This window comes from Mercenaria mercenaria, chromosome 7, assembly GCF_021730395.1.
Source record: "Mercenaria mercenaria strain notata chromosome 7, MADL_Memer_1, whole genome shotgun sequence".
NCBI lineage: Eukaryota > Metazoa > Mollusca > Bivalvia > Venerida > Veneridae > Mercenaria > Mercenaria mercenaria.
The window spans coordinates 81,309,546-81,453,724 of record NC_069367.1 but is presented as its reverse complement, the minus strand read 5'-3'; the positions used below and the strand labels follow the sequence as shown (position 1 = coordinate 81,453,724).

General features: G+C 36.5%; 2 protein-coding genes across 2 annotated transcripts; one reads left to right on the top strand and one right to left on the bottom strand.

Annotated features, from left to right (window-relative positions):
• Window positions 1-57,008: 57,008 nt before the first annotated feature.
• Window positions 57,009-60,077, bottom strand: LOC123555269 (uncharacterized). Its single transcript, XM_045345932.2, has 3 exons — window positions 59,743-60,077; window positions 59,440-59,512; window positions 57,009-57,534 (listed from the first exon to the last, which is right to left on the bottom strand). Exons 1-3 carry the CDS (start codon window positions 59,941-59,943, stop codon window positions 57,416-57,418), a joined length of 393 nt encoding a protein of 130 aa, XP_045201867.1. The 5' UTR covers window positions 59,944-60,077; the 3' UTR covers window positions 57,009-57,415.
• A 17,457-nt stretch (window positions 60,078-77,534) lies between these two features.
• Window positions 77,535-134,413, top strand: LOC123553804 (dehydrogenase/reductase SDR family member 12-like). Its single transcript, XM_053548780.1, has 10 exons — window positions 77,535-77,577; window positions 114,104-114,173; window positions 114,752-114,885; window positions 117,023-117,105; window positions 118,824-118,919; window positions 119,259-119,340; window positions 119,895-119,956; window positions 120,958-121,156; window positions 127,187-127,324; window positions 128,511-134,413. Exons 2-10 carry the CDS (start codon window positions 114,118-114,120, stop codon window positions 128,642-128,644), a joined length of 984 nt encoding a protein of 327 aa, XP_053404755.1. The 5' UTR covers window positions 77,535-77,577; window positions 114,104-114,117; the 3' UTR covers window positions 128,645-134,413.
• The last annotated feature ends 9,766 nt before the right edge of the window (window positions 134,414-144,179 follow it).

Sequence of the window (144,179 nt, the reverse complement as noted above, 5' to 3'; positions counted from 1 at the left end):
CATGTAACCAGTTCTAAGACTGCTGTAGAATTTGGTCACCCAGTGACTACAGGACTTGTCAATTCTCGCTTTATTCATATCCACATATGCATACTTCCCTACACCTAAATCCTTGTCAGACTTTTGGATGTTTCTGTCAGTAACATCAAGCTTCTCTAGCTTGCTCACTTGATCAGGAATGTGTTCTGGTTTGATGAACAGGCCCAATAGCTGGCGAGTCACATCCAGCATTCTAGTGTGAAGGGTATGAATCATAGACTTTTCAGACTGAAAAGTCTTGACATACCCCTGAAAGACATCAGGCAAACCTCTAAATGTGTTCAGCATAATTACAGTTTCCCTTCTGTTTTGAAACAGGCAATCTAAAATTCTGTCCTTCCTTTCACAGCTTGTTGTGGACTTCTGTTGTTTGTCCTGAGACATTTGTATCAGGACAATAGCTGCCTGAGCTTCATAAGATACCCTGTTGTCACCCAGGATCTGGCTAATGACGGATCTGAAAAATATAATCAGATGTAAAAAATATCTGAATAAAAAATTACTAGAAACAGTAACTTAATTTTTACTTATTCCCTATCTCAACCGGTGTCATACTGTTTCAACACTTTTATGAGCCCACATTCAAAGTAAAACATGGGTAACATAATTATTATAATTTTACATAAGAAAAAATGCACATAAAGTTTTGGCCACTTTCACAACTGTGTAGCAAATGACTGAAGTGGCAAACGGTAAAATTATCAGACTTTGTAAAAGGAAATAATACAAAAATAACTGGCCAGAATAAACAAACTATACTAAAAAGATAATGAACAGACTTGTTTACTAGTACCATATCAACAAATATATATGCCTTTAAAGCCAAAAGCTGTTAATATTTTTTATGCCCCCGAAGGGAGGCATATAGTTTTTGAACCGTCTGTCGGTCTGTCAGTCTGTCGGTCTGTCAGTCTGTCGGTCTGTCCGCAATTTTCGTGTCCGGTCCATATCTTTGTCATCGATGGATGGATTTTCAAATAACTTGGCATGAATGTGTACCACAGTAAGACGACGTGCAGTGCGCAAGACCCAGGTACGTAGCTCAAAGGTCAAGGTCACACTTAGACGTTAAAGGATAGTGCATTGATGGGCGTGTCCGGTCCATATCTTTGTCATCAATGGATGGATTTTCAAATAACTTGGCATGAATGTGTACCACAGTAAGACGATGTGCAGTGCGCAAGACCCAGGTCCGTAGCTCAAAGGTCAAGGTCACACTTAGACGTTAAAGGATAGTGCATTGATGGGCGTGTCCGGTCCATATCTTTGTCATCAATGGATGGATTTTCAAATAACTTGGCATGAATGTGTACCACAGTAAGACGATGTGCAGTGCGCAAGACCCAGGTCCGTAGCTCAAAGGTCAAGGTCACACTTAGACGTTAAAGGATAGTGCATTGATGGGCGTGTCCGGTCCATATCTTTGTCATCGATGGATGGATTTTCAAATAACTTGGCATGAATGTGTACCACAGTAAGACGACGTGCAGTGCGCAAGACCCAGGTCCGTAGCTCAAAGGTCAAGGTCACACTTAGACGTTAAAGGATAGTGCATTGATGGGCGTGTCCGGTCCATATCTTTGTCATCAATGGATGGATTTTCAAATAACTTGGCATGAATGTGTACCACAGTAAGACGACGTGTCACACGCAAGACCCAGGTCCGTAGCTCAAAGGTCAAGGTCACACTTAGACGTTAAAGATCATTTTTCATGATAGTGCATTGATGGGCATGTCCGGTCCATATCTTTGTCATTCATGCATGGATTTTAAAATAACTATGCATGAATGTGTGACACAGTAAGACGATGTGTCGCGCGCAAGACCCAGCTCCGTAGGTCAAAGGTCCTAAACTCTTAAGATCGGCCATAACTATTCATTCAAAGTGCCATCGGGGGCATGTGTCATCCTACGGAGACAGCTCTTGTTTGTTTACCAAATTAGCTGTTTTTACAAAATGTTTTGACAATCCAAATTTACTTTTGTGATCGTGCAGCGTCCGTGCGACCATAAACTTTTGCTTGTGACCACTCTAGAGGTCACATTTTTATGGGATCTTTATGATAGTTGGTCAGAATGTTCATCTTGATGATATCTAGGTCAAGTTTGAAACTGGGTTACATATGGTCCAAAACTAGGTCAGTAGGTCAAATAATAAAAAACCTTGTGACCTCTCTAGAGGCCATATTTTTCATGGGATCTTCATGAAAGTTAGTCAGAATGTTCACCTTGATGATATCTAGATGAAGTTCGAAACTGGGTTACGTGCCTTTAAAAACTAGGTCATTAGGTCAAATAATAGAAAAACCTTGTGACCTCTCTAGAGGCCATATTTTTCAATGGATCTTCATGAAAATTGGTCAGAATTTTCTTCTTGATGATATCTAGGTCAGTTTCAAAACTGGGTCACATGATCTCAAAAACTAGGTTACTATGTCAAATAATAGAATAAAACGACATCATACTCAGTTCAAAACTGGGTCATGTGGGGACGGTGAGCGATTCACGACCAGCATGGTCCTCTTGTTATTTTGGGGCATTGAGTACAGTATATTAATCTAAGACTAGTCTACCTGTATTTTGTTTTCTCTTCCTCTGACAGAAAACTATGATAATAAACTGTAAGAGGATCCAGCAATTGTACCACTCTGTCCGAGACATCTAACATCTGAAGGAACCTGCTTGAAATTGGCTGAATCAGATGCTTGGGCGTAGAAATGTTCATCAGAGTTTGCAGTTCATGAAAAATCTGTTTTACTTTTGGTGACTCTTCTATGTCATAGAACAAATCTGAACAAAATGGCTGCACACTTTCATCCACATTACAGAGCATGTCTTTGCAGTGTTATTTATCATGTGCACATTGTCACCACTAACATTAACATAATTATCTGGATTTTTTTCCCGTGTAAGCGCTTTAACCCCACCGCGAACACCTCGCATTGTACTGCTGTTATCCATCAACATGCTTGTAATCTGCCACCATTCAATGTCATATTCCTCAAGCACACTTTTGATTGATTCCATTATATCTCTTGCAGTAGCACGATTCTGCTTATGGGAACAAAGGTGCCGTAAAACAATGTTTGGTTTCGTCGTCATAAAACTGAATCAGTATATTCACAATTTTATCATTGCTGTTGTTGGTAGCCTCATCCAGATTAAGTGACACCATTTGATCTTTTACCTTCTCCTTTATTGCATCCTTAAGATAAGATAAGATAAGATAATCTTTATTTAACGTCGGTTTTAACAAACATTTTAACACTAGCTAATACAAACTATTTTCGGACAAAACAAGACTATCATTTAACATACAAACAAACAATCTATATAAGGAGAGAAAGCAAAATTATAAGCGTAAGGTTCTAGTTAAAAAGCATTAGCACATTCACAAAAATCATAGATTGGAAATAACTGTCTATTTACAGAACATATTGAGAGATGAGAGGACAATGCTATTCATGACCAATGGTCTATAAACAGATTAAAAGGAAACAAAGAAATAAGAGCTGACAGTGAAAAAAGACACAAGTGTGTATTGGTTAAAAAATGTCTTAATACAGGTATCACCTCAAATCAGATTTGCTGTGAACTGATTAGCACTCTTCCCTCATAGAGACATAACAGAGCAAATAAGCTGAACTAAAGAAAAAACTTACAACTACCAATTATCTGTATTAAAAGATCAATCAGGAAAATATAAGTAAGATAAATGAAAATATTTTTGCAAGTATGTATCAGTAGCAGCAATCCTGATGCATACTTAGTCACATAGCATAAAACTACAAATTAAAAGGTGGAAAAAACAACACAACAACAAAAGTTTGCACAATACAAAATAAGGGCAGCAAGCAATAGCTTAGAACTAGAATAAGCATAAATGATAGGCAAATGATTAGCAACAAGCAGCATAAAATAATATAGAAAGCAACTGAATAAGAAATAGCACAACATATACAAAGCAACTATAAGCACATTGAGCATTTGCATTTGAAACCACTCCAGGTCTGTACGAGTCTCCTGAACTTGCCAAAATCTGTTGTCGTTCTAAGCTCATTTGGTAGACTATTCCAGACCTGGGTGGCCTCAACCTAAAGCTTTTCTTACCATATGTTTCTGTTTTAATTCTTGGTACATCAAGTGTATGAATGTTCCTGAAAGAATAATTTGATGAATTAACAGTTATAAGTTCCTGTACATATTTTGGTGATATACTATGTAGGCATTTTAATACTTCAATAGCTATTTGTCTTAATCTACTTATATGCAATGTAGGCATATTTGTCTTACTTAACAGAGTTTCATATGAAGAGATATAATCTTGATTGACAATTTTCAGAGCTCTATGTTGCAGATTTTCTAGTTTTTCAGTATTTTGTTTACTACAAAAATGCCAGACCAATGGGCAATAATTGAAATTAGAGCGGACAGAACATTTATAAATAAAAAATCTAGTGTTTTGGCTTAAAAATTTACTCAGTCTTGCCAGGATATTTATTTGCTTGGCAGCTTTTTTGCAGATGTTTGACACATGTAAGTCAAAATTTAACAAAGAGTCAATTTCGACACCAAGAAGCTTTACATTTTCATCACATGTAATTTCTGTAGTGTTTATCTTAAAAGAAGTCAATAAATTTGCTGTTTTTTTTACCTACACATATTGCCTGAAATTTATCGGGATTTGCCTGCATGAGATTATTTTCGAACCAGTTAATCATATTTTCGCTTTCATTTTCCAGTACAGATTGGAGAGCAGTTATATTTGTATCACAGTGAAATAGAGTATTATCATCTGCATAATTATAGACAGTTGCTTTATTAATAAAATAGAAGATGTCATTTATGAAAATATTAAAGATTAGGGGCCCTAAGATTGACCCAAGGGGGACCCCTTTATTAATAGTCATCCAGTCACTGAATGCTTTTCCAAGTTTGACCCTTTGTTTTCTGTCTGTTAAATAGTTGTGCATAAGATCTGCCGCTGTTTCTGATAGTCCATAGGCTTTGAGTTTCAGTACTATTAAGTCATGGGGGAGACAGTCAAAGGCCTTGGACAGATCCATAAGTATTGCATCCTTGAAACATTTTACAACACCATGGGTGTTTATGTATGTTGCACTTGTCTTGGAAATAGTAGTTCTGTCAAGTGCAGGCTTGTCTTCACTGAGTCACTTTGCGAACTTCACTAAGTCTTCAACAATACTGAATGGCAGACAGTGCTCACCAATGAACGCAGCTGTTATAGCTCTCTGCTTTGCCACCCTGTCTTGAATCGACTCTGTCTCTGCTTTTGCTTAAGAGGATCCAGGAAGGACCTGACAGTAAATAAAAATAATTCAGGTGTTAGTACTAAAGCATAAACTGGAACAAAAATTATAATGTGCTGAACTAAATTTCAAGCTGGAAACTAATTAGGCTTGTTCTGTAATGGAATATCTTGATAAACAACTTTTCCAACAGTTAAGCAACATGCAATCAACAATTTTAATTTTCCCTTTAATGTTGAAGTTTTTGGTACAATAAACCAACGTGTTCGTTAGGTTATGAAACTCTTAATTTTTGATGCTTCAGCCTTAATTTTCTAGGGTCAAAATCAGATTTTCAAAAGTCAAGATCAGCTTTTCGGGGGTCAAGCTATACTGTTATAAATGCAACTTCCGTACAGTACATCGAAAACAAGATTAGTGCTGGCATTCAGATTTCAAGTTATCCATTTTTGCACACTGGCTAAATGTGGGTGGGGTTTGGTGCCTTTGCATGTTTGTCACCATTAACTATCGGTCCTTGGAATTGATTCTAACAACTACAGAATATTTGAAAGAAATAATCATCTGCTTTGTCTTCACAACCCTTGCATTTTTTCTATGCGTACCATCTTCGGCGTGAAGCTGCAGTGCCTTTTTCCTATTTGACTTGTAATTTATTGTTTTGGAACATACTTCACAAAGTGCGATGCCCTTTGCATCGGATTTTTTTCAACCATTTTCCCTATTTTTCTCCCATGAGAGTCTCTTTCATTCAACCAATCCCATCGCCACTTATTTTTTCCGTCTTTTTTTTAGCTCACCTGAGCACAAAGTGCTCAAAGGTGAGCTTTTGTGATCGCCCTTTGTCCGTCGTCCGTCCGTTGTCATCGTCAACAATTTGACTGTTAACACTCTAGAGGTCACAATTTTGGTCCAATCTTAATACAACTTGGTCAGAATGTTACTCTCAATTAAATCTTGGATGAGTTCGATATTGGGTCATCTGGGATCAATAACTAGGTCACCAGGTCAAATCAAAGGAAAAGCTTGTTAACACTCTAAAGGTCACAATTTTGCCCCATCTTAATGAATCTTGGTCAGAATGTTATCCTCAATAAAATCTTGGACAAGTTTGATATTGGGTTATCTAGGATAAAAAACTAGGTCACCAGGTTAAATCAAAGAAAAAGCTAGTTAACACTGTAGAGGCCACATTTATGACCATATCTTAATGAAATTTGGTCAGAATGTTAATCTTGATGATTTATAGGCCATGTTTAAATCTGGGTCAGATGAGGTCAAAAACTAGGGCACTAGGTCAAATCAAAGGAAAAGCTTGTTAACACTGTAGAGGCCACATTTACGACTGTATCTTCACGAAACTTAGTCAAAATGTTAATCTTGATGTTCCTTGGGTCAAGTTCAAATCTGGGTCATATGGGGTCCAAAACTAGGTCACCGAGTCAAATCAAGGAAAAGCTAGTGAACACCTTAGATGCCACATTTTTGACCATATCTTAATGAAACTTGGTCAGAATGTTAATCTTGATGATCTATAGTTCATATTCAACTCTAGGTCAGGTGGGGTAAAAAACTAGGTCACTAGGTCACTGTAGAGGCCACATCTATGACTGTATCTTCATGATACTTGGTCAGAATGTTAATCATAATGATCTTAAGGTAAAGTTCGAATCTTGGTCATGCGGGGTCAAAATCTAGGTCACTGGGTCAAATCAAAGGAAAAGCTTTTTATCACTTTCAAGGCCACATTTATGACCATATCTTAATGAAACTTGGTCAGAATGTTAATCATTATGATCTTTAGGTCAATAGGTCAGGTGAGCGATACAGGGCCTTCATGGCCATCTTGTTATGTCTCCTGTTTTGAATCTGGGAGGTAGAAGCTTCATTTTACATTTTTAGGGTATTTTTCTCATCAGACACATAGTAAACATTGGTAATTATGTCTCCCCCAGGAGACGTATTGTTTTTGCCCTGTCCATCCGTCCGTACGTCACACTTCATTTCCGAGCAATAACTGGAGAACCATTTGACCTAGAACCTTCAAACTTCATAGGGTTGTAGGGCTGCTAGAGTAGACGACCCCTATCGTTTTTGGGGTCACTCCGTCAAAGGTCAAGGTCACAGGGGCCTGAACATTGAAAACCATTTCCTATCAATAACTAGAGAACCACTTGACCCAGAATGTTGAAACTTCATAGGATGATTGGTCATGAAGAGTAGATGACTCCTATTGATTTTGGGGTCACTCTGTCAAAGGTCAAGGTCACAGGGGCCTGAACATTGAAAACCATTTCCGATCAATAACTAGAGAACCACTTGACCCAGAATGTTGAAACTTCATAGGATGATTGATCATGAAGATTAGATGACCTCTACTGATTTTGGGGTCACTCCGTCAAAGGTCAAGGTCACAGGGGCCTGAACATTGAAAACCAATTCCGATCAATAACTAGAGAACCACTTGACCCCGAATGTTGAAACTTCATAGGATGATTGGTCATGAAGAGTAGATGACTCCTATCGATTTTGGGGTCACTCCGTCAAAGGTCAAGGTCACAGGGGCCTGAACATTGAAAACCAATTTCGATCAATAACTAGAGAACCACTTGACCCAGAATGTTGAAACTTCATAGGATGATTGTACATGCAAAGTAGATGACCGCTATCGATTTTGGGGTCACTCCATTAAAGGTCAAGGTCACAGGGGCCTGAACATTGAATACCATTTCCGGTCAATAACTTGAGAACCACTTGACCCAGAATGTTGAAACTTTATAGGATGATTGGTCATGCAGAGTAGATGACCCCTAACGATTTTGGGGTCACTCTGTGAAAGGTCAAGGTCACAGGGGCCCCAACATTGAAAACCATTTCCGGTCAGTAACTTGAGAACCACTTGACCCAGAATGATGAAACTTCATAGGATGATTGGTCATGCAGAGTAGATGACCCCTAACGATTTTAGGGTCACTCTGTTAAAGGTCAAGGCCACAGGGGCCTGAACATGGAAAACCATTTCCAATCAATAACTTGAGAACCTCTCGACCCAGAATGTTGAAACTTCATAGGATGATTGTTCATGCAGAGTAAATGACCCCTATTGTTTTTGGGGTCAATCCGTTAAAGGTCAAGGTCACATAGGCCTGAACATTGATAACCAGTTCCGATCAATAACTTGAGAACCACTTGACCCAGAATGTTGAAACTTCATAGGATGATTGAACATGCAGAGTAGATGACCCCTATTGATTTTGGGGTCAGTATATTAAAGGTCAAGGTCACAGTGGCCTGTTCATGTAAAATCATTTTTTGGAAATAACTTGAGAACCATTTGACCTACAATGTTGAAATGGACATGCAGAGTAGATGACCCCTATTTATTTTGAGGTCACTTGATCAAAGGTCAAGGTCACAGGAGCCTGAACAGTGACTTGAGAACCACTAGGCCAAGAGTGTTGAAATTTAGCGGGATGACTGGACATGCCAAGTAGATGATCCCTATTGCAGCCAACCATCAGTGTCTCTTTGACTTTTGCTCCTGACCCCTATTGACTTCTTGCCTATAGGACTTTGCATTGGGGGAGACATGCGCTTTTTTACAAAAGCATTTTCTAGTTGCAGCTGGTTTTATTAAGTGATAAGCTGTTCCGTAACCCCGATTTCTATTGGACAACCAATTTATGTACACCAATCAAAAAAGTTTATCTATCGGGAAATTCTGCGGATATTCATTTCCAGAACAAAGAACAACGGAATCGCGCAACCATGTACTGACACGATTCATATTCTACTTTAAGAAAAGCTGTCGTAAACTCCAACAGGCAACACAGTGTTACCTTCCATTATCGATCTATCAGTTGTCTTTGTTCAGAATGAACTAAGAGATAACCCCCTACCACCCTCATTTCTCCTCGGATTTATGCAATTTGGAAAAACGACCTGGGTGGAGGTCGGAAATACGGAATTCCATCACAATACGTAAAACTTCCACCCATGCATTCATGACTATATCTTCAAGGTCAAAAGTTTGAACTCTGTATCTCCTAAACCCCTTGAAGGATTTTCATGATACTTTGGTCAAATGATCACCTCATCAAGAGGATGTGCAGAACTCATAAGTCGGCCATGTTGGCTCAAGGTCAAGGTAGCGGCTAGAGGTCAAAGGTTTGAGCCTTCTGTTTGTGTCCACTCTGTATCTCCTAAACCCCTTGAAGTATTTTCAAATTCATTGATGTTGACATACATGAGTAAAAAATATAATTAAAAACATCAATGCTTCCACTCAATACCATCAGCCCTTTCACAATCCATAACAGCGATGGGGGATATAGCTGTCTTTCAGACTGCCTTGTCTTACATACTGTCGAGTACTTGCAGATGAACAATGGCACCCATAGGCAGTGCTCTTGTATGAAATTTTGGAATTAGCTCTATTAAATATAAAAGTATTGAAAAATGGTCTATCTGTTTAGATTTCAACATATAATTAATGGTTTTATATATGCATTTGATAAATATTGGGATATTTGAATTATATAAATCAAGCAGCAGGTTTTAGGTTTAAACAGCGTGTTGTAGCTTCGGAATTTATCTGTTTTCAATCTGTCTTGGTACCAAGATAGACAAAGGGAGATTATAATAATTTTTTAACCTTGTATTTCTAATTAATTGACAACTTTAACACAAAAGTGTTCTATTTATGTTATTCCAAAAGCAAAATATGTTTATTTTATTATACTTATGCTAAAATGACACTTTCTTGGTTGGACAACCAGAAAAGGAAATCAAATTTTAAAAATACTTCTGGAAAAATCTGATGTTCATTAAGATCTTGGTGTAAATGATCAAGTTGATTAAGTTTTGAACAAATTCATGAGTTGATAAACTTCTGATTAAACCACTTCAATTAAAACAAGTTTTTAGCTCACCTGTGCACAAAGTGCTCAAAGGTGAGCTTTAGTGATCGCCCTGTGTCCGTCAGTCGTCCATCATCAACAATTTGACTGATTACACTCTAGAGGTCACAATTTTGGCCCAAACTTAATACAACTTGGTCAGAATGTTACCCTCAATAAAGTCTTGGACGAGTTTGATATTGGGTCATGTGGGGTCCAAAACTAAGTCACCAGGTCAAATCAAAGGAAAAGCTTTTGAACACTCCAGAGACCACATATCTGACCCAATCTTTATGAAACTTGGTAAGAATGTTTGCCTTGATGATCTGTAGGTCAGGTTTGAATCTGGGTCATGTTGGGTCAGAATCTAGGTCAGAAGGTCAGATCAAAGGAAAAGCTTGTGAACACTCTAGAGACAACATTTTGACCTAATCTTTATGAAACATGGTCAGGATGTTATTCTTGATGATCTCTAGGTCAAGTTTTAAACTGGGTTATGTGGGGTCAAAAACTAGGTCAGATCAAAGGAAAAGCTTGTGAACACTTTAGAGACCACATTTGTGACCTAATCTTTATTAAACTTAGTCAGAACTTTTGTCTTGATGATCTCTAGGTCAAGTTCAAAACTGGGTCATGTGGGGTCAAAAACTAGGTCAATAAATCAGATTAAAGGAATAGCTTGTGAACACTCTAGAGACCACATTTGTGACCCAGTCTTTATGAAACTTGACCAGAATGTTAGTATTGTTGATCTCTAGGTCAAGTTCGAAACTGGGTTATGTTGGATTAAAAACTAGGTCACCTGGTCAAATCAAAGTACTCTAAAGGCCACAATTGTGACCTAATATTTATGAAATGTAGTCAGAAAGTTTGGCTTGATGATTTCTAGGTCAAATTTGAATCTGGATCATGTGGGGTCAAAAACTAGGTCACCTGGTCAAATCAAAGAAAAAGCTTGTGAACACTTTTGAGACCACATTTGTGACTCAATCTTTATGAAACTGGGTCAGAATGTTTTTTATTAATCATTTCTAGGTCAGGTTTGAATCTGGGTCATGTGGGGTCAAAAACTAGGTCACTAGGCCAGATCAAAGGAAAATCTTTTCAACACTCTAGAGACCACAATTTAAGTTTGAAACTCATGAGAATTAGTCAGAATGTTTGTTTTGATAATCTGTAGGTCAAGTTCGAATCTGGCTCATGTGGGGTCAAAAACTAGGTCACCGGTCAAATCAAAGGAAAATCTTGTGAACACTCCAGAGTCCACAATTGTAACCAAATCTTTATGAAATTTAGGCAGAATGTTTGTCTTGATGATCTTTAGGTTAAGTTCAACTCTTGGTCGTGTGGGGTCAAAAACTAGGTCAGTAGGCCAGATCAACACTGGTGAGCATGTATAGGGCCATCATGGTCCTCTTGTTATCAGAGAATCATAAATTACATAGGGCATTATGACACATGTTCTTTTCTTATGGCTACAGATACAGGTACTTCTGAATGGGATGATTGGATGCAGTCAGATATGTATGATAGAACATGACCCTTTTTTAAACAGAACATGTTGGCCTGATGCAAAGTTTGAAAGTCTGTTTTTTTATGCAATTTCCATGTTTCTTGCTTTGTTAAATGATTTAACTTGTAACACACTGGCAAGGTTTTTAAGCAGACTCATTGACATGCATTTGATTTGCAACACACTGACAGGGTCTTAAAGTGGATTAATTTATGACATACAGTGTAAATCTCTCTTTGAATGTCTTTATAGTTATATGTTTGCTCAGAAAAATGTTATAAAGCTGCAAAAAGAAAAGTTAATACTTTTAAAAATGTTTTGATATTTTTTCTGTATTCAAATTACCAATAATGCTTATATTTTTTTCCAGTTTTATATGTATCGGTGACATTCCAAAAATGATCCTGCATGATTACTAATTCTATAATACTTAAACCTAAATGCTGCTTTTCTTTGGGTGATCCTGTACTAAGAATGTTTGAAATGATTCTAACTGTTCATTTGATAAACATGGACATGAATGGACATTAACATAATAAGCACCTTGTCTAATATGAAGTTATTTTACATTTTTTCCATGATTTCCGAAGCCATGTTGATTGGTCAAAAATTGAGGCCTCAGATGGGTAGGGTCAGATTTCATAAAAAATATGTAGGTGACATTACATGTTACAATGTTTCATATCTGTGAAATAGTAACTGCTATTCAGCAAATAGTTATCCTCGATGACCTTTCATATTGACAGACTCACCAATACTTCACTTTTCAGAAGAGTCAAATTAAAAAATTTAAATAGTTTGGCAGGTTTCATTGAGTTTATTTCCTTACATATTTTTTTCTCAAGCATTTAATTATGTAAATTAAAAAAAATTATTTAATGATAAATTTAGGCTTTTCTGGTTGTATTTGCCAAAAATTTAGGTTTGACATTTTGAATGGTGATCATGGTTATGTTTTAGATGTTAACTACTCTTTGTTCAAACTGATACCAGGTCCTGTGCATTTTTTTTCCAGTATTTATAATACAGTTGATAATCCACAGAAGATATGTTCCATTATGATTTATAAAGCAAAGGTGTCATTTTGTAGCTCACAAAGGGAGGCATAAACATGCACATCCCAGTAGAAAGCAATTAAAATGTTGAAAAAAGGATAATTTTCATTGTGGTCATTGTCATGACTCCCAGTATTGTAATGCCTGTCAGGCTGATGGGTTTGACTGTGCTTTCAATGTTGAGTTGTTCAAAAGCCTGTCTTGCTGAAGGGTTTGACTGTGCTTTTGATGTTGAGTTATTCAAAAGCCTGTCTTGCTGAAGGGTTTGACCATGCTTTTGATGCTCATATATGACCATTGACATTTGTCTTGCAAACACACACAGATGCATTGGTTGAGAGAGTAGGTCGCTTCCTTTTGAGCGAAGGCTCTGGGTTCGATTCCTTGCTACTCCCATTGTGGTGTAATCTCAGGCAAAGTAATTTATCATGATTGCAGTACACTTAGCTGTATATAGGTACGGGCAAGGTAAATATTTACCTATTTTGCTTTGTAAATCAATAATGTACATATTCTACTGTAGGAACAAATTCTAATGATGTCAGATAAATCACTTGCAATATCATCAAAGAGTAGTTAGCATCAACATAGAAGACAAAACAAGTTTACTGACTTTATAGTTATTGGAGTTTTTTCTAGAGGTGACTATTCCACATTAAAGGTACTGCACTAATGATGCCAGTCATATATGTCAGTAACCAAACTGAAACAGACAGATGGACAGACTGACTGATGAATGGACAGGTGGACAGACAATCAGGCCAAGTAATTGCTATTTTGACCAAATAACTTGGCTTCTAAGAAACATGAAAATCAGTTGGAGGATAGGGAATAACCTTCCAAGGGGTCAGTATTTCCCAGGGGCTGGGGATGAGATTTTTAGGGGCTAATATTGATTGTTATTCTGGTAATGGTATAACGGGGAAAATGAATTATAATTGTAAATTAAGTATTTTGGAAAAAATATTGAAATGTTTTAATGGCATCCTTCAGGAAGAGATTTCTGGGCATAAGTACATCTAGTAACTTGTGTAGGTTTAGATTTTGGGATTACATCTATACATCTGAAGGTTATTGTGGAGACGCCACTTGATAAATTTAGTTTGTTTTGCTTCAAAGCAACTTTCTAGTACTCCTCACCTATTTATTTTTTGTGTTGTTTTTTTCCACAAAGATATTTTTGTACCTTATAGCAAAACAGTGCATTATAGAGAGAGAGAGAGTATTAAACCATACGAGTAAATTCACTTTTTGAAACCAAGCCAGTGCTGAACTTAACACAATTTTGCTTTACCATAGAGACAGAAGTTACCAAAATATTGATAATAATGACACAACAGTGGGGGCACATAGATTTGATATTGTCTGTGCGTCAGTCCGAAGTTTGTGACGTGCCTAGCTCAAAAAGTATTTGATATAAATTGATGAAATCTTGCATGAGTCTTTATCATGATATGAACTTGCCCACAGTCTATTTTTCGTCTGGCTCCGCCCTCTATTTCCAGAGTTATGGCCCCTGAAATAGTCAAAAATGCACATTTTCACCTTGTGACACGCCTAGCTCAAAAAAAGTATGTGATATAAATTGATGAAACCTTGTATGAGTCTTAATCATGATATGAACTTGCACACCTCCTATTTTCATCTGGCTCTGCCCCCTATTTTCAGAGTTATGGCCCCTGAATTGCACATTTTCACCTGGTGACCGGCCTAGCTCAAAAAGAATTTAATAAGAATTGATTTAACCTTGCATGAGTCTTCATCATGATATGAACTTTCGCGCCTCCTATTTTTCATGTGGGTACGCCCCCTACTTTTAGAGTTATGTCCCCTGAAATAGTTAAAAATGCACGTTTTCACCTTGTGACTTGTCTAACTCGAAAAGTAGTTCATATAAATGGATGAAACCTTGCACGAGTCTTTTTCATGATATGAACTTGCGCACCTCCAATTTTTTGTCTGCCTCTGCCCCCTATTTCAGAAGTTATTGCCCCTGAAATAGTTCAAAATGCATATTCTCACCTTGTGATGCATCTAGCTCAAATAGTATATGTTATAAATGAATGAAAACTTGCATGAGTCTTTAACATGATATAAACTGGTGCACCTCTTATTATGTCTCCCCAGGAGATATATTGTTTTTGCCCTGTCCATCCGTCCGTCCATCCTTCCGTCCGTACGTCACACTTCATTTCCAGGCAATAACTGGAGAACCATTTGACCTAGAACCTTCAAACTTCATAGGGTTGTAGGGCTGCTGGAGTAGACGACCCCTATTGTTTTTGGGGTCACTCCATCAAAGGTCACAGGGGCCTGAACATTGAAAACCATTTCCGATCAATAACTAGAGAACCACTTGACCCAGAATGTTGAAACATCATAGGATGATTGGTCATGAAGAGTAGACGACCCCTATTGATTTTGGGGTCACTCCGTCAAAGGTCAAGGTCACAGGGGCCTGAACATTGAAAACCATTTCCAATCAATAACTAGAGAACCACCTGACCCAGAATGTTGAAACTTGATAGGATGATTGGTCATAAAGAGTAGACGACCCCTATTGTTTTTGGGGTCACTCTGTCAAAGGTCAAGGTCACAGGGGCCTGAACATTGAAAACCATTTCTGATCAATAACTAGAGAACCACTTGACCCAGAATGTTGAAACTTTATAGGATGATTGTACATGCAAAGTAGATGACCCCTATCGATTTTGGGGTCACTCCATTAAAGGTCAAGGTCACAGGGGCCTGAATATTGAAAACCATTTCCGGTCAGTAACTTGAGAACCACTTGACCCAGAATGTTGAAACTTAATAGGATGATTGGTCATAAAGAGTAGATGACCCCTAACGATTTTGGGGTCACTCTGTGAAAGGTAAAGGTCACAGGGGCCCGAATATTGAAAACCATTTCCGGTCAGTAACTTGAGAACCACTTGATCCAGAATGATGAAACTTCGTAGGATGATTGGTCATGCAGAGTAGATGAATCCTAACTATTTTAGGGTCACTCTGTTAAAGGTCAAGGCCACAGGGGCCTGAATATGGAAAACCATTTCCAATCAATAACTTGAGAACCTCTCGACCCAGAATGTTGAAACTTCATAGGATGATTGTTCATGCAAAGTAAATGACCCTTATTGTTTTTGGGGTCACTCCGTTAAAGGTCAAGGTCACAGGGGCCTGAACATTGATAACCAGTTCCGATCAATAACTTGAGAACCACTTGACCCAGAATGTTGAAACTTCATAGGATGATTGAACATGCAGAGTAGATGACCCCTATTGATTTTGGGGTCAGTCTAATAAAGGTCAAGGTCACAGTGGCCTGTTCATGTAAAATCACTTTTTGGAAATAACTTGAGAACCACTTGACCTACAATGTTGAAACTTAATAGGATGATTGGACATGCAGAGTAGATGACCCCTATTTATTTTGAGGTCACTTGATCAAAGGTCACGGTCACAGGAGCCTGAACAGTGACTTGAGAACCACTAGGCCACTAGTGTTGAAATTTAGCGGGATGACTGGACATGCCAAGTAGATGATCCCTATTGCAGCCAACCATCAGTGTCTCTTTGACTTTCGCTCCTGACCCCTATTGACTTCGTGCCTATAGGACTTTGCATTGGCGGAGACATGCGCTTTTTTACAAAAGCATTTTCTAGTTTTTAGGTAGACTCCATCCCTTATTTTTGAAGTTATGGCTGCTGAAATAGTCAAAAATGCACATTTTCACCTAATAATGTGCCTAGCTCAAAAAAAATATTTGATGTAAATTCATCAAACCTTGCTTGAGTCTTTATCATGATGTAACCTTGCACATTTGCCATTTTAGTGCTTATTACAGAGTTATGGCTCTTGAAATAGTTAAAATAGTGGATTTTTTGTTTGTGATGCTCATAGCTCAAAAAGTATACGGCCTAGAATACTGAATCCTTTTCATAAACTGTTAGTTTAGGCTCTGTTACCCCATTAAGACTGTAACTTTTTGAATTATTGCCCCTTATTTGTGACAAATGTACCAGTGGGTGGGGGGTGGGCACACATTCTAGTTATGCTGTTTTTCTGTCTGCTCAAACAGTTTAAAAATATCCAGTCAGATACCTGGATAATATGAGATACTAAATTTTGTTCAATGAAAATTTTAATTACATTGAAAACAACTTTGGGAATGGGTAAAAGGTAAACTTTTAGATATTTTGGTATCCAATACAATCATTAACAGAGATGTTTTGGGATTAGTGGATCAAAAATCAAGGTTACAGTGACCACCAGACTGAAAACAGTAATGGATCAGTAATGGTAGAGTACTTGTTCCTGGTAAATAGGATATATATAATAATATAATACTTACAACCATTAGATGACCCCTGTTGTTTTGGTCACTAGGTCAAAGGTCAAAGTCACAGTGAAAACAATTCTTTATCAAAATAATGTGGAGAAAAATACTTCAGACTGCATCAGTGTCTGTCAAACTTTGTAAGATGATTAGCTGTTGTGGAACAAGAAACTGAGGTCAAATCATGAAAAATGTGCATTACTGTGAAATCATTAATATTCGTTGGGGGCTGACTTTCAAGGATTTCGTGGTTGAATCAATCCACCAAATTTGATCCCAATGAACAAGCAAAATTCCCATTCATTTTATGTTCAAAAGTTGAAATCCACACATTCATATCCCCACGAAATTGCTGTTGACCAGACCATGAAATTTCATGCCCACGGAATTAAATGATTTTACAGTAACTGCCTTATTACCTCTCCCACCACACAGTAGTATGGGAGACTTATTGATTTACTCCTGCCTGTGTGTCTGTCTGTCTATCTGTGTGTATGTCACAAATCTTGTCCACACTCTTAAGTTGAATATTTCTCATCCGATCTTCAACAAACTTGAACAAAATGTGTTTGATCATAAGTCCTCAGCCAAGTTCGATAACTAGCAAGATTGGCCCAGGCACTGGAATTATGGCCCTTGAACATAATTACCAACACTACTAATACAGCATTGTAAACCGGTTTCTCCAACATGTGAATACAAATGGGCCAAAAATAGTATACATAGACAGATGATTATGCAGTTGTGGGAGACATGCGCTTTTCTTAAAAGCACCTCTTGTTTTAAAAGAGATTTTAATGAGCACTGGGTCAGTAGACTGATAATGATGTGGTCAGGATTTCTTTCGTTACTGGGTCATGTGGGACCATAAACAAGGCCAACCGGACAATTATGTCAAACTTAAGCTATTAATTACTTGACTTTAGATGGAACACCTAGTTACCTTTTGATTGATTCAAGCCCATTTATAAAAAAGTAATGAAACTAATCAGATTTTGGTCAACAAATGGATTTGTTTAAATCTTTAATAACATATTATTTACTCTTAAAGAATACAGGCACTGTTGTATTAAATTTGTCAGAGATTTGCATTGAAAATTACATGTATATATTTTGTCATAATTAAGTAGAAATGCAAGTGTATAAAATCATTATTACCTCCCTTTGCCTACCTCGGTTGTGCAACCTGAAGGTAAGATTGAAAATAGATGAATTCCAAAGCCACATGCTTTTTTAAAACTTGCCCTTTGTTTCAGGTACTTGAAATATCCCAGCATTTATCAAGTGCAAATGTAAAACTAGAAATAAGAAATAACCCACTTCTTAAATACTTCCATATTAAAGGGAAGTAATTACAAAATATCATGAAAAATATCATGAAAAATAATGAAATATATATTTCAAGCAGAAATCTAACTCTATGTATTAATGGGTCATTTTGTTTCTTAAATAAATCTCTAACAGAATATATGAAAACTGAAAAATGCCCTAAAATGTTGCTCTAATGTTACTGATCACCTGTAAAGATAATCTTTTCACAAAAATAATAGTCAGAAATTGTACAGGTATCCATGTAGGTAAAAATCTATGTGTAACTGAGACTAGTACCTGGTTACACAATGCTATTATAGCATTCATTTCTCAGTACTTTTTTTACTGACAAGCTTTCTGTCATAGTGTCATGGGCGTTGGTAGAAAGATGGAGTGTATACCGTATTTTCCGGACAATAGGCCACGGCCTATACATTTAAAAAAGTGAAATTTTCAGGGGTGCGGCCTATGCGTCGAAGCAGCCTATACGTCATTTTTTTTATTTTTTAGCTCACATGTCACAAAGTGACCAGGTGAGCTTTTGTGATCGCGCAGCGTTCATCGTCTGTCCGTGCGTCCGTCCGTCCGTCCGTAAACTTTTGCTTGTGACCACTCTAAGAGGTCACATTTTTGATGGGATCTTTATGAAAGTTGGTCTGAAGTTCGAAACTGAGTCACTTGCGGTCCAAAACTAGGTCAGTAGGTCTAAAAATAGAAAAACTTTGTGACCTCTCTAAAGGCCATACTTTTCAATGGATCTTCATGACAGTTAGAATGTTCACCTTGATGATATCTAGATCAAGTTTGAAACTGGGTCACGTGTCATCAAAAACTAAGTCAGTAGGTCAAATAATAAAAAAAATCTTGTGACCTCTCCTAGAGGCCATATTTTTCATGGGATCTGCATGAAAGTTGGTCAAAATGTTCATCTTGATGATATCTAGGTCAAGTTCGGAACTGGGTCAACTACGGTCAAAAACTAGGTCAGTAGGTCAAAAAATAGAAAAACCTTGTGACCTCTCTAGGGGCCATACTTTTGAATGGATCGTCATGAAAATTGGTCAGAATGTTTATCTAGATGAAGTTTGAAACTGGGTCACGTGCCTTCAAAAACTAGGTCAGTAAGTCAGATAATAAGAAAACCTTGTGACCTCTCTAGAGACCATATTTTTCATGGGATCTGTATGAAAGTTGGTCTGAATGTTCATCTTGATGATATCTAGGTCAAGTTCGAAACTGGGTCAACTGCGGTCAAAAACTAGGTCAGTAGGTCTAAACATAGAAAAACATTTTGACCTCTCTAGAGGCCATATTTTTCAATGGATCTTCATGAAAATTGGTCTGAATGTTCACCTTGATGATATCTAGGTAAAGTTCGAAACTGGGTCACGTATGATCAAAAACTAGGTCAGTAGATATAAAAATAGAAAAACCTTGTGACCTATCTAGAGGCTATATTTTTCATGAGATCTTCATGAAAATTGGTGAGAATGTTCACCTTGATGATATCTAGGTTAAGTTCAAAACTGGGCTACATGCTTTAAAAAACTAGGTCAATAGGTCAAATAATAGAAAAACCTTGTGACCTCTCTAGAGGCCATATTTTTCAATGGATCTTCATGAAAATTGGTCAGAATGTTTATCTAGATGATATCTAGGTCAAGTTCAAAACTGGGTCACATGAGCTCAAAAACTAGGTTGCTATGTCAAATAATAGAAAAAATGACGTCATACTCAGTTCAAAACTGGGTCATGTGGGGACAGGTGAGCGATTCACGACCATCATGGTCCTCTTGTTTCTAAATGGGCCTTTCATGCGGCCTATGCAAAAGTTTTAATTTTTCACTTGCATTTTGAAAGTTGTTGAAATTCAACTGGATATTCCAGTGTCGATTTCAGATAATTTTCTCTTTCTCATTGGTGTAGCCATATTTTGCTTAATATCCGATCGAATCAAGTAAAATGTAAAGAGTACAGAATGGACACTTTTGCCGAAAGGGCCTTTGAAAACAGCTCACGAAAACTTACATTCGGACTCAACAGTTCACTGCATTCGACGGATTAACAAGTGTGATTACCTGTAAATACAGTCCATTTCCATTACTATTTATCGAGATCATGGTAATGTTCGCTGCATTGTGGTGTATAGGCCGAGGCCAATATGCTGGAGCGGCCTATACGTTAAATTTTATTTCTGAAATAGTTAAAATAAACGACTGCGGCCAATACTGTGCAGCGGCCTATTGTCCGGAAAATACGGTAAGGCACCGAAAGAGGCTGTTGAAATAGGTCATCCCCCTCTTTTAGGGGTTAAGGGTATTCCCTGTCTTGAAAAGTCAGTTTCTGAGAGTTTCTAGTATCTTTCTTTCTAACATATACAGTTTGTTCTTATTCACTTCAGCAAAACAGATCAATTATGCTAGACTTGGCAATCTTCTGCTGTGAGAATGCTGCCCCAAAATCAAACTCCTCGACAGGGGGACCATGGATAGAAATCAGCATCAAGTTGTCCAATGTGGACATTGCCAAAGAGTTTCTTAGGCAAGTCTTTATCAGATTTTGCCTACTGAACACCCGCTCGCACTCTGCAGTGGAGATGTGGGCCACGAGTAACCTCCCAGCTGCTTCAGCTGCAGCTGAGTATACATCTTTGTGCCTAAGAGCAAGATTGGCTCACTGTCTTCCATTTAACTTGCACGCATGTGTCACAACAGTATGCAATATACACACCTGGCAAAATATGCGTCATTGCATCAGCTGATTACTTGCTATCAGTTTTTTCTATCGGGAGAATACCCGAGATACACGAACGGGAACCACGTTTCCAGAGCAAATACTCAATAACACACCTTGGGAAAAAATGAAAATATATAGGGAGCCATAATGTTTCGCCACTTGTGATTTTTTTTTACCTGCACCATTTATTGTCTCCATTTTCACCAAAAACAGGTCAGTACCACATTAGCATTCAAACTACATTAACCAGGTACCAGGGGCTACACTGTATCTGGGGTTTATGCTGTATAATAAACTGAAGACTGAACTGCTTTAATGTCCTATTTTCCCCAAGAACAGATCAGTACTATAAAATTCAAACCATAATGGTACCACAATACCTGGACATCTATTGTAGCAGCTACATTTAACTGGATTACTGGCTCCATTTTAACCAACAAGAGGCCAGTACCATGAATTTAAAAACACACATACCTTGTACCAGGCTCTCCCCTGTACCTGGGGCTCCACTCTTATCAGCTGCATTCAGCTTATTTTTCACCAAGAGGCCAGTACCATAAATTTCAAACAATATTATACCTGGTTTCTGGCTTTCCACTGTATGTGGGCTTCCCTAAACTGCTTTTACACCAACAGGTCAAAGGATTATAATAAAAACAAAATCATGAAGGATTATAATAAAAACAAAATCATGAAGTAGAATAAGGTAAATTCATTTTAATAAAAAAAAAGCCAAAATGAGAAAAACAACAACAAAAAACATTATTTACAGTAAGGAATTAGATTTATCGCTTATCTAAAGCATTTGCAGCATATAAAATAATGAAATGTGAGTGCGGTGCCAGACAGCTGTAAACAATCCAAGGCACATGAAGAAAAGTAAATGATTCAGGTACCAGACTAGAGAAACCATTTGGTCCTGAATTAGTTATGTTGGTAACAGGATAACCACCTATACAAAATGGCTCACGCTGATCCTTCTGTTCAGGCAAGCTAAAATATTTACAATATATTAGGGATGGGAACGAATATTCGAATATTCGAAAATCGGTCGAATATTCGAATATGAAAATCAAATTCGAATATTCATAAATGATTGTATATATTTTTTTTCAAAATAAGTATCATTGATTTTGGGCAATATAAGCATGCTAATTCTACAGAATAAAACCGTTTGTTCTGTCGTGTTTGTTTATAGCATATCAAAAGATGTCCATTTAACAAGAAAATAGCAATGCATAATTGGCGGGGGCCACCGTCACGGATTAATAGTTTGTAACAGGCGTAAATGTGTCAGATGCAGGTCAAAAGATGTCCAATTAACAAGAAAATTGCAATGCATAGCTGGGGTCATCGTTACGGATTAACAGTTTGCACAAGGCGTAAATGTGATACCTGTTTTATCTTTTGTTCATTTTTATTGGCGCCTGTTTTATGTAACAAGTTTTAGAATTTATTTGTTTTCGAAAACAATACCAAACTTGTAGATATTGTTGATCTTTTTACAATATTTTGTACGACATTTCAGACCGTCCGCAGAATCGGGTTTCGTCCGCAATCGGCCGTATTCGAAATTAATTTTAAAATAGTTTGTAATAAAATCAAGAAGTAACATATGATTCATGCATAAGATCATGTTTGAAGGAGGTTTAAGTCTGCCTTACTTGCTTTTTACACACCGACTGAAAATGTTCAAAATGGCGGCGGTAATACAACAGCGGGGCTTAAATGAGACAACCTGCTATTTTTAGATAAAGTTACGACGGTCTAAATTATAATCAATTTGATTTTTATGCCCCCGAAGGGAGGCATATAGTTTTTGAACCGTCTGTCAGTCTGTCCGCAATTTTCGTGTCCGGTCCATATCTTTGTCATCGATGGATGGATTTTCAAATAACTTGGCATGAATGTGTACCACAGTAAGACGACGTGTCATGCGTAAGACCCAGGTCTGTAGCTCAAAGGACAAGGTCACACTTAGACGTTAAAGGATAGTGCATTGATGGGCGTGTCCGGTCCATATCTTTGTCATCGATGGATGGATTATCAAATAACTTGGCGTGAATGTGTACCACAGTAAGACGACGTGTCACGTGCAAGACCCAGGTCCATAGCTCAAAGGTCAAGGTCACACTTAGATGTTAAAGGATAGTGCATTGATGGGCGTGTCCGGTCCATATCTTTGTCATCCATGGATGGATTTTCAAATAACTTGGCATGAATGTGTACCACAGTAAGACGACATGTCGTGCACAAGACCCAGGTCCGTAGCTCAAAGGTCAAGGTCACACTTAGATGTTAAAGGATAGTGCATTGATGGGCGTGTCCGGTCCATATCTTTGTCATCCATGGATGGATTTTCAAATAACTTGGCATGAATGTGAACCACAGTAAGACGACGTGTCGCACGCAAGACCCAGGTCCGTAGCTCAAAGGTCAAGGTCACACTTAGACGTTAAAGGTCATTTTTCATGATAGTGCATTGATGGGCATGTCCGGTCCATATCTTTGTCATTCATGCATGGATTTTATAATAACTACGCACGAATGTGTGGCACAGTAAGACGACGTGTCGCGCGCGAGACCCAGCTCCATAGGTCAAAGGTCCTAAACTCTAACATCAGCCATAACTATTCATTCAAAGTGCCATCGGGGGCATGTGTCATCCTATGGAGACAGCTCTTGTTTTCGTATCATTTTGAAGCTAAAACACTGAATTATTTAAATATGTTCATGATTATTCTGACAGAATCGTGAAATAAAACGCTAGGGTCGGCGGGTTTAGCTAGGTAGGGTCGGGTTACCGGAAACAAATAATTTTAGGCCTTATTACGTACGATGATTCACGCTTTTAACAAATGAATACATTGTGTATATGCCAATCACTTAATAAGAATTTAAAGCTTCCATTAAAACAAACCGAATATATTCGAATATGGTAAACCGAATATTCGAGTATTGATTTCAGTATTCGTTCCCATCCCTACAATATATACAAAGAAAAACTGTTCTGTCTTTGTCTCCCTTTCTCTCTTCTTTCTCTCCCTCTCTCTCTCCTTTCTCTCCCTCTCTTTCTCCCCCTCTCTTATTTCTCTCCCCCTCTATCTATTGCACAGTACTCTCTCTCAATATATACAATATTTACAAGTTATGTACAGCTGAAGAATTTGATTAATTAACTAAATTCTTAGCTAATAATTTGATATTCTTTAGCAGAACCAAAGAGAAAATGAAAATGCAAAAATCAAAACAAGATCGAAAATAAATTACCTTTTTAACATTAGAAGCCAAAGTGGAAGACAATATGTACAAACAATAAGGGAAATGAAACAAAACTAACAACACAACAACAACAACAACAACATATTTACAATTATGTACACTGAGTTGACCAGGCCACTCATTGGGAATGGAACCCACAGCCTCCAGATTTCCTGGGTTTCTGACCAGTAATTTCTTGTGAAGACTGCGGTGAAATCCCGCACTTGTGAATACTGAAAGCTGCGACCTACCCATAATTGTTCCCCTGTGCTTATACAATGACCTAGTTAATACAAAATGTGAATGTGATAACTAGTTGTAATTATAGGAACTAAAAAGAAAGTGCTGTCAACATTATTACAGAAAATGAAAAGAAGCAAACAGAAGAAGTCATGCTGTCAACATTATTATTTATTATTATAGAGGAAATAATATATGTTCCTCCTGATGATGTCACAATATAACAGAAAGTAGGAGTTCAAACAAATACAGGATATATGATGAAATTAATAGCATAATAACAAAGCCAAGACTTAACTACAATAAAACCCCAATAAAGCGGAAAAACAATTTGATCACCAAAACATTAGGCATACATCCTTTTTGTGTTTTGTGTAAAATTTTTCCTTTTTCTATGCCTCTAAGTAAATGTTTACCAAAAGTCAAGGAAAGAATATGATGTTTTGGGTATTTTTTGGTTCCAAATGAAGTTAATTTCTGCCACTTTAATGAAATTCTATCGCACTTGAAGACTAGCTGTTTATTTAATGATATCAACCCAGTGATCTTCTTCTTGTCATTTGCCTCAATCCAGTGATAAACCATACTAACTATAAATGAAGACTGATGAAATTGAAAACAATATCTGCTGGATTAATAGAGTAACATGAAATTACAACAGATTTTTTGCCAGTGAGAATATAATACTACAAAATGCATCTAACATAAAAAAAAGGCTTTTTGATTTTAGGCAACTGAAAAAAAATTGTTATAACTTTAGTTGCCTAAGATATTATACTGTTTGATTGAGCTATAAAAAGACTTTATTTTGTTGTCATGGTTTTTATACATGTTGGAATACTGCAATCCATTAATCTTACCAGTGTATGACTTCAGGCATATTGTCTAGTATATGACTTCAGGCATATTGTCTTAATTCTGTCAACAATTAGGAAAATGAAGTTATTTCAACAAAAACCAGAAATAAAGAGAAAATTATCACAACTTCACAGGATGATCCTTTTCTTCCTGGCGTTTCTGACCAGTACTCCATTGTGGAGACTGACCCCAACTACTGAGCATCCAACCTCCAGATACACCAGTACTCCATTGTGGAGACTGACCCCAACTACTGAGCATGCCACCTCCACATACACAAGCACTCCATTGTGGAGACTGACCCCCCAGGTGACATCAAAGATTGGATAAGTAATGGGGTACTTATTTTGATATTGGTATAAAGCTGTCTGTACTCTCATCCAAGAAGCAGAATGTGTCAACCACTACTTTACCAGAAGCAGAATAGTTCTGTCACTTCTTACCATACCTAAGGAAGGAATAGGGCTGCCCACACAACGACTGTCAAATGTTGGAATCTCTTGTCCCCACTCAACATAGTTTTCTTCTCCAGTATGTATTCAGTCTGGTGACATCTGATGTGAACTCTGGGAGCTCCTCACAGAATGTTTCATATGCTAATTATGCAGATAGGCTTTGCTAGGAATCATGTAGCAATCTTGTAGACACTACGATCAAGGACCCGTACAAGGATGGCAACACACTTCTCATCTCCTCTGTCATTTGGTTCATCCGTCATCACTTTTTATCCCCCAATAAAGTCAGAGGGATATAGTTTTGGCGTTGTCCATCCGTCCTTACGTCCGTCTTCCCATCCATCCTTCTGTCTGTCCGTCCGGAGCCATATCTAGGAAGTGGTTGGGAATATTTATATAAAACTTCATATACATGTTTACCACTATGAGTACTCGTTCAGGACTCTTCATGCCAAGATCCAAATCATTTCCACCTAAATGAATGACAACCAAATCTGGGATACCACTCTGGAAAATATTTCAAAAACTATTGACTTGGGCTGTCTGTAACCTGCCTTTGCAAACCCATAATGTTGTGTGTTCAGCCAAATCAGAACGACCAGTCAGCGATACGCGTGAATCGTGCAAGCGCCTCACAAAAGAGTCTCCAAAAATCACAATACCAGGCATTATTACAACAAACTGTCATACCAGATATAAGTACAGACTTATATATAACAACGAAGGACCACCTATTATTTCTTCTTTTGTTTACTGTCCGTTAAGAGCAAGCAATCCGATTGGTTCGGAGATATTAGTTACTGTGAACTGGTTGGTACATTTACTATCCGGTATTATGGTACTTTGAATACTTAAAAACCCTCATATAAAGGATACTAACTATCGAATAGTTTTTCCAGATATGAACAAAATGAAGAAAAGTTGGTATCATTCTGGCTAAATTGACCTTAATTAAGAATCACCATATAGCAAATGATCCTGGGAGAAAAACATATAGGGATTGACAAAATCAGTTATTACAATAAATTACCCAAAACAGAAAACATAACGAGTTAGCAAAAGACACCCATAATTCAGATTAATTGTTTACATTGAACGAAAACAAGAACTTTGGGTATTGGATCTCTTATTTCAGAAGTTTTATGGACATCATATGCCCAGTTTCCATATCGAAATATAAATATTTTTGTGGGTAACAAATTATTTAAAGGTACATGAGATAAAAAAAGATAGACTTAAGTTAAAAGTTGGTCTATCGATTAGGAGCAGACTAATATTTTCTGTTCTATTTCACACACCTGCATTTTAAACGACCAATGAAAATCAAGTGTTGAGTAAAATGTGCAAAGTAGGTCAATCCGATTCCAAACATCCTTCGCTAATATGAAAACAAATTGTTTTATCTGGTTGTTAATATAAAACAGAGACAATAATAAATTAGGAATGGTCAGTACGCATCAAACTGAAGGACAGGTCTAATAAAAACTGCCAACAGTCTACCGCCCACCGTCCATCCAAACTCCCAAATTAAAGAGATTCCTACCTACCTCCCTATGAGCTGAATGTTTGATGCATACCATGGATAATATGAGGCATGGTCTCCAAAGTCCGGGCAGCTTACCCCTCAAATAATAGCAGTATATTACCCAACCTAGCCAAATATTATCCAACCATACCTAGTTACAAATTTTCTGCACATACACACCAATCGGTATGTACAAACACTAAAAATGGAAAAAACAAAGTACAACAAAATGAAATCATGGGGGTACAGGGGCGTCGGAAGGTGTTTGATATTGGGGCCGCGAGGGGGGGGGGGGTAGGTACCCTCCCGTAAGGTGGGTAAGGGGGATCTCCCCCTGAAAATTTTTTAAAACAGGATCATAAATGGCGAGTTCTGGTGCATTTTAAGGGTACTGAATCGCATCTCAAGTCTCTAGTATTTTCTTACTATTTACATGACTATAAGCGAAATAAAGTTTAATAAACTCTTACCAGAATTAATAATGTATAACGCAATACAAAGAATGCATGTATGTTTTTTGTTTTGTTTTTTGTATTTAATGTATTGAACAATAATCATTCATGTTACATTCATTTCTTATTTTTGTTTGAAATATCATTTTTTGAGTAAAAACAGTTTATGTAATTAATTCCTTACATCTTAGCGGTGTGATAAATCTTAACACTTACCTCTTTCATAAATTAAAAAAATTGATAATTATTTTTCTGAATTTTATATATATATATTTTTTTTTTATTTGAGTCTCATCCATTTTATACATATATACAAACAATAAAAATCATATATATCATCAGTAAATGGCCATTCTATATAGAATTACAAGAGACTATCTAAAAAACAAAAGCTGTCCATAAGACAGCGCGCTCGACTTTTCTCAGTGCTTGACTCTGAATGAGAGCTTTGCCAGTAAAAAAAAAACAAAACAAAAAAACATTCCAAGTTAAAAAGGGACAGAACTCTAATCAGAGTTATGGGAATTGTGTCTCCTGGTGTAGACCTTGATTGTAAATAACTAGAGTTTCAAGTCAAAGCTCTAATAGTAACAAAGATATTGACCTTTCAGGGTTTTTTTTTATTCTATAGCAGAGGCCGAATATCGGCCTCGTCCCCCAGCCGAGGATTTCCCCCACAGCCAAGGATTTCCCCTACCGCAGTCGAAATTCCCCTACGTCCGAAATTCCCCCCTCCAAAATCGTAAACAAAGCAATGGAGATTACTCCCAGCGATTTTCCCGACCGAATATCGGACCCGTTCACAATTGCAGACGGTCTTTCACAATTTTCAATGGGTGTGGAAACCTTTAGAAATAGTAGAAAAATGTTTGAAGAGCGTTCAGTGGACCCGAGGTTCCGGTTTTGACCAGCGAAAATCGATAAAAACTCGTATCTGACCTGCACATAATATGCCGTGGGCGTCTGCTTGTCTCGCGGTAATACTCTTTGATGCGTAACGAGTTCGAAAGCTCTGCCCCTTGTCAATCAAAATCCCAGTGAACTTCATACTGTTTGTCGACACCGGCGTAAGTATGACAGTAGGCGGAGCGTCGTATGTTAATTAGCTACTGACAGATGTCAATCACGCCACGCGCCGACTGACACGTGGTTATCATCAGTATGTAATATAGATGATTGATAAACAATGCAGCGTCAGATTATTGTGTTTGTACCTCTTGTTAATTAGCGGTAACAGCTTATGCTGTATTGTGTAATATGTGTTGTTAATTTAAAGTAATTATTTTATGTGCTTGATTCGATTAAATAAGCCTGTCGGCCGTTACGCAAATTTATTATCTTTGCCGAGGTATTTTGCTAGAGCAAAATAAAATATAAATGTTTTAAGTAATCAGATATTATAAGTATGGAATAGTTCTGGTGAAAAGATGAAATTTAAAACGGGTATTTTATCAAGAATTTTTAATGTTTGCTTTCGTTTTTTCATATTTGTCACACGTTTTCGCGATCGTGATTTTCGGACTTTTTTATCCTTTCTTACAAGATTTTCTAGTACAATTGAAATAAAAAGCCAACAAAAGTATGCATTTAATAATAATATGATGACTCTTGCAAAAGCAACTCTTATTTTAAAGCATTTTTTGTGAATAAAAGCATGTGACCTTTAAATATTCAATGATTTGAGCATTTCAACTCTCCCCACCCACCTTGTTACAATGATAAGTGAACATTAGTGCAAGTCCATCTATTGCTAAGTGACAGTGTGTATAGTTGCTAAAAGTTGCAAGAATATGTAATAAAAACATAGTTTAAAGTGTTTATTATGCATAATTGTAAATTCCCCCCTGAGTGAAAAAATTCCCCAAAACTGCTCGTCGCGCGCTATTTTCTTCCCCCAGTGACAGGCTGGGGCCTCTTCCCCCAGTCGTAAAAAAAACCCCTGCCTTTAACAAAACATTCTAAGTTAAAAAGGGGCATAAGAGTTATGGGTATTGTTTCTTCTGGTGTAGACTTTAATGGTAAGTAAGTGTTTTAAATTTCAAGCCAAAAGCTTTGATAGTAACAGAGATATTTGACTTTATCAAAATCTTTAACCAAAATACTAAGTTAAAAAGGGGCATAATTATGTCAAAATTCAAATCAGAGTTATGGGGATTGTTTCTCCAGGGATGGTAAATAAGTATTTTAAGTTTCAAGTCAGTAGCCTTGATAGTAACAGAAATATTTGACTTGACTTTATCAAAAACTTTAACCAAAATTTCTAAGTTAAAAAAGAGGCATAATTCCATCAAAATTTAAAGCTGTTTCTCATGGTGTAGACTTTGATAGTAAATAACTATTTTTAGTTTCAAGTCAATAGCATTTATAGTAAGAAAGATATTTGACTTTATCAAAAAACTTTAAGTTTGAAAGTTTAACCAACGGCGACGCCGACGCCGGGGCGAGTGCAATAGCTCTACTTTTAAGTTTATACCTTAGATCTTTGCGGCTGGGAATAGCTTAAACGTTCCATTGACTAAAGACATGCCAATTAAAAACATGCTGATTTGTTCATGCGTAATTAAGTCTAATCACGGACACGTGTGTATGACTCCAATTAACACCCCCGATTGTGTCACCGTCACAACGGTAACACACTAATCTGGACAGCGTGTATTGCTTAACACGAAGCAAAATTTAATATACTATACAAAATATTGGGTCCGCGGACCTGCGACTCCAACTTACGAATTTACAAAAAATCGTTTTTGGGCAAATTATTGGGGCCGCGGCCGCGGTCGCGGCCCCTGCGGCCCCACTTCCGACGCCCCTGGGGTATCAATCTAGAAAAATTAGCTGTAATAATCACTACTTAGCAAGTAATCCTGGCAGATAGATATACAATCATCATATTGATAAAATGTCAATGGAATTAATAAAATGTAGCAAACAACAATTGAACGAAAACAAGAATTTTGGGTATCGGATCACTTTTACCAGAGGTGTTATCAATATCATATGCACATTTTCTATATAGAAACTGCTACAGTATTGTGGGTGAGAAGGGGTGGAAGTGTATTTAAGACGAAAAAAAACATATAAAAGTTGAAAGTTGGGCTTAAAGTTACGATTTGACTCAAATTTTCAGTTTGCGTGCACCTGGCTTTTCAGCGACCAATGAAAATCGAGCATTAGGTAAAATGTCCAAAGCAGGTCAGTCTGGTCTCCGAACATCTATTGCTGAAAAAAAATATTTGTTTTGACTTTGGCTTGGGATCGACTATTTATTTAATAATGAAAGTGTAAATTTAAATTTAGAAAGTATAAATCCGAAATGGCCAATACCTCATAATAATAATACAAGAATCGTAACAGAGACATTATATACGGAGGGGACCCTTATTTCAGAATGTTTTGGATGGCCCTTAAAAGGGCCGTTTTTGTAGCTAATCCATCAAGTTACATGATGGTAGCAACAGAAACTCTTGTCTTTCACCACTGGTCCGGACAATAGCAAAACGAAAAAAGCACGGACATGTGTGTCCATGATCCCCATTGGTCAACAGCACACCATTTAACGACCTCATAATCCTCATGCCATAAGAGATCATGGCCTGAGTATCCAAGTAGATTAAAATGGTTGAGCTGGTCTGTTATTTATCCCCGGCTCATGTACTGTTTTACTGTGGCGTGACTCAAATTCTGCCTGAAATTTTAAAGTAGATAGTAACATATCTGAGTCACTGGAGACCTGTTTGTAGTGTCTAACTAAAAATTGAGCCTTTTCAAGGGGACTTTTAGCAATTTTATCATTTGATTTTAATAGTGGTACTGGATTGGAAGCTATGCCTTTAATTCTATTAATTTTTTGCCAAAAAACTTTTGCACTACATTTTTCAGTTGATACTGATTCACAAAATTCTGTCCAGTTTTGTTGCTTAGCTTCCAAGATGACCTTTTTGCAGTTATTTTCTGCTGATTTTAGAGTTATGAGATTTTCAGGACTTGGATTTCTTTTTAGCCGATTTACAGCTTTTTTCCTAGCCTGTACCACTAATTTACAGTCATCATTCCACCACGAGACACTTTTGTGTTTAACTGGTCCACCGAATGAGACGGGTATTGTCTGTTCAGCCACTGATATAATTTTTTCTGATAGTTTAGAGCAGAAATCATCATCATCACTGTAGACATCCTCTAAGGTGATGTTTTTGCATAATTCATGAAAAGTAGACCAATCTGCCTTTTCAAAAACAAATTTTTGCATATTGTTATTTTTAGCTCACCTGTCACAAAGTGACAAGGTGAGCTTTTGTGATCGCGCAGCGTCCGTCGTCCGTCCGTGCATGCATCCGTCCATAAACTTTTGCTTGTGACCACTCTATAGAGGTCACATTTTTCATTGGGTCTTTATGAAAATTGGTCAGAATGTTCGCCTTGATGATATCTAGGTCAAGTTCGAAACTGGGTCACGTGCCTTCAAAAACTAGGTCAGTAGGTCTAAAAATAGAAAAACCTTGTGACCTCTCTAGAGGCCATATTTTTGATGGGATCTTCATGAAAATTGGTCAGAATGTTCAATTGATGATATCTAGGTCAGGTTCGAAACTGGGTTACCTGCCTTCAAAAACTAGGTCAGTAGGTCAAACAAATAATAGAAAAACCTTGTGACCTCTCTAGAAGCCATATTTTTCATGGGATCTGTATGAAAGTTGGTCTGAATGTTCATCTTGATGATATCTAGGTCAAGTTTGAAACTGGGTCAACTGCCATCAAAAACTAGGTCAGTAGGTCTAAAAATAGAAAAACCTTGTGACCTCTCTAGAGGCCATACTTTTGAATGGATCTTCATGAAAATTGGTCAGGATGTTCACCTTGATGATATCTAGGTCAAATTCGAAACTGGGTCACGTGCCATCAATAACTAGGCCAGTAGGTCAAATAATAAAAAACCTTGTGACCTCTCTAGAGGCCATGTTTTTCAAATAACTCAAAGACCACTTCCCCATTATGATTAAAGGGGTTATCTACAGTGATGACTTCATAATTTATGCTGTTCTTAATATAAATAGCCAAACCATCTGCAGCTAGATGACCACTTGCAGGATTTCCTGTAAAATATTTATATTCACCATAGTAACCAGAAATATTCTTAATAATGTTGTTTTTATAGTTTTTAAACCGTCTGTCGGTCTGTCCACAATTTTCGTGTCGGGTCCATATCTTTGTCATCCATGGATGGATTTTCAAATAACTTGGCATGAATGTGTACCACAGTAAGATGACGTGTCGCACGCAAGACCCAGGTCCGTAGCTCAAAGGTCAAGGTCACACTTAGACGTTAAAGGTCATTTTTCATGATAGTACATTGATGGGTGTGTCAGGTCCATATCTTTGTCATCCATGGATGGATTTTCAAATAACTTGGCATGAATATGTACCTCAGTAAGACGACGTGTCGCGCGCAAGACCCGGATCCGTAGCTCAAAGGTCAAGGTCACACTTAGACATTAAAGGTCATTTTTCATGATAGTACATTGATGGGCATGTCCGGTCCATATCTTTGTCATCCATGGATGGATTTTCAAATAACTTGGCATGAATGTGTACCACAGTAAGATGACATGTCGCACGCAAGACCCAGGTCCGTAGCTCAAAGGTCAAGGTCACACTTAGACGTTAAAGGTCATTTTTCATGATAGTGCATTGATGGGCGTGTCCGGTCCATATCTTTGTCATTCATGCATGGATTTTAAAATTATTGGGCATGAATGTGTACCACAGTAAGACGACTTGTCGCGCGCAAGACCCAGGTCCATAGGTCAAAGGTCCTAAACTCTAACATCAGCCATAACTATTCATTCAAAGTGCCATTGGGGGCATGTGTCATCCTATGGAGACAGCTCTTGTTTAATTTAGTTTCCTGTATGCACAGGTTGTCTATCTGGGGGTTATTATCTATTAATTGTTTTATTTCTGTATGATGTGCCCCAGTAAGACCCTGTGCATTATGACAAAAAAATATTAAGATTTCTAGTCATGATGAACATTTACACCCCTCATCTTAGACTGAACCTGAACAGTTGGTGCTTTAATTAATTTAGAAACAGTCTGTCTTCCCTGTTTTAACTTCCTAGGTGTAGAAGGGGGTTTATAACCCCCTCCTATCATCCCTGTACTGCTAGGGGTCACAACTCTTTGTACAATCTTTTTAATTTTACTGTCTAACATCTCCCCATTACCAGTATTTACTTTGAAAAACACGTCCAGTTGTGTATTTATATAATTTTCTAGCATATTACTGGACGGTTTTGATTTACTTAATAACATAGTCTTTATTGCTTTGGTCAAATCATCATATGTTGTTTTAAAAGTTTTGTTTTTTTTGACCTACTTTATTTATATTATCTATGATCTTGACTTTAAACATATTGTCTATTATAGACGTTTGAGCTGATCTATCTGCTCTGTCTGTTCTGTTTGAACTAATAACACTATTATTATCTTGGGGGAGGTGTTTTGCTTGACTCTTTGTTGGTGTAATCTCCATAGCCACTAGTCCTGATATGGACAAATTTGTATTTGTCTGTTAAAATGATACCCAGATTTAGATTCAATTCTAATTCCATTGTTTACATTATCATACCGAACACTGCAGATGAAAGGAGCTCTCTGATTGGCTGGGAGCTCCTGTCTCTTATGTCGTTATTGGTAAATTTACTATCCGATTTTCGGTTTAAGCTCAACGTACTAATGTAAATGGCAGATTTGGATTTTCTTTGCTTAATTATGTAAATACTAACAATTTGAAGAAAAGATAATAAATAAGGTACGGTCAAGTATGCATCCAACTGAAAGACAGGTCCCACACCTTGCCAACAGCCTAATATACCGGTACCCTTCACCCATCCAAATATAGATCTCAATATGAGCTGGATGTTGGATGCATACCAAGGATGATACAAAGCAAGGTCCCAGATTGACTCGAGGCATCTCACACTCAAATAATGGCAACAACACCCCACCTAGCCTAGTATCATCCGACCAAAAACCTATTTTTATGCCCCCAGCCTCTACTGATGCGGGAGGCATATAGTGATCGTTCTGTCCATCCGTTCGTCCATCCGTACGAGGTTAACCAAATGGGACTATTTCATCTAGCATCGATACCCCTTGCTAGAATAACTTGATACTAATGCAGATGTAACCTGTGAACATTCCTCATCTTCAGACATCACCTGACCTCAGTTTGACCTTGACCTTGACCTCATTTTGGACTTAGGTTGCTTTATATGGGCCATCTCTTGGTTAACCAAATGCGACCGTTTCGTCTTTCATCAACACCCCTAGCTAGAATGACTTGATACTAATGCAGATGTAACCTGTGAACATTCCTCATCTTCAAACATCACCTGACCTCAGTTTGACCTTGACCTTGACCTCATTTTGGACTTAGGTTGCTTTATATGGGCCATCTCTTGGTTAACCAAATGGGACCGTTTTATCTAGCATCAATACCGCTTACAAGAATGAATTGATACTAATACAGATGTAACCTGTGGCCATTCCTCATCTTCAAACATCACCTGACCTCAGTGTGACCTTGACCTCGTTTTGGACTTATGTTGCTTCGTATCACCCCCTTACCTGGGTCACACCCCTCCCTCCCCCCTCCCAAAAAAAAAGAAGAAAAAAAAATCTTTTTTTTTTTTAGATTTTTTTCAAACAAACTTCATATACAATGTCCACCACTATAAGATTATTGGGCCTGTCAAGTTTCAGTCAGATTGCCCAAATAACACCAGAGTTATGGTCCATAGAAGTTTCTGGTGTTATAGGGTACTATAAATATGGCAATTTCTGCATCATATCTTTTGATATATTTGACCTAGAACTATGAAACATAAACAGAATTTAGATAACCATAATGTGATTCTGCACACACAATTTCGTACGGATTTCTTTTGTAACTTCAGAGTTAATGCCCCTTAATTGTATAAAAATCCACATATTTGTACATAACAAACTTACCATTTGGTAGAATTTCATTGAATTTCTTTCATTCTTTTCCATGAACATCTATTATAAACATTTTAAGTTGTGCACCCGCACCTGGTCTTCCCCTCTCAACCCCCCTTCCCCCCACCCCCACAAAAAAAAGGTTTTCATTCCTTATTTTAGATTTTTTCTCAAACCTTCCATGAATATTTATCAACATGCAAGTACATTCTCCCAACTCGCTCCTTCACCCAGTGATGCCCACCACTGATCATGCATCCTCTGTACACACACACCCCCCCCCCCCCCCCCCCCCCCCCCCAATCATCCACTTCACCAAAATTTCTTTCTTTTTTTTTTTTTTTTTTTTTTTTTTTCATTTTTAAGTTTTCATCAATATTTATAATCAACATGTGAAGTTTTGTTTTCCTCACCAGTTCAACAAAGCCCCCCCACCCCACTCCTCCTCCCCACCCACCATGTAAAAAAAAATTATTAAACATAAATATATATTTCCATTCCTTACTTTTAAAAAAATGTTCAAACCTTCAACATGATAAGATGATAAGTTGTAACTGCACCAACTTTACCCCCACCCATGTTCAAGATAATTTACTTGATTGTGTTTAAACTACATTCTTTTGTCCAATCACACATTACACAATCATAAAAATTCTCTATTCCACCTATTTCAGAAGAATCTGTACTTAAACAATTAAAATCACTAGATGCAAGTAAATCAACAGGTCTGGATGGTCTTGGGCCAAAATTTCTAAAAATTAGTGCTAATGTAATTACTAAACAACTAACAAAAATATTCAATATCAGCCTTGAAAGTTCAGTATTTCCAGCCCTATTTAAGACAGCTAAAGTGACACCAATTTTCAAGAAAGGCTCAAAAACAGATAGAAACAACTACAGACCAATATCTATTCTTCCTGCACTGTAAAAAATATTAGAGAGCCATGTTTCACTTTCTGTTAGATCATACATTGAAGAAAATAATTTAATTCATACAAATCAGTCGGGATTTCGCAATAATCACTCGTGTGAAACAGCACTAATATCTATTACAGAAAAATGGATCAAGGCAATAGACACAGGACAAGCTGTTGGCACAATTTTTCTTGATCTAAGCAAAGCATTTGACCTTGTCAATCACTCATTGCTGCTCGATAAATTGTCAGCATATCAATTTGACTGCAATTCAATCAAGTGGCTTCAGTCATATCTCAGAGACCGCCAACAAAAAGTATGTATGTCTGGAAAGTACTATGATTCAATGGAGATAACCTCAGGAGTTCCACAAGGCTCAGTTTTAGGTCCCCTCCTGTTCATTATGTATATTAATGACCTTCCTTTCTACACAACCATCAGCACAACAGACTCTGATGTAAAAGTAATATGCAAAAAACTTCAGTCCGACTTAGACATAATTCACAATTGGTGCTCACAAAATGCCATGCTTCTCAACATTCGAAAAACAGAATTGATGTTCATAACTGCAAATAATTACAAACAAAATACAATTCAACAATCATCCCAAAAGCTTAAATTAAATAATGAAGTTATTGCTTACTCCAAATGTGAAAAACTGCTGGGTGTTAATGTAGACAGTAACCTAAATTGGAAAGCACATGTTCATGGCACACTTAAGAAATGTAATTCAAAACTCTACCTCCTCATGCGTATAAAACATTATCTCAGTATCAGTGTTCGCAAAATGTTCTACAATGCGTATATATTGCTGCATATAGACTACTGCTGTACAATCTGGGGAAATTGCAGTCTTGAGCTTCAAACTCTGTTCATCAAGGTTCAAAAGTGAGCAGCCAGAATAATTCTAGACAAGATTTTGACACACCATCCAAATTGCTGTTCAAAGAACTTAAGTGGATGACATTCCCAGAAAGACTGGAATTTAAATAAGAGGACCATGATGGTCCTGAATCCCTCACCTGTCCCCAAATGACCCAGTTTTGAACTGAGTATGACGTCGTTTTTTCCATTCAACAAAACATGATACCATGCAGCTCAATGTGAAGCTGTTTATCACAACATGAGTACGTGCAGTGTAAAATGAAATTATTTATTACAACTTGACGCCGTCTAAAAGTACATGGTTTGTAACACTTTCAATAGTCAAAAATGCACATTTTCACCTTGTGATGCACCTAGCTCAAAAAGTATATGATATAAATGGATGAAAACTTGCATGAGTCTTCATGAACAGACTCGATCAAACCGAGTCTGCAATTTTCACTGTTTGTCTTGTTTTCGGTGCTTCCGAGGGATCTACTTTTCAGATTTTATTTATCATGATATTAACTTCCACACTGCTTATTTTTTTGCTGGCTCCTTCCCCTATTTTAAAAGTTATGCATCCACCTATAAATAATAAAAAATGCACATTTTCACCTAATTTATATATGTGCCTAGCTCAAAAAGAATTTGATGTAAATTCATAAAACCTTGCTTGAGTTTTCATCATAATGTTACATTGCACACTTGGCATTCTTCTTGAGAATCTTAGCACTTATTACAAAGTTATGGCCCTTGAAAAAGCCAAAACAGTGGATTTTTTTGTTATCCCCAACGAAAGTCAGAGGGATATAGTTATGGTGTTGTCTGTCCTTCCGTCCATCTTTCCGTCTGTCTGTCCGTCCGTCCGGAGCCTTATCTAGGAAGTTGTTTGGAGTATTTATATAAAACTTCATATACTTGTTCACCACTATGAGGTTATGGGGTCCGTCAAGTTTCAGTCAGATTGCCCAAGTAATACCAGAGTTATGGCCCTTAGAAGTTTCTAGTGTTAACTATATAGGGTACTATAAATATGGCAATATCTGCATCATAACTTTTGATATATTTGACCTAGAACAGAACTTAGATCACCATAATGTGGTTGTGCACACACAATTTTGTTTGGACTTTTTTTGTAACTTAAGAGTTATTGCCCTTAAATTGTATAAAAATCCACATATTTGTACATAACAAACTTACCATTTGGTAGAATTTCATTAAATTTCTTTCATTTTTTTCCATGAACATTTATTATAAACAGTTGTGCACCCACACCTGGTCACCCCCCTTGCCTTGGTCACACCCCTTCCCCCTCCCAACCCCCAAGTTGTACCATTCCACCACCTCGCTCCTCTACCCAGTCATGCCCACCACTGATCATGCATCCTCTGCCCCACTCCCCCAATTTTTTTTTTTTCATTTTTAGGTCATCTGATTTTTTGAAAAAAAAATGAGTTATTGTCATCACTTGATCAGTGTCAGCGTCGGCGTTGCTTGGTTAACTTTTATGATTAGGTCAGCATTTCTCCTAAACTATCAAAGGTATTGCTTTGAAACTTGCAAGTCTTGTTCACCATCAATTGCTGACCCTGAACAGCAAGAAACATAACTCCATCCTGCTTTTTTCAAGAATTATGGCCCCCATTTGGACTTAGAGAATATTAGATTTCTTGGTTAAGTTTTATGTTTAGGTAAACTTTTCTCCTAAACTGTCAAAGCTATTGCTTTGAAACTTGCAACAGTTGTTCACCATCATAAACTGACTCTGCACATCAAGAAATTTAACTCCATCCTGCTTTTTGCAAGAATTATGGCCCTTTTTGGACTTAGAAAATCATGGGTAGGACAGTTTTTCTATTATACAAAAAATCAGATGAGTGTCAGCACCTGCAAGGCAGTGCTCTTGTTAATTTTCCATCAATATTTATAATCAACATGTGAAGTTTTGTTTCCTCAACCATTCAATCACCCCCGTCCCCATCAAAAAAAAAATATTTATATATATACATATATATATATCCATTCCTTTTTTTAAAAAAAAAATTGTTCAAACCTTCAACATGTTAAGTTGTAACCGCACCAACCTTGTCTCCAGCTGTGTTCAAGATATCTTACTTGATTGAGTTTTATTAAGGACATCATTCTGGTTTTTTTTTAAGTTCAAATGTACATGTTGAACAACAACACTTGGTGCGAAACCACTCAAAGACAATATTTCGTTCCAGTTAAAATTCAAGCTCACATTTCAATTGACTGCATTTAATTTTAAAAGCTAAGCTTGTTACAGTAAGCATATTCCATTCAAAATAAATTCTTTAGTCAGGATCAAAGTATCATACATTTATTATGTACTCTTTAATTAAGTATTTGTTTTCTGTTAAATTGATTTTGACTGATGAAATTATTTGCTTCTTAGTAACATCCTTAACTTTTTGCCGGATATATTTTTTTTGCCATTCCTCACCACAAACCTTTTCGGCAGGGGATACCAGTTCATCGAATTTGCTTGTTTGTGATGCCCATAGCTCAAAAAGTATATGGCCTAGAATAATGAATCCTTTTCATAAAATGTTTGTTGAGGCTATACCCCATTAAGACTGCAAACATTTGAATTATTTCCCCTTTTTTGTTACAAATGTACCAGTGGGGGGCACACCCTTTGTCCTACAGACACATTCTAGTTTAAAAAATGTTATTAAATGAAATTCAAGAACTTATATGTGAAAAAAATACTAAAAAAACTCATAAATACAGTCGGTAGAATGTTATCCCCGAGCAGTAGGTGTAATTTAATGCCTCGAAATTGGTAGTCTGCTGCCTGAATCGGGACAGTTCACGTGTCTGATACAAGACATTATCTTTCATAAACTGATGAAAAATATCATTAAATATTAAATTAATTTTATAAGTTTTATGATAAAACACATTATCTAGATAGCATTCAAAGGTCAAGTCGGCATAATGATGCTCCATAAGACTGGTGAAAGCGTAATGTATGTATAAATTTTAAGATTTTATACCAGTGAAAAAATACTTGCACAATGATTTTATGGAATATCAATAAATATATTTCATAAATTAATGAGAAATATTACTTAAGATATAGATATAGGTTTTATAATTTTGACCCTTAATGTGACACAGTTGCAACAGAACTATTATGAAGTCCATTTTATTGACAAGCCTTTGAATAGTCATCAGACAGCTCTTGTTCTTTTGGTTGTCTTGTGTGTCTCCACGAAGAAGAGATAGCATTTTTATCTCCGTGTAACGGTGTTGGACTGTTCCTGAAGTAGAACACTGATAAATCTATAGATATTTGGGTGAGATTCTCCGACACTAGACAACTATAGAAAATCGGTGATGCCAGCCTTCCAAAAAAAAATTATTGTTCTAGGGTCATCATTGATTACTCGGCTGTAAACAGACCATTTTGCTGGACAGGTGTGTATAATGGTTCCTTCTGAACAAACTGCATCTGTTGTGGAAAAACAAACACAAGTAAATATATTTAAAAAAAGAGATAGTGTGGGATCTGCATTGATCTTTGTTGTAAATGAAACCATCACAGCAGGAGTGTTTCATTTTCCTTTCTGTGAAGTTACGTACTCCATTGCAAGATCAAAAGTGAGTAAGAAACATAAACTGATATATTTGAAAGGGGATGAACGGTTTTGCTATACCTGTGGGTTGATGCATTTAAGCATTTGGGAAGAAATCAAGTCATTGCACATATATTTTACCAATATATAAGTACCGCACAGTATTATGGCGTTTTTATTTTTAGCAACATGTAAATAAACAATCAGTCCTTAGCAATCTCTTTTAAAATAAAAGATATTGGAAGTGAGATCAATAGTTGGTTTGATGGCGCAGTAGATTGAGTGGATAGACATGTAGTCATTTTGTAGTAATAGGTTTGATGGTTCGAACCTTGCATCCATCATTTTTTTTATTTTGCATTTAATTTATATACCTTGTGTAAGTTTGTTGTTCTCAGATTTCTAATTTATTCATGAAAGCCTCAAAAACATTAGATCCTTTTAAGATGAGGTATATTTAAACATGATTACGTGTTAACAATGACATATACAAGTTAGTGAACAAGTAAGAACTATATAAACAGACTTCTGTTCTTTCGTTGAATCGTATTAAAAAAAATAAGAAATTAGTTTTCAAAATACTTTTTACGGGTGCGGGGATCAAACTCCCGACGAAAAAGTATACGACGGATACCAATACCGCTCGACCAATGAGGATTTACTATTTACAGCATAAACGTTGTGTATTGACTTTAATGTTATGCTACTGTTTTGTTTGTTTACATTTCAAAGCGCCTTGTTACTGTGCGATACCTGTAGTTATAGTGTTGGGGTGCAGCTGAGTTTGATGTGAAAAGACCATGCTTAATACATATTGCTGCACTTGGAGCTAAAAACAGCCATATTTTCATTCTGCTACCATCCAAAATGGCTGGAGTAATTCTTTAAGCTGGAAGATAAAACATTTTTCTTGACTGTTCCATAACTTTGGTTCTGTTGAGCTTTCCTCCAACCTCCAGGCATGCTTTTCTGTCTAAAACCGGCCGTTGCTCAACAGCTATCACTTTTTCCCATTTCATGACAGCTAGAGTGTTGGAGTTGGCATTCTGTGAAAGAAAGTAGCACTAGTTACTTATGTGCATTCTTTGAGTGAATATATTATTCAGTTTCATAGCCGATACATTTTGTAAAGAAAAATTGTTCATCATCCAGTATGCTCTATTTCACAAGTGACCCTAATTATGTCTCCCCAAGGAGACATATTGTTTTTGCCCTGTCCGTCCGTCCGTACGTCACACTTCATTTCCGAGCAATAACTGGAGAACCATTTGACCTAGAACCTTCAAACTTCATAGGGTTGTAGGGCTGCTGTAGTAGACGACCCCTATTGTTTTTGGGGTCACTCTGTCAAAGGTCAAGGTCACAGGGGCCTGAACATTGAAAACCATTTCCGATCAATAACTAGAGAACCACTTGACCCAGAATGTTGAAACTTCATAGGATGATTGGCCATGAAGAGTAGATGACCCCTATTGATTTTGGGGTCACTCTGTCAAAGGTCAAGGTCACAGGGGCCTGAACATTGAAAACCATTTCCGATCAATAACTAGAGAACCACTTGACCCAGAATGTTGAAACTTCATAGGATGATTGGTCATGAAGAGTAAATGACCCCTATTGATTTTGGGGTCACTCCGTCAAAGGTCAAGGTCACAGGGGCCTGAACATTGAAAACCATTTCCGATCAATAACTAGAGAACCACTTGACCCAGAATGTTGAAACTTCATAGGATGATTGGTCATGAAGAGTAGATGACCCCTATTGATTTTGGGGTCACTCCATCAAAGGTCAAGGTCACAGGGGCCTGAACATTGAAAACCATTTCCAGTCAGTAACTTGAGAACCACTTGACCCAGAATGATGAAACTTCATAGGATGATTGGTCATGCAGAGTAGATGACCCCTAACGATTTTAGGGTGACTCTGTTAAAGGTCAAGGTCACAGGGGCCTGAACATGGAAAACCATTTCCAATCAATAACTTGAGAACCTCTCGACCCAGAATGTTGAAACTTCATAGGATGATTGTTCATGCAGAGTAAATGACCCCTATTGTTTTTGGGGTCACTCCATTAAAGGTCAAGGTCACATAGGCCTGAACATTGATAACCAGTTCCGATCAATAACTTGAGAACCACTTGACCCAGAATGTTGAAACTTCATAGGATGATTGAACATGCAGAGTAGATGAACCCTATTGATTTTGGGGTCAGTCTATTAAAGGTCAAGGTCACAGTGGCCTGTTCATGTAAAATCATTTTTTGGAAATAATTCGAGAACCACTTGACCAACAATGTTGAAACTTAATAGGTTGATTGGATATGCAGAGTAGATTACCCCTACTTATTTTGAGGTCACTTGATCAAAGGTCAAGGTCACAGGAGCCTGAACAGTGACTTGAGAACCACTAGACCAAGAGTATTGAAATTTAGCGGGATGACTGGACATGCCAAGTAGATGATCCCTATTGCAGCCAACCATCAGTGTCTCTTTGACTTTCGCTCCTGACCCCTATTAACTTCTTGCCTATAGGACTTTGCATTGGGGGAGACATGCGCTTTTTTACAAAAGCATTTTCTAGTTTCCCTATGCTTTCGAACAAGTGCACATTCCATTTTGTCAATATAATTTATGGCATCTTGCAAATGTTTTTCTGTATGTTTTTACTCTAGTATTGAAATGCATGATTTTCTAGTGATTGTTAAAATCTAATCAAGCAATGACACATGCCATATTTCTGAGATTCACCTATCAGTATGTTTTACTTGGAAATCTACAGCTGTGTCTGACAGGTGTTGACGTTAATTTCTGCAACCTCATTTGATTTTATATTTGGAACCAATAACTGAGATATGTGTGCACAGTAAGGAAGCATAACTGACTTCACATAGACTGTCACATATTTCATCAGGTCATATCTTTCTGCCAGATTGAGGACATTCAATGTAAATTTTATGAAGAACCTTCAAATAAACACATTATGGGGCTTATATTCTTATTTGCAAATTTATGGTAAAGACATTATCGAAATGTATATACTTAACACAAGACTTCTTTTGACGTAAGAGTACCCGCTGCTTCGTTTGAATGGAAGTGGTTTTGATGATCATGACAATAAAACTTATTATTAATGTCTTGTTCTGATAATTCATCAACTTTGTAAATTTTGACAGTCTCACCATCTTATATACAGTATACAAATGTGAGAAATATTTTGAACCCAACAACTGAGAAACCTGATATAATTTAGTTATCACGGGGAGTGTCAAACTAAATTTCTCTATGTTTGCTATCATGGGGGAGTGTCTAACTCAATTTCTCTATATATGCTATCACGAGCGAGTGTGTAACTAAATTTCTCTATGTTTGCTATCATGGGGGAGTGTCTAACTCAATTTCTCTATGTATGCTCTCACAGGCAAGACTTAGTGTCTAACTAAATTTCTATATGTATGCTATCACGGGGGAGTGTCTAACTAAATTTCTCTATGTATGCTATCACAGGGAATGTCTAACTAAATTTCTCTATGTATGCTATCACAGGGGAGTGTCTAACTAATTTCTCTATGTATGCTATCACGGGAGTGTCTAACTAAATTTCTCTATGTATGCTATCACGGGGGATTGTCTAACTAAATTTCTCTATGTATGCTATCATGGGGAGTGTCTAACTAAATTTCTCTATGTTTGCTATCACGGGGGAGTGTCTAACTAATGTCTCTATGCATGCTAACAGGGGGGAGTGTCTAACTAAATTTCTCTATGTATGCTATGACAGGGAGTGTCTAACTAAATTTCTCTAGGTATGTCATTAAATCAAGCATAATATTAAAGGTAATTCAATGTATCAGTCTTTTACATACCTTTCATGTAACCAGCATCATTATGGGCATGATCCCTTCAAGGATTCTTATGTCTAATTATCTAAGTTTTTAGCTCACCTGAGCAATGCTCAGGTGAGTTTTTCTGATCGCTCGATGTCTGTCGTCCGTCAACATTTAGCTTGTGTATGCAATAGAGGCTGTATTTTTCAACTGATCTTCATGAAATTTGGTCAGAATGATTACCTTGATGAAATCTAGGCCGAGTTCGAAAATGGGTCATCTGGGGTCAAAAACTAGGTCACTAGGTCAAATCAAGGAAAAACCTTGTGTATGCGATAGAGGCTGTATTTTTCAGTTGAACTTCATGAATTTTGGTCAGAATGATTACCTTGATGAAATCTAGGCCGAGTTCGAAAATGGGTCATCTGGGGTCAAAACGTAGGTCACTAGGTCAAATCAAGGAAAAACCTTGTGTATGCGATAGAGGCTGAATTTTTCAATTGATCTTCAGGAATTTTGGTCAGAATGATAACCTTGATGAAATCTAGGCCGAGTTTGAAAATGGGTCAACTGGGGTCAAAAACTAGGTCACTAGGTCAAATCAAGGAAAAACCTTATGTATGCGATAGAGGCTGTATTTTTCAATTGATCTTCATGAATTTTGGTCAGAATGATTACCTTGATGAAATCTAGGCCGAGTTTGAATATGGGTCATCTGGGGTGAAACACTAGGTCACTAGGTCAAATCAAAGAAAAAACTTGTGTATGTGATAGAGGCTGTATTTGTCAATTGATCCTTATGAATTTTGGTCGGAGTGATTGCCTTTATGAAATCTTGGCCAGTTTCGAAAATGGGTCATCTAGGATCAAAAACTAGGTCACTAGGTCATATCTAAGAAAATGCTTGTTTAATCTCAAGAGACCAATTTTTTGGTCCAATCTTAATGAAAATTGGTCAGAATATTTGTTTCCATGAAATCACTAGGTCAAACATGTTTTACACTGTTATGGTGTGTTTCTTAGGTGAGCGACCTAGGGCCATCTTGGCCCTCTTGTTACTAAATCTATCAACTGGATAAAAGAATTTGTACAAGTTACTCTTGTGAGGCCTTTAGAACTACTAATAGAAACTTTATTTGCTCTACTAAGAAATTGTTTTACAGGCTGAATAATACTATTATAAAATAATTTGAAAATTCTGCAGAGCTACAAAACATTTTGTGTGTGTGTGTCTAGGGGGTACAGTTTGTACAATTAATAGAATGATATCTGTGGTAAGTAGATGTCAGTAGTTCACATGTAAAGACCACTTACTGAAAATTGGAGAATGCTTGGGCTTAGGGCCTTCACACTTTATAGCATGAGTGTCTATGGCCAGTAGATGACCCCTATTATTTTTAGCTCGACTATTCAAAGAATAGCCTAGCTATTCTACTCACTCTGGCGTCGGCATCGGCGTCACACCTTGGTTAAGTTTTTGCATGCAAGTACATACAGCTATCATTTAAAGCCATATAGCTTTGAAACTTATTTTTTCTTTTTCGAGGTCAATCACCAACCTCACTGGGTCAAGTTCCATAACTCTGACATGTATTTTGAGCAAATTATGCCCCCTTTTGGACTTGGAAAATTCTGGTTAAAGTTTTACATGCAAGTTACTATCTCCAAAACTAATGCAGATATTGAATTAAAACTTCATGTGTCTTCGGGGTTATAAAACTAGTTGATAACACCAAGTCCCATAACTCTGACCTTCATTTTGGCCAAATTATGCCCCCTTTTGGACTTAGAAAATTCTTGTTAAAGTTTTGCGTGCAAGTACATACAGCTATTACTAAAAGGCATATAGATTTGAAACTTATTTTTAGCTCACCTGAGCCAAAGGCTCATGGTGAGCTTTAGTGACCGCTCAGTGTCTGTCATCCTTAGTCAGTCGTCCATCGTAAGTCGTCTGTCCGTCAACATTTTCTAAAAAAATCATCTTCTTGAAAACCACTGGACAGAATTACACCAAACTTCACAGGAATGATCCTTGGGTGGTCCTCTTTCAAAATTTTTTCAAAGAATTGAATTCCATGCAGAACTCAGGTTGCCATGGCAACTGAAAGGAAAAACTTTGAAAATCTTCTTTTCCAAAACCGCAAGGCGTAGAGCCTTGATATTTGGCATGTGACATCATCTTATGGTCCTCTGTCAAGATTGTTCAAGTTGGGGTGAAAAGAGGCCCCGCCCTGGGGGTCACAAGTTTTACATAGACTTATATAGTAAAAAACTTTAAAAATCTTCTTGTCTAAAACCACATGACCTAGGCCTTTGATATTTTGTATGTAGCATTGCCTTGTGGTCCTCTACCAAAATTATTCAAATTATGCCCCTGGGTTGAAAAGAGGCCCTGTCCAGGGGGGGTGGGTCTCATGTTTTACATAGACTTATATAGGAAAAAAACTTTAAATATCTTCTTGCCTGAAATTGCAAGGCCTAGGCTTTTGATATTAAGTATGTTGCCTTTCCTAGTGTTTCTCTACCAAAATTGTTCAAATTATTTCCCTAGGGTGAAAAGAGGCCCTGCCCTGGGGTACCAAGTTTAACATAGACTTATATAGGAAAAAAATTAAAGTTCTTCTCTTCTGAAAGTTCAAGGCCTAGGCATTTGATATTTGGTGTGTAATATTGCCTGGTTGATCTCTAACAAGTTTGTTCAAATTATGCCTCAGGGGTGAAAAGAGGCCCTGCCCTGGGGTCACTTGTTATAATTATGAGTTATATAGGAAAAATTACTTCAAAAATTATCAGGTCATATTTCCTAGACTGTTTAATTATAATTACCTGATGACCCAAGCGATTAGGGATCACTTGACTGTGACCTTGACCTACTGACCTACTTTCTTGTTTTTCAAGATACAGCCTTGAAATTTTGATGACATGTACAGTTTTGCACACCAGTCTTAAAGCTGTCTTTCAGTGACCTACTGATCTACTTTCTAATATTTTAGTGTCAGTTTGCCATTTGAAATATGTGGCTCATATTACTCAGGTGAGCGATTCAGGGACATCATGACCCTCTTGTATGCATTTTCTTTGTACATCTTTCAAGTGCATTGTCTGCATTGTGTGTAAGTCTTGCATTACAAAGGAAATGCCGCTGAGGCATCATGTGCTGCTGCTTCAAGTTTGATGGCCTGGCCAGACTCTTCTTTTTATTTACTTTTGGAACTACCAGAAGGACACCACGACTGAAGTATCTGAAATAAAATCACTGTTTTGTTTACAAGAGAAACATAAAAGTTTTTTCGTGACAAGGTGAGCTTTTGTGATTACCCTTCGTCCGTTATCCGTCCGTCGTCCTTTCACAATTTCTTGTGAACACAATAGAGACCACAGTTTGCAATCAATTTTAATTAAACTTGCACACAACTTGTACTGGCATAATATCTCGGTTCCTTTCGAAAACTAGCCAGGTTCCATCATGGGTGCCAGAGTTACGACCCCTTAAAGGGCCAAAATTTGCCATTTTTGGCTTGTGAACATGATAGAAACCACATTTTGCAATCAACTTTAATAAAACTTTTTTTTTTTTTTTTGGATTTAACATCACACCGACCCATGATAGGTCATATGGCGACTTTCAAGCTTCTAATGGTGGAGGAAGACCCCAGGTGCCTCTCTGTGCATTATTTCATCATGAGTGGGCACCTGGGTAGAACCACCAACCTTCCGTAAGCCAGCTGGATGACTTCCTCACATGAAGAATTTAACGCCTCGAGTGAGGCTCGAACCAACATCAATTAGGGGTAAGTGATTTGAAGTCAGCGACCTTAACCACTCGGCCACAGAGGCCCCTCACTTTAATAAAACTTAAACACAACTTGTATTGGCATAATATTTTGGTTCCTTTTGAAAACTGACCAGATCCTAGCATAGGTTCCAGCAGAGTTATGGCCAAAATTTGCTATTTTTGGCTTGTGAACACGATACAATCGGCTTTAATCAAACTTGCACACAACTTGTATTGGCATAATATCTTGGTTCCTTTCGAAAACTGGCCAGATCCCATCTTGGGTTTCAGAGTTATGGCCCCTTAAAGGGCCAAAATTTGCTATTTTTGGCTTGTGAACATGATAGAGACAACATTTTGTAATCAACTTTAATCAAACTTGCACACAACTTGTATTGGCATAATTTCTTGGTTCTTTTCGAAAACTGGCCAGATCCTATCATAGGTTCCAGAGTTTTGGCCCCTTAAAGGTCCAAAATGTGCTATTTTGGCTTTTGCAGCCATATAGCCATTTATGGTTTGATTTGATACAAACTTGCAAAATATCTTCAATAACAATAAATCTTGGATTCCATGATGAATCTGTCAGATTCAGTCATAGGTTCTGGAGTTTTTAGCTCACCTGTCACGAAGTGACAAGGTGAGCTTTTGTGATCGCGCGGTGTCCGTCGTCCGTGCATCCGTCTGTCCATGCGTAAACTTTTCCTTGTGACATCTTTAGAGGTCACAGTTTTCATGGGATCTTTATGAAAATGGGTCAGAATGTTCATCTTTGTAAATTCTAGGTTAAGTTCGAAACTGGGTCACGTGCGGCCAAAAAGTAGGTCAGTAGGTCTAAAAATAGAAAAACATTGTGACCACTCTAGAGGCCATAATTTTCAATGGATCTTCATGAAAATTGGTCAGAATGTTCATCTTGATGATTTCTAGGTCAAGTTCGAAACTGGGTCTTGTACGGCCAATAACTAGGTCAGTAGGTCTAAAAATAGAAAAACCTTGTGACCTCTCTAGAGGCTATATAATAATTTCACAAGATCTTCATGAAAATTGGTCAGAACGTTCACCTTGATGATATCTAGGTCAAATTCGAAACTGGGTCACGTGCCGTCAAAAACTAGGTCAGTAGGTCAAATATAGAAAACCTTGTGACGTCTCTAAAGGTCATATTTTTCATGGGATCTGTATGAAAGTTGGTCTGAATGTTCATCTTGATGATATCTAGGTCAGGTTCGAAACTGGGTCACATGCAGTCAAAAACTAGGTCAGTAGGTCTAAAAATTTATGATCTATGTCAAAATTTGATCTCATCATTAAGAGCAATGGTACTCAGGTGAGTGATATAGGGACATCATGGCCCTCTTGTTAAAGCAATAGTACAGAATTTGTTTTTTCCATTTTCTTTAGTTTTCTTTTTCCTCTTTTACATGAAAGGTAAGTTTAATGTTTCAGGCATGAAAATTTCTTGCTAAATTTTTTTATTATGGACATACCATATGAATCATGCTTCAAATATATAATGAAAATTGTAAAATTGTTGTACATTTTATGTTCAGAAAGACAGTTGAAAAAGTACAGTTGAAAAAGGAGAAACAGCATAATTTGTGTCAAGTCGGCATATTTCTTGGTATGTATACAAAAGGCAAGTGATGTCACTTGAAAACATTCTGCATAAAGCACACAATATCTCTTTACATTGTATTGTGTCTTCCCTTCTTATTTCAACTTTCAACAAACTGGCAATTTATCCAGACTCCCAGCCTCCATTAGATACTGACATTTATTCACACAAAGAAATATACATGTACTTGGTTATTGTACTTGAACACATGTCCCTCAGTCAGCAATAGGTTAATGTGATATCAAGACCCCAATGCAAACCAAAGGCAGACTATATATTATTATACCTCCACAAAATGAAGTTTGTGGGGTATATAGGAGTGAGCTTGTCTGTCAGTCAGTCGGTCTGTCCGTTGGTTTTCATGGTTTCCGGATGATAACTCATGAAAGGCTTGACCAATTTAAATAAGTTTTGGTACACAGGTGTAACATCACAAAATACAGGTCAAGTTTGACTTTGGGGTCAGTAAGTCAAAGGTCAAGGTCACAGTGACTCGGAACAGTTAAAAAGTTTCCGAACTTGAGAACGCTTGGGTCTAGGATCATAATTTTTGGTACATGCATGTGACATGATAAAATACAGGTCAAGTTTGACTTTGACATTAGTAGGTCAAAGGTCAAGGTCACAATGACACAAAACAGTTAAACGGTTTCCGGATGATTACTTGAGAACGCTTTAGCCTAGGATCATGAAAATTGATAGGGAGGTTGGTTATGGCCCGATCCTATCATACAATTATGCAAAAAAGGTTTTCTTTCATTTACTTGAGCATATCACACAAATCACAGTTGGCAGTAACCAGGCACCTTGTCCTTGGTGTTTTCAATTCATCTGTGATCTTGCCTAACACAGCAGCCTTACACAGATCAATGGCTAATGGTGATATGTCCTCTGCTGTAGTCGGGTCATCCCAGGCAAATGGCATAGTTGAGTTTGTGACCTGTACCATAATGTAGGGAAGTGTGCACCTGTATTGACATAGTGACAAAATTATTCAAAAAAAAGCACAATTATGTTGGTATAGTGCATATTTTCTGACCTGGCGGAGATATTTTTAGTACAGGCTGTACCATTAAAATCAATAGGTAACTTGGTGCAATCGGATTTATTCCTACGGATTGAAACCAAATGTAATGATGTAGCCGATTACCCTAAACTAAACAATAGAATGGCCCATTGATGACCTTTCTATAAATATCTCTGCCAGGTCAGAAAATATGCACTATACAGGCACTTAATGTTCGTATCTTTAAATCTTGACTGTTACACTTTATATTGGCATTAAAACTGGCTTTATTGGACACATCCCTATGAATTTATAATATGAACTTAGGTGCTACCTAGAAGGCAGACCTTGAAAAATCACCAGTGCCCCTTGAAAATTAAAGGAGTGCTGCTGGAATTATCTGGAATTATGGATCCATTTTAGGAAGTTTATGTTCATTAACATCTATTAAAATTTAAAGAATTGATTATAATTTATGATTTTGAATGAATGTCTTACAATGCATTAAGATTAAATATTGACAAAACTCTACAAATATGCTATATACGAATTAAAAGAAAGTTACAGTTCTTTTTAGAAGGAAGAATTGTCCAACTTTAAGGCAAAAATACTGCTATAATAGACGTCTGGTATGGGAAAATGAAAATCATTTACATGTACAAAGCTTGTTTAAAATCCAAAAGACTAGTCATCTTTAAAAGTTAGTGATGAGAATTTTACCTAGAGAAAATCACTGTTTGCTGGAATTCTCGAAAACTCCTGTTTTATTTACTGAACAGCTGAGTTAACAGTCTATGATATTTTTATGGTTAATCTTTTAGCACTACTGGTATTGTATAGGAATGGTAGTAGTAGCCTTTTTGATGTTTATTCATAATTCATAGGCAATAGTTTTTTTTTCTAGTAATAAACTCTGGTCAGTGATTTTTAAGCTTGTGGATGAAATATATGTGAACGGGGAGAAGAGCATTATGTGCTTTTCACAGTTCAATGCCTGTATATTTTGATCCCAAAACCTTTTTTAAAAATAAGTTTTTTCTACAGACAGAACATTGGAACCAGACACCAGTAACAAAACACTTGTAAATTTCACATGAATGACTTTATTTTTTACATTGCTTTAAATAAATACAAAAAAAAACTGAAATAAAAAAAATAACATGCATCTTGTGAGGATCGAACTCCTGACCTTTGCTTTTCAACGTGAACTCTCTAACCACTGCACCAATGTGGAAGTATGACGTCATCAACTCAAATATAAGTATGTATAATAAATTTCAGTTATGGAACGTTAAGAAAATCGTTTCGCACTGAAAATATTGTATTTTATCTTTTTTCCTTCGTAGAAAATGTATTTAGCACTAAATTCTATTATCAGACGCTCATTTACATTTTTATTCAACGTTCAAAGCAGTAAGCGAAACGCTTTTGTCAACCGTAAACAACAAGCGTCTTCTGACGTCTTACTGATTAATTACTATGAGCGTTGTGTGCTGGAAGGAACCCGAACAGCACCGATTCTAAAAAAGTACCACGAATTTTCAACTCAATAGTAATTCTTTACACAGTTTTATTCATTTTGTTTTTCACATGTTTAACCATAATGCGACGCTTTGCGGCGCTGGTAGCTCTGCTATTATGACTATTCTACTAACTATCAGCAAATACTGACATTAGAATGATATATTGTTATATCATAAAATTTCAAGATGCATATTTTAAGCTAAAAGTGGAAACCTTTCTTGTTTAATGGTAAAATGTTGGAACTGGCCAGGAATTCTTACAAAGAGGCTATAGCAGTCCTGGGGCATCCATTTAACCATGCTGCACATGAAGCAGTTAGAGTCTTTACCACCATAGGCTCACCGAACAAAACTGGAAGATTTGTGTTTTAGATGTTCAACTGTCCAATTCATACATTTTTAAAGTATAGAAACCTGCACAGGCCAAAGCTGCAACACCAAATGTCTTCAGTCCTAACACAGTCACACTTAGTCAAGAAAGTTTACAAGTGGCTTAACAGATGGCAGTTGACTGAAACATCTTTCAATCTCTGGACTTGGCGACACCTTGCCCATCCAGATGAAGGAGCTTTCTTCAATGCTTCTCTGAAACGGGAAGGAAACACAGTCATATCTAGAATCTTACCACAACTGTTGCATTTCTACAAATCGTACAAGCTTTTATGGAGAATAATAGTAGCTTTTGTAAACACCCCTGCAAGATGTCATGGTTGGAAGTTTTGTTGCTTGTTGATGTTCATATTCTGACATATTCACAAGTGGTGTTGGGGGGGGGGGGCGGGTGTATAGGAATGGTCTCCGTCTGTCCGTAACACTTTCGTGTCCGCTCCATATCTCTTAAACCCCTTCAAGGATTTTCATGAAACTTTGGTCAGATGATCACCTCATCAAGACAATGTGCAGAACCCATGAGTCAGCCACGCAGGCTCAAGGTCAAGGTCACAACTGAGGGTCAAAGGATTGAGCCTTCCATTTTATGTCCACTCTATATCTCCTAAACTCCTTGAAGGATTTCCATCAAACTTGGGTCAAATGTTCACCTCATTAAGACAATGTGCAGAACCCATGAGTCAGCCATGCTGGCTCAAGGTCAAGGTCACAACTGAGGGTCAAAGGTTTGAGCCTTCCATTTTATGTCCACTCTGTATCTCCTAAACTCTGAAGGATTTTCATCAAACTTGGGTCAAATGATCACCTCATCAAGACAATGTGCAGAACCCATGAGTCAGCCATGCTGGTTCAAGGTCAAGGTCAAAACTGAGGGTCAAAGTTTTGAGCCTTCCATTTTGTGTCCACTCTGTATCTCCTAAACCCATTGAAGGATTTTCATCAAACTTGGGTCAAATGATCACCTCATCAAGAGTTCATGAGTCAGCCATGTCAACACAAGGTCAAGGTCACAACTCAAGGTCAAAGGTTTGAGCTCTGTATCTCCTAAACCCCTTGAAGGATTTTCATGAAACTTGGGTCAAATGATCACCTCATCAAGACGTTGTGCAGAATTCATGAGTCAGCCATATCAGTTCAAAGTCAAGGTCACAGCTAAAGGTCAAAGGTTTACCCTTTTACTATCCATAACAGTGGCAGGGGAATTTAGCTGTCTTTAGGACTGCCATGTTAACTTTCAGTTATTATACAAGCACATTATGAATTTTGTTTAGCCATACTAATATTCAATAAATTTATTGTTTTCTTAAATATTTTAAAAGTCCTTGATGCAGCATACTGAACAATTTTTTGACAGGCTCCAGTTTATTTCTGCTCCACTTTCAGGCATGTAGGAAGGCCTAAAGAAAGTGGATTCACCAAACAAAGGGTATGGGGACCACTTAGGTCCCCATTGGGTCCAGGGTAGGTTGGGGGTGGGGGGAAGTGCCCCAGCAAAAAAATGGTTTGCAGAAAATTATATAATCAAGCTCTTATTGTTGATATTACTGATTGAAATTTATGATTTATGGTAATTGAAGAAACCTTATAGACATATATAAATCTCTGATTTGAATTTTGACATATCCCCTTTTTAACTTAGAATTTTTCTTAAAATTTTTGATAAAGTCAAATATCTCTGTTACTATTAAAGCTTTTGACTTGAGAGTCAAAATAGTTATTTACTATCAAAGTCTACACCAACAGACACAATTCCAATAACTCTGATTTGAATTTTGACAGAGTTATATCCCTTTGTAACTTGGAATTTTTTTTACTGGCAAAGCTCTAATTCAGAGTCAAGCACTGAGAAAAGTCAAGCGCGCTGTCTTACGGACAGCTCTTGTTTTTTATCACATCTGTTGATAATTTGTGAAAATTATGTCTGTAAAAATTTAATGTAAATATATTATGACAAGTCACCATAAAATATGTAAAAGCTGTTTCTTTGATAATATAAAAATTTTAATATTTTTAATAATCTTTACAGATGACATGTGAAGGGATCAAATGTTGCTATTGTTTGTCCTTAAATATCATTAAAGGTCAGTGACTGGGAAACCCATGAGACATGAGCCATAGTCACATAAAAATGAAAAATGTCTCATAAGTTTTAAGTGCTGATGAGCCCTGTGTGACATGGCTAAATTGTATTGAATGCAAAAGGATGAAACTATTTAATAGTGCAAATCTTACACAAAGGAATGTATTCAGTGTGCAGATTCAAAGTGCTTCCAGTGTTTAAAAACATGTTTTAACATCGTATTTTATTCTAGACTTCCATTTTTTGTCTGTTTTCAATAATTTTCTTTATTGACAAGTTGTGAAGCTGTTACAGTTTTAGTTACTATATTTGTTTTTTACTGAGAGCTTCTTTAATCTGAAATGTGTACATACTACAATGCCAGTTCCTAGTTTACAAGTCGCAATTGTCCCATAGAAATTTCTGAATGTCACATAAAATTTTTAAATGTCACATAATTTATTGTGTATGACGAGCCATTGTCCCATGGACAAAATTTCTTTCCCAGTCACTGAAAGGTGGACTTTTTAGCAACAATTTATGACATGTTTCAGTCTTCACATATTCTGTTACAGATTCATTTAAGGAATTAAACATTAATAAAATAGATTTGGATCCCTATTGGAAATGTGCATTTTATTACTTTTTATGAAATTTTGTAATTTCCTCCCTTTAATAGAAATGTTCTTTTAAAGTGAACTATTTCTTTTGATTTCAATACTTTGTCTAGTTCTGCATTTCATAAATATTTGGAAATTTCAACAACCTCATTTTGGATTCCCAAATAATTTACAATTGATTGAGAATGATATCTGTAGATATATCTAAAATATATTCCAAAAACACAAGCAATAGTATTTCATATAATATACCTTATAGATAAGAAATTACAACTGGGTAAGACGTTTACTAGTTTATTTAAATATTCAAAGATCATACAATATTTCGAAAAAACAATAGATTTATTTTAAATGACTTCTTCACATAACAAGCAGCTATATCTTCACATATCACAACACATCTGGACAAGTTCCAAACTTCATCAGGCACTGTTCATATTGTTCACAAATACATCTGCCTTTCACCTAAAACTGTGCATAGTACTTTCCCACATTCTCAAGGAATTCCTCACATACAATATTGTGGTGATCATACTGATCCCAAACAACCACATGTCATTCAGACATCGACGGGATGTAGTTCCCTCCAGCAGTCTGGTCACTTCCAGGTTCACTAACTTGGATTCCACAAGGAGGATCTTCAGGAGGTGGTAGGTCTTGACCTTACCTCTGCCGGCCTTTGTGTTCAGTTTTCAGTGCCACCCTGGAATTATAACAAATTTGCTATACAACGTAACATTAGAAAAAATAGTCATATAAACTCCCAAGTTTTGCATATTAAAAGGCACATACTTCGTCTACTGATTACGAATAAAGATTTCTTTTTTTATATCTTTTTTTTTATATATACATTGTAAATTTATGTTATTGCTTCACAAAAGCCATCACTGACTCTCAACAACACTATAGGTAAAATGGCCTCAGGGGGCAGGTTGTGGTCATTACTGTTTGTTCAAAAAAGTCATTATCATCATCATTATCATCATCATTATCATTATGTACAAGGCTATTGAATATGTCATTGTATAGAAAGAGGCGTTTAATCACACTATTAAGTTGCAGTTTTGTATGTAGTCTAAGTATAAAATAACATTCACTTAACATCTATGTCATTGTTGGTACGGATGGTCTGACGGTACACGGACCACTCATCTTCAGACCACTTGGAGCTTTCAAGCCACTCATCATTTACATATGTGTAGAGGTCCTGGACTTGTTTTGAACTGTCTTCCTCCTGCTCTTGTAGTTTCCTGAAGGCCCCCTTAATGTCTGCTCCAGGGAGGAACGGAAGTGCCAATAACTTGTGTATCAGACTGTGAACTGACTGGCGCTCTCTGTATGTTCTGGCGAGACCAAACTCTCTGACTTGTTTCTGTACAGCCTGCAAAGTATTAAATTTTATTTGCATTAACTAAAAAATTTGTGTATTTAACATTAGTAACTGTCATTTCATATCTAAATTAGACAAGTAACTTCAGGTGACATTTGATATCAACAAACATACTATAAAATTAAAATAAAACAATAATTTCAAGTGACACCATAAACAAACTTATCAGCCATAAAATACTAAGTTAGACCAACCGGTGGCTTCATAAATAAAATAGACTATAACTTCAATAAGTTTCACCAATGGAACGCACACCCCTTAAGCTTATTACTAGTGAACACCTCCCATAGAGCTGAAAACAAAATAATATACTGCAAAATTATTAATATTAGTAGGGGACTAATATTCGTGGATTTCATGGTTGAGTCAATCCACGAAATTTAATCCCAACAGACAGGTAAAATTTCCATTCATTTTTAGCTCGACTATTCGAAGAATAAGTAGAGCTATCCTACTCACCACGGCGTCGGCATCACACCGTGGTTAAGTTTTTCGTACCAGTCCACTTTTTGACAAAGACTTTTGAGGTAAAGCTTCGAAACTTTCAACACTTGTTAACCATCACCATGACCAGTTATAGGCAAGAGCACATAACTCCATCAAGGATTTTGGCTGAATTATGGCCCCTTTTGACTTAGAAATCATGGTTAAGTTTTTCGTACCAGTTCATATTTTGACAAAGTCTTTTGAGATAAAGCTTTGAAACTTTCAACACTTGTTTAGCATCACCGTGTCTAGTTATAGGCAAGAGTACATAACTCCATCAAGGATTTTGGCTGAATTATGGCCCCTTTTGACTTTGAAATCTTGGTTAAGTTTTTCGTACCAGTTCATATTTTGACAAAGTCTTTTGAGATAAAGCTTTGAAACTTTCAGCACTTGTTTACCATCACCATGTCCAGTTATAGGCAAGAGCACATAACTCCATCAAGAATTTTGGCTGAATTATTGCCCGTTTTGACTTAGAAATCTTGGTTAAGTTTTTCGTACCAGTTTATATTTTGGCAAAGTCTTTTGGGATAAAGCTTTAAAACTTTCAACACTTCGTCACCTTAGCGCAAAAAGTGAATAAGTCCTTCTTTAAATCAATGCAGTTATCCACTTCTTACATTGAGATGACGACTTGTTTACTATCACCATGACCAGTTATAGGCAAATGTACATAACTCCATCAAGGATTTTGGCTGGATTATGGCCCCTTTCTTCTTAGAAATCTTGGTTAAGTTTTTCGTACCAGTTCATATTTTGTGTAAAGTGTTTGACATATGGCTTTGAAACTTTTATCACTTATTCAGTATAATAATCTATATCTGTTAGGAAAGAGTACATAACTCTATCATCTATTTTGGCTGAATTACAGCCCCTTTTGGACTTGGAAATCTGTTCTGTTTTCATACAAGTCTATGTTTTGTCAAAACTATTTGACATATAGCTTTTAAACTTTGAACACTTGTTTATCATTATGATTTCCATCTGTAGGCAAGAGTACATAACTCTGACAACTATTTTGGCTGAATTATGGCCCTTTTTGGACTTTGAAATTAGTTCACACATTGCCATTTAGTGCAAGACTTATCGAAATCCACAAATACTGGAACATTGTCTAATCAATTTTTTTCTTTTGTCTGAATATCTACGTTAATATTTTGACCCCGTTATTCAATCAATTCTTCGAATAGTTGAGCGCGCTGTCATCAGACAGCTCTTGTATATTCAGAAGTTGAAATCCACAAATTCATATCCACACGAAATTGCTGTTTTGACCAAAACCTTGAAAATTCATACCCACATAATAAAATTATTTTACTGTATTTTCTTGTTATTTTTATATAGAAATTGTACAATTGTTTCATTCATTTGTAATAGTCAGCAAATACTTTTCTTAAATTTACACACCTATCTCAAAGTCTATGGTGAAGCACTCTAGCGCTGGAGCCTCTTCCAGAATGTCAAGAACCTTCTGCAGGATCTGAATGTAATGGAATTAAAAGTATTATATAAAATGTTTATTATAATATTCTGATATGATACAATTATAATACTTGGAGCAAGAAGAATAAGAAAACTGTATTTAAGTTATTTTCACTTGAATCAAATTTAATGATCTCTTTGAAAAATCATATACTGAATTATAATTAAAATGAATTAAACTGAATAATTAAAAATCCTCAACCAAGTATTAAACTATGTACAACTCACAGCAACATAGTCCTGCTTTTGGCATTTGGACATTAGCACATGCATAAGTGGCACCTGCTTCATGTTGTCTCCCTCTCGGGTGATGGCGTGGATTGACCACAGCTGAATGAATGGCTTATGTACTGCCTTGAATGTCCCGTCTAAGTACCACTTCCGCGCTTTGGTCAGCAGGTCCAGCTGTGTCTGGGTGACGCACATCATGTGGCGTTCTCCTGTCACATGGCCATCTCCTACCAGAAATGGCTCCTTAAGGAATTCGTCATCAAACTAAAATATTTGTATGATATATGATATCTATTCAGTGAAAAAAATCAGGATCATTTCTTTATAATTTCTGAGTACTTTCATGTTACTTCGTGATTATCACTTCAATATTGATCAGTCATGTATATACAATGTATTGATAAAGTCAGATATCTGTTACTATTAAAGCTTTTGACTTGAAACTTAATATAGTCATTTGAATGTTAGCAGAGTTGTGCCTCTTAAAAAAAATTCATAAAGTTTTTACTGACTTTTTGTGATCGCTCGATGTCTGGTGTCTGTCTGTCTGTCAACATTTAGCTTGTGTATGCAATAGAGGCTGTATTTTTCAACTGATCTTCATGGTTTTTGGTCAGAATGATTACCTTGATGAAATTTAGGCCAGATTTGAAAATGGGTCATCTGGGGTCAAAAACTAGGTCACTAGGTCAAATCAAAGAAAAACCTTGTGTATGAGATAGAGGCTGTATTTTTCAATTGATCTTCATAAATTTTGGTCAGAATAATTGCCTTGATAAAATCTAGGTCAAGTTCAAATATGGGTCATCTGGGATTAAAAACTAGGTCAAATCAAAGAAAAACATTATGTATGCGATAGAGGCTGTATTTTTCAATTGATTTTCATAAAATGCAGTCAGAATGATTGCCTTGATGAAATCTAGGTCAAGTTTGAATATGGGTCATCTAGGGTCAAAAAGTAGGTCACTAGGTCAAATCAAAGAAAAACCTTGTGTATGAAATAGAGACTGTATTTTTCAATTGATCTTCATGAAATTTGGTCAGAATAATTGCCTTGATGAAGTCTTTAAAGACACTGATTCTGGTGTGCAAGGTATGTGGCCTATGGTCTGCATATTGGCGGTAAAAGCCAATATACAAGACTGGACGATTGATAGACTTGCTTTTGTTTATCATAATAAGCTACTGTATAGCTACTGTGCAGTAAATAAATTGCAGGTGATATTTCTCACCTTTATAGCAAATCAGTTCTCAGCTTTATTACGAGTTTAGAAAGCTTGATTGAATTAGGGCTAAATAAACAAAGTGATAAGATACAACAGTGTTTTTATCATATTTTTAATAAATCAAGTTTTCTAACAATTACATCTCATCATTGCTGTTTTTTATCAAAAATACAAAAAATGTATTCAGGCACCTAGCTTTAATTTAGAAATAATAAATTATGTGTATTTTGAACAATGATATATCTTTATTGCTGGATTTATTATATAAGAACATTATTTAGACAACACAAGGGGAATTATGCATTTTAATATATAAAATCCTTCTGTCCATATTCCTTTTTTATCTATTAAAAATGCAACTGAACGCTTCTTTAAATAATTTCTAATAAAATCCAGCAATTATCTATTTCTGGTTTTATTTTGTTACTTTTGATAAAAAGGTCATAACCATTGAATAAACAAAATTTTAGATAATTATTTTATTGTTGAGGAGTGAGAATTGCTTTGCTATAAGAGTTATAATTTAATTGGCCAGGAAATTATTTAAACATGACTGAGCAATCAAAATTAGTATATTATCAATTTTAATGATTTTGTGTACATTCTGAAAAAAGAAAAAAAGAAAGAGTGCATTTCAATCAATAAAATGCAAAACACAGGAAATAACCAATTTAACTGTAGGCAATAAAATTTATGATTCTCTGACAATAATTAGGCTACATGTCAAGTCTACGGGGGTTTTATGGACCCTTATCAGAGTGGACCAGACAGGATCTTGTATATTGGGGATTAAAAAGTCTGGTATTGGGGGGGAGGGTCACTTATATAGGAGATTTTCTTTGCCTTTAAGTCAAATTTGAATATGGGTCATCTGAGTTCAAAAACTAGGTCACTAGGTCAAATCAAAGAAAAACATTGTGTATGCAATAGAGACTGTATTTTTCAGTTTGTCTTCATTAAATTTGGTCAGAATGATTGCCTTGATGAAATCTATGTCGAGTTTGAATATGGGTCGTCTTGGTTCAAAAGTAGGTCGCTAGGTCAAATAAAAAACCCTTGTGTATGTGATAGAGGCTGTATTTTTCAATTGATCTTCACGAAATTTGGTCAGAATGATTGTCTCGATAAAATCTAGGTAAAGTTTGAATATGGGTCATCTGTGGTCAAAAACTAGGTCACTAGGTCTCATCTAAAAAAATACTTGTTTAAACTCAAGAGAGACCACATTTTTGGTCCAATCTTAATCAAAATTGGCCAGAATATTTATTTCCATGAATCACTAGGTCAAACATGTTTACACTGTTATGGTGTGTTTCTCTGGTGAGCGACCTAGGGCTATCTTGGCACTCTTGTTATTTTGATATAAAACATACCTCGAAATCCAAGTTCTTTGGCTGTTTCGGGTGAACCCCCTCCCTGGCACGGTGCATTGTTCTTATGACTGATTTTGTTTTTGGTATGCTGCTTTCTTTGGACCCAAACAATGATGGATGGCGTCAGACAGGCACTGGAGTCAAAGTTGATGAACTTGTATTTCCCCTGCCCTCCTACTTGTTGCACATATTAGCATGTTCTAATTTTATATTTTGGCAGTTTCAGCCATATAGAGGTTTCATTTATGCTTTGATTTGATACAAACTTGCACAGAATGATTATCTTGATGATCTCTAGGCCTGGATTGAAACTTGGTCATGTCGGGTCAAAAACTAGGTCATCAGGTCAAATCAAAGGAAAAGCTTGTTAACACTCTTTAGGCCACATTTATGACACTATCTTCATGAAACTTGGTCAGAATGTTTATCTTGATAATTCCTAGACCAATATGGTCAAAAACTAAGTCACCCAGTCAAATCAAAGGAAATGCTTGTTAACACTCTTGATCATTTGATGTGCATGAAACTTGGTCAGAATGTTTTTCAGCATGAAATATGGTATGAATTTTTTATGTGGGTCATGTGGGGTCAAAAACTGGGTCACCCGGTCCAAACAAAGAATTAGCTTTTTGACACCATAGGGGGCAGAGTTTTTATTCTATCTTCATAAATTTTAGTCAGAATGTTTGTTTTCATGAAGTTTTGGACAAGTTCGAATCTGGATTATGTGGGGTAAAAAAACTAGGTCACTAGGTCAAATCAAGGAAATTCTTGTTTACACTGGAGAGGCCGCGTTTTTATGCCCCCAAAGGGAGGCATATAGTTTTTGAACTGTCTGTCCGTCTGTCAGTCTGTCCGCAATTTTCGTGTCCGGTCCGTATCTTTGTCATCCATGGATGGATTTTCAAATAACTTGGCATGAATGTGTACCACAGTAAGACGACATGTCGCGCGCAAGACCCAGGTCCGTAGCTCAAAGGTCAAGGTCACACTTAGATGTTAAAGGTCATTTTTCATGATAGTGCATTGATGGGCGTGTCCGGTCCATATCTTTGTCATCCATGGATGGATTTTAAAATTATTGGGCATGAATGTGTACCACAGTAAGACAACGTGTTGCGCGCAAGACCCAGATCCGTAGCTTAAAAGTCAAGGTCACACTTAGACGTTAGGTCATGTTTCATGATAGTGCATTGATGGGCGTGTCCGGTCCATATCTTTGTCATTCATGCATGGATTTTAAAATAACTACGCATGAATGTGTGGCACAGTAAGATGACGTGTCTCGCGCAAGACCCAGGTCCGTAGGTCAAAGGTCCTAAACTCTAACATCGGCCATAACTATTCATTCAAAGTGCCATCGGGGGCATGTGTCATCCTATGGAGACAGCTCTTGTTTGGTCCATTCTTAAAGAATATTGGTCAGAATATTTGTCTCCATGAAATCACTAGGTAAAACATGTTTACACTGTTATGGTGTGTTACACAGGTGAGCGACCTAGGGCCATCATGTGGCCTCTTGTTTAAAATAAGGTACATTCTTATTGCAGTTGACCATGACCACCTCACATCTACAATGAACATGAACTACTTGATTCCACAATCTCACATGCAATACCATTCAAACTCCTTTTTTCCAAGAACAATTCGTTCTTGGAATGGTCTCCCCCTACATATACAGTCCAGCCCCAGTTTGATTCTATTCACTGAGAGGCTGGCAACTGTAACATTCTAATTAACTTTGCACCTAATGAGCTTGCTCATCTTTTAACAGTCCATCCCAGACAAAGGATTTTTGTCTATTATAACTGGAAGGCAGTTATAATCAGAATTGATTTGTAAATGAAGATGTAGATGTACTGATAGTTTGAGTTACTTCCCTTGGTTTCTAATACGCCATTTGCTGGTTGGTAAGCAAGTAAGTTAGTTACATGAATCCAAAAGTTACTTTAAAGTATGATTTGACCTAATATTAGATAAAATATGATTTAACAAAAAGGTCTTACCTAAGACTAAGGTATAACTTGAGTCCATACAGATTATCAGGGCTCAGGAAATTTTGAAAACTCGATAGGTTTAAAATGAAATCACATCGGCGGTACCATACCCATAGTCTATCTAATTGCAGTAACGACCACTTTTTTTGTGGTTTTTATTTCAAGATAAAAATTATGTTTTTGGACTCATATAATGTACGAAAGACAAATCAATTGTGTTATTGAACATAAAATTTCTTCTAAATTTTATTGGGGGTAAACTGTTAAATGTCGTGGCCTAGTTTTGGGAGGGTCTTTTCACCCCAAGACACTAGTCTAAATAATGAGACCTCTTGTAGACCGATTTTACATTTTGATATTTTACATTGTCTACCTAGAGGCGGATATCGACAAGTCAAACAAATAATATGAAATTAGGTGCTACCTAAAAGGCAGAGCTCCCTTGAAAAATCTGGAATTATGGATTCGTTTTGGAAGATTATGTTCTATTAGATCTATTAAAATTATAAGTATTAATGATAATTCATGATTTCTGAATGCATGTTTTAGACTGCATCAAGATTAATTCTTGACATGGGAAAACTCGAAAGATATTCTAGATATATAATCAAAAGAAAGTTCGATATAGATTAAAATCGGCACCAAGATAAAGAAAAAAACGTATTTGAAATTTTTTTGTTATTCTTATTAAAACGTACTGCATCAACAATTTTACATATATTATTATCATACTGGAAACCAGTCACACATGATAACTCCTTCAAATTGAAAAGCTTGAACCTTGAAAATTTCAAACCTAACAGAATCTCATTAGGCCAATAGCCAAAGGAATTCTGTCTCTTTGCGTGTGAATGTTTGGCAATGAGGACTTAATGTAAAAAGTTAATGTTCCAATTCTAAAGTTAATAGAAATTAGAATTTACGTAATCCTGGAAATGACTATTGTAATTCTTTTAAATGTCATTATTGTCAAATTTTGGTTCTTTTTGGAAGGAAGAATGTGTCCAACTTTCAGTCAAAAATACTGCTATAAAAGATGCCTGGTATGGGAAAATTACAATCATTTACATGACTGTTACAAAGCTTGTTTTCAACCCAAAAGACTAGCAATTTTTAAAAGTTAATGATCAGAATTTTACCTAGAGAAAAACAGTGTTTGCTGAAATTCTCGAAAACCCCCGTTTATTTACTGAACTTCTAAGTAACAATCTATGGCTTTTTATGGTTAATCTTTTAGCACTAGAGAATAGGGATGGCAGTAAGAACCTTGATAGTTTTAGTTTTTTTAGAAACTCTGGTCAGTGATTTTAAAGCTAACGGATGAAATATATGTGAACGGGGAGAAGAGCATTATTTGCTTTTCACAGTTCAATGCCTGTATATTTTGATCCTAAAGTTTTTGGGGTTTTTTTTTAAGTTGTGTCTCCTGACTACTGCACAGGCACTACATTGGAACCTGACATCACAGCTATAAACACTTGTTAAATTTCACATGAATGACTTTAGTTATACAATATTTTCAAAACTCATAATAATACAAAAAAAAAACCTGAAATAAAAAAAGGAATTTAAAAAAAAAATTCTGGTTCAGGTGAGATTCGAACTCACGATCTCTGGATTTCAACGCGAAATCGCTAACCACTACACCACTGTGGACTTATGACGTCATCAGGGCAAACATAAGTATATAATAAAGTTCAGTAATGGCAGCGTGACGAAAGTCATTTCAAAATGAAAATATTGTATTTGATTTCTTTTTTCGTCGTAGAAAATGTATTCAGCACTAATTTCTTATTATCAAATGCTCATTTACATTTTTATTCAATATTCAAAGCAGTAAGCGAGACGCTTTTGTCAACTGTAAACAGTAAGCGTCTACTGACGTCTTTACTGATTAATTACTGTGTGCATAGTGCACATGAAAAAATCCGAACAACACCGATTCCAAAAAGTACCACGGATTTTCAACTCGATAGTATACACAGTTAGGTCTCTCTATTCATTTTCTTTTTCATACGTCTAACTGTAATGCGACGCTGTCGGCGCCGCTTTGCGGCGCCGGTAGCTCTGCTATTAATACCCAAAGAAACCCCAAGACACCTAAAAAACAATAATTATGTCTCCCCCCCTCTGGGGGAGACATTGTTTTTGCCCTGTCCGTCCATACGTCACACTTCATTTCCGAGAACCATTTGACCCACAGGCACGGGTCCAGTGTACATTTTTTATCCCCCCGCCAAAGGCGAAGGGGATATTAGAAATGCTCTCCGTCCGTGCGTGCGTGCGTGTGTGCGTCCGTCCGCAACGATCTTTGTCCGGAGCATAACTCTAAAAGTACTGGAGGGATTTTCTTCAAACTTTATACACTGATAGAACACATTGGGAGGAAGTGCAGTGTGCAAGAACAATAACTCTACCTTGTCTATTTTTTGAGTTATTCCCCTTTATCATATTTTCTTTAAAAAAATTGTCCGGAGCATAACTCCAAAAGTACTGGAGGGATTTTCTTCAAACTTCATACACTGATAGAACACATTGGGAGGAAGTGCAGTGTGCAAGAACAATAACTCTACCTTGCCTATTTTTTGAGTTATTCCCCTTTATCCTATTTTCTTAAAACATTTTGTCCGGAGCATAACTCCAAAAGTACTGGAGGGATTTTCTTCAAACTTCATACACTGATAGAACACATTGGGAGGAAGTGCAGTGTGCAAGAACAATAACTCTGCCTTGCCTATTTTTGAGTTATTCCCCTTTATCATATTTTCTTAAAACATTGTGTCCGGAGCATAACCCTAAAAGTACTGGAGGGATTTTCTTCAAACTTCATACACTGATAGAACACATTGGGAGGATGTGCAGTGTGCAAGAACAATAACTCTAACTTGCCTATTTTTTGAGTTATTCCCCTTTATCATATTTTCTTAAAACAATTTGTCCGGAGCATGTCTTCTTCATGCATGGAGGGATTTTGATATACATGTATCTTGGCACAAATGTTTACCACCACAAGATGGAGTGTCATGCGCAAGAACCAGGTCCCTAGGTCTAAGGTCAAGGTCACACTTAGAGGTCAAAGGATACAAGAATGAAAACCTTGTCCAGAGCATTTCTTCTTCATGCATAGAGGGATTTTGATATAACTTGGCACAAATGTTCACCACCAAGAGACGGAGTGTCATGCGCAAGATCCAGGTCACTAGGTCTTAGGTCAAGGTCACACTTAGAGGCCAAAGGTCAGATACAAGAATGACTTTGTCCGAAGCATTTCTTCTTCATGCATGGAGGGATTTTGATGTTACTTGGCACAATTAATTATACACCATCATGAGACAAATTGTCATGCGCAGTTCCCTTCTTTAGAATTACTTCCCTTTGTTGTTACTATAAATAGCTTTTATTGTAACTTTTTCATTACTAGTCGTAGGGAAAAATCGAGACCACTTTTCTGTAGTACAACATGCATGCTATATCCAATTTTGAGGTGTATTTTGACCAATTTCTACCTGATAAAGATTTTTGTGTGGACTTGCATATTTTTTTTTTTTAAGATTAACTTTAAAACCCCTGTTACGGACCACAACTAAACGGTTCTTCAGAGCTTTCCCCAAAATTAATACTTGCCAGGAACTTTAGCCTTCAATTATAATATGCCCGGCGGGGGGATTAGCCATGTCTAACATGGCTCTTGTTTTGTTTAATATATTTTTTTTTTCAAACAAATATACTTTATATATGTTAGTCAAATCAAAAAAAAAAGTTGATGGCAAAAAATCCGGTCAAAGTGTCATATACATTGAAAAGATGAACTATGCGAGCGTAACGCTATGGGAAGCTACTCAGCAAACTTGAGGAACATTTCAAAATCGGAGTTTATACACTTGCAGTCGCTACCTGCATGATTGCACCTTCGACACATTTTAAGCTATCCATAAATACTAAATTGCTTTGAAATACACAGAACAAGTCTCTAGGAGCGAAATATTTCAAATATCCCCGGCGATTTCAGCTGCCAAACGAAGTGATAAAAACCAGGAACACGTCCGCTATCCGGAATGAAATCACCGGGGATAACTGAAATATTTCGCTCGTAGAGACTTGTACTATGTTTTTCGAAGCAATTTATGGGGTCAGTTTAGCATTTATGGAAGGCTTTAAATGTTTCATAGGTGCGATTATGCAGGTAGTGGCTGCAAGTGTATAAACTCCGATTTTGAAATGTTCCACAAGTTTGCCGAGTAGCTTCCCATAGCGTTACGCTCGCATAGTTCACCTTTTCAATGTAAATGATACTATGACCGGATTTTTTGTCATTGATTTTTAGCTCGACTATTCGAAGAATAAGTAGAGCTATCCTACCCACCACGGCGTCGGCGTCACACCTTGGTTAAGTTTTTAGTACCAGTCCACATTTTGACAAAGTCTTTTGAGATAAAGCTTTGAAACTTTCAACACTTGTTTACCATCATCATGGCCAGTTATGGGCAAGAGCACATAACTCCATCAAGGATTTTGGCTGAATTATGGCCCCTTTTGACTTAGAAATCACGGTTAAGTTTTTCGTACCAGTTCATATTTTGACAAAGTCTTTTAAGATAAAGCTTTGAAACTTTCAACACTTGTTTACCATCACCATGGCCAGTTATAGGCAAGAGTACATAACTCCATCAAGGATTTTGGCTGAATTATGGCCCCTTTTGACTTAGAAATCATGGTTAAGTTTTTCGTACCAGTTCATATCTGACAAAGTCTTTTAAGATAAAGCTTTGAAACTTTCAACACTTTTTTACCATCACCATGGCCAGTTATAGGCAAGAATACATAACTCCATCAGGGATTTTGGCTGAATTATGACCCCTTTCGACATAGAAATCTTGGTTAATATTTCCTACCAGTTCATATTTTGACAAAGTCTTTTGAGATAAAGCTTTGAAACTTTCAACACCTGTTTACCATCACCATGTCCAGTTATAGGCAAGAGTACATAACTCCATCAAGGATTTTGGCTGAATTATGGCCCCTTTTGACTTAGAAATCTTGGTTAAGTTTTTCGTACCAGTTCATATTTTTTGTAAAGTGTTTGACATATGGCTTTGAAACTTTTATCACTTGTTTAGTATAATAGTCTCTATCTTTAGGAAAGAGAAAATAACTCTGTCATCTATTTTGGCTGAATTATGGCCCTTTTTGGACTTTGAAATTGGTTCTGTTTTCATACAAGTCCATGTTTTGTCAAAACTATTTGACATATGGCTTTTAAACTTTGAACACTTGTTTATCATAATGATTTCCATCTGTAGGCAAGAGTACATAACTACTTTGACTGAATTATGGCCCTTTTTGCAAATTTTGTAAATTGCCTCATATATTGCCATTTAGTGCAAGACAATGAAATCAAAGTAATACAGGAACATTGTTTGCCTAATCTATTTATTTCTTTTGCCTGAATATCCGTGGAAATATTTTGACCCCATTTTCAATCAATTCTTCGAATAGTCGAGCGCGCTGTCATCAGACAGCTCTTGTTTTTCTTTTGACTAACATATATAAAGTATATTTGTGTGAAAAAAATATATTAAACAAAAAAATATACACTGGACCCGTGCCTGTGATTTGACCTAGAACCTTCAAACTTCATAGGGTTGTAGGGCTGCTGGAGTAGATGAACCCTATTGTTTTTGGGGTCACTCTATCAAAGGTCAAGGTCACAGGGGCCTGAACATTGAAAACCATTTCCGATCAATAACTTGAGAACCACTTGACCCAGAATGTTGAAACTTCATAGGATGATTGGTCATGAAGAGTAGATGACCCCTATTGATTTTGGGGTCACTCCGTCAAAGGTCAAGGTCACAGGGGCCTGAACATGGAAAACCATTTCCGATCAATAACTAGAGAACCACTTGACCCAGAATGTTGAAACTTCATAGGGTGATTGGTCATAAAGAGTAGATGACACCTATTGTTTCTGGGGTCACTCCATCAAAGGTCAAGGTCACAGGGGCCTGAACATTGAAAACCATTTCCAGTCAGTAACTTGAGAACCACTTGACCCAGAATGTTGAAACTTCATAGGATGATTGGTCATGAAGAGTAGATGACCTCTATTGTTTTTGGGGTCACTCCGTCAAAGGTCAAGGTCACAGGAGCCTGAACATTCATAGGATGATTGGTCATGTAGAGTAGATGACCCCTATTGTTTTTGGGGTCACTCCGTCAAAGGTCAAGGTCACAGGGGCCTGAACTTTGAAAACCATTTCCGATCAATAACTTGAGTACCACTTGACCCAGAATGTAGAAACTTCATAGGATGATTGTACATGCAAAGTAGATGACCCCTCTTGATTTTGGAGTCACTCCATTAAAGGTCAAGGTCACAGGGGCCTGAACATTGAAAACCATTTCCAGTCAGTAACTTGAGAACCACTTAACCCAGAATGTTGAAACTTCATAGGATGATAGTTCATGCAGAATAAATGACCCCTATTGTTTTGGGGTCACTCTGTTAAAGGTCAAGGTCACAGGGGCCTGAACATTGATAACCATTTCCGATCAATAATTTCAGAACCTCTTGATCCAGAATGTTGAAACTTCATAGGATGATCGAACATGCAGAGTAGATGACCCCTATTAATTTTGGGGTCACTCTGTTAAAAGTCAAGGTCACAGGAGCCTGAACATGGAAAACAATTTCAGATCAGTAACTTGAGAACCACTTGACCCAGAATGTTGAAACTTCATAGGATGATAGTTCATGCAGAGTAGATGATCCCTATTGAGTTTGGGGTCAGTCTGTTAAAGGTCAAGGTCACAGGAGCCTGGTTATGTAAAATCATTTCTGGAGAATAACTTGAGAACCACTTGACCTAGAATGTTGAAACTTAATAGGATGATTGGACATGCAGAGTAGATGACCCCTATTTATTTTGAGGTCACTTGATCAAAGGTCAAGGTCACAGGAGTCTGAACATGGAAAACAATTTCTGATCAATAACTTGAGAACCACTTGACCCAGAATGTTGAAACTTCATAGGATGATTGAACATGCAGAGTAGATGACCCCTATTGATTTTGTGTTCAGTCTATTAAAGGTCAAGGTCACAGGGACCTGGTCATATAAAATCATTTCTGGAGAATAACTTGAGAATCACTTGACCTAGAATGTTGAAACTTAATAGGATGATTGGACATGCAGAGTAGATGACCCCTATTTATTTTGAGGTCACTTGATCAAAGGTCAAGGTCACAGGAGCCTGAACAGTGACTTGAGAACCACTAGGCCAATAGTGTTGAAATTTAGCGGGATGACTGGACATGCCAAGTAGATGATCCCTATTGCAGCCAACCATCAGTGTCTCTTTGACTTTTGCTCCTGACCCCTATTGACTTCTTGCCTATAGGACTTTGCATTGGGGGAGACATGCGCTTTGTTACAAAAGCAATTTCTAGTTATCCTATTGTTTGGTATAAAAATGTCAAAATAATAACATATTTAATAGTTTTATGTGATAATTTTCTTTTTTCTGAGTAATAATATCATTCAAGGGGAACAATCCAAAAAGCTTAACTAGGATAAAGCCTAAAGGAGATCCAGTTATTTCCCTTTCATTCAGAAGTTATTATGTTTGTAAAATATGATAGTAAATTTGAGTAAAAAATAAAAAATGTTTGTAACTGTAAGGGTGTCTTGGATCCGCTGAATGACTATATCAAAGGGAAACAAATAAATATGTAATTTACATAGTAATGTTGGCTTTACCTCCCTTTCACATCAATAACAAGTTCGTTTCAGCTGATGTTCTAAGATGTATTGCCTTGAACAAATCTACTCTGAAGGTTATCTTAACTGTATTAGCATGTCTTTAAGATAAATATTTTTTAACAAATGATACAAATAAATTAATAATCTAGGTGTCTTGGGGTGGTTTTGGGTGTCTTGGGGTGAAAAGACCTTCTGCTAGATTTTGACACATGGATAACACATTTTTCAGTTTCTGTAGCAAAAGTGACTGCAGCTGATTCAGTGATTGCATATTTTGTCCAATATGTTATTGATTTATTTTAATACGACTTATTTATCTATTACAAAGGAAGATTTCCCTAATTTCTTTAGAATGTTTATGCAGCCATTTGGTAAAAATATGAATATGAAATTTTAGCCCCATTCCAATATACTGGTACTGATGATAAACCCGGACAGATGATAAAGTCGACCACCTTCGAATTATTCGATTGCAATCGGTTATTCATATAAATGAACACGCCATCTAATAGCAACCACTTGCAACACTAACTGGTGTAAATAAAAACAAAATTGGTAAATATTTTGTATAAATAAATGACTTAAATTTATCTTTTTATTCAAATTTACTGGGGAAGAGAATGTTTTTACGCATGCTCACTGTCAACACATGAAGGTCTGGCAGTGGGTCACTTTTCATTATTTGATCCGGAATGACTGTTGCAGTATTTTGGGGTAAGTTTCAATATAATACAATGGAGAAAGTTTTGTAAATGACAAAGTGGTCGAATTTATCATCAGTCAATGTTCATACAGTCCCCATTTTACATAACCCTTTCAGGGCCTCACTTCGTGTGAGTTTGCTTACTAAATATAAATTTGAATTATGTCAATTTTTCAGCAAATGTTAAGCTTTATTTTGATACCAACCATTGATAACAATTCGCAGAAATAAAAATGTAACAGATAAGAAACCTCATTTTCTCTCTGGGTTTATCATCAGTACCAGTATACAGTTGAGTAGTCAGTTCCGGATCATGAGGGTTCCGGATCACAACACTGTTTACACTTGCATGATGAAGATAATCTTTAAATATTCTTAGCATGAATATTTGCTTCAATAAGGGAAATAACAAACCAAAAGTTTTGAATGTGGAGAAAAATCGTATTTTGTCAATTCATGTGATCCGGAACTCACACAACACAGACACAACACAATCAAGAAATTATTTTTAAACAAGAAAATTTTTATCTTTCCAGCTTGCCAATATGTAATGATTTGATCAGATGAAAGAAAACAATTATTATATCACAGGTGCCCCAGTGCGTTTTAGTTTTATTCGAAAATGATCTGAGATAGACCAAAATGATCCGTAACTGACCAAAGTGGTGACACCACTGTTGCTCCTACAGTATAATTATTTACTTTGCATTTTCAAACCAAATGTGGAAATTTAAACATTAAAAGGATTTTCCTTTCTCCCTGTGAAAAAAAATGTGCTTTAAAAATACATTTCCAAAGCTCAGTAACAAATGATGGTTTAAAACCAATTGTCCTTAAAAATTTGAGTGTCCAAATTGCCTCACTAGTTACCAAGTTATTTCAAAAGTCCCTTGACACTGGTACTATCCCAGCTGACTAGTCTAAAGCAAACGTCACTCCTCTTTTTAAAAAGGGGATAAAGATAACCCAGTCAACTATCGGCCAATTTCTTTGACACGTGTTCTCTGTAAACTGTTAGAACACATTGTTGCATCCAATATCACAAAGCACTTCAAGGTCAACAATATTCTCTATGACCTACAGCATGGTTTTAGGGAAAAAAGGTCATGCAAAACTCAGCTATTAGAACTAGTGGAAGATCTGTCAAGAAACCTAATCCAAGGTTACCAAACAGACATTAGTACTGTTAGATTTCTCGAAAGCGTTCAATAAGGTCAACTATCTGAAACTTCTCTTTTAAACTTCACCAACATGGCGTCCAGGGCAATGCAAATGGGTCAAATCTTTCCTAATAGGCTGGCGCCAGTCAGTCTTAGTTGATGGAGAGACTTCTGATGAAGTCCCAGTTACATCTGGAGTACCCAAAGGTTCCGTTTTAGGCCCTCTACTTTTCTTACTCAATATACATTACCTGCACGAAAATACAGTTTCACAGGTCTGGTTATTTGCTGATGACACTGCTGTTTACATCACCTTCAAAAACTCTTCCCATGAAAGTATCCTCAACAAGACCTTAACAGGTTACAGGTCTGGGAAAGCAAATGGGACATGGAGTTTAACCCGTCAAAATGCACAGTGATTAATATCACGAGGTCAAAAAACCCATTTAGGTCCAAATACTCCATGGCCAAATCCTTGAAACAGTAAGTGATGCCAAATATCTAGGAGTCACCATCTCCTCAGACCTTAACTGGAACAAACATGCTAACCAGGTCACCTCCAAATCAAGTCAAACCCTTAACTTCCTGAAAAGGAACATCCCCAATAATAACTCAAAATTAAAAGAGTTTGCTTACAAAACTCTAGTCAGACCCCAACTTGAATACTCCAGCTCTGTTTGGAGTCCATATACCAAACAAAACATCCATAAAATTGAAATGGTTCAGCGCAGGGCTGTGCGATGGGTTTCAAAGTTTCAAAAGATTACTCCACATACAGCAGTGTCTCCCAAATGTTAATTAAACAGGGGTGGCGTTCGTATGAACACAGAAGATCTGATGCCAGGTTATTAATGTTCTACAAAATTGTAAATGGACTGGTTGCAGTGCCCATGCCCCCTTATGTTTTACCCCTACCCGCTTCACAAGACATATGCACCCCTTGTCTTACAAACAGATCATAACACCCTGTAATTTTTACAAATTCTCCTTTCCAGCTACTATAGTCCTATGGAACTGTCTTCCGGCCGAGGTTGTGCAGTTCCTTACCCTGGAACAATTCAGACAGGGAGTGACCAAATGTTCTTACACAATATAAAGTAAAGAATGCTGTTTTTAATCTCTTAACTGTTTATACTCTTCTTTTTAATAACACTATCTTGATTTTTTAGTACTTCACAAATACATTAGTATTGCTTTTACCCTCATGCACATTTCTTCTTTTACATTTCTTGCACAGACACACACCTGCACGTAATACTCGGAAAGAGCGCATGGCAGTATGAATAGACAGATAAAATATAGCCCTTAGTGATCCGGAACTGACATCAACTGTTTATGGTACTTTCACTTTGGAGAACAGTGTATAATTTCCAGTCTCCATACTTTCCCGTCTTAAAAATCATGCCAGGAACCTCGCTCGTCAAATTGTTTATTGTCAATAAAAATACCTTTAACTGGTATCTATCAGTGGAACTATGCACATAATGTTCAAATTTAACTTAATTGGTGATGTCATGCTGACTTCCAGAAAAAAAATTCTGAGCTATCAGATCGCTGTTAAAAGACCGTTGAAATTGGCACATCATTTGAAAAGCGAGGTTCCCGGCGTGTGTGTACATTTTCAGTGACCAGTCGGGCTCCTTGACGAAACAGATTCTGGGTATCCACTTCCGTTGGTTGAAAACATGGCGTTAGAGCTACCTTGTCACATTTTTTATAATCATCAGTGAATTAAGAGTATTTTTAAAAAGCATTTAAATAAAAAATTTGGTTTATTTGGTGACAACACGCAGACATTCAGAGACCTTGTGACATCATAAAAACGTCACAGAAAATATCAAAAAAATTCAATAAGATTAATATCGGTAAAATCTGACAGTCAACATGGCGGCCATTCATCCTGCCGCAGGGTACCTGTGATACGAGTAAGGCTTAGAGGGATGACAACTATATAATAAAAGATCATAAAATAAGTCATCCCAATAAGCCAAATAAGTAAGGCTACCCCACTCACTGTATATTTATACATATAGAGTAATGTTGGGTAATTCCGGCAGTCGTCGGTTATAGACACCTTAATTGTAAGAGTTCATTAATTAATGTTAATGCCACAGTCTTTGATATTTTCTGTGACGTTTTTATGATGTTACAAGGTCTCTGAATGTCTGCGAGTCCAAGCTGTCATTCTACATCAAGATATTGTTCTTACTGATGGGACGTATCTCTCACAGCAATATTTGGAAGAGTTGTTGCAACTTGTAAGGTGGATAGTGTTCTCTCCCTTGAAATTGCTTTTGAAAATTCAGTTATTTTCGAGTTTGCAACACAAGAACAGATGGGAAAGATGTCCTTGACAACAATTATGGAGGAAAATGTTACCAAGATGCCAAGGATACAGGACAGAATGCGGTGTCTATATCTGCCAACATAAAAACATAGTGTTGGCAGTTTTCAGCCCCATTAGAAAATTCATAGTATATATTAGTTCCCTAACCAATAGCTCACCTTGAGACCACAATTTAAGTTTGAAACTCATGAGAATTAGTCAGATTGTTTGTTTTGAAAATCTATAGGTCAAGTTTGAATCTGGGTCAATAGGGGTCAAAAACTAGGTCACTGGTCAAATCAAAGGAAAAGCTTGTGAATGCTATATATAGAAGCGACAGTTGTAACCAAATCTTTATGAAATTTAGTCAGAATGTTTGTCTTGATGATCTTTAGGTCAAGTTCAACTCTTGGTCATGCGGGGTCAAAAACTAGGTCAGTAGGCCAGATCAAATGTGGTGAGCGATATATAGGGCCATCATGGCCCTCTTGTTTGTATAATACTAAAATTCTTATCTTTTCAGTATATTTTGACTCGGGGCATATATATACAAATTTATATAAGTTATAGGTCTTTTTAAGCACATTTGTGCTCAAGGTGAGCTATTGTGACCAGCGCCTGTCGACGTGCGGCGTCTGTCGTCAGTCAACATTTGCCTTGTAAACACTCTAGAGACCACATTTTTGACCCAATTTTTATGAAACTTGGTCAGAATGTTTGTTTTGATGATTTCTAGGTCAAATTTGAAACTGGGACATGTGGTATAAAAAACTAGGTCAGATCAAAGGAAAAGCTTGTGAACCACTCTAGAGACCACATTTTAGACCCAATCTTTATGAAACTTGGTCAGAATGTTTGTCTTGATGATTTCCAGGTCAGGTTTGAAACTGGGTCATGTGGGATCAAAAACTAGGTCAGTAGGTCAGATCAATGTAAAAGCTTGTGAACACTAAAGACCACATTTTTGACCCAATCTTTATGAAATATGGTCAGAATGTTTGTCTTGATGATCTCTAGGTCAGCTTCGAAACTGGGTCATATGGGGTCAAAAACTAGATCAGTAGGACAGATCAATGGAAAAGCTTGTGAATTAAATTGAGTTAAATTTCGCCATCATTTCTTACATCTCACCGAAAACAGTACATGTATTTCTATTCATTAATTCAAAGTAAATAATACCTTATTCACACATTCTTTTATTTTCAAGATGATATAACCAGAATGCCTGGGAAAACTACAGACCCTTGTCAGAAACAAGCATGCGACATACAGAAATGCTTGCAAGGTAAATAATAAGATATCTTTGATTATGTGACATTTATCTGTGAAAGACTTTAAGTACAGCTATCCTACTCGCCACAGCATTGGCGTCATTGTTGGTATCGATGTTGGCATCACACCTTGGTTGTTTTTGGTACCAGTCCACATTTTGACAGAACCTTTTGACATTTTGACACATAACTTTGAAACTTTCAACACTTGTGTACCATTACCATGTCCAGTTTTAGGCAAGAGTACATAACTATCAAGGATGTTGTCTGAATTATTGCCGCTTATAACTTAAAGTCTTGGTTAAGTTTTTTTGTACTAGTACATATTTTGTGTGTAAACTATTTGACATATGGCTTTTAAACTGTTATCACTTGTTTATTAAAACCGTCTCTACCTGTAGGCAAGAGTGCATAACTCTGTCAAGTATTTTGGTTGATTTATGCCCTATTTGAACTAAGAAATTGGTTCAGTTTTTATAAAAGTCCATTTTTAGCTCACCTGTCACAAAGTGACAAGGTGAGCTTTTGTGATCGCAGGGTGTCCGTCGTCCGTCCGTCAATACATGCGTCCGTAAACTTCTGCTTGTGACCACTCTAGAGGTCACATTTTTCATGGGATCTTTATGAAAGTTGGTCAGAATGTTCATCTTGATGATATCTAGGTCAAGTTCGAAACTGGGTCACGTGCCGTCAAAAACTAGGTCAGTAGGTCTAAAAATAGAAAAATCTTGTGACCTCTCTAGAGGCCATATATTTCACAAGATCTTCATGAAAATTGGTCAGAATGTTCACCTTGGTGATATCTAGGTCAAGTTTGAAACTGGGTCACGTGCCTTCAAAAACTAGGTCAGTAGGTCTAAAAATAGAAAAACCTTGTGACCTCTCTAGAGGCCATATATTTCACAAGATCTTCATGAAATTTGGTCAAAACGTTCACCTTGATGATATCTAGGTCAAGTTCGAAACTGGGTCACGTGCCTTAAAAAACTAGGTCAGTAGGTCAAATAATAGAAAAACCTTGTGACCTCTCTAAAGGCCATATTTTTCATGGGATCTGTATGAAAGTTGGTCAGAGTGTTCATCTTGATGATATCTAGGTCAAGTTCGAAACTGGGTCAGGTGCGGTCAAAAACTAGGTCAATAGGTCTAAAAATAGAAAAACCTTGTGACCTCTCTAGAGGCCATATATTTCATGAGATCTTCATGAAAATTGGTCAGAATGTTCATCTTGACGATATCTAGGTCAAGTTCGAAAGTGGGTTACGTGCCATCAAAAACTAGGTCAGTAGGTCAAATAATAGAAAAACCTTGTGACCTCTCTAGAGGCCATATTTTTCATGGGATCTGTATGAAAGTTGGTCTGAATGTTCATCTTCATGATATCTAGATTAAATACGAAAGTGGGTCACGTGCCTTCAAAAACCAGGTCAGTAGGTCAAATAATAAAAAAACCTTGTGACCTCTCTAAAGGCCATATTTTTCATGGGATCTGTATGAAAATTGGTCTGAATGTTCATCTTGATATCTAGGTCACGTTCAAAACTGGGTCAACTGTGGTCAAAAACTAGGTCAGTAGGTCTAAAAATTGAAAAACCTTGTGACCTCTCTAGAGGCCATACTTGTAAATGGATCTTCATGAAAATTGGTCAGAATGTTCACCTTGATGATATCTAGGTCAAGTTTGAAACTGGGTCACGTGCCTTAAAAAACTAGGTCAGTAGGTCAAATAATTAAAAAAACCTTGTGACCTCTCTAGAGGCCATACTTTTCATGGGATCTGTATGAAAGTTGGTCTGAATGTTCATCTTGATAATATCTAGGTCAAGTTTGAAACTGGGTCAACTGCATTAAAAAACTAGGTCAGTAGGTCTAAAATTGTTAAAATCTTTTGACCTCTCTAGAGGCCATATTTTTCAATGGATCTTCATGAAAATTGATCTAAATGTTCACCTTGATGATATCTAGGTCAGTTTCGAAACCGGGTCACGTGCGGTCAAAAACTAGGCCAGTAGGTATAAAAATAGAAAAACATTGTGACCTCTCTAGAGGCCATATTTTTCAGGAGATCTTCATGAAAATTAGTGAGAATGTTCACCTTGATGATATCTAGATAAAGTTCAAAACAGGGTCACGTACCTTCGAAAACTACATTTGTAGGTCAATAGGTCAAATAATAGAAAAACCTTGTTACCTTTCTAGAGACCATGTTTTTCAATGGATCTTCATGAAAATTGGTCAGAATTTTTATCTTGATAATACCTAGGTCAAGTTCAAAACTAGGTCACTATGTCAAATAATAGAAAAAACGATGTCATACTCAAAACTGGGTCATGTGGGAAGAGGTCAGCGATTCAGGACCATCATGGTCCTCTTGTTTGTTTAAACTATTCGACATTTGGCTTTGAAATTTTGAACACTTGTTTTTTTTTTAACAGTCTCTATCTGTCAGCAAGAGTACATAACTCTGTCAAGTATATTGGCTTAATTATGAGTTTTTTTGAACTTGGAAATTGGTACAGTTTTCTATACAAGTCCATGTTTTGTCAAAACTATTTGACATGTTCCTATGAAACTTAAAACACTTGTTCATCATAATAATCTCCATCTGAAGTCAAGATATTTGTAACTATGTCTACTAAGACATTTGGCTGAATTTTGGCCCTTTTTGAACTTGGAAATTGGTACAGTTTTCGTACCAGTCCATATTTTGTGTAAACTTTTTATACACCTGTTTGAAAAATGGGACGTATTATGGGAACGCCCCTGGTGGGTGGGCGGGCGTGTGGCGTCCACAGACTTTGTCCAGAGCATATCTTCTTCATGCATGGAGGGATTTTGATGAAACTTGGCACAGTTGTTCACCATCATGAGACGGAGTGTCATGCGCAAGAACCAGGTCCCTAGGTCTAAGGTCAAGGTCACACTGAGGTCAAAGGTCAAATTCAAGAATGACTGTCCGGAGAATATCTTCTTCATGCATGGAGGGATTTTGATGAAGCTTGTCACAGTTGTTTACTTTCATGAGACGGAGTGTCGTGCACAAGAACCAGGTCCCTAGGTCTAAGGTCAAGGTCACACTGAGATCAAAGGTCAAATTCAAGAATGAGTTTGTCCAGAGCATATCTTCTTCATGCATGGAGGGATTTTGATTTAACTTGGCACAATTGTTTACTATCATGAGACGGAGTGTCATGTGCAAGAACCACGTCCCTAGGTCTAAGGTCAAGGTCACACTTAGAGGTCAAAGGATACAAGAATGAAAAATTTGTCCGGAGCATTTCTTCTTCATGCATGGAGGGATTTTAATATAACTTGGCACAAATGTTCACCACCATGAGATGGAGTGTCTTGTGCAAAAACCAGGTCCCTAGGTCTAAGGTCAAGGTCACACTTAGAGGCCAAAGGTCAGATACAAGAATGACTTCAGGGTTCGCACAGGCCTTGAAAAGTCCTTGAATTCGATGTAGTCCTTGAAAACTCCTTGAAAATGACAAAAACCCTAAAAAACCTGGAAAAGTACTTGAATTTTGAAAAAAAATCCTTGGATTTGACCTTTCACTCCTTGAAAATATTCTTTCCGTAACTTTGCTTTGCAAAAAGAATTTAAGGCTTAAAATAAATCGGAGAAAATGAAAATAAATTCGTGAAATTGCAGGATCGGGTCACTCGTATGCTGTTATAGTGGTCTACGGCCACACTTTATCGATATTTACAGAGTGCTATTTCTACTATATCACCGTCTGCTTGTTTCCGTTTCCGTTTAGGTTATAACACACTAAATAGCCACCACTATATATTCTATATAAAATGACAAGTTTTCACAATGCTGCAATACACACCTAGACCCATTTTAAATTTCTTTAGCTTACATTTTCTTGTAGATCAACATTAATACTGTAAAAATATCCAAAGAAAAGTAGGGGTCATGTTTGATGCAAGAAAAATATTTCTGGTCAAACGGACACACCGTAATTTTTACACTGAAATGACAATCACAATTTAGGGTAGGGTGTATGAATAAATTTCACATGTTAAATCAGTTTGGAGTCTTTTTTCACATGCAAATGCTACCAGTATGTCAAGTATAGGCATGCAATATGATTCAACCAATATATAGCAATGATTTCAAGGAAATCCTTCTTACAGCAAAAAAAACTGAGAACTATTTGAATCCGCCATTATGCGACTACCATTTTTTCATAGGTGCTCAGGCTATTTAGTGTCTGTATGCCTATAAGGAAATATGAATTTTTTTTTTCAGCTTTTTTGCTCTCTATGTGAAGTTTCATCTATATTCAGCTTATAAAACAAGTTTCAGCCCAAACAAACCAGTAGTTTTCTCAAAATCACTTTTTTTGTACAGCCATCATTTTGTCCAAGGACTGCGGTTTAAGCCGTTAAATTTGCCCGTCCCTAGATTTGCCACCTAATGCCACTCCTTGCCACTTATTTCCATGAAAAAAGGGTGGAAATAGGTGGCATTAGTTGGTGTTTGGTGTAATTCAGCTCTTTTTTCACCTAAGTGGCAAATTTGCCACCAAAAGCCACTTTATTTTGGTGCATTTAGGTGCATTAGGTGTAAATTTGAACATAGTTTTCTTCATGTGCAGAAGTTAAATGGGAATGTAAACATTTTTTTTTTCATGGTGATAACCAGATGCCTGGGAAAACTAGACCCTTGTCAGAAAAGTCGTGCGACATACGAAATGTTGCAAGAAAAATAAGTATCTTTGATTATGTGCATTTATCTTGAAAGACTTAAGACACTATCTACTGCCACAGCAAATTGCTCATTGTTGGTAATCGATGTATGGCATCACACCTTAGTTCAGTTTTGTACACAGTACCACATTTGACAGAAATCCTTTGACATTTGACACAACTGAAACTTCAAACACTGGTACCATTATCATGTCCAGTTTTAGGCAAGAGTACAAAATCAAGATGTTGTCTGAATTATGCCGCTTAACTAGTCTTGGTGTAAGTTTTTGTAAGTAATAATTTGTGTGTAAACATTTGACCATAAGTGCTTTTAACTGTTATCACTTGTTTATTAAAACCGTCATTACTTAGCAAGATGGCAAACTCTGTCAAGATTTGGTGTTTATGCCTATTGAACTAAGAATTGGTCAGTTTGAAAAGTCCATTTTAGCTCACCTGTCCAAAGTGACAAGGTGAGCTTTTGTGATGCAGGGTGTCCGTCGTCCGTCCGTCAATACATCGTCCGTAATACTTCTGCTTGTGCACTCTAGAGGTCACATTTCATGGGTTCTTATATAACATCGGTCAAATGTTCATCTGTAATCTAGGTCATTCGAAACTGGTCAGTGCCGTCAAAAACTAGGTCTAGGCTAAAAATAGAAAAATCTTAGTGACTCTTCTGAGGCCATATTTTCACCACATTCTCATGAATTGGTCAGAATGTCACCTGGTGTATATCTAGGTCAAGTTTAACTGGTTCCAGTGCTTCAAACTAGGTCAGTAGGCTAAAATATGAAAACCTTGGACCTCTCTAGAGGCCATATATTTCACAGATTCATGAAATTGTCAAAAACGTTCCTTGTGATATTAGGTCAAGTCCGAAACTGGGTCAGTTGCCTGAAAAACCGTAGGTCATACGTCAAATAATAGAAAACTGTGTACCACATCTCAAAAGCCATATTTTCCATGGATCTGTATGAAAGTTGGTCGAGTTCATCTATGATATCTAGGTCAAGTTCGAAACTGGTCTAGGTGCGGTCAAAAACTAGTTCAGATGGTCTAAAAAATTGAAAACCTTGTGACCTTCTAGAGGCCATATATTTCATGAGTCTTCATGAAAATTGGTCTGAATTCATCTTGACGATAATCTAGATCAAGTTCGGAAAATGAGGTTAGGCCATCAAAAACTAGGAATTGGTTCAAATAATAGTTAAACCTGTGACCTCTCTAGAGCCATATTTTTCATGGATCTGTATGAAAGTTGGTTGAATGTCATCATGATATATTAGATAAATACGAAGTGGGTCACGTGCTTCAAACGTCAGTAGTCATAATAAAAAAACCTTGTGGAACTTCTAAAGGCCATATTTTTCATGATCTGTAGAAACATGGTCATGAATGTTCATCTGATATCTTCACATTCAAAACTGGTCAAACTAGTGTTCAAAAACAGGATGTTTTATACAAACTTAAAAACTTAGGACCTCTCTGAGGCCATACTTTAAATGATCTCATGAAAATTGTAATGTGTATCACATTTATGATATTAGCAATTTTGAAAGGTACTGGCCTTAAAAAACAGGCATAGGTAAAAATTAAAAAACTTGTGACGTCATCTAGAGGCCTATATTTTTCAATGGGATCTGTATAAAGTTGGTCTGAATGTTCACTCTTGAATAATACTAGTCAATTTGAAAACTTGGTCCAACTGCTTTAAAATAACTAGTCAGTAGCAAATTGTAAAATCTTTATGACTCTCTAGGAAGCTATTTCAATGGATCATCATGAAAATTTGATCTGAAATAGTTCACCTTATGAAACTCTAGGTCGTTCAAAATGGTGTCATTTGCGGTCAAAACTAGGCAGTAGGTATATAAATAGAAAAACATATGTGACTCTCTAGAGGCCATTTTTCAGGTATCTTCAGTGAAAATTAGTGAGAATTACTTGTGAATCTAGATAATGTTCAACAGGTCACGTACCTTACGAAAGATACATTTGTAGGTCATAGGTCAAATAATAGAAAACCTTGTACCTCAAGATACCATGTTTTTATGGATCTTCATGAAATTGTCAAATTTTATCTTGATAAACAGGTCAAGTTCAAAACTATCCACTTAAATATTAAACGATTCACACCAAACTGGGTCATTGAAGAGGTCAGCGATGGCCATCATGTCCTCTTGTTTAAACTATTCGACATTGGCTTTGAAATTTTGAACACTTGTATTATTTTTAACACTTTTGCGCAAGTGTAGATATACTCTGTCAGGTATTGGCCTTATTATGAGTTTTTTTGAACTTGGAATTGGAACAGTTTTATACAAGCTTGTATTGTCAAAAACTATTTTAATGTTGCCTATGAAACTAAACACTATGTACATCTATAATAACTCCATTCTGACGTCAATATTTGTAACTAGTCTACTAAGACATTTGCTGATTTTCCCTTTTTGAAACTTGGAAATAGGTACGTTTTCGTCACAGTCCATATTTTGTGTAAATTTAACACCTGTTTGAAAAATGGAGTATTACTAGGAACCCCCTGGTGGGTGGCGGCGGTGGGTCCACAACTTGTCAGGCAATCTTCTTCATGCTGAGGATAGAAACTTGCACAAGTTTTCCCATCATGAACGGAGTTTCATGCCAAAACAGGTTCCTAGTCATAAAGGTCAAGGTCACATGAGGTCAAAGGTCAAATTCAAGAATGACTAGTCGGAGAAATCATCTTCAGATGCAATGGAGGGCATTTATGAAGCTTTCACAGTTGTATTACTTTCTATTGATAAGAGGATGTAGTTTCCACAAGAACAAGGTCCCTAGTCTAAGGTAATGTACACTGAATCAAAGGTAAATTCTGAGAAATTTGTCCAGAGCTATCTATTCAGCATAAGGATTTGATATTACTTGCACAATATGTTTACTATCATGGACGGAGTGTCAGGCAAAACACGAATTCTAGGTCAGTCATGTCACACTTAGAGTCAAGATACAAGAATGAAAAATTTGTCGAGCGATTTCTTTCATGCATGGAGGATTTTAATTAATTGGCAATTTATCACACATTGAGAATGGCAGGTCTGGCAAAACCAGTCCCTAGGTTAAGTCAGGTCACATTTAGAGCCAAAGCGTCAATTACAAATGATTCACAGGTATTGCACAGGCTAGAAAGTCTTGAATTCGTTGTTAGTCCATGAAAATCTCTTGAATGACAAATACCTAAAAACTGAAAGTATTCAGCAAAATTATGAAAAAATCTTAGATATGAAACTTTCACTCCAATTGAAAATATGTTTCCGTACAATTTGCTTGAAAAAAATGGCTTAAATCAATGGAGATGAAATATTCGGAGAGTCATTCAGGCCATCGGGTACAACATCGTGAATATGATCAGTCAGACTGCATTGACAAACAATCCTATTCTCTATTTCAGATCTTTGATTTCGTTGTGAATCTTGTGATTTCATAAAAACACAAAATTACCACATATAATTATTTGCTATATAAACTGAATTTTTTCATCACATGCTGCAGTACACACCGATGACCACTTTTTAACATTCCTAGCTTACATTTCTGGTAGATGCAACATTATATGTAAAAATATCCAAAGAAAGTGGGCATGTTTGATGCAGAAAAAATTTTGTCAAACGGACACTTACCGTATATTACATGGAAATGGCAATCACAATTTAGGGTTAGGGGTAAATAATTTCACATTAAATCGTTGGGCTTTTATGTCAACATGCAAATGCTCCAGTATGCCACCAGAATAGGCATTGTGCAAATATTTACAATATAACAATATTTCACAGGAAATGCTCTTACAGCAAAAAAAACTGAGACTATTTGAATCCCATTATTGCCACCATTTCATAGGTGTCACAGGAATTAGTGTGTAATGCTATAAGGAAATATGAATTTTTTTTTCAGCTTTTTTACTTCTCTATGTGACATTTTAGGTGCATATTATTAAAAAAAGTTTCAGCCAAACCAACCATTGTTTCTCAAAACATTTTTGGTACGGCCATCTATTGTGCAAAACTGCGTTAGCGTAAGATTGGCTGAATCACATATAGTCATTAAACGCTGTTTTTTTTCAAAAAACCCGTAAGATATTACATCAAATATACCACCAGCAAGTGCGGAATAGACAACCACACTGAAAAAAACTTATAATTATGCAACTGTGATAAAATATAGAACAAAATTAGTGTTTAGTGAATTTTTTTTTGTTAAAAAAAAGCTTACTTTTCAGTAAAAAATGGGAAAATTGTCTTTTTTTTTTCATCTCAAATGCAACAATACTGCATATTTTTGCATTCTATAGCTAAAGTCATATCTCATGGCCATGGTATTCAAGTTCTCTCCAACTATTCATGTCAAAATGTAACTAAAAAGGTGTTGATACTGCACACCTGGTCTCTGCTCAAATGGAATGAAATGGTATCTAAGGATATTACTAAAGATCTTCAGATTTCACACCACACAGGTGATGGAGATTCTAAAGGTCATTCTGATGTAGACAAAGGTCAAGGAACTAAAACTGTGCACTTGAAAGATGTGAGGCACCTAGCAAATTCTCTAAAAAGGCAAATTAACCGGGCACCATTTAGTGACAAAATGTTCCGTGGTAAACAGAAGTCTAATCTAAAAACAGATTTGCTCTATCTATTAAATCTAGGTGTGTTTCAGAGCTATCAAGTGCACATAAGAAGTACAAAAGCAATTTGAAAGTAATAAAACACAAAATGCCTAATATAATTTCAGAAATAGTACTATGTTTCAAAGGTTACTGTGGTACCTCATGTTCTAAATACAGCTTGGTTTGTTCTGGCAACTACAGAAAAGCAAAAAACTATATGCTAGACAATGTCAGGCTTAAAATGACTGATGATGATGAGACTTTACTCAGGAAATGTATTGAAATTCTCCTTGGTCCAGAAAGCATAGAAAAAACTAAATTTTTAACATCTACACAGAAATGTGAAGCAGTGAACAGATCCTACAATGCATGCTTGCCCAAAAATGTTACATTTCTTTGCAACTGCCATGGCGGTATCCATGGCCAGATTCTAAGACTAAATCATGGGCTTGCTGACACTGTTATCCTTAAAGCTAGGGTAAATGGTGTAAAACTGTCACATGTTCTGTTATCAGACACCTTTTAAGAACAGAGTACTATGACAAGTTGCGTAAAACTACTAGGTACATATCGCGAGCAAGACGCAGTCGTTTTGCATCACGCCAGTATAGGTACAAATTACATACAGATTTACACTATTCAAAGGGTCTCGCTGACCCCAAGCCTGACTTTTCTAGCACCCCACACCTAAAAGATCATGCTTATGCATAGAGTGTGATATTAGGATGAAATAAAGATGGTTATAAGTAAAATTATTGTGCTGCCTTGTGGCCAGCTGAGCCGGCACTGCACACATATAACAAGTTATATTAACCGCACAAATGTAAATAAGCCTTGTATAAGTTGTGTATATAATAGTGCTATATTTATCAAAAATATTATACAAAAATAGTAAACTACTGTATACCATAGAATACAGTCCTTGAAAGAAAACTCCCTAAACTTATGGCCCGAGCATTGGTCCCCACATTTCTGCTCAAATGTTCCGGGTTCACACAAAGAGAAAAATGGCATATATGCGATAAGTGTAGGCCTTCGGGTATTTTTAAAATATTTCTAGTGGCCTGACACATAAGTCTGTGCACATAATATTGTTTTCTGACAGTTTCTCCAGGCAGTTTTGTGTTTATTTTTCCATAGCTAGGATTTTTATTTACTGTCGTACAACCAAGCCATTTCCGACACCCTTTTTCCCCCACCGGTATAGAATTATCATTTATTTTTTGCTTAATTCTTTCAAAAATCAATTGTCTGGGTTGATGTGCAATGTTTACAATTTTTTTTTTATTTGCAGACGACAGAAAATTTTAGTAATTCTATCGGGTGACAATTCTTATAGGTAATAACACACTAAATAGCCACCACTATATATTCTATATAAAATGACAAGTTTTCACAATGCTGCAATACACACCTAGACCCATTTTAAATTTCTTTAGCTTACATTTTCTTGTAGATCAACATTAATACTGTAAAAATATCCAAAGAAAAGTAGGGGTCATGTTTGATGCAAGAAAAATATTTCTGGTCAAACGGACACACCGTAATTTTTACACTGAAATGACAATCACAATTTAGGGTAGGGGTGTATGAATAAATTTCACATGTTAAATCAGTTTGGAGTCTTTTTTCAACATGCAAATGCTACCAGTATGTCAAGTATAGGCATGCAATATGATTTCAACCAATATATAGCAATGATTCCAAGGAAAATCCTTCTTACAGCAAAAAAAACTGAGAACTGTTTGAATCCGCCATTATGCGACTACCATTTTTAGCTCATCTGATTTTTTGAAAAAAAATGATGAGTTATTGTCATCACTTGAGCGGTTGTCGGCGTCGGTGTCGGCGTTGGCGTCGGCGTCTGCGTCGGCGTTGCCTGGTTAAGTTTTATGTTTAGGTCAGCTTTTCTCCTAAACTATCAAAGCTATTGCTTTGAAACTTGGAAGACTTGTTCACCATCATAAGCTGACCCTGTATAGCAAGAAACATAACTCCATCTTGCTTTTTGCAAGATTTATGGCCCCTTTTGTACTTAGAAAATATCAGATTTCTTGGTTAAGTTTTATGTTTAGGTCAACTTTTCTCCTAAACTATCAAAGCTATTGCTTTGAAACTTGGAATACTTGTTCACCATCATAAGCAGACCCTGTACATTAAGAAACATAACTCCATCTTGCTTTTTGCAAGAATTATTGCCCCTTTTGGACTTAGAAAATCAGTTTTCTTGGTTAAGTTTTATGTTTAGGTCAGCTTTTATCCTAAACTATCAAAGCTATTGCTTTAAAACTTGCAACACTTGTTCACCATCATAAGCTGACCCTGTACAGCAAGAAACATAACTCCATCCTGCTTTTTGCAAGAATTATGGCCCCTTTTGGACTTAGAAAATATCAGATTTCTCGGTTAAGTTTTATGTTTAGGTCAACTTTTTCTCTTAAACTATCAAAGCTATTGCTTTGAAACTTGCAACACTTGTTCACCATCATAAGCTGACCCTGTACAGCAAGCAACATAACTCCATCCTGCTTTTTGCAATAATTATTGCCCCTTTTGGACTTAGAAAATCATTTTCTTGATTGAGTATTATGTTTAAGGCAACTTTTCTCATAAACTATCAAAGCTATTGCTTTAAAACTTGCAACAGTTTTTCACAATCATAAGTGGACACTGTACATCAAGAAACATAACTCTATCCTGCTTTTTGCAAGAATGATGGCCCTTTTTAGACTTAGAAAATCATGGGTAGGACAATATTTCTATTATACAAAAAAAATCAGATGAGCGTCAGCACCCGCAAGGCGGTGCTCTTGTTTCATAGGTGCTCAGGCTATTTAGAGTCTGTATGCCTTTAAAAAAATACGGGGAATAATAACTCGCAATTTTTAGCTATTTGTGCATGTTTCCAGTGAATTAAAATGTGTAAGAATAATAAACATGTTTACTCAAGTAAGTGGGAGACAAAAGACGAATATAAACAGTGGCTGAAGCCCTATAGAGCAGACAGAACGAAGTGTATTTGTACGTCGTGTGACAAAATTTTGAGGTATCATTAGTAGGAGACTAGGAGTGCGCTAAAAAATCACAAGAAAAGCGTTAAACCTCAGCAAAAGAGTGAATCACATCAATCTAATAATCGAATAAGGTCATTTTCAAAGGTGTGACAAGTGTTGGTTTTTTATTTTTGCATTACATAATAAAAGTGGTTCAGATTAGGTCGTGGTTTTGAAAAAAAATAGTGCTTGAAAAATCGTAAAAAGTCCTTGAAAAGTACTTGAATTTTGTCTCTGATATTCTGTATGAACCATGGACTTTGTCCGAAGCATTTCTTCTTCATGCATGGAGGGATTTTGATGTAACTTGGCACAATTGTACACCATCAAGTGTCATGCGCAGGTCCCTTCTTTAGAATTACTTCCCTTTGTTGTTACTATAAATAGCTTGTATTGTAACTTTTCTGTAGTACAACATGCATGTTACATCCAATTCTGAGGTATATTTCGACCTATCTCTACCTGGTAAGGGTTTTTGTGTGGACTTTTGGTGGGATTTTTTTTTTTTTTATAAAGATTAACTTCTTTTAGTTGTTACTATAAATAACTTATATTGTAACTTTTTTATAATTGACCGTAGGGAAAAACCAAGACCACTTTTCTGTGGTACAACATAGATGCTACTTTCCAATTTTTGGTGTATTTTAAGGTATCTCTACCTGGTAAGGAGTTTTTATGTGGAATTAGAAAAACAAAAGAAATACAATAATTACTGCCACAAAATTAAAATTCCATTTGCAAATACCGATGCTAGAAATTTGCTGTGATGGGCATATCTTGTGACATTCTGGTACTCTTGCTTTGAAGCTGTTATCACTTGTTTATTATAACAGTCTGTGTCTGTAAGCAAGAGTACGTAACTCTGTGAAGTATTTTGGCTGAATTATGGTCATTTTTATACCCCCACCAAACATGTTTGAGGGGGGTATATAGGAGTCAGTTTTGTCGCGTCCCGAAATCTATTATCTCAGTTATTACCAAATGGATTTGATTCAAAATACATGTTCCATCTTATCACCCACATCATGTGACACAAGGTGCATAACTCTTGACACCAAGTTTTCATGAATTATGTCCCCTTTTACTTAGAATTTAAGGTTAATTTTGTTGTAGTTTTACTATATCTCAGTTATTACTAAATGGATTTGATTCAAACTTAAAATAGATGTTCCACCTCATCACCCACATCATGTGACACAAGGTGTATAACTCTGACACCATTTTTATTAGCTCGACTATTCATAGAATAGTAGAGCTATTGGACTCGCCCATGCGTCGGCGTCCGCGTCCGCGTCCCGATTTGGTTAAGTTTTTGTATGTAAGCTGGTATCTCAGCAACCACTTGTGGGAATGGATTGAAACTTCACACACTTATTCACTGTGATAAACTGACTTACATTGCACAGGTTCCATAACTCTGTTATGCTTTTTTACAAAATTATGCCCCTTTTTTGACTTAGAAATTTTTGGTTAAGGTTTTGTATGTAAGCTGGTATCTCAGTAACCACTTGTGGGAATGGATTGAAACTTCACACACTTATTTACTGTGATAAACTGACTTACATTGCACAGGTTCCATAACTCTATTTTGCTTTTTTACAAAATTATGCCCCTTTTTCGACTTAGAAATTTTTGGTTAAGGTTTTGTATGTAGGCTGGTATCTCAGTACTCACTAATGGGAATGGATTGAACTTCACACACTTGTTCACTGTCATGATCTGACATGCCCAAAGCAGGTCCCATAACTTTATTTTGCTTTTTTACAAAATTATGCCCCTTTTTCAACATAGAAATTTTTGGTTAAGTTTTTGTATGTAAGCTGGTATCTCAGTATCCACTAATGGGAAAGGATTGAAACTTCACACACTAGTTCACTGTCATGAGCTGATAAGCACTATGCAGGTTCCATAACCCTATTTTACTTTTTTACTAAATTATGCCCCTTTTTCGACTTTCTTATTCATTCAAGCGACAAGGCTGTTAAATAGTCGAGCGTTGCTGTCCTCCAACAGCTCTTGTTTTTATGAATTATGCCCCTTTTTACTTAGAATTTAACGTTGATTTTGAGGTATTTTCACTATATCTCAGTTACTACTGAATAGATTTGATTCAACTTAAAATAGATGTTCCACCTCATCACCCACATCATGTGCCCACATCATGTGACACAAGGTGCATAACTCTGACACCATGTTTTCATGAATTATGTCCCCTTTTACTTAGAATTTAAGGTTAATTTTGTTGTATTTTCACTATATCTCAGTTATTACTAAATGGATTTCATTAAAACTTAAAATAGTTGTTCCACCTCATCACCCAGATGATTTGACATAAGGTGCTTAACTCTGACGTAAATTTTTTATGAATTATGTCCCCTTTTACTTTAAATTTAAGGTTGATTTTGATGTATTTTCACTATATCTCAATTATTACAAAATGGATTTGATTCAAACCTAAAATAGATGTTCCACCTCATCACACACATCATGTGACACAAGGTGTATAACTCTGACAATTTTTCATGAATTATGCCCCTTTTTACCAAAGAGCTATAAAAATAAATAGATTGGCAACTTGAAAGGCATATAGAGCAAATCTCGCCAACCTCCCGTGACAAAAAAACGAGATCTCGTTTACCGGAAGTGGCGCTTTCTCCACGCGCCATTTTGTTTGCGAAAGCAATTATTCATCGGTAAAATAATTATCACCGTATGACCACGCTCCTTTCGATGGCAAAAAAAAACGTGTACCATTTAACATTAAACTAATTTTGTTTTAGACGCTAACGTGTATTTTAAATGTAGTTTTAAAGGTACACATTGTAACTCCATGCTCGCTGATGTTTGTTTTTAGTAAGATAACGCCGAATCACGCTATGACACGAGCTCACGCGAGATTACAGCCAGTTGCCATTCTGTGTATTTTATACTTCTTTGTTTTTACTTAGAATTTAATGTTAATTTTGATGTATTTTCACTATATCTCAGTTACTACTGAATGGATTTGATTCAGACTTAAAATAGATGTTCCACCTGAGACCACCCACATCATGTGACACAAGGTGCATAACTCTGACACCAATTTTTCATGAATTATGCCCCTTTTTACTTAGAATTTAAGGTTAATTTTGATGTATTTTCACTATATCTCAGTTACTACTGAATGGATTTGATTCAGACTTAAAATAGATGTTCCTCCTGAGACCACCCACATCATGTGACACAAGGTGCATAACTCTGACACTAATTTTTCTTGAATTGTGTCCCCTTTTACCTAGAGTTCAAGCTTAATTTTGATGTATTTTCACTATATCTCATTCTGATTGGCTTAGAGCCCAAGGGAAGTAACCTTTTTTTAACTTTTGTACTGAGTTTCTTCCCCTTAAATTCCAGGAATAAGTCTATTTTTAGAAATCCTATTTTTAGATTTTCAATATTTTAGGTATTTTTCTAACTTTTTTATTATAAGTCCTATATAAAAAGTAAAAACATTTTTCTGTGGTAACATGGGTCGGTAAGACACTTTTTTGTATTCACTTTTAGTGTATCTCTAATATTAGAGATTTAATATATTTACTAGTATTACTATACTAGTATTATACTAGTATTACTTATATGTGGAAGCCCAGGATGAAGTACTCCAAAGTATTTTTAAGATTTCTTATGGTTGCCATTCTTCTGTGACAAGACCGTATCGTGGGGGTATGAGTCACTCCTGTGACAGTTCTAGTTGGACTTGAAAATTGGTTCACTTTGACCACTTTATACAATCATAGTTTTCATAGGATTTTGGCTCAGTTATGTTTTTTTTACATAGACATTAGTAAATAATAATAATATGTTACTCATTGCCATATAGTAGGAGACATATCCAGTTCCACAAATACAGATACATTGTTTGTCTTATCTATTTTCCTTCTTTTCTTTAAGAACGTCTGGTTATATTTTGACACCATACATCAATTCTTCAACAGACAGCTCTTGTTCATATTGTAGGAATGTGCAGAATAATTGTAAACAAATAAATAGTTGCAGTGTTAAGTGTAAACAAAAGTAAATATTTGCAGTATAACTGTAAACAAGTAAATATAGCCTTTATCTACTAATAAACTTTGATAATGTGGCAGTTGAATCCAATAAGTCAAGGGGTGTTCAAAGATAATCCATCTAAAATTATGTTAGGGCTATACTGCAAAGTAACAATGTCGGTTGTATTGAGGACAACTGCCACATTATCAAAGTTTATTAGTATGTGTATCTAGGGTCTGATGCATGAATCTATTTACAGAACAGTATCTATAGCATTATTTCCACTTTAGATAGCTTAAAAAAAACTTTCTAAACAAAACATGTACATAAATACACAAACAATGTACTTCAAACATCTAAAGATTTTATGTTTTAAACTTGTTCCCTCTCTCTTGGTTTGTTAAGAGGGACATTGCTATATAATCTTATAATAATTATTTATTTCCATCAATATTGTCTTGACTATTCAAAGATAGTCAGAGCTATTCTACTTGCACTGGTGTTGGTGTCACACCTTGGTTAAAGTTTTGCATGCAAGTGCATATATAGCTATTAACTGAAGGCATATTGCTTTGAAACTTATTAGTCCCCTACTGGTTGAGAACCAGTTTCGGGGACTATAGGAATGCGCTTTTCCATCCATCATCCCGTCCGTCCATCCGCAATTTTGTGTCTGGTCCATAACTCTGTCATCCACAAAGGGATTTTAATATTACTTGGCACAAATGTTTCCCATAATGAGACGATGTGTTACGCGCAAAATCCGGACCCCTAGCTTAAAAGGTCAAGGTCACAATTGGAGGTCAAAGGTCAACAAGGCTTTTTTCCTGTCCGGTCCATATCTATGCCATCTATGAAGGGATTTTAATATTACTTGGTACATTATGTACCACATAAGATGATGTGTCGTGCACAACTTTCAGACCCCAGGCTCAAAAGTCAAGGTCACACTTGGCAGTCAAATGTTTACATAGCATGAACAGAGTCTGTTTCGTGTCTGGTCCATAATTCCTTCATTCATTAAAGGATTTTAATATCACTTGGCACAAATGTTCCCCATGATGAGACGACTTGTCTTGTGCAAATCTGGGACCCTTGGCACAAAGGTTAAGGTCACAATTGAAGGTCAAAGGTCAACAGGGATTTTTTCCTGTCCAGTCCAGACCTCAGCCATCCATGAAGGGATTTTTATATTACTTGGCTCAAGTGTTCCCCATGATGAGACATGTCGTGCGCAAAACCCGGACCCCTAGCTCAAAAGTCGAGGTCACAATTGGGAGGTCAGAGGTCAGTGGGACTTTTTCCTGTTTGGTCTATAACTTTGTCATGCAAAACAGAATTTAAATATTAGTTTGCACAAATATTCCCCTGGATGAGACAATGTGTTGTGCGCAACCCCTGAGCCTAATAGCTAAGCCTAAGGTCAAGAATCACACTTAGAAGTCAAAGGCCACAAGGGCTTTTTTCCTGTCCAGTCTGTAACTCAACAATCCTTAAAGGTATTTTAATAGTACTTGGCACAAATGTTCACCACCATAAGATGGAGTGTTCTGCGCAAGAACCTAGTCCCTAGGTCTAAGGTCAAGGTCACATGTAGAGGCCAAAGGTCAGATACAAGAATGATTTTGTTTGGAGCATTTCTTCTTCTTGCATGGAGGGATTTTGATGTAATTTAGGTTCATGAGTGTTGATAGGGAGGATGGTCATGACCAGCAGATGACCCCTATCAATTTTGAGGTCAGTATGTCAAAGGTCTAGGTCACAGTGACCAGTTACAGTAAAATGGTTTCAGGGCAATAACTCAAGAACGCTTAGGCCTAGTGTCAAGAAAATTGATAGTGAGGTTGGTCATGAACAGCAGATGACCCCTATTGATTTTGAGGTCATTAGGGCAAAGGTCAAGGTCACATTTGCCAGGAACAGTTAAATGGTTTCTGATCTTCTAGTCCAAAACCACAGGTCCTAGAGCTTTGATATTTTGTATATGACATCATCTAGTGGTCCTCTACTAAGATTATCCAAATTATTCCCCAAGGGTCAAATATGGCCCTGTCCTGGGCATCACATGGTTTACATAGACTTATATAGGGAAAAACTTTGAAAATCTTCTTGTTCTTGTCCAAACCACAAAGACAAGGGCTTTGATATTTGTACTGTAGCATCATGTAGTGGTTCTCTACCAAGTTTGTTCAAATTATCCCTCTAGGATCAAATATGGCCCCACCCCGGGGTCACATGGTTCATAAAGACTTATACATGTATAGGGAAAAACTTGAATCTGCATGTCTATAATCTACATCATTCAAAATTGAACCACATGTATTGTTTTGAGTGACAAGATGAACCTTGACATGAGTTGACCTTGACCTAGTGACCTGCTTTCACATTTCTGTAGCTACAGCCTTCAAATTTGGACCACCTGCATAGGTTTATGTACTGAAACAAATTTTGACCTTGTTATTGACCTAGTAACCTACTTTCACATTTTTGAAGGTTCAGGCTTCAAATTTGGACCACATGCATAGTTTTGTGTTCTGAAATAAAATTTGACCTTGATTTTGACCTAGTGACCTACTTTCACATTTCTCAAGCTACAGCCTTCAAATTTGGACCACATGCAAAGCTTTGTGTACCAAAATGAACTTTGGTTTTGAGATTGACCTAGTGACCTACCTTCACATTGCTCAAGCTACAGGCTTCAAATTTGGACTGCATGCATGCATGCATATATTTGTGTTCTGAATTGAAATTTGACATTGATTTTTACCTAGTACCTGCTTTCACATTTCTCAAGCTACAGCTTCCAAATTTGAAGCACATGCATAGTTCTGTCTACCGAAATGAACTTTGACCTTGAAATTGATCTAGTGACCTACTTTCACATTTCTCAAGCCACAGCCTTCAAACTTGGACCACATGCACAGTGTTTTGTACCAAAAAAAAAATTGACCTTGATTTTGATCTTGAGCTAGTCTTGAAATTTGGAACATTCAAAAATGGCTCAGTGGTCGGTGCCAAGATCACTCTGTGATTTCTTGTTAGGTTAAAAGGTTAAAGGTGCAGGTCAGATTGGACCAGAACAGTAGAACTTTTGTTTACAGTGAGCATATTATTTCTGTTCCTTGTGCAATTACTGAATGCATCAAGGGGGTGGGAGTGGGGGGCGCATTTCATGTTCGACAAGCTCTTGTAACATTTAGTGTAATACTCCTGCTTCTGGGACAACAGTTCGAATAGTCAAGCATTGACTGTCTTATGGACAGCTCTTGTCTTTTAATATTATATGACAGATGAGTTTGATATTATTAAAAAAGATATTTAAGTGTTTTAATGATAGTTATATTCCATTTTAGCCATGAACTATCAGGAATCAAAGTGCGAAAAGGTCATAGCAGAAATGGTGAAGTGTTGTGAAAAATTTGGAGCCAGGTCTGGGTGCTGCTCTGGCTTTCTGAAAGGGCAGAGAAAATCTAAACCTTGAAACACAAGTGTCGATTTCAAGAGAACAGTAACATTTATTGGGTTATAAGCCCAACGAACAGAGATGTTTGTGATATTGTGTGCAATCTATTATTTTAAGATACATATTTATATTTTCATTAGCTCAACTGAACTTTGTTACGGGTGAGCTATTAGTATAGATTGATAGCCTGTCATTGTGTCAACATTTTTATGGAAACATCTTTTCCTCTGAAACTACTGATCAGAATTGCACCAAACTTGGTCAGTAGCATCCTGGCATGGACCTGTATCAAGTGTATTCAAATGGAATACCTTGGCCCCTTTTAGAGTCTACCAGAGCTAAGAATAGAAAACTGTTTAAAGAACTTCTTCTCATGAACCACTTGATGGACCTCCAACAAAGTTGTTCTGTAGTATCGGAATAAGGTCCTCCCCCAAGTTTCATCAAATGGGGACACTTGACCCCATTTATGGGCCATTAGAGCTAAAAATAGAAAAACCTTTGAAAGATTCTTCACATGAACTGCTTGATGGATCTCTAGCAAACTTGGTCTGTAGTATCATTATAAGGTCCTTTCCCATATTTTTTTTTTTCAAATGAGGGAAGTTGGCCCCTTTTTGGGGCCATTAGAGCTAAAAATAGAAAAAACCTTTTAAAAGACTTCTTCTCATGAACCTTTCGATGGATCTTCATCAAACTGGGTCTGTAGCATCAATATAAGGTCCTCTCAAATTTGATCAAATGGGTGCACTTGACCCCTTTTTGGGGCCACTAGAACTTAAACTGGAAATACCTTTTAAAGACTTCTTCACATGAACTGCTTGATGGATCTCTAGCAAAGTTTGTCTGAAGCATTATTATAAGGTCCTCCCCCAATTTTTGTTAAGCCTGCTTGCTGAAGTGAAGACATAGTTGTCCAAATGGCTGTTTAGTGTGTGTGCATCAATGCTTGGGTTCGTCAGAATTTGTTTGTCCGGACCACAACTTTGACATGCATGGAGCAATTTTGTTTATATTTGGGGTGAATGTTAACCTCATTGAGACGGAGTGTCATGCGCATACACCAGGTTCCTATCTTAAAGGTCAGTGGTTGGAGGTCAAAGGTCATGTCAGGTCTTGTCCGGCCCATAACTTTGACATGCATTGAAGAATCTTGTTTATATTTGGCATGAATGTTAACCTCAGTGAGTTGGAATGTCATGCACAAAACCCCAGGTTACCTATCTCAAAGGTCAATGTCACAGTTTGAGGTCAAATCTTGTTTATCTTTGGCATGAATGTTAACCTCAAAGGTCAAGGTCACAGTTGAAGGTCAAAGGTCATATCAGATCTTGTCTGGCCCATAACTTTGGCATGCATTGAGGAATCTTGTTTATATTTTGCATGAATGTTTAACACAATGAGACTGACTCTATCTCAGAGGTCAAGGTCAAAGTTAGGGGTCAAAGGGCAGGCTCGACATGTTGCCCATGGGCATCTAGTTTTTACATGGGGGTATTTGGCTCCTTTTAAGGGCCACTATATCAAAAATTAGAAATACCTGTAAACGATATTTTCTCAGGTACTGCTAGATTGTCATAAAACTTGATCTGTAGCATTATTATAAGATCCTCTCCAAGATTTGTTCAAATGGGCGCACTTTGTCCATTTTTACGGCCAATGGAGCTAATAATAGAAATACAGTGTAACTTCCGAAAACCTCACACCCTCAGGACCAGGACCGGTTTTTGGAAATTTCCGGTATTTGGAAGTATCGTGTTTTGTACAAATCATAAGTCGTTCTTTGTGATTTAGAACAGGTCCAGTCTTGCACATTATTTTAATTGTCTCCTGTAGGGGTAGTTCAGTTTTATGGTGTTTCTACATTGTATTAGACATTTTTATTATGAAAATGATGAAGATTTCTTAAAATGCTGTGATTTTTAAAGGTTTTCTAAAATTTTTACATACCTACATCCAGCTTTAAAGTTGTGACAGTTTGAGAAACTGTTCGACCAATTATGAAATCAAACCATTGTCTTAAGTTAAATCTTCACGCTGGCTAATTAATTATGCTACAGCAATTATAATTAAAAGTCCATGATGATGTTTGATGTAAGCATCAATATTTAAACTGCCAATCATTTCTTTAATTAAAGATCATTATCTAATCATGAAGATCTTTGGCGGTGATTGATCCTTTAATTGACAGGTTGTTATAGGTTGTGATTCTATTGCATGTCAAAATAATCTGTCACCGCTAATTCAATGGAATCAAAGATGGAATTTTCCCGGAGGCACAGATTTGCATTCGAACAAATATCTACTTGTTTGTGTTGTGCGTTTTTTTGGAAGTAAAATTATATTGAAATAAAACAAATTTTTCAAAAATATTGTCCGGTGTTAAGATGTATATAGAATATAGAGGGAGGAAAATTGTCCTGTTTTCAGAAGTTACCAGTTTTTGGAAGGTCCAGTATTCAGGAGTTCCACTGTACCTTTAAAAGACTTCTTTTCGTGAACCGCTTGATGGATCTACATCAGACTTGGTCTGTAGCGTTATTATAAGGTCCTGTCCAAATTTTGTTCAGATAGGGGCACTTGGCCCCTTTCAGGGGCTGCTGGAGCTAAAATAAGAAATACATTTAAACAACTCATAAAATGCTAAATGGATCTTCATCATACTTGGTTTGTAGCGTCAATATAAGGTCCTCTTCAAATGTTTTCTAAATGGGTGCACTTGGGCCCCTTTTTGGGGCCACTAGAGCTAAAAATAGAAAAGCATTTTAAAAGACTTCTTCTCATAAACCTATCAAACTTGGTCTGTAGCATGATCAGTATAAGGTCCTTTTCCAGATTTGTTCAAATGGGGGCACTTAGCTCCTTTTAAGACCTTCAAATGAACCGCTGGGTGGATCTTTAGCAAACTTGGTTTGAAGGGTCATTATAAGGTCCTCTCCAAATTTTTTTCAAATTGGGGCACTTAGCTCCTTTTAAGGGCCGCTGCATCTAAAATTAGAAATACCAGTTAACATCTCATGAAACGCTAGATGGATCTTCATCAAACTTGGGTCTGTAGCACCATATAAGGTCCTCTTTCAAATTTGTTCAAATGGAGGCACTAAGAACCTTTTTTGGGCCCAATAGAGCCAAAAAAAGAAATACCTATAAAAGGCTTCTTCTCATGAGCCTCATGATGGATCCTCATCAAACTTGGTCTGTAGCAGCATCATTATAAGGTCCTCTACAAAATTTGGGGTATGGTAGGGTGTGGGGCGCTTGGCCCCTTTTAGGGGCTGCTAGAGTTAGGAATGCCTTTAAATGACCTCATAAACTGCTGGATTTGTCTTCATCAAACCTTGTTTTCTTTCATCATTATGAGCTATTGTGATCATTCAGCGTCCATCTGTCCCTCCTTACTTTTTAGCTCACCTGAGTCAAAGGCTCATGGTGAGCTTTTATGACCGCTCAGTGTCCGTCATGCGTTGTGTGTCGTGTGTCCGTCAACATTTTCTAAAAAAATCTTCTTCTTGAAAACCACTATGCAGAATTACACCAAACTTCACAGGAGTGATCCTTAGGTGGCCCCCTTTCAAAATTGTTCAAAGAACAGAACTGGTTGCCATGGCAACCGAAAGGAAAAAACTTTAAAAATCTTCTTGTCCAAAACTGCAAGGCGTAGAGCCTTGATATTTGGTTTTTGACATTATCTTATGGTCCTCTTTAAAATTGTTCAAATTGTGCCCCTGGGGTGAATAGAGGCCCTGCCCCGGGGGGGTCACAAGTTTTACATAGACTTGTATAGGAAAAAACTTTGAAAATCTTCTTGTCTGAAACTGCAAGATCTAGGCCTTTGATATTTTGTATGAAGCATTGCCTTGTGGTCCTCTACCAAGATTGTAAAAATTATGCCCCTTGGGTGAAAAGAAGCTCCGCCCCGGGGGATCCAAATTTTACATAGACTTATTTAGGAAATTTTTTTAAAATCTTCTTGTCTGAAAGTTCAAGGCCTAGGCCTTTGATATTTGGTATGTAGCATTGCCTAGTGGATCTCTAACAAGATTATTCAAATTTTATGACCCTGGGATGAAAAGAGGCCCCGCCCTGGGGTTCACTTGTTATAGGAATAAATACTTCAAAAATTATCAAATTACATTTCCTAGACTGTTTGATTATAATTACCTGATGACCCTAAGCAATTAGGAGTCACTTGACTGTGACCTTGACCTACTGACCTACTTTCTTGTTATCCCCCCGACGAAAGTCGGAGGGATATAGTTTTGGCGTTGTCCTTCCGTCCGTCCTTCCATCTTTCCGTCCGTCCGAAGCCATATCTAGGAAATGGTTGGGAATATTTATTTAAAACTTCATATACATGTTCACCACTATGAGTTATGTTAACTATATAGGGTACTATAGATCTATAGATATGGCAGTTTCTGCATCATAACTTTTGATATATTTGACCTAGAACTATGAAACTTTAACAGAATTTAGAGCACTATAATGTGGTTGTGCACAGACAATTTTGTACGGATTTCTTTTGTAACTTCAGAGTTATTGCCCTAAAAATCCACATATATGTACATAACAAACTTACCATTTGGCAGAATTTCATTAAATTTCTTTCATTCTTTTCTGTGAACATTTATTATAAACATGTGAAGTTGCACACCCACACCTGGTCACCCACTTGCCTTGGTCACACCCCCTCCCCCTCCCCGCCCCCCAAATTTTTTTTTTTTTAGCTCACCTGTCACAAAGTGACAAGGTGAGCTTTTGTGATCGCGTGGCGTCCGTCGTCCATCCGTGCGTGCGTGCGTAAACTTTTGCTTGTGACCACTCTAGAGGTCACATTTTTCATGATAACTTTATGAAAGTTGGTCAGAATGTTCATCTTGATGATATCTAGGTCAAGTTCGAAACTGGGTCACGTGCGGTCAAAAACTAGGTCAGTAGGTCTAAAAATAGAAAAACCTTGTGACCTCTCTAGAGGCCATATTTTTCATGAGATCTTCATGAAAATTGGTCAGAATGTTCGCCTTGATGATATCTAGGTCAAGTTCGAAACTGGGTCACGTGGGGTCAAAAACTAGGTCAGTAGGTCTAAAAATAGAAAAACCTTGTGACCTCTCTAGAGGCCATCTTTCTCAATGGATTTTCATGAAAATTGGTCAGAATGTTCACATTGATGATATCTAGGTCAAATTCGAAACTGGGTCATGTGGGGTCAAAAACTAGGTCAGTAGGTCTAAAAATAGAAAAACCTTGTGACCTCTCTAGAGGCCATATTTCTCAAGAGATCTTCATGAAAATTGGTCAGAATGTTCACCTTAAAGATATCTAGGTCAAGTTTGAAACTGGGTCACGTGCGGTCAAAAACTAGGTCAGTAGGTCTGAAAATAGAAAAACTTTGTGACCTCTCTAGAGGCCATATTTTTTTCATTTCTTATTTTAGATTTTTTTCAAACCTTCCAAGTTGTACCATTCCCCCACCTCACTTCTCCACCCAGTCATGCCCACCACTGATCATGTATCCTCCTCCACCTCCCCCCCCCCCACCCCCAACTTCACCCTTTTTTTTTTTCTTTTTTTTTCATTTTTAATTTTCAATCAATATTTATAATCAACATGTGAAATTTTGTTTCCTCTCCCGTTCCCCTGCACCCCCACCCCCTAAAAAATATATGTATATACATATATATATTTCCATTCCTTTTTTTTTTTTTTAAATGTTCAAACCTTCAACATTACATGTTAAGTTGTGACTGCACAAACCTTGCCCTCAGCCATGTTCAAGATATCTTACCTGTGTTCTCTCAAGGACATCTGCTCTTTTAAGTTCAAATGTACATGTTAAACAGCAACACCTGGTGCCAAACCACTCAAAGATAACATTTCGTTCCAGTTAAACTTCAAGCTCACAATTCAATTAACTGCATTTAACTTTAAAAGCTAAGCTTATTACAGTAAGCATATCCCATTCAAAATAAATTCTTTAGTCAGGATCAAAGTATCATACATTTATTATGTACTCTTTAATTAAACATTTGTTTTCTGTTAAATTGATTTTGACTAATGAAATTATTTGCTTCTTATTAACATTCTTAACTTTTTGCCGGATATATCTTTTTGCCATTCCTCACCACAAACCCTTTTGGCGGGGGATACCAATTCATCGAATTTGCTTGTTTTTTAAGATACAGCCATTAAATTTAGATGACATGTACAGTTTTGCACACCAATCTTAAAACTGACTTTCAGTGACCATGAATGTGTCCTACTGACCTACTTTATAATATTTTAGCGTCAGTTTGCCATTTGAAACATGTGGCTCATATTACTCAGGTGAGCGATTCGGGGTAATCATGACCCTCTTGTCTTCAAACGTCATCTCCTCTGAAACCATGGCCTGGATGTTCCTTTGGTGGTCTACTTCCAAAATTATTCAAACGGTTTGGTTATTTGATTATTCAACTGCACATAGGGATTGCAAGAGCTTTTGAAATGACATCTCCTCCGAAATCACTTGTCCTGTTTTAAAATAATTTTACACAAATGGTCCTTTTGTGATCCTCTATCATGAGCGTTCAAATTATTCCAATTTGTCAAAAAACATGGTTTCCAGGGTCTATGATCACTTTACCCTGTATGTATATAGTTAAATTTTTAAAAAAATCTTCCTGTCAGGAACTGCTGTCAAGGTTCAAAGTATTCTGATTTGTCTGTAAACATGGCCGCAAAGGGGTGTGGTCACTTTTTTCTATATGTATATAGTGGGCTCTTTAAAAATCTCTTTGTCAGAAACTGCTTGTCAGATTTTGAAATAGTTTTACACAAATGTGTTTGGGTGATCCTTTACGAATATTATAGAAATTATTCAGTTTCTTAAAAAAACATGATGCCAGGGGCAGTGGTCACTTTTCCCTTTATGTATATAATGGAAACTTTATCCTTTTGTCATCACTCTCCTAACCTCAGCCCCCAAACCCTTCCCCACAAACACATAATGTCATCACCCACCCATATTTATTGAGTTGAAACTTTAAAATATCTTCCTGTCACAAAACACTATCCCTATGTCAAAACAAGCAAATTCAGTGAATTGGTATCCCAAGCTGAATAGGATACAGGTTTTACCATTGAAGAAACATTATCTGCCTGCAAAAAGCACTTAAATGCAATTGAATGTATAGATAAAAGAAAGCTATATAATTATGTAGTAAGTTTGGTCACAATATCTCATTGCAAAAAATGGATCTTAAAATGACATTAAATTTGCAAAGAAATGGCCTATATAGTAAGCATTATATAAGTACTAAGGACCATAACTTTTCCTGAGGCAATTTTACTGAATTTTGCAGGGCCACAGTTGATATTATTTTGATGTTTTATTGAAATCCTTCAAACCATGTCTGAGGCATGCCTTTGGACGGTCAGAAAATGGAATAAAGCACTATATATCAAGGGCTTAGATATATACAGATAGACCTGTTTCACTCGAAGCCTGCGATATGTAATATGAATATTAAGGTACAAAGGATCATAAATCATTGCCCTATAGCAGTTCACATTTCAGCCAAGTTGTATTGAATACCTTTGTCCATATCTGAGATATGACTCCGGATGGACAGAAAATGGAATAAAACAGTATAAATATATTATAAAATTTATAATGCATGTAAAAAGGGCCATAACTCTTGTCTTACTCTTGCAGTCTAACCAAAACTTGCAGGGTGACATTTCCCTATAGCAGTTAATGTTTCTATCATGTTTTATTTAAATACTCTACACCTTGTTATAGATATGGTTTCAGACAGGCAGAAAAATTGACAGATGAACATACAATGCCAAAACATTGTTTTTGCCCTGCCCATCCGTTCATCAGGCAGTCAGTCTGTCCTTCTGTCACACTTCATTTCTGATCAATAACTGGAGAACCATTTGACCTAGAACCTTCAAACTTCATAGGGTGACAGGGCTTATGGAGTAGATGACCCCTATTGTTTTTGGGTCACTACATCTAAGGTCAAGATCACAGAGGCCTGAACATGAAAAACCATTTCAGATCAATACATTGAGAATGACTTGACCCAGAATGTTGAAACTTGATAGGATGATTGGACATGCAGAGTAGATGACCCCTATTGATTTGGGGTAACTGTTAAAGGTCAAGGACAGGGGCCTGATCATGGAAAATTATTTCCAGTTAATGGCTTGAGAACCACTTGACCCAGAATGTTGAAACTTCATAGGATGATTGGACATGCAGAGTAGGTCAAGGTCACAGGGGCCAGAACATGGACATCCATTTCTGATCAGTAACTTGAGAACTATTTGACCTTGAACCTTGAAACTTCATAGGGTGATAGGACTTACAGAGTAGATGTCCCTTAATTTTTTAGGGGGTCACTCCGTCAAAGGTCAAAGGCACAGGGGCCATCTGTCCGGCTCGCTTCATTTTCAAGACCATTTGACCTAGAACCTTCAAACTTCATAGGGTGATAGGGCTTACAAAGTTGATGACTCCTATTATTTTTGAGGTTACTAGATCGAAGGTCCGGGTCACAGGGGCCTGAACATGGAAACCCATTTTTGATCAGTAACCTGAGGACCACTTGACCCAGAATGTTGAAACTTCATAGGATGATTGGACATGCAGAGTAAAGGACCACTATTGATTTTGGGGTCACTCGATCAAAGGTCAAGTCATGGACCAAAACATGGAAAACCGTTTCCAATCCATAACTTGAGAACCACTAGCCCTAGAATGTTGAAACTTCGTGGGATGATTGGACATGTTTAGTAGATGATCCCTATTGCAGCCAACCATCAGTGTCTCTTTGATTTTCACCCCTGACCCCTATGCATTGGAGAAATACCCTTTTCTACAAAAGCATCTTCTAGTTTCACAGATATTTTGCTTGAATAGCATCAATTAACAAAACTGTTCAAGCAAGCTCTGTAACTCTGGTGAGCGATCTTGGGCCACCATGGCCCTCTGGTTGCTAAGTAGCGTACAGACCACCGACATGTCGCCAGGTATGCCTTTAAAGAGACTTTTTGAATCAAATAGGTTAAGATAATTTACCTCTTTGCAATTTCCAGTCAATTCCACAGCCAGTTAGACCAAAACGACAGTGAATGAGAGACGTCCGGTTGCTGGCAATACAGGAGAAGCATGGTTGTCCTTACAAGGGCAGTTATGGCCGCCAATAGGAAGCAGTTGGAGTCGCTGGTCGCTTGTACTGCGCCCCTCCCCTGAGAAACGCCACGTTGAGCATAGAGATTAGAAGGCCTAACGGCTTACCTGCAGACCATATCGACATCACTATTAGTTTTAGGAAGCATGTCTTTCAAGAAATGGTCACCTTACAGGGCCATTTCCTCTGGCTTTGAACAGTCAAGACAGTTGACAGAAAAATGCCAATATAATTATGGCCTAGTTCTGTCAATGCTTAATGCCTTCTTGACAGATGCACTTACTGCAGGACCAGAGAAGATATGAAGGCTCAGTCAGTGTTTATGCTTAATAAGGGACCATATGGCCATAAAAGCCACGCTATGTAAGAGTACGGGCTCTGGCATGTCACCAAGCATGCCGTTAAAGAGAATTTTTGAAGCTAAATGGTAGAGACTTACCCTAGGCCCTCTTTACACAAGGGAAACAATCTGTTTATAGAGTGAAATTGTTAGATAATCATAATCATGTCCATGTTATACCACTGCAATAGAAAAGTAAGCTATTCATGTTACCCGTTATACATGATAACACAGTCGTGCATCTATCAGTCCTGAAATTGTTTTCTTTGACTTTCTCATATTTCTAGATATTTTTCCCATACTTTGACTTATATATACGGGTAGCAGAGACCTTTCTCTTCCCAGCAATAGCTTTCTCATCAAATGTTACCTTGTGAAATTCTGTGGGTTTTAACATTTTTAAATTAATCGTCTTTCACCACAAAAGTGTCACACTTTCCCCCAGGAGAAGTGAGTCACTCACGGTCACGGCCAATGAGACCTAGAACAACAGCTAGTGACCCGATAAGGGACGTGGTTGCAAACAAAATCTGTAAAAATATCCTTTGGAAGCAAAGAATGCAACCAAGTAGAATTTTGATTGTGTCTGTTCATGAGAGGTAATGAAAAATGCAACACCTCACGCCCACTAGCACCGGCTTAAACTGAACACTATTACACATCAGTTGGACTCCATGACCCCAAAGGACCAGAAAATATAACAACACTGAATACAAGACTATGATACTGCAGACAAGCAAGGTCGCCCTTGTAAGGGCGGTTGGAGCGGCAAAGTCGCTGGCTGCTGCTGTCACTAGTCCCTCGTAGAGTTGACGTGCCTCTCCCGTCCCGCACCCTACGTTGAGTGAAGGGATTAGGAGGCAGGGGGTCTTCTCTGCATGCCGTCTATCCATAGAAATATATCTGATTATGTATTAGATAAAGTTATGTTGAAATTATCTGCTGCATTCTCGAGGGTGGGAGTGGGGGGGGGGGGGGGGGGAGTGGCTCTGACGGTAGCTTAAGCAAGAAAAAAAAGTTAGTGCAAAATGGCAAAAATTGTTGACTTGGAAACATTAAAAAAAATTTTTTTATCTATATTTATAAATTACGGCAAGATTATACAATGTATTATATCTATCACCGACTTCTAACCAGGGGTGTATGATTGGCCAAAATTATCAGTCGGAAACGGTTAGTAGTTTAATTTTAAATGACAGTATTTTTGTATGTATCACGATAGTAATTCTTCAATTTTATGGATTACATTCATGTAGGTATTTACTTTTCAAAGCGTTAATGCAAAGAAAAATACCTACACATGATGTTAATTTACACTTTTGTAACATTTTGGCTGAGCGGTTTCATATATGAAAAATAAAAAATGGTCTTTCCAAATTTTTTTGAGATAAATACATGTATAGGAATATCAATGATTGTATTAAAAAACACACATTAGTGCGCATCAAAAGACTTTAATTTTGTTAAATAAAAACAAATAAAATATGTAAAAATCTACATGCAAAGATTTACATTTCGTACTCCATGGAAGTCTCAACACTGTATGTGTCTTTGAGAACTCTCACTTTGCTAAGTAGTGTTTTGTGAGCTAATGACTAAGACTCCCATCATTTTATAATTTATAGTCAAATTTAGAACATGGTCGTATGATATAAAGATGTGCTGTGAAAGGCTCCCTCTTTTTGTACTGGCATTTAGTAGAAACGTATGGACACGTTTCCTATTTGCAGTACTGATCTATGTGCCAATAGAGAAAGCTAGATAGAGCAATCTATTTTGCCGCATATAATTGGCATAAAAGGCAGTTATAAAAGTGAAAATGAGAACAAAAACTTAAGCACTAAATGTATTATTAAATGCATTATTTCATTTTTAATATTTAAATACAAACCATGGCGTTATCGACTATTGAGGCAACGAGGTACTTGACCCGGTCATTTTTTTTCCTCATTTGCCTTTTCAGTCACGTCGGTCGATTTATTTGCCCCTGCCATTTTTCTGGTCTCTTTCGTATTTTGTTTGGCCTTAATTGTATATGTTCCCACTTATTTTTAAGAATAGAGTTATAGATAATTTTATACAAGAATGGCATGGATCGATAGAAAGAAATCCAGTTCTTGATTATTATAGTCAATATAAGTCGCAGTTGTATTATACAACCATATTTTGAAATAAGGTTAAGTTTGGGAAAATTAAAGGATGGACATTATGTAGGAAATTACACGTAAAATAGCCAGAAAACGTACATATTAATTGCATGTATGTATGAAAACTTTCTAGGGGAGCATGCAACCATCTCCTACCACCTGGTCCCCAGCCTCCATCAAATTATTGCTCTGTTTTTTTTTTCATAAGGGCCTGAATACGTATACGGATTGACGCTGGGAAGGGTGAGAATTTCCAATTCGGGATACGAAAGTTGCACGAATGAAAAATTGCAATCGTTGTTACTGTTTGGAAATAGCTTTTTGGGAGAGGATGTGTTTGACAGGCCAATTTATCATTATAGGCGAGTGATGCTGCTTGGTAATTACTGAAAAAACAAAAACTCACTGAAAAAGCGCCAACTCTGAAAAGCGCCAACCAACCGAAGTACGATACCTGTTTACCCACTGAATCCATGTTGTATACGTCCTATAGCAGTGGCGTTGTATCTTGTAAAAGAAAGATCTATGCTACAATCTATTCCATATCTTGTATAACAAACTTATTCGAAAAAGAGAATGAAGGAGAGACTAGATTTTACTGGAACGGCTTCTATTTATTGTACAGAACAGATTTTTATTTCCGACTTGTACATAGTACATTAATTAATTGTCATATTCATACAAAATATAAACAAACTTGACAAAATATATAATCAAGAGAATGTATCTTGAGGATGAACAAAACAAACATTTGAATTTTTATGCATTTTGGATAGAATTTCTTACAACAAGTGCTTCTTTTACCAACAGTGCGACCTTACACAAATCTTAAATCCTTGTGTATTGTTTGTTACATAATGTAAGCCGATATGCATTCCTTTGTAAAATCACACAGGTTAAATAAATCAAATTTCTACATTGTGAATCCGAGGACCAGACGCTAATTTCAAGAAAAATGTCAGGTAAATCCAAATTTGTTCTAAATACTCACTACAAAGTGACACTAACGCCCTCCAGAAGGACAATATCGTCCACATATAACAATATACACATACGCTCGTTACCGACAATTACGTCAATCAATACCGGCAGATCGTTGATGTATGAATTAAAAGCAGAAGAGACAAGCCAATGTAGATAAAATTAATCCGTTTGAAATGCATTCAGCCTCGCACAAAATCAAACAGATGCGTAGAGATAGTTTATAGCACGCATCATGTTGCCAGTAATGCCTGTTCCAGAGTGTATCTCAGTAAATTGTATGTCAAGGAAGGTACTTCGTCTTTCCTAAAGCCGTTCTGCTCATCTGCAATGTTGGTATTTCCTTCAACCTTATAAACTTATCCCAAATAGAAGGGATATTAAACTGGTCCCTGTAAGGGCTGTTAGAGTTAAAGTTAGAAATACCTTTCAACGACTTCTTTCAATCAACGGCTAGATGGATTTTCATCAGACTTGGTCTGTAGGATCATTATAAAGTTCTCTCATGGGAGCAATTAGCCCCTTTCGGGGGTTATATAGGGCTAAAAGTATAAACAACCTTAAAGACTATTTCTCGTCAACCACTCAATGGATCCCAGTCGTCTGGATAGAGTCAAGGTGCCTTACTTAGATGAGGGGGATATTTTTAGTTTAAAAAGCGGGGCTGTTTGTTCTCTCCAAAATTTATCACAGGAGAGATTTTGTCCAACTTAATATTTTCACAGGGGGATTTTGTCCAGGCAGATCAGAAATAGCAAGAAGATTTTTTTTTCAGTTCTCAGCCTAGAGGTTATAATGAAGTAATTCGGTCTGTGCTTCCTTGGTGTAGTCGAAAGAAGTCCCTAATAAATAGATCCCAATTTTTCCATTTCTCGCGCATTTGCTTGGGCCAAACGGGCATTATTTCGCTCGTGGAATGAATTTTACATAAAATAGGACACTTTTCATGCTAATATTCGCATGTTTTTGAGTTGTTTACCAGAAACCGAAAGTATGGTGTTTATTATGCGAACCGCTTTCTAAAATGCGGCAATATGAGGGTACCTGACCAGTTGACTTGCATTTCACTGCATCTATTCAACACCCCTTTTTCTTTTCGTTTTCTTGAAGCAAATGTATGGATATCTTGTGGAAAATAGGTCTACAACGGAGTGAAAATCTAGAAACTGTAACAAAATTGTTGTGAAGTAGCTGAATTTTATATGAAACAAAAAATAATTTATTTTATTGGTATATAGCCTGGTTAGATCATACAATAAGGCTGATTGGACAAATTTCAGGAGAGACATGAAGATGTACTCTGATAAATTTATTCAGTTAGACCATGCTGATTCAAACACCTCTTGGGACAGCCTGAAAGCCGAAATAAACAGGTTATCATCTATCCATATACCCAGTAAGTTATGCAAGTCACGTGCTGACCTCCCTTGGATATCACAGGACATTGTTAGAAACATTAGGAAAAGGGATAAACTTTATTCCAAACTTAAAAGGTCACCCTCCAAAGACCCCACTAAAGTCCAAAAGTTTAAAGCCCTCAGGTCTAGCATCCAAAAACAAATCAGAAGTGCTTATTGGTCATACCTCGAATCCGTAATTTTTACAGACAACTCTGGTGAAGGTCAAAAGAAAAAATTCTACTCTTTTATTAAGCACAACAAAACTGAAAACTTTGGTATAGCTCCACTTAGTAGCAATGGTCAGATACATCCAGACCCAGTCACCAAGGCCAACATACTCAACAGTCAGTTTGAATCTGTTTTTTCCCGTCCAGCCCACTCAGCCTTAAGAAACTATCGAAAAGTGCAGCCTCCACTCCTACCCACCCGCCTATGTCTCCAATAAGTATAAGTGTCGAAGGTGTAGACAAACTACTTCTAGGTTTAAACCCTCATAAGGCATCAGGGCCAGATAAAATCTCACCTAGGTTACTTAAAGAACTACATAATGAAATTGCCCCTCTTCTAACAGTCATCTTCCAGCGGTCAATTGAAACTGGCATTATTCCGAACGACTGGAAACATGCGGTCATAGCACCAGTTTTCAAAAAAAGGTCAGAAATCTAAACCCAGTAATTATAGGCCCATCTCCCTGACTTGTTTAGCATCCAAATTATTAGAGCATATACTAGTCTCCAACATAATGTCATACTTCGACAAGAACAACGTCCTTAGCCCACAACAACATGGTTTCAGGTCAAAACATAGTTGCGAGACCCAACTCATAGGTTTTACCCAAGAAATAGCAGATAATCTTGAAAAAGGTCAACAAACTGATGTAATTATTATGGATTTTAGTAAAGCCTTCGACAAAGTAGATCATCATAAACTGATTCACAAACTCAAATACCTAGGTATCAATAATAAGGTCATTTCTCAGTAACAGATCTCAGCAAGTCCTTGTTGAGGGTAAAGTCTCTGAAAGGTTACCTGTCCTATCAGGGGTCCCTCAAGGCTCAGTCCTTGGCCCCTGCCTATTTCTCGCCTACATAAATGACTTGCCCAATAGTATCAAAAGTCGAGCCCGTCTCTTTGCTGATGACACCATTGTCTACCTTACCATCAAATCTAAATCCTCTGCAGAAAGCTTACAGCAAGACCTCTACTGTTTAGAAAAATGGGAAAAAGAATGGTCAATGGAATTTAATCCCGATAAATGTGAAGTTCTTTGAATATATCGTAAAAGAAATCCTGTTATATATCCTTACACCCTACATAATGTCCAACTTCTGTCCACTGACCATGCAAAATATCTTGGTGTTACCCTAAATAATAACTTGACCTGGTCAAATCACATAAATAACATAAATCCAAGGCCAGTAATACCCTTCGCTTCATCAAAAGGAATGTAAAGACTACCAACAGACAGGTTAAAGAAATGGCCTACAAAACCTATGTCCGCCCCCAGGTCGAGTATTGTTCCACGGTCTGGCACCCCTGGCAAAAATATCTCACTCATAAAGTAGAAAGGGTACAAAGATCTGCAGCCCGCTATGTTTTTAATGACTATCAGTATACCAGTAGCGTCTCAGATATGTTATCAGAACTAAATTGGAAGACCCTAGAACAAAGAAGAAATCATTCCTCCCTGGTTATTTTCTATAAAATAAGAAATGAATTTGTGGCTGTGGACCATCATCATCTCACACAGACACGAAATTTAAATTACTTAATTCCACAGTCAAAAACATCGTACCATGCAAATTCCTTTTTCCCCAGGACTATCAGACTATGGAACAGTTTACCAATATATATCCAGTCCAGTCCCAATTTGCAGACATTTGTCAGCGGGCTGGACTCGCAGTCTCTCTAAATACTATAATCCACTGATTTTAAACTGTATACTTTGGGTCTTTTATCTTTTTAATTTTGCACGTAACATTTTTACTAAAACACTGTTTCCTGACAGCGCCTGCCAGTCATAATCGATTGTTCGGCAGTAGATAGTTGAAGTTGAAGATAGCCTAGAAGCATTTGGCTCCGCATATGGTACAAAATTGCCGACTTTTAGTTTTATTACTACACAACTTATGGTGACGTATTGGACATTTCCGGGTTTGTAATGTATATTTTGGATATTTTTCATTTAATGTTACAGATTATCTAATCAATATTCAACGAATTTGTTTGTGTATTTTGATTCTTTACAATATAATTCATAAAAATGTTAAAAGTGTTTTTGATGACAGTTATTCTAAAACTCAAAATTTAACAAAACGAAGTGTTACGTAAGAGTAATTTCGGATTCGTCCACGATAATATTCGTATGGCAAAATTTTTAGAGACTTTGTAAAATAAAAAAAAACTTATAAGAATCTGTTGTACCTGTAATTAACATGTAAGGTACAAGATAATAGTGTTGATACTGTCTGGTCTAACAATTTATGGACTGGGATTGTGACCATTTAAAAAAAAAATTAGCATTTCTTTGACCTCTGTTGTTTGTACATAGTCCTGTTTTTTTCACCAATGATGATAACATTGTGTTCTTCTTTTGCAGCTTGTTTGTAAACCATGTCAATATTTAGAAGCACAGTTTGGTTTGTTAAAGGACTCAAAGAATATACAAGGTAAAAATGAATACAGTGAAACCCCTGTAAACAGGAACCCCTGAATACTAAAAACGTGTTTGAAAGGTAGGAATTTTGCAGTCTCGAAATTTGGCTTCCTTTTATTAGTACAATACCCCTCTAACGGAACGGAACAATTTTTCCAGACCAGACCTTTATTTATAAACACAAAATTACACCTGAAAACCAGTGTAAAAGCAAACAGAATTTTGACTCTTGCCTTTTATCATGATTACTAGAATTTACTCTTTTTGGATTCATGTCAAACTTTAATGGTGTGTTTTTTCAGACAGTAACGAAAGAAGATTAAGATTTAAGCTGAATCAGGTTGCTTGGTAATTGCATGACTACGTAATGGAGCACAGATTCCACCAACAAAGTCACTCAACACCAGAAACCTCTATGAACCATAGTGTAAATTTTCCAGTGGTGAGAGGCCATCTGTCAACAAAGACCGCTCTTGTCAATTTCCAAGGGCGGTCTTTACTTACAGGTTTGACTGTATTTGGAAATAATGAATGGGCATTAGTTGAAATGTATCTTGTTTCACATTCACAGAGCTATGTTATTTGTTTCAGGAGTGGCTATGCATCTGCTAGCAAGGACTTTAACCCAGGTGACCTTGATGTACTAATAAATGACAGGAGTTACATGATCACCGGAGCAAACAGCGGCCTTGGAAAGGCCACCGCATTAAGTCTTGCTCAGAAAGGTATCCTTCATATCACTATTTGAATGGTTTAGTGGTATTTCTGGTATAAAGAATTAAATTATTGTTTGTCTTAGAAAAATAAACTATAATGCTGCGCTTTCATTCCTTTTAAATAATCTTAATACATTGATGTTGTATAAATATCACCTGGCAGTGAGGGTGTTACTGATACTGTCAGTCCTATCGGCTCGGGTGTTACTGATATTGTCAGCCCTATCGGCTCGGGTGTTACTGATACTGTCAGCCATATCGACTCGGGTGTTACTGATATTGTCAGCCCTATCGGCTCAGGTGTTACTGATATTGTCAGCCCTATCGTCTCAGGTGTTGATACATTTTGAGGGCTGACAATATCAATAACACCATCACTGACATGTTATTAATTTTATTATACCGAAGCAACCAAAAAAACAAGAAAAATATTCCATAGAACAACTGCTTGCATATCAACACATTTTTATAAGCATGTAATAACGCGGATGATGAAACGTCTATATGCAATCCACTGAAACTTGTTGAAATACCATCCATTGAGCGCGATGCGCAAAGGACACCTCTGCGCAAGTGTTATTAAAATTATTAATGGAGGATTATTCGAAAACACAGATCAGCGTGAGAGGCATTAAAACTAGTACATTTTGAAAGATAGAGACTTTGCATTAGGCATTTTACATGAGGTATAATAATGATATTTATTATATACCTGTATAAATTCTTTGAAAATTCGGCTTGTATTTCACAATTAAATATGAACAGGCAGAATAAAATTCAGTATTGAACCTTTTAAATTCTGTGGTGTACCTTCCATATTGTATGATGCCGGACTACATTCATTAATATGCATGACCTGACACAGTTCTATAAATAGCACACACAAAACTTCACTTAGTTCTATTTTAAAATTGATAAACAGAGAAGATTTTGTTCAGTAACAAAACAACAAACAAAAAGGTAGCGGTATATAATAAAAGGGTCATTATAACAGTTGCTAGATCTGGGATTTTGTCTTCAGCTCTTATGCATTTTGCATGGTCAGATCACACTCGGCGCTTGTGTGCCTTGTGAGATCTAATCTGGCAAAAATCCACTCAAGCCGAATACAGCATTCGAGATTGAGCTACTGTTATAATAACCTTATTTTATCACATGATCTAAAGGGAGTGATTTGAAGCCGTTACAAATTTTTAGTATTACACTATTTTACGTCTATTTTGTTTTAGATATAGAAGACATTTGTCAATCTGTCTATGTAGGTAAAGAAAGAATAAATTTAGATGTTTCAACAAAAAATACTAACATGATAAAAAGAATACTGCATTTGTGTATTTTAACATAAGCTTTGTTAAACTACTTAATAAGAATAGTAAAATTCTTGGCAGAGCATGTTATTCAAGACTTTGAAAAGCCACTCATACAGTATCAGATATACAATTTTAATTGAAATTTTAAGTTAATAAAAAAAATCTGAACGCAGTAATAAGTTACAAAATGCAGGAAAATATTATCCGGACAAACTTAATATTTGAAATAGTATGAATTGCATTGTGAAAGAGATTACTACATTTCATTCTTGCCTGTGTAGGACCGGGTTTCCAGTTGGGAGCGAGAAACCAAACACTAGCATCCTAAGGGATGGGAAAACACCTGTCTGACATGAAAGAATGTAAAAATTTTAAAGGTATTGTAAGTCATAAGATTGTGTGTGTAGCCTACAGCATAGAGAAAATATAAGTTTGCCAGACACTTCAAACTTAGGACTGTGCTTCATTTGGTAATGATAATACTAGTCAGTAAGTTCTAGGCAGTTTCGTTTACAAATACACTATTATAGTCTGTAAAATATGTAGAAATGTTCCAAAAAGTATTAGACAAGCAGTAGGAGTCAGTTGAAAACAATAGGAAATTTAGCCCCCCATGTTATACTCATCAAATATCAGTTTGTACAATATTACATTTAGTGAAACATTTTCCTATTTGTTATTGACATTTAAATTTTCATCTGAATGCTTGCAGCTTTTAAGTAATGGAATTCCATGTCTAACTGTGAAAGCTTGTAAGACTTTCTGGATTTAATCATTCTAAGTTTATTGAATACGAATTGTTTTTCTCTATAAAATGAAATTATGTATATTTTCAGGGGGAACTGTACATCTTGTTTGTCGTAGTAAGGAGAGAGGCGAGGAAGCCAAAACAGAAATAGTCGAGACCACTGGAAATCAGGTGAAATGTTGTATAGACTGGAGGAATTTGAACAAAACAAAAAAGATATGGAGGAAATTTAGTTGTTTCAGTGTAAGATCAAAATATCTTGCACTGAGCAAACTCCACAATTGAAATAATGAAATCTAGTTTTACAAGTGAAAGGGTCTTACATTTCTGCCTATGTAAGACAAAGTGTTCCCTACCTGGTGGAAAGCATGGAATGAAAAACAGAGTGTTACCAAGGTTCCCCTTTATGTGCTGTTCCAAATGTCAGGGAAAACAGTTGTCATTCACAAGCAGACAAAACATCACTAAAAGTGCATGCAATATTAAGCAAGGATTTTCCCTAAGGAAAAACAGGTGTATCCCCGACATGAGATAGGATAAAAGTATATTTTCCCCACGAGATATGCAAGAAACCCAGATCTGATAGAGCCTGTCCGCTAAGCTCAGTAGGGAGAGCGTTGGTCTACGGATCGCGGGGTCGTGAGTTCGATCCTCGGGTGGGGCGTATGTTCTCCATGACGATTTGATAAAAGACATTGTGTCTGAAATCATTCGTCCTCCACCTCTGATAATTCATGTGGGGAAGTTGGCAGTTACTTGCGGAGAACAGGTTTGTACTGGTACAGAATCCAGGAACACTGGTTAGGTTAACTGCCCACCGTTACATGACTGAAATACTGTTGAAAAACAGCGTTAAACCCAAAACAAACAAACAAACAGATCTGATAGGTAAAACAAACTAGTTTTTCTTGCCTTTTCAATGGTTTTAACAAAAGTTCAGCCTTTTGCACAGTATCAAAGTGTGAATTACCATTTACTTGATAGATTGATTTATTATATACCTACATAAATTCTGTATAAAGTATAGCTTGTAACAAGTATTAAGCAGAAAACAAAGTCTGCATCATACAATGTTGAAATCCAATCTTGTGTCGTATGTTTGTCTGAGGCTCTTTCATTTATATTCTTGACCAGCTTTTATATAAATAGTTCAGCAGAAAAAAACAACAAAAAACATGTAAAAATTGAAAATTGAGCCATAAATCTCTGCCATAACCAACCTATCATTTCATCTGCACACTTCTGATAGTGACATTTTTCTTATGTTAAACATTTATTATGCTTTTGGATCAATGAATCTTGTGTAAACATAGTGTGGGAACATATGAAAATGACGTCATGACATTTTTGTGTGTGCTAAATTCTTTCACTTAAGAGTATTTAATAAAAAGCTCATTACAACAGCAGCATGATCTGGATTGTTGTAATTGGCTCTTGTATATTTTACCAGACTTGGTCAAACTTGGTGCTGGTGCACCTCAGGTAATCCAAGTCCAGCAATAACCCTATTAGACTCAACATTTCTGTAATCTGCTGAAATTATTTTTGAAAAGCCACATTCTTTTCCAGAAAATATCATTATATGGTGTTAATATTTTTACTCTACAAATCTATCCATCATGTAGCAATTGTGCAAAAACAAACAAAAAATAATTAATTAGTTAGTTAAATTTACATTTTTCTGATGTTTTGTATGTCTAACTTTTTTTCAATTAATGACTGTATCATTATTAATGTACTATTTTCATTAATATTTAATTAGAAATGGAAGGTACATGTTAGATTCAAGCTACCTCATTACCTGGTGCTAGCATTTAAAAATTGATGTCAAATGGAACAGTCAGTCTTTTAACCTGTCAGTCAATGAATCAAAAAAAGTTCTGTTCCAGAATATTCACCTGCACCAGTTGGACACATCAAAACCCAGGGATATATATCACTTTGCAAAGACATTTGAAGAATCTGGGCAGTCTTTGGATGTTTTGGTAAGAAAGTGAATTTGTATTATTGTAGTATCAGATGTTTTCATGTGTCAGACACACATCTAATTTCTTTGTTGGGCCTTAAGTCAGACTGATTCAGTTTTTGTCCTATGCCAACTTTCTAGCTCTTTTAAAGACAACAGGCAGTCATATGAATGTTTATGCATAGATGGAATTTCTGAAGTTTCATTAAGCTTGATAAGTTTGATAGAATTTTTGAGAGAGTGATCAGACCTACAGCAAGGAAAATTAGTTAAAAAAAAAAGGAGAAAAAAAATTAGTACTATTAGGACCATACATCAAAATTATGCCAGTATCAGTTTGAAGATGTTTAAATTGCAGATAAACAATGCTGGATGTATGGTAAACACAAGAGAGCTTACAGAGGATGGACTGGAGAAGAATTTTGCCACAAACACATTAGGTATTGTAAATTGGTTAATTATTGTTTCATCTGTATTGAATGTTTGTTTATTAAGCATTTAAGATTTAACCATTTCTTTTAAAATGTTGTCAATTTTTTTTCAGATAAAAAGTTTTTTGTTAAAAGTGCATTTAGGAAAACATCTAAATTTTAGATAATATTTCTGCCTTTAAAACATGAAAGTTAAATTAAAAGCAACTTGTGGTATTTAATAGAAAGACTTACTTTATGTGAACATGTTGTGACCTTGAGAATCTTATGCAGACTTTTATATTTACATTTTAAAACAATTGGTTTCAGATATCATGAGGTAGATTTTATTGTTTCATAAAAAGATATAAATTTGTTCTTAAGACCACCATAGAATACAGAATACAGCAATAAAACTGCTTTATCAGGTCACTGTTTTCGAAGTCCTGTTTCAGCCTTAGTATTGCAAGTTTTGAGGGACCACCTATTAACAAAGAACCTGTGAAGAAAGGCTTTACAGTACAGGAAAGATAAGCTTAATGTATTAAATTGTGCTATGATATTCTGTATGTATGATATTACAGGTACCCATATATTGACCACAGCATTGATTCCTGTGTTGTCCAAATCCAGTAAACCAAGAGTGGTAAGTGGTTTGTGCATTCTTTAATCAGGTAGCATATATGTTTGCCCTTGTAAGTCAGTTTGTACTTGTCAGCTATTAGCTCACCTAAACATAAAGTGCACAAGCTGATCTATTGTGCTCACCCAGTGCCTGTCATTGTAATGCATTGTCTGCTGTTTGACTGTTAACACTCTAGAGGTCACAATTTTGGCTTTATCTCAATGGAACTTGGTAAGAATATTACCCTCCAATCTTGAAGGAGTTGGGTCAAAAACCAAGTTTCTATGTTCATGAATAGGAAAACATTGTTAAAACTATAGAGGCCACATTTTCCACCTGATTTTCATAAAAACTTTTCAGAATATCTCAATTTAATCTAGGGCAAGTTAGAAACTTGGTTACCTGAGGTTTTAAACTAGGTCACTAAGTCAGATAATAGATAAAAACTTGTTAACACACTAGAGGCTACTTTTTCTACTTGATCATCATAAATCTTTGTCAAAATATTTGTCTATATGAAATCTGCTTCAGGTCAAATAGTATGGTGCCTTAGATAAACAACTAGCTCATTAAGTTAAATCATTGAAACACCTTGTTAACACAGGTCATATTTTCTACTTGAACTGCAGGGTACTGGGTCAGAATCATTGCCTGTTTAAAGTCTAGGATAAAGTGGTCACTTGGTCAATTGGATGGAAAACTAGGTCACAAGGTCAAATCATTGGGAAATTGTGCATTCGTATATCTCTTTGTCCGAATTTGTGTCATGTATATCTAAAAAAGTATTTCACATAGTGATCAAACCTCACAGGATTGTAATTCAGCATGTTGTGTATCCAGTCTTTTTATTTGGATATCACACAGTCAGGTCAGAGTTATGGCTCTTGACTCAGTCATAAAGTGATAAGAGTGGAGGCACCTGTGTCATATGGACACATGTCTGGCTTTGCTATTTTAAAGCTTATTCAATGGCAAAAAAGTGTGAATACTTCTCGAGTTGATATGTTCTTTTTCTTTTTTAGATAATTGTTTCATCAGGAGGCATGTTGACCCAATCACTGAACATTACTGATCTACAGTTTGAAAAGATGAAAAAGTTTGATGGTACAGTAGCCTATGCACAGAACAAACGACAACAGATTATCATGACAGAGCAGTATGCACAAAAATATCCCAGTATTCATTTCTCCGTCATGCACCCAGGATGGAGTGATACACCAGGTATTTATGAGTTTCGACACACCTTGGTTAAGTTTTTTGTACCAGTTCACATTTTGACAAGACATTTTGAGGTAAAGCTTTGAAACTTTCAACACTTGTGTACCATCACCTTGTCCAGTTTTAGGCAAGAGTACATAACTCCATCAAGGATTTTGGGTGAGTTGTGGCCCCATTTAACTTACAAATCTTGATTAAGTTTTTCGTAACAGTTCATATTTTGTGTAAACTGTTTGACATAATTATGACTTTGAAACTTTTATCACTTGTTTATTGTAACAATCTCTATCTGTAGGCAAGAGTACATAACTCTGTCAACTATTTTGGCTGAATTATGGCACTTTTTATACCCCCCACCAAACATGTTTTGGGGGGGGCATTATAGGAGTCAGTTTTGTCGCGTCACGTCCCGTCCCGTCCCGAAATCTATATCTCAGTTATTACAAAATGGATTTGATTCAAACTTAAAATAGATGTTCCACCTTATCACCCACATCATGTGACACAAGTTACTCTGACACCAATATTTCATGAATTATGCCCCCTTTTATTTAGAATTTAAGGTTAATTTTGATGCATTTTCACTATATCTCAGTTGTTACTAAATGAATTTGATTCTAACTTGAAATAGATGTTCCACCTTATCACCCACATCATGTGACACAAGTTGCATAACTCTGACACCATTTTTCATGAATTATGCCCCCTTTCACTTAGAAGTTAAGGTTTATTTTGATGCATTTTCACAATATTACGAAATGCATTTGTTTCAAACTAGGAAGTAGTTGTTCCACAGCATCACCTACATCATCGAAACTTTGTACACTTGTTTATTATTATGATTTCCATCTACAGGCAAGAGTATATAACTCTGTCAACTATTTTATCTGAATGATGGCCCTTTTTGGACTTGGAAATCACTTGGAAATCAGTTATATGTTTTCATACCAGTCCATATTTTGCCTAACTTTTTTGTCATATGGTTTTGAAACTTCGACCAGTTGTTTACCATCATAGTCTACATATGTAGGCAAGACTAAATAACTAGGACAAGGACTTAAGCTCAGTTATGCCCCTTTTTTACATAGAAATTAGTTAAGTTTGGCATACTATTCCATATTTTGTCTAAACTGTTTGATATATGGCTTTTAAACTTTTGAACACTTGCTTACCATCATGCTCACACTTTGCTGTATAGTGCAAGACTTATCCAAATCCATAAATGCAGGTACAAAATGTACATTGTTTGTCTTACCTATTTTTCTTCTTTTGTCTGAAAATCTCTGGTAATATTTTGACCCCATACTTTCATCATTTCTTTGAATAGTTGAGCGGGCTGTCAACAGACAGCTCTTGTTTATGTATATTTGTAAAACAAGACACTTGCCTGTATTAGGTCATTGCGTAATGTTAGAGGATGACACAGGTGTTGCTAGATGGAGACAGGTTTAAAACAGTGACTTTAAGTTTGTAGTGGTTAGCACTAGGATAACTCAGCCTGGCTTTACAATAAGAAGGCAACATTTGATAATTTATAGTTGTCTACTAATTGAAAGCTCTCTTGTTCTTTCAAAACAATTTCTTTATGAAATGGCCACTTTCATAGATTTCGTAGCATACTCTCCACTTACATAAAGGGTTTAAAAGTTTTTTAGCTCGACTATACAAAGTATGGAGAGCTATCCTACTCGACCTGGCGTCGGCATCCTTTCGGTCTGCACTTTGGTTGAAGTTTTGATTCACTTTCTCTTTATTTTTCTTATTACGTGATGGATTTCCTTCAAACTTAAAATAATTGTTCCTCATCATCACCAACATCATATGGCACAAGGGTCATAACTCTGGTACCAATATTTCGTGAATTATCCCCCCTTTTTACTTAGAATTTCAGGTTAAAGTTTTGATGCACTTCCACTCTATCTCAATTATTCCTAAATGGATTTGATTCAAGCTTAAAATAGTTGTTCCTCATCATCTCCCACATCATATGACACAAGGCCCATAACTCTGGTACCAATATTTCAGAATTATGCCTCTTTTTTACTTAGAATTTCAGGTTAAAGTTTTGATGCACTTCCGCTCTGTCTCAATTATTTTACTATTAGAAATTATACACAAGAAACATCTGCAATATTCACAGTTTACTTCATGTTTATTTGTACATTTCAGATATGATTACACTCACATAGGCTATATTGATTATAGGTGCATATGATACTGCAAACAACAAGTCCTACATATGTAATTCATACTTGTATATAAAAGTTATTGTTAATATTTTGGCAAAGTATGGCCACTCCATTGTCTGTAGTAACTCGATGGTAATGGAAATCAGTCGACCGGGAGGAAACCAGACGCGCCTGTAAAGCACCACATCATTACTCCATGGTTGGCTGTGGAAGCAATACAGTACAATACAATACCATACATGCCATAATTTTTCAGGACCTTTCCGGGATTCTGAGTTAAAATTTCCGGGATTTTTACCCTTTGTCCGGGACATACACCGTGACATTAGTTATTCGTCTGTTTCATGCATAAATATCATAAAATTACATGCAGTTTCCGGAGATAAACATTGTTCCCTCGCTTAGGAATAATTTGCTGCAAATGTCGTCTAGCTTTCTAAGGGAGGTAAATAGGGTAATTCACGTCTATAGTTCGGCACGTGAATTGGTTGCGTTCCGAGGTGACTTGCTACATAAGAAGAATTAACCTGGTCATCGTGATTTAGAATCCAGCTTATTTGGTATCATTTTTATGCTAAACGTTTATCTAATCATTAATAAAATGGAGTCCTCAAAGGAATAAAATAAATCTTGTAGATAAAATCGATACAAAATATTTCGGGTTGGGTCAATTTTCATGGATCGGTCGGCAAAGGCATTCAATAGTCAAAAGTTTGTGACAATCAATCTACATTTTGAAAGATTACAACCTTTTAAAATAATTATCGTTTAATTGACCGTTATCAGCCATTTCTTCCAATCAAGACTACATGTAGCTTCACCGCCTACGTGCTAAAAACAACGAGATTTTCGGCTATTGTTCCTAATATTAAAGGATCATAAAACAGTTATTGATTGCATAATTTTGTCAATTCATAATCAGGGTCATCAAAATAGCCGACTGTAAATTAATCTGGGTCATCAAAAGTTCGCAGGGCGCGTTCAATATGAGTGTTGATCGGAGCTGGCTTAATCAACACGTGTCCCGCTCGAGGGCATGAAACTGATTATCGGATAATTAGGAATAAACAATGTGACACCGGGGACTGTTTATTGTGTTTTATTAATGTAAAATTCAACAATTTATAGACCAAAAAACTAGTTTTTTGGGGGGGTTATTTTTGTTTTCTGTATTTTTAATTTTCCGGGACATTTCAACACTGTCCGGGACACCGGGACGAGTATGTGATTTCCGGGACAATCCCGGACAATCCGGGACGTATGACATGTATGACAATACAACACAACACAACACAACACAACACAAATTTTATTTAAAGTCGGTGCATATATGTAAAAAAGAAAACATTAGCTATGTATAGCTATTTACCGACATACATAACAAAGACAAGTAACATGCAGATCATCATATGAGTTATACACGTATATTAATCATAAATATGCTAATACATTTAAATATAAAAAAACATGTTAAGACCTGTGAGGGTAGTGCTAATCTTGACCTGGGGTCTAAATACTTCTCTAAAAAGAAAAAAAACATAAAACCTGCAAGGGGAAAAAGACACAAACTGTGTATATTTTAGAATTTTTTTTAAAGAATCCTCTATTCAATCAGCGCCACACGAACCCAAGGGATACAACAGGGCACCACAGTAAATTAAACATTCCCCAGGCAACGTACTGTAATTGTAAGCAAGGCAAATACTATAATGAGCAAGGCTACAGTACACCACCCTAAATCAAACATTCCCCATAACTCAACGGTTGGCTGCAGAAGTAATAAGGAATATTTAGCGGACCAACAGAAAAACGCAACGTACTGTAATTCTAAGCAAGGCAAATACTATAATGAGCAAGGTTATGACATAAGCAAGGCTATGACACATTTAAGCAAGGCTAGTCAGATATTGCCAAGATTATAGAGCAATACCTTTTACACAGTAACATCCATACTATGAAAACGTTTGAAAGCACGCCCAGTCGCCCCTGCGGTCGACATAAATTTTCTCGGCCTTTAATATATTAGGAGTGACATAAGTATAAAAATAAAAATGATTAACTGGAATTTTAAATGAAGTCTAAATGAATCACTATCTGTATAACTTAAAATGTCTTTTGGTCCTCATTCCATAACTTGGTAAATTATCCTCTGGATTTCTCATCATCAACCATCTGGAAAAATGTTAATACCAGATTCGATTTGTCTGTTTCACTATTGATTTGTAGCCCAGGAATCCGTTCAGTTCCGTATCTATGTAAGGTTCCTGGATTCTGTTCACTTCCGATGTTAGCATCCAACGGCAGCATATCATTTGTAACATAAGTACTTCACAGAACAGTCAGACTGCCATAGCAGAATTTAAAATGCAATAATATGATTAATTTTAGCATAAAAACAGAAATTTAATTATTGAGGTGTGACGGGTGGGCAATTTAACATCGATCTGAAAGGCTAGCCAGTACACATTAAATTCAACTGTGAATATTGCACGTGATCTAGAGTTAATATAATGCTTGAGTGGTTCCCAGATGCTAAGACATTCATCATTAATCTATTGTGTTTAAACAGGTAACCAATTAAACTTAAAACCTGATTACTTGACAACAACGATAGTTTCTAGTTTACACACCTAGCACAAGATAGCCATTAATTTCGGGAGAAAATAGTTGTAATTATTTTTAGGCAAAATAATTTTTATTATTCCTAAATGGATTTCCTTCAAACTTAAAATAGTTGTTCCACATCATCTCCCACATCATATGACACAAGGCCCATAACCCTGGTACCAATATTTAATGAATTATGCCCCCTTTTTACTTAGAATTTCAGGTTAAAGTTTTGATGCACTTCCACTCTGTCTCAATTATTCCTGAATGGATTTGATTCAAAACTAAAATAGTTGTTCCTCATCATCTCCCACATCATGTGACACAAGGCCATAACTCTGGTATCAATATTTCATGAATTATGCCCCCTTTTTACTTAGAATTTCAGGTTAAAGTTTTGATGCACTTCCGCTCTGTCTCAATTATTCCTAAATGGATTTGATTCAAACTTAAAAAAGTTGTTCCCCATCATCTCCCACATCATATGACACAAGGCCCATAACTCTGGTACCAATATTTCAGAATTATGCCCCCTTTTTACTTAGAATTTCAGGTTAAAGTTTTGATGCACTTCACTCTCTCTCAATTATTCCAAAATGGATTTGAGTCAAACATAAAATAGCTGTTCCTACTTATCAACCACATCATATGACACAAGTTGCATAAGTCTGGCAAATTTTTTTGTAAATTATACCCCCTTTTACATAGAATTTTATTGTTAATTTTCATGCATTTTCACTATATCTCAGTTATTACGAAATGCATTTGATTCAAACTTGAAGTAGTTGTTCCACATCATCTCCCACATCATATGACACGAGGTGCATAATTCTTGCACCAATATTGTATGAATTATGACCCCTTTTTGCATAGAATTATACCTATATAGTGTTTTGATACACTTTATCTTTACCTCTCTTATTACTTAATATTTTTGACACAGACTCAAGCTATTTTGCAGTATCTTCATCCACTATTCGAGTCATTAAACACTCCAGTGACAGCTCCAGTTTCCTCAGATGTGCCCAGTTTCACTATTCAACATCGAAATAGTTGAGCACGCTGTCTCCTGTGACAGCTCTTGTTGATCACAGATATGAACTAAGTTCCCATACATAAATAACTGATGAAGGACTGGTTATTAGTAATTCCTATTTCGAAAAGAAAATAGTTGTATGAGCATTTTACTTTTAATTGTGAATGATGTTATCATTAAATGTGTTTCATTCCTCAATAGCTGTACAATCATCAATGCCTCAGTTTTATGAGAAGATGAAGTCCAGATTACGGACAGTAGAAGAAGGGGCAGACACTATCATATGGCTAGCTGTAGCTGAAAATCCGCTCAAACTGAAAAGTGGCTGTTTCTTTCAAGGTAAGAATTTGAACAGTTTTTGTAATTCAGATGGTTCAGGTATGTGTCAGTGTCATCTATTTGTAGCATACTTCGAAATCATATATTTGTGGGGGATTTATTTGCTTTGCCAATCCATAATTGAAGTCCCAGCACACTGTAGTGTTCCTATTCTGTCATTTTAAGTGGAAATCCACAAATTTAAATCCCAAAACAACAAAACTTAATACCCAGGAAATAAGATGATTTTACAGTCTCTTTCAACCTATATTATTTGTACCATTCATTCAGATATTCTGTAGATATTAAATAAATCACCTTGGGACCCCCAATGAAAGATGAGCATTTATCATTCTAAGATTAGACCAGATATAACAATTTACTATACAATTCATTAAGGGGGTATAATGTAACACTTTACAAAATTTTGTGACATGGTTTCCTGTAGCTAGGATTACTGTATAAAATGCAATAAAACATTAGAGTACAAGGAGTCACTGTCACAGTGTAACCTCTAGCTGTAAGCCTTAGTCTTAAACTGATAAAATGGGCAAAACATTTGATTCTGTTTGGTGTCCTATATACTTCTATTGTCATAAGCACTGTAATTAGTTTTATCTAATGATATTTAAAAGACCTTTTCAAAAATGTATATTTTTCATACTTTCTAAACAAATGTGTATTAAAAAATAACAAATATATGAACCATTTATGAATACATAAGGGTTTATATACACCACCTTAATGGGTGAATATCACATGAGCCAAAGTAACACATTACAATTTTATGCATAAATTTCTCCAAAAACCTTGTTGTATTGTAATTAAATGTGAAAAGGATAAGTATTAGAAAGTAAAAAGTATTCATAAATTAAACATTTGTGTATACAGTTGTATTGAGAGTAATATAGAAAGGTTTGTTGTTTGTCTGGTGCTAACTTGCACTGCTTTGAAAATTCACAATATTGTTTACTTCATAAGTTGTGTGCATACTGAAAATTATCATGAAATAAATGCTAAAACAATTTACTTTATTGTTGTTACAGAAGTTACAGATTTATAAACAGAAATTTAAATGACAGCTTAAACAGTACATGATAGTAGTCCTGTAACAAAACCTAATTAGAGGTAGTAACGAAATGCTTTTTATACAAAATATCTTGTTTCCAGTGTTATAGAAATAATTTAAATGCTGTTTTTTCTCCAGACAGGAAAGTTGTATCCACCCACTTACCATTAGCTTGGACCAAATCCACACCAGAACAAGACCAGTCACTCATGACACAACTAGAGGATCTTTCTAGGCGGTTCCAGACTGAAGGAGCATTTGGAAAATCATAGAAGTGTTCATATATTTACCAAGTGACTGTTGTGTTTGACCCAGAAACTCTCATATGTGATACAAATAATATTTAAAACTATATCTTTGCAATGTAAGTTTTCTACCTAAACTTGCCGTATTTACCTCAGAAATATTTTAATATCAAAATTTTGGTATCATGGTTACATGTGCTGTAAATTCCATTACACATCAAATCACCAACAGTTTTATGTGTGCATTATGTAGAATTACCATTCACTTGAGACATAAAGCAAGTAGATAATATTACATACTCTAATAATAATTTTCCCCTTGATTTTCCCTTTCTGCTGGTAACATTCTTTTATATGTAATTTAACTTACATATGTATAGAGGATACCTTTCCCCTTCAGTGTAAGATGGAAGTATCTTTCATTAAGTGAACAACTGATGCAATATTTTCAGCTTGACTTCTTAAAATTTTCCAATCAGTTAAGCTTTTGTAAACATCCTTTTATCAGTGTTGGCATCTCAAAAAACAAGTCATCAAAATATTTTCAATTTTTCACATATTTTCGGCATTTTTAGTTGACATCGCAGAATGAGTTAAATACATGTAACTCTAGCTTTTATTTTATCAAAGGTATGCCCTTTGCTAACTTACAATTTCAGGTTTGCACTACTAACCAGTATTTCAAGTTAAAGATAAGCATGTAAGCAGGTTGCGAAAGCTTCCTTAATACTATGTTTGCTTTTATTTCATTGAATTATCTCAACTAGAATCTAGTCCTTGTTATGAGTGGCATAGCCAGGAATGAAAATGCAAGATGTGGTGTTTAACATGTGAATTTCAAATCTTTTATTGTACTTGTAAAAGAACAATTTTTTCTTATTTCGCTTCATGTTTTCCAATTGTCTTTTTTCGGTAAGAAATACATATATATTGTTTTTTTGATATTTCCATAATTCACTTTAACCCTTAGCCTGCTGCATGCGAATTTAACAGCCTTTGCAAACAGCTTGGAACCAGATCAGACGCCGATTAAATCGGCGTCTGATCAGGTTCCAAGCTGTTTGCTACTCTGACAATATTTCTTCCAGTTTTGGAGCAAATTGAATGAACTTTTAGCAGACGACATTTCCAGCAGACGACAATTTATCTAGCATGCTAAAGGTTAAAACATGTGATAATATATACTTATCAAATTGTAAGGTGTCTCTTATGTACGGGTAGTCATTAGTGCAGTTGAACCTGTATCAGTATAGCTTTAACCACTTAATGAACACAACTGGTGCTCAGTTGTTTTATTTTTACAATAAGGCAATCAAGACTACAGGATAATACTAGAAATTTTTTAATTATTCTCTTTAATTGAGAATACATGGAACTGTATAACACAATGCCAATGATCTCTTATTGTCTACACACAGTTATTAGCATGGGTTGTAGAATTCTGTCTGTACAAAGTAGTTACTTCTTATTGTAAGGTATATGGTAATTTAACAAACCTATTTACCGGGTATTTAACTTCAGTCAGAAAAGATAAGTTCACTGAGTCTCTCTTTCATTGGTCCTTTTACAAGCAACTCATTGCCGGCTTTACTTCTTGATTAGAAATTGGCCTACTCAAAACAAACAATGAAATATTTTTGTTATTACACATTATAATCATGAATGTAATGGTTTGCATTTTCTATAACAGGTTAGTGACAATGGTCTTGCAACTTTTAATTAATTTATATAACAGTTTTATAAGCAGTACTGTTATTTTATGCAGATAGCCAGTATCTTCTTCCACTGCATTAACCAGGAGTGTTGAGAGAAAATCAGTGCATAAGTTGCATTGTTGGTTGGGTATCATGCCACTGTTAATTTTTATTAGCTTATTTCTTTTCTTTCCCATACAATTAGAGCAATTTCTATATTTAAGAAAACTATTTTGTGAATTATTTTGAAATTGAGATAAAAAATTGTATAACTCATACCTTGCAAGTAATCTAGTTCACCCATATTTGATTTGACCCTGCAGAAAAAGTGTATTACATAATGGCTGTGTCAGAGTAACTGCAAGAATATTTATACATGTTTTTATCAGGTTATCTGCCTGAATGAGTCCAGACCAGTGTTCAAGCCATTGATGCTGGAGGGAACCGTGTTTCACGGTGGGCTAGTGACCACCACTTGTTTTCCCATATTCATAACTTAATCATGACATCAGACATTCTAACTGACCAATCAGAGAGCTGCATTTTCAAGCACCTTCCAGTTTCCACTTTAAAATTGGTAAAACCACATATTTTTTCAATGAACATTACGAGGGTTCAACGCAATAAGGGCGTATCTACATATGATTATTATATGTAGATATGCCCTTATTGCGGTGAACCCTCGATTAGTGACTTCAGAAATGAATATCACATTTTTTTCAGAAGTCATATGAGATTTTTGACTTCACATCCCAAAGACCAAGCTACAAAGTACAAAACTAAGAAGTTCCATTGAAAAATTATGTGGATTTGATACTTTGATTTTAGTTTAAAGTATGATATTTTACACAAGGAGTCTAAGATAAAGTCCGAGTAAAATGCAATCATTACCCAAGTGAAATTTGTATCATTCCGCAATGTTTTGGACATGTCAGAATTATGAATACTACTATTGTAACATTACAGAGCATACAGCCTTCCATAAATCTCAAACCCGCCCGCTTAGCTCAGTAGGTAGAGTGTCGGTCTACGGATTGCGGGGTCGCGAGTTGGATCCTCGGGCGGGGCGTATGTTCTCTGTGTCTATTTGATAAACAACATTGTGTCTGAAATCATTAGTCCGCCACCTCTGATTCATGTGGGGAAGTTGGCAGTTACTTGCGGAGAACAGGTTTGTACTAGTACAGAATCCAGGAACACTGGTTAGGTTAACTGCCTGCTGATACATGACTGAAATACTGTTGAAAAACTGCGTTAAACCCAAAACAAACAAACAAAATAAATCGCAATGTGTATCTGATCATATCTTTTACAAGAACTTAGTTCTTCCATTATTTCTTCTAAAATAATGAAGGAAAAGGTATGAATAGTGATACTTTATTAAAGTATTTTTTTGCTTGTTTACATTGTTGGCATAGTTGGAGGAAACTTTTTCATGAAACTTCTCTCAATACAGATCAAATTTTGTTAATATTGTCATAATGTATAATAATGCAAATGCAGTAAATGGGTTCAAGTTTGAAAAAAAATATTCTTGTTTGTTTACATTGCTGACCAATCAGAATTATTCACGGTGCCAAATGTTGCATTTTTTTTTGAGTTTTAAATTCATGGTGTCTTGATTTCGCGGAAACTACTTCGACCGCAAATTATAAACCTTGGTGGTAAAGAAAAGAAAGGGAGGTCACTCTTCCTAGACATGCAAATAATAACAGACATGCAAGTCTGTCGTTGTCGTCTGAATAGAGACGCATATATAATACTAGTAATAATTCAACACTTGTGCGAAATTGAAATAATCTCACAACTGTTTTACTAATATTTAATCACTTATCGAAACACATGGTTAGTAGCTACTTATGATGTGCTCTTACAAACCCCGTGTTTATATTTAATTCAGCAATTACAATGGAAATGAATAAAAATAAAATTATCTCACCGAGTCTGCTAAGCTTATTATTTGACTGATTCATTACACATGACAAGTTGTACACATACAATTTCCTGGATTTCTTTTTATCTTTTGTCACATTTGGTTCTTGTGTTCTTGGTGTTATGTGTATTCTAATCTATGAAAATGTCGGATATTATGGACAAATAAAGGCAAGTGCGGTATTAAAAGGCCGCCTTTAATAATTTTGCCGGATCCAACATAATTTAATGATGATGAAAAGGCAACTGCAATTATCAGAAATCAGTTTGTAAAGTATAACCGCTGTATAACAATACAAAGTTTTTCACACCTTTGTTTCTCATGTGTACAATTTATATAGTCATAGGATTGAAGCAATAACTGATTAAGGGAATACTATCATCAGACAGTAAACACAAAATCACCCTGTTATTGGCTGTCCCTTTGTGAAATGTGTATGTTTTCCGTAACAAAAAACTGCGGTGTTTAGGTTTCGCGCTGTCAATGTTGACCGTGAATATAGCGAAAATTAAACCTCCGCGAATATAACCCACTATACAGTATAAGTCCTATATTCTAGGAGAATTTCCATTTCTATGTCTACATGTCATGCACTGAATTTTTGTAATGGTTTGATATTTATTCTGTTTGCTGGCAGGGTATATAATGCAAGTAGCAATGATATTAATTATGTTGTTTGACATAAAGAAAACTTTTATACATGTGTTTAGACTATTTATAAGTTTGTTTTTAGCTCACCTGTCACATAGTGACAAGGTGAGCTTTTGTGATCGCCCTTTGTCCGTCGTACGTCCACAATTTTTTGTCTGCATGATAGTGGTTTCATTTATGATTTTATTTTAACCAAACTTGCACACAACTTGTATCACCATAAGATCTCGGTTCCTTTCTTGAACTGGCCAGATCCCCTTATGGGTTCCAGAGTTATGGCCCCTGAAAGGGCCGAAATTAGCTATTTTGACCTTGTCTGCACAATAGCAGCTTCATTTATGATTTGAATTTAATCAAACTTGTACAAAACTTGTGTCACCATAAGATCTTGGTTCCTTTCTTGAACCGGCCAGATCCCATTATGAGTTTCAGAGTTATGGCCCCTGAAAGGGCCAAAATTAGCTATTTTGACATTGTCTGCGCAATAGCAGCTTCATTTATGATTTGATTTTAACCAAACTTGCACACAAATTGTATCACCACAAGATCTTGGTTCCTCTCTTGAACTGGCCAGATTCCATTATGGGTTCCAGAGTTATGGTCCCTGATAGGGCCAGAATTAGCTATTTTGACCATGTCTGCACAATAGCAGCTTCATTTATGATTTGAATTTAATCAAACTTGCACAGAAACTTGTGTCACCATAAGATCTTGGTTCCTTTCTTGAACTGGCCAGATCCCATAATGGGTTCCAGAGTTATGGCCCCTGAAAGGGCCAAATTAGCTATTTTGACTTTGTCTGCACAACAGCAGGTTCATTTATGATTTGATTTTAACCAAACTTGCACACAACTTGTATCACCATAAGATCTCGATTCCTTTTTATACGCCCTAAGAGACGTATGATGTTATTGCCTCCGTGTCCATCTGTATGTTTGTCTGTTGGTTAGCAATTTCCCTTCCACTCTGTGACTCTTGAACACCTTGTAGGATTTCAAAGAAACCTGACACAAATGTTCACCTCATCGAATCGATGTGCAGAGCACATGTTTCGGATGGCTCTCTTCAAGGTCAAGGTCACACTTAGGGGGTCAAAGATCATATGACTTTGTTTTTTGTGTATATTGCTCTGCATTTGCGTTGCATTGCAGTGCTCTTGTTTTTATTTGGCAGATCCTTATTATTTTAATTACTTCCCTTTTATGTTACTATAAATAGCTTATTTAGTAACTATTTTATTATTGGCTATAGAGAAAAGCCGAGACCACTTTCCTGTGGTACAATATGGATGGTACCCTTAATTTATAGGTGTATTTTGACATATCTGTACCTTTTAGAAAATTTCAACTATATTTTCTCATGATTCTTTTAATTGATCTTGATTATGATTTTTTGACTTTCTTGTCCTTAAGTGCAATGATGACAGGTGAGCGATATAGGGCCAGTATGGCCCTCTTGTTTGATGTTTATATTGTTTATGTGAAAAATGATAATAATAATTTATATGGATCAAATAGACATAGACTTTCTGATGTTTAAAAATTGATGTTTTTTATCTTTCATGAGCTCAGTCAAACTCGGAAATATTGGCTTTCATTGTCAATATTTAAAAAATTGGCTGTAAGGGGTGTAGGCCAGGTACGGGTGTAGGCCAGGTACAGTACAACCACTTCTTGGAACAGTGTTCATGTTGTTGCTTGTAAAGTGAATCACTGCTCGGTACAAGGTATACATGGTGTTGCATCTGAGGCACCACTGCTTGGAAATGGTGTACAGGTATTTGCCGCTGTAGAGCTCCACTGCTTGGAAATGGTCTACAGGTATTTGCCGCTGTAGAGCTCCACTGCTTGGAAATGGTCTACAGGTATTTGCCTCTGTGGAGCACCACTGCTTGGAAATGGTGTACAGGTATTTGCCGCTGTAGAGCTCCACTGCTTGGAAATGGTCTACAGGTATTTGCCGCTGTAGAGCTCCACTGCTTGGAAATGGTCTACAGGTATTTGCCTCTGTGGAGCACCACTGCTTGGAAATGGTGTACAGGTATTTGCCTCTGTGGAGCACCACTGCTTGGAAATGGTGTACAGGTATTTGCCTCTGTGGAGCACCACTGCTTGGAAATGGTGTACAGGTATTTGCCTCTGTGGAGCACCACTGCTTGGAAATGGTGTACAGGTATTTGCCTCTGTAGAGCTCCACTGCTTGGAAATGGTGTACAGGTATTTGCCGCTGTAGAGTACCACTGTTTGGAAAGGTGTACACTACTTATGGGAACTGGGTATAGCTTGTTTCTGTGCAGAGGTTATTTTGTTTATTGGCCTACTTCAGAAGAGGTATTTGCTTCGTATAGGTGTTGATTATACAGTTGAAATGGTAAAATAAAGGGCTGACTGGCTATTGTAACAGTATAAGGTATATTGTTTTGACATGTTAGAATTTCATAGATGAAATCCTTGTAGCAACAATTGTGTAAAATGTGCTGGAAAACTCATTTTGAGTCTGACTATACATATATTAAGTTTCATTTGATTATTTTGGTAGGTAGGTCAGTCTGTCGGTATGTAGACCAATCCTTTTCTGGATGATAATTCAAAAACGCTAAGGCCTAAGGTCATAACCAGCAGATGACCCCTATTAATTTTGAGGTCAGTTGGTCAAAGGTATATGTCACAGTGACCCAGAACAGTTGAACGCTTTCCGGATGATAACTCAAGAATGTTTGGGCCTAGGATCATGAACGCTAAAAAGGAGGTTAGTCATGACTAGCAGATGACCCCTATTGATATTGAGATCAGTAGGTCAAGGTCACAGTGACTCGGAACAGTTAAACGGTTTCCAATGATAACACGAGAATGCTTGGGCTTAGGATCATGAGCAGGAGATGATCCCTATTGATTTTGAGGTCAGTAGGTCAAAGTTCAAGGTCACAGTGACCTGGAACAGTTAAACGTTTTCCAGATGATAGCTGAAGAATGCTTGTTCCTAGGATCATGAAAGTTGATAGGTAGGTTGTTCATAACCAGCAGATGACCCCTAACGCTTTTGAGGTCAGTAGGTCAAAGGTCAAGGTCACAGTGACCCAGAACGGTTAAACCGTTTCCAACCCAATCATTTGCTTAATGACTTGGACTACATTGAAACTATTTTGTGGACAATAGTTACACATTCTGCAAAAATACAGGTTACCTTTAAAGTGAATTGGTATCCCTCGCCCAACGGGATAATAGTCTTCACCTGTGAAGAAGCATTCTCTGCCTACAAAAAGCACATTCTGGCAAATGCAATTGAATTTCAGTCTTCGAAAGCTACTCATTCTAAATTATTGATTGAAAACCATTTTTAAATATTTAGTAACTATGACCTTGACCAAAGCTAAAATGGAACAAAAGGAAATTGCTCAACCTTCTCTATGAAAGCTACCTATATACCAGGCTTGGTCTGCTTACATCATTCCTAACTGGTCATCGTGAGGAAACCACTTTTCTGTTTTAGTAACGATGATATTGACCTTGACCTAAGCAACCCTAAATACATCTAAAACCGCGACAAACATTTCTACAATGTTTTATTGAAATCCTTGCATCCATGTCAGAGACAGACAGAAAATGGAATGTTTGTGTACAATATATGTAGGTACAGATTTTTAAGGGCCATAAATCATATCTTTATCATGTAAATCAACTAAAACTTTCAGTGCCGCTTTGTTATAGCAGTTAATTATGTCTCCCACCACACAGTGAAGTGGGAGACATACTGATTTACTTCTGTCTGACCATAAGTCCTAAAGTTTGATAACCAGCCAAATCGGCCCAGGCACTTCGGAATTATGGCCCTTGAACATAATTACCAACAACTACCAGCGAAGCATTGTAGATGGTTACTCCCCTCCGCTACCGCCGAACAGCATTGTAGACCGGTTACTCCATGTGAATACCAATAGGCCACAAACAGTATACAATTCAGATGATTAGGCTGTTGTTGGAGACATGTGCTTTTCTCAGAAGCACCTCTAGTATTTTAACCATGTGTTATTGAAATGCTTCAAAGCAGCTCGACGGACAAAACATTGAATAAATGCACTATAAGATAATTGTAACGGGCCATTAATCTTGTCTTTCTTAACCAACCTGAATAAAACTTGCAGGGCCGCATTGTCCTATAGCAGTTAACATTACTACAATGTTTTATTGAAATCCTTATACCCAGGTATAGATATGGCTCCGGATGGACAGGATATGGAGCTCTAGCGGCTCCTTCAAGAGGCCAATTGTCCCTATTTGAGCAATTTTTGGAGAGGTCCGTACAGTGATAACCAAATTTGTTGAGAATTTGTCAATCTGCTATAAAATTAATGTCATAATTAGTGGTCAAAGGTCACATGACATTGTTTCGTGTCTGCTCTGTAACTCTTGAAATGCTTGAAAGATTATGAAGAAACTGGGCACAAATGTTCACCACATCAAGACGACATGCAGAGCGCATGTTTCGGATAGGTCAGTGTCAGACTTAGGGATCAACGGTCGTATGACTGTTTTGCATCCACTTTGTAACTCTTGAAATGCTTGTAGGATTTTAAAGAAACTTGGCGCAAATATTCACCACATCGAGATTAGACTAGCTCCTAGACTACGATATATATCTTTTTTTACATTTTTATGATTAAATGTAGTGAACTGAGCCAGTCTACACTCTATGTCCAATATCATAGTCTAGTACAATCCGAAAATTCACAAACCTGATTTTAGGTTTGTTATCAATCAATGTCAAGAACTGACCACAGTCTTACTGATGGAGTTCAGTGGTTTACTGCCACATGTTTATGTAACTCATTGATACCATCTGGTAGCAGGGATTTACAACTGCAGGGGTCAGCTGAGTTGAAATTTTATAAGAAATGAATTTCATTTCTCTGTACTTGGTACTTGGAGTTAGATTGGAAAATCTGAAAGATACATATTCCTATGGCTTGTCATAAAATGGACATATGGAATTAAACTGTAATTGAGCAATAAAGAAGTAGAACAGATGCCCCCATGGAAAAGTTTAGCATTTGCGATATTTGTATGTTAAAAGACGGAATGCACATATAATATAGTGGTACCACCACTTGGTGCATAAATAAATATCCAGGTTCAGGGCTAAATAAATGCATATTAAAGTGTTGTATTTGAAGGACAGTGAAACACAAGTACAGACACTTAATAAATCTGCAATCTTGCTCTGAGAATATTCGGACAGAATGCTTTCATTTCTTCTTATCCTTTATTCTGTTAGAAGGTATGTAGCTTTTCTGAATCTAATGCAGGTGTCACATTAATTGGAGGAGATTTTAGCTTTAAAAATCTGTATGTAAATACATGAAAGCACATTTGTACATCAAAATTGGTATTTTTGCAGACGACAGAAAAGTCTCAAAGTTTCTTATATGTGCAAATTTCGCACGTGGCGTACTATTTTTCTTCAGTTAACTGCAAATAGTTATGTACTTCTTTAAAAATCAAGAAAGTCCCAGGCTTGTATAATCTTTGGTAAAGATTTGCAGAGCTAAATGTTTTTAAAATGAAAAATTAATTGATACGTGAAAAATATGTTAAATAAAGACATTTGGTTTCAAAATGTTTATTGTGTTGAAAAGGTAACTCTACATATTAACATTCAATTAAATATCTCTTATAAGGTACATGCATTTGTTCAATTAATTGCCAGTCTTTTTGCAATTTAGTTGATAAAAGTATAGTTTCATGGAAGGCTTGTTCAATTTACCAGATACTTCATTTTAACTTCAAAAATGCTTAATACTCTAAATACAAGTAAGCATTTGATATTTGGCATAAAATATATAGCATCAGGAAGTTATCTTTATACCTCCGCCCTTTCATTTGAAAAATGCCACATGCCAAATGCAAAATATTTAATGCCAAATACTAAAACATTGAGTCATAATTGTCAAACGCGATGGCAAAACAGTACTATGGAAGCTAACTGCCAAATGCTAAATCGAGGGCTTAGAGCGAAACTAGTCTATCTGCTTGTATTTCTATTTACAGATAGACCAGTTTCGCTCTAAGCCCTCAAAATGACAAATAATTTACTAAGATAATAGCATTTAGCATTAAATAATTGGTATTTACCATTAAGTTATTGGCATTTAGCATTAAAATTGACATTGGGCAATTAGCATGGCGCACCGGCCCTCCATACAAAGCTGAATGATTACATGTATTGTCCGATGTTGGCATGACATGGTAGAACATGCAAGTGCTTCAAATCAGACTCAAAAGACATGATCCTAATTTCATAAAATCAATGGACAATTAGCATTATCTTTCAGCAATAAACATTAGGTATTTGAAATTTTCGCATTTATCATGAAAGAGAGAATATCGTATTCAGCTATTAGCATTAGATATCTGGCAATTAGAATGATGCACCAGCCTTCCATATATGCATCGACCTTCAATAGTTTTGTTATTTATCAATCTTTATTAAGAAAATTAACATCTTTTTTTTTGTTTGGTGCTACAGTGACTGCAGTACGGGCCTTAGTCACTGACTAGAAACCATTTTTGCTGACACTTACGTTTCTTTCAATTTTGCTACAGCTTTCTCATAATTTTGTCAGTACACAAGAGTTTAGACTGCTTAGTACAAAAATGTCTGTGAAAATTCCTACACAAACTATTAACTGGCTTTTCGATGGGACAACAAGTCTCGGTTTTATAAACACCTTTGAACAGTTTTATATGGTAGCAATCGTAATCTTCTTTTTTGCCACATATTACACAAAGCAGTTTCTTTATCGTTTAAAAAAAAAAGAAGCTTGAACTCAACATATCTTTTAAAATGGTTTTGATAATGACATGCTGTAAGAAACTTTTAAAATCCATTCTTCAGTTTCAGAAATATACTGATTATAATAATCCTTTAAGTAAAATAAACATATTATTGTTAATAAAAATATTTGCAAGAGGACCCATCGATATTTCAAAGAAGCAAAATGGTTTATTCTAGATGAGAATGGTTCTTCAGTTTTCAACATTAAAAATCAGTTAGGTAAACAGATTTATAATTGGCAGCATAACACTTGACCACTAGCATGATGTACCAAATTATCCACGGGTAATCTAATAGCCATAGGTGCCAGTCATTCCTCTGAGAGCATTTTGGATCATACTAGACTGATAATTTCAACATCATTCCTCTGTGAAAATCTCCAAAATAGACTGGCTTTTGTCTCTATGAAATTAAGTTCGTCAAAAAAGGAAAAATGTAGAAATATATTATTTTCAGTCTAGTGGCTAGTCTACATCGAGATGACATGCAGAGCGCATGTTTCGGATGGCTTGCTTCAAGGTCAAGATCACACTTCGGGGTCATAGGTTATACCTTCGGGTGTATATTGCTCCGCATTGCGGTGCTTTTGTTAGCTCTAGCAGTCCCACTATATTTGAATCATCCATTATCCATCTACGATTTTTGTTTTCATGTCATTTCCCAACCCAGTGCCTGTATACCTATGATTGTCAATGCACGAGGAGGAAAAAGCAATGAGTGGTGTCTAGAGTCTAACAAATAGTTCTGGATGAAATAGAAGAGGAAAAACAATGGAGTTATTATATAAAAGGAGTCTAAAGCAAATGGTCTATCCACTGCACCAACTTGGGTCCTACTTAGGGGATTGTCCACTTTCCTTTACAACTGGATAATTGCTCAAACGATTTTCTATATATATCGCAAATTTTGTCCAGGCGAATTTTTTCAATAGAATGGGCTCTGTGGCAGAGTGGTTAGCGTTCTCACCCACGATAGACGAAAAATATGAGAAACATTCCGCCTGTCTCTTTTGTCAATGCATACATGAAATCCTTAACTCATCAAGAGTTCACATGTTACAAGAATATCTCCGATGCCCATCACATTCGAGCGAAGGAAAACAGAGAAAAAAAACAACAGAGGGAGCTAAAAAGAAACTGTATATAACTTTTAGCCAGGACTCCCTGTATTCTGCTTTATTTATTTATCCGGTAGGTAGGACGTTTTTCCACGATCATGCATGTTTCAACATAAAGCCAAAGGAACGTGTTATAACATAGTTATTTCCCCATAAATGTGGTCTTCTTTATTCTACGTAAACTTGAGTATCTTGCAATGGCTGCAGCACGCAACTGGATGCTTGTTAATTATCTGCTAAAGAAATTGTAAGTGCTGAAGATAAATCAAAGGAAAAGTGGGGATCATGCTTGATGCAAGAAATATAAATTTTCAGTCAAACAAACACACTGTAAAATCAGATAAAAAGTGAGACCCCCAATTGTAGTGCGGATGTATGACCTACGTTTCCATGAGTGATATTGACATGTTAAATCAACACCAAACCCGACATGACACTAAACAGAACTACATGTTGCTTAAACATTATATATGTTTATCAATTCATTCACAAGAAGATGGATATACTTACCATGTATAACAAACAGCATAAATTTTCGGTCAATAAATAGAACCTTTCTAATTTGAAAAGCCCTCTAATCCAAACTTCTTTTCTAGTCTGAGCATGTTCGGTTTAGAGAAGTTCCAGTGTACAAGATATTTATCCATGAAACCTGCTCTGCTGTTACAGACAACCTGCTCTGCTGTTACAGACAACCTGCTCTGCTGTTACAGACAGCACATACTGTAAATCTAATCTCAAAATGAAACAAAGGGAGTATTCATAGTATCTTTATGAAGCTTAAAATACGGAATGACACATGGGAAAAAATGAGTACTACTGGTCTTCTTCAAAGGACAGGACTCTAACGCTTATCTTAGCTGGTATATAAAGTAGAACGGTAAACACTTCAAAATTGCAACATTTATTTCAATACAATATATGGTTATCCAAATGATACCTTTACAATGAAGTTTTACAATTAAACATTTTTTTCTTCAAATTTCACAAATCAATTAAATATAGCAATAATGTTATTTACTTAAGGTGCTTTAAAACAACAATGTGCAAATAAATCATGATATAGTTGATCAACTTATGATTTGAACAAGTATTCAACAAACAGCTAAAATTAAACAAGAGGGCCATGTTGGTCCTAGATCGCTCACCTGAGTTACACTGGCTGCTTGAACAGTTTTGGCTGTGAAATTAGTATGAAATTGTATATTTTTACAATCTTCGTAAAGGGCCAGCAGTTTTTGACATTGATTTTAAAATTGAACCTGCTGTTTCTGACAAGAAGATTTTTAAAAACCACTTTATACATATAGGACAGAAGTGACTAAACCCCCTGGTGACCATGTTTTTTCATAAATCAAGTTTGAAAATCTTGGTATAGGGTCACACAAGGACCATTTGTGTGCTGCCCACTGTGTGGGAACATAGAATCATTACGCCATATGATGTCATCGTGTAACACCGCACTATCTCAAGGTCGGTATAGATGGCGCTACGACCAAGTTCTTCGCGAGATGGCAGACATCCTGGAGGAAGAGAGGAAGAAAGAGAGACCCCTAAATCGGACAGGACCACAGTTTATCAACTTTGTCAAAGAAGGAGAGAAGAAATCTTCAAAATCAACAAGTACCGGCATTCTACATGAATCAAAGAACTGGGAAATGTTGGTAGACCTTGGGAGGAAGCTGAAGTTCCTTGAGGAAGTGACCCACACATCCCTGCGGCCAGACATAGATATGTGGTCCAGGTCTCCGAAGTTAGTGGTATTGGCGGAACTTACTGTCCCTTGGGAGGAGTGAGCAGATGAGGCGTACGAGCTCAAGAAGGGAAAATACCAAGATTTGGCTGACACCTGTAGAGATAGAGGTTGGAAGACATGGGTCTTCCCAGTAGAAGTTGGATGCAGAAGCTTTCCATCACAGTCAGTGTGAAGAATGCTAGGAGCAGTGGGCATTAGAGAAGAGCCCGAAAGACCGCAGCCCACACTCTTGGGAAAGCTGCAGAGAGAGCATCCAGTTGGCTCCGGCTACGACGCAATGAACCAACTTGGCAGCCAATATAGACGAGGTAGTGACTGATCAACACTACCTGCCCACCATCTACAGGGTGTTCCGAGATAAGGGGCGAAACATCCAGTGACAGATGGAGACTGGGCTGAGGACGTCTACGTTTAGCAGTATAGACTGTATTTACACAACATGTGAAACAATTTTAAAATCTGGCCAGCAGTTTCATATAAGAAGATTTTTAAAGTTTCTACAATATACATAAAGGGAAAAGTGACCATGCTACCCGGCGGCCATGTTTTTTGATGAATCAAAATAATTTTAACAATCTTGGTAGAGGGTCACACAAGTATCATTTGACAAAGTGTAAAATTATTTCAAAATTGGGCCCAGCAATATCATACAAGAAATTTTTTTAAGTTTCCAATATATACATATAGAGAAAACTGACAATGCCCCCTAGCGGCCATGTTTTCTGATGAATCGGAAAAAAATTGAACAAATTTGGTAGAGGGTCACACAAGGACTATTTGTGTGAATTTATTTTAAAATCGGATCAGCAGTTTTATCTAAGAATATTTTTTAAAGTATCCAATACATACATGTAGAGAAAAGTGACCATGCCTCGCGGCAGCCATGTTTTTGACATAACAATCTTAGTAGAGGGTTACATAAGGACCATTTGTGTGAAATTATTTAAAATCAAACCAGTGGTTTAGGAAAAGATGCTGTTTGAAGAGTGTTCTATTTTTAGCTCTGGGTCTAGGTGCAACCAAGCAGAACCATTTGAACCACTTCAAGAGAGTACTATCCAAGGAACTAAGTTTCATCAACTTCCACCCACTGGTTTCAGAGTAGATATTGTTAAAAGTGTGGACAGACGGATGGATGCCGGACGGATGACTGACAAATGTCAGACAGTAAGTGTTCACAATAGTTCAACCCGCGCACTTTGTGCTCAGGTGAGCTAAAAACTCACTCTTTACAAGCATTTCAAAAACTATTATAAAGGCGTCAATAATACTTGATGTATACTGAATGTATATCGATTCACTGTGAAATTACTTAATCTTTGTGGAAAATGGCTACTGTTGCAGGGACATGAATTTTATTTGGACCTTTTTGGATTTATTTTGTGAAATGATGCAATACTAAAATCACAGGTCCCTAAAAATATGACAGTTCCACAGTATTCAAATAAACCTCCAAAATCTCAGAGATGTTTATATTTCATTTTTCAACAAAGCATAGTTCAAAGTAAGATCATTATCATAAACAAGAGGGCCAAGATGGCCCTAGGTCGCTCACCTAAGAAACACACCATAACAGTGTA

Coding starts and splice junctions, on each gene's coding strand:
- LOC123555269 (XM_045345932.2), bottom strand. CDS start 59,943: ATGATGTGCGTCACCCAGACACAGCTGGACCTGCTGACCAAAGCGCGG. Junction 59,513..59,742: donor AAAAGCAGGACTATGTTGCT/GTGAGTTGTACA, acceptor CATTACATTCAG/ATCCTGCAGAAGGTTCTTGA. Junction 57,535..59,439: donor CACCATAGACTTTGAGATAG/GTGTGTAAATTT, acceptor AATACTTTGCAG/GCTGTACAGAAACAAGTCAG.
- LOC123553804 (XM_053548780.1), top strand. CDS start 114,118: ATGTCAATATTTAGAAGCACAGTTTGGTTTGTTAAAGGACTCAAAGAA. Junction 114,886..117,022: donor ATTAAGTCTTGCTCAGAAAG/GTATCCTTCATA, acceptor GTATATTTTCAG/GGGGAACTGTACATCTTGTT. Junction 119,341..119,894: donor TTTTGCCACAAACACATTAG/GTATTGTAAATT, acceptor ATGATATTACAG/GTACCCATATATTGACCACA.